General features: G+C 42.8%; 2 protein-coding genes and 1 long non-coding RNA gene across 8 annotated transcripts; 1 reads left to right on the plus strand and 2 right to left on the minus strand.

The window, feature by feature from the left end:
- The first annotated feature begins 19956 nt into the window (after window positions 1–19956).
- Window positions 19957–76576, plus strand: ctif (CBP80/20-dependent translation initiation factor). Of its 4 annotated transcripts, none has more exons than XM_037116787.1 (15): window positions 19957–20165; window positions 30517–30753; window positions 31154–31225; window positions 33591–33713; window positions 34443–34516; window positions 36671–36775; window positions 36889–36967; window positions 52834–52910; window positions 56285–56365; window positions 56989–57030; window positions 60665–61286; window positions 62415–62714; window positions 65800–65955; window positions 72246–72299; window positions 73648–76576. In XM_037116787.1, the coding sequence occupies exons 2-15, from the start codon at window positions 30577–30579 to the stop codon at window positions 73867–73869; spliced, it is 2184 nt and encodes a 727-aa protein (XP_036972682.1). In that variant the 5' UTR covers window positions 19957–20165; window positions 30517–30576; the 3' UTR covers window positions 73870–76576. The 4 variants fall into 4 exon arrangements, with proteins under 4 accessions (XP_036972682.1, XP_036972684.1, XP_036972685.1 ...); XM_037116788.1 differs by lacking the exon at window positions 19957–20165 and adding an exon at window positions 20249–20363; XM_037116789.1 differs by lacking the exon at window positions 56989–57030 and having other exon boundaries at window positions 19958–20165.
- Window positions 42997–116287, minus strand: LOC119029728. 3 transcript variants are annotated; one of them, XR_005078063.1, is made up of 5 exons: window positions 115949–116287; window positions 93957–93995; window positions 81148–81281; window positions 52971–53092; window positions 42997–44063 (listed from the first exon to the last, which is right to left on the minus strand). It is a non-coding gene; the product is annotated as an uncharacterized LOC119029728 (long non-coding RNA). The 3 variants fall into 3 exon arrangements; XR_005078061.1 differs by lacking the exon at window positions 93957–93995 and having other exon boundaries at window positions 43001–44063; XR_005078062.1 differs by lacking the exons at window positions 52971–53092; window positions 93957–93995 and having other exon boundaries at window positions 43009–44063.
- A 2374-nt stretch (window positions 116288–118661) lies between these two features.
- On the minus strand, window positions 118662–138719 carry smad7 (SMAD family member 7). The gene is made up of 4 exons (XM_037117534.1): window positions 136749–138719; window positions 135580–135633; window positions 131042–131113; window positions 118662–119609 (listed from the first exon to the last, which is right to left on the minus strand). The coding sequence occupies exons 1-4, from the start codon at window positions 137212–137214 to the stop codon at window positions 119071–119073; spliced, it is 1131 nt and encodes a 376-aa protein (XP_036973429.1). The 5' UTR covers window positions 137215–138719; the 3' UTR covers window positions 118662–119070.
- Between the last annotated feature and the right edge of the window lie 5460 nt (window positions 138720–144179).

A 144179-nucleotide genomic window follows, 5' to 3' on the forward strand; every position in this document is an offset into this window, starting at 1 on the left:
AATAATAACATAATTACTGTTAGTAAAGGACGATGATGAATTAGCACTTGAACTGCAATTTGTTGAGTAAATTGAAGCTAATTTTATCTGCAGTATTCCTCTTGGTTTGGACAGGAAATGATTGTGTTTTATGACACAAATTTGTATTTTACATCATGTGTTTCTTTTTTTAAAGACTTTTCTGAATTTTTTTATATTGAAGGGTTTTATCTTTTTGATATTTAAACAATTATTTAAATGGAGCCATCTGAGCAGGTCAGAGGGAAAACTGCTAACAACTTAGCGACATCTGAAACATGATAATATTACTGTACTGCAGCTGTGAGATGAATGAAGTGGAGCACAAGTAAAAAACTAGCATAAAAGTGAACTGTCGATTAGAGCACAAGTATCTCTGAATGTTATTAGTATCTCTGAATTATAATTATGTTTTATGCACAACTCAATATATATTTTCGATTGAGAAAGGTCGGCTCTAAGGTGTCAACACTATTCAGTATCACAGTCTGTCGTGCTATGTTCTAAATATGCAGGAAGTGACAAGGTTTATGAAAACATCTCTTGAGTGATATACAACAGACACTACAAAGATGAATATAGACAAACCGGTCTTTTAAAGCAGATTGAAAATGGATATTGTTCTTACCTCTTGCTGTTTTATAGTTTGTGTGCTCTCAGCAGCGAAACAGCAGTTTATTTTAAGGCAAACTAAATAAGAACCTGGTTGTTAAAAAGAGCAGACAGAGCAGAAGGACGCTTTAAAAAGAGAATGATTGTATCAAACGTTTACTCTCACTCATGTAAGCGGTAACCTTTTTTTTTTTTTTTTTTTTTTTTTTTAAGGTTGAAGGTTGAAGATGTTGGGTTTAAATTTTGTCGTTCTGCGCTTCATTCACCATCATTACTTTTAATTGCTTGGCAGGATTTGCTAAAACAGTTTTTTGGCCCCCGACAAAGAAAAACTCACTGTCACCTCTTTTAATAACTGAATAAATAATTGACTGAATACCCGCCTCAACAGACACAGTCGAGGCGGTTATAGTGAAATATGGCACAACACCTACTGACACATTTGAAACTGAACCATTAGTAACTAATGACAAATACAGGAGGGATTTTTTTATTGCAGGTCCCCCTTAAATCATTCATTGTGAGCCCCCCCCCCACCCAAAAAAAGGTGAATTTAACCAAAACTGTTTATGCATTCACTCCATACGCTCTGTGCCACTCTACATTCTGCATTGCAAATAAGGGTGCAGGTAATGAAGCTTATGCGGTGTGAAAAGGCCAATTACTCTAGTGTGTGGTGGCTGGGACTAGAGTGTGCTTGGGCTCCCTCCAGGCTAGAGACAGAACCTAGTAAACACCTCATCAGCTGATGAGACACACACACACACACACACACACACAGGGCTGAAGCTCCTCATGGTATGACTATTGTGAGAGACACAAAAACACACGCCCAACTTAACAGCGCATGTTTGTAGGAATGCCTAAATGCGTGCATGTTAAATATGATGCACATTTGAGATGGGAGTTAAGGATGAGTACACGCAACTGTATGTGAATATAAAAAAAATAAAAAGTAAAGATGATGATATGACTATCTGCATATTCACAGCAGCAACCTCGCCAGCGGACGAGTTGGGAGGAGAGGAGAGAGAGGAGGCGGAGAAAGACATGAGCCGAAGATCCCTCTCTTTGTGTCTCCTAATACTCCGAATGTTTGCTCACCGTTTGTCATGTGGCTGAAGCGGGGACTTGTCGTGTCTTGTCTTTTGATGAGAGAAAATCTATAGCCGTGTAAAAAAAAGTAGAGAATGGCTAGAAGATGAGACGGACAGGGGAGGAGAGGAGGAAAAACAGGAGAGACGAGCAGTGGGAGGCCGTCCGTGTCACCAGTCGCGAAGGGTCATGGTGGGGGAGGTGAAAATTAAAGCACACAGGCGGCGTCTTGCACCTCAACCCAGACTGAACCCCCTCCCTTGCCCCTCAGTGGTGTTGGTGACCTGTGTGTGTGTGTGTGTGTGTGTGTGTAGGATGGGTCGGGGGGGAGTGACGGGTGAGGGATATCTCAGGGGTGTGCACAGGTGAGTCACAGGTGTAGCCGCTGTCACACACGCTGCATATTTGAGGAGTATCATCACGGGGCGGAGGGGCACTTGAGCGCTAGGCACGCCATGTGCCTCCCTGCTCGTCAGACAAATTATTCTGATGTCTCATTGTGTGGAGCAGGGAGTGTGACCCGGAATTAAGCAGAGAAGTGAGACCTGTTGGTTGTGTTGAGAGACACGTGTGGGAAGGAAAGAAAAGAAAAGAAAAGAAAGGAAGGAAGAAAGAAAGAAAGTAAGGACGAGAAAATTGCAACTGTGCTTTAAAAGACGAGGGACGGACAGTTCTTCAGCAGCCATGTTTACACCCACGTGAAAACAATGCCAATTTGGTGTGTGTGTGTGTGTGTGTGTGTGTGTGTGTTTTTTTAGTTAAGTTTGACACGGACCTGGCAGTGACATCGGTGCTGCAACATAAAAAAAACATGCACAAGTGCCAGATGCACTGATAAGATGATAATTTACAACACCTGTCCAAGTTGACAGAAGAAAAGAAAAGAAAAGGAAAGAAAAACAAAGAAGGAGACGAAAATTACAAAAGCAGACAGAGGGACAAGTATTGCAGATGTTGCGTTACATTTTCAATTCAGTGGACAGACGGTTCCAAAGATCGGCTCCTCTAACCCAAAAGACTGATCTTCATATTGCAGCGTGCACAACCCCCGTTCAAACAGTCACCATTTATTGAGGCCCATGTGTCGACTCCACTGGAGTCCTGGTGTCTTCACGGAGGCATTTAAAAATAAGCTTTAGGTTGCAGCAGCAGTTTGCAATATGAAGCTTTTGAAGCCGCACATGTGATGTTTCTCCAAGACATGATGATGGCGCCGTTTAATTGGATTTTTGTTCATGGTTTTATTTTGTCTGGTTATGTAATAACATCACGGGGGTTTTGTGGTTGATTGTGGGGGCTTGTGATCAGGAAGTGATGCTTGTGTGTTTTTTTTGGAGGAAGTTGAAGATGGTAAGCAACACGTAGAAGGACAGATGAGTTTAAGGGGAAACACATTTTAAATCACATGTAGTGTGTTTGAGGGTGTTCAGGACACTGTATGTCATGTATGTAATGCATGTGGGTCTGCGGGTGGTTATGCATACTCGAAGCTCAGAAGGCCGACCGTTAGGAAACACTCTGGGATCAAAACCAATATATTCCTATGTTAGGGTGTGCCTAAGCTGTGTGCCTCTCTCCTAACGTATGTCGGGTTTTCGTTGTGGTTTTCAGACGCACATTTAGGAATGCAAATGTCGCCGTCGGCCCAGGCAACTTGACACAACATTTTGAAGCGAACACACCTGTCTTTACAGGTCTGCAGCCACGCTCGCAGGTCTGCTCGGCTGTACTCAGTACGATTGTTGTGTCGCTAACATGCTCACAGCGACAGTTCTAAAATGTTGATATTCAGCAGGTAGTTTTACTATGTTCACCATGTGAGTTTGGCAAGATAGCATGCTACTATTTGCTAATTAGCACTAAATAAAAAGCTGAAGATGATAAAAATGTCATCAGTTTGGACAAATAACACATCACATCATGCATTGCTTTATTTAGTGCATTTTAACTCAATCAAACAATTTAATTGTATTAGTTTTTTTCTCAGCCAGTATCACGTATCATTGCCTCAGTGGGCCTTAGACCCTCCGTTCAAGTGAGAAAACAAAAGACCTTTCAGCAGGGACAAAAATGGAGGAAACTTCAGGAAGAAGCCACGGAGGAGAGATCTCTCTCACTGGATGGCCAGACATGCAGTAGACGTACAGAACACAAAAACACAGAGGATACAGATTTGTAGACAGTTTTGAGCAAAAAACTGGGTTTTAAGTCAGTATATTGATAACTATTATTTCAGTGCAGCAATGCCAGTTGCATTATGGGTTTATAAAGGTTAACTCCGGTATAAAGAACTGACATTTGTGGTAAAGAAAGCAAAAGCAAATGTATTCAATGTGTTTTATGTCCCTCATGAACAAACAGCCGCACGCTATATAAAATGTGTTGTGTGATGGATGAAAACAGTTTTTAATTGTTGTTGAAAATGTGTTTTTATTTATGAGTTTTGAAACTTTATGATACAGAATTGAAAAGTAAAATTACAAATTAGAATTCAGCTCGAGACCTCAGTTTTCTCTGCTAACTTTTTTTATTGTTTTTTCAGAATAATCAACATTTACACAATAATTGCACAGCATGTAAACATCAACAACAAGCAAAGGAGGCAATACACGGAAATGTATATATCTCAACATGGACACATCATGTTAAGAAAACACAGAAGAAAGCAAACAAGCAAATACTGACTAAACCAAAACATTGACATCAACATTATTGTCACCAAATATGCCTAAAAGTTATTTTGAGCAATACAGTTTCAGATTCCCAAATCCACAATGTCACCAAATATTTAACACATTGTTAATCAGACCATGCCCTGTCACTGTTCGCAGCTAACAGGTTGAATGGAGCTGAATAATAAGTAACATACTGTACGTTCATGTGATAAACTGATCAGTGGGAATGTTTCGCTCTGCCCTCTAGCCCTGTGTGTGAGTTTGTCTGTGTGTGTGTGTGTGTGTGTGTGTGTTTGCTTCATTCACATCCTATCTTGACCTATGTGACTCAGCATGGGTTTCTGTGGTCGTATAATCGGGATGCCCTAGCACAGAAACCATAATCATATCCCTTTCCATCTCTCGACATTAAAGGCCGCTCATTTTTTTTCTACCATGTAATAAAAGGGAAGTTCCAATTCATGTCTTACAAACGGCTTGTAACTTTGTACAAATCACATAGCCATCAAAACCCTGGCGCTTCCCCCCTGGCTGGTGTTTATTTACTCGCCCTGGCGGCCAACGAAAAAACTCTCCGTACATTTTTTTTTTTTTTTTCGGTTCGCAAAAGGTGGCGGATTCGAAAGGTGAGAGAAACCGAAAAAATGGGGAGAGTGGAAGGAGAGGGACAGATGAAGACGGAGACGATGAAGGTCAGCGCCGCAGACAAGGAGGAGTGACAGGACGCGAATCTCAGAGAAACACTCCAAATAAAGCAGCGACAGGGGAGGGAGGAGGGAGTAATCTCTGCCTCACCAGAGGAGAGGAGGGTGGGGAGAGCTTGGACCTGACTGCACACACACACACACACACACACACAGTCACATGCACACACACACACACACACACACACAGACGCGTTTCCATGCAAACAACTTGGCCATGCCGGGCGGTTAGGTGGGAGGATGTAAGGGAGAGGGCTACACCCTTGTGCGAAGCTTTGTTGTGTGACACATAGACAGCCCACCCTAGCATTCCCACCCCTATATTTGGCCTTGAATACAATTGCAGGTTTGAGAGTGACAAATCGGACTGGGGCAGGCAGGCAAGGCAGTCAGGCAGTCAGGCAGGCAGCCTCAGCCGAGGACAAGGGCAAAATTACACGAGTAGAAGGGGAAACCGCTACAGTGGGGAGGGATGTTTTGTAGCACTAGCACAGATAAGAAGGATGCTGTGAGGCACACAACGTGGAAAAACTCATTTATTTTAAAACATTCCAAGCAGGAGGGTTGCAGATTTGAATGTAGCTCATGGTCATTCCTGTGTGGTGGAGGTTATCGATAGGTGTGAGAGGGGGAGGTTTTTTTCCCCTGTGCATCAGTTTTAAACTGCCGTCCATCCAAAGTTACAAACGCCCGTGGCACTCAGCAGTGTAAATGAGTCTGGAGAAAAATTTAAATGTAAATTAGTCAATGTTAAAGTTTTGTCTCTGTTCCAATGAGGGTTGCAGCAATATATTGGTTTCAAGGTGCTATGTGACATGATGATTATCATACTGTGCCACAATCCACAATATTATTGCTATGGAAAAATGATTTAAAGTTATCTGGTCATCAGGATATTATGTTTATGAAATTATAATTCTGTTGTTTTCATACAATTGAAATTTATTACGAGTGATAATGATAATAAGAACTGTGTAGTACCGTATACCGCGACACCGCAGTTATTGTTAGATAGTTATCGTACCGTGAAAATGACATACCGCTGCACCCCTGCTTTCAACACGTGGGGTGTCAACTTTTCAATCTTGGCAGTGCCGCTGTAAATTAACATTTTTTTTAAACTATTTGTTCATTTCTGTGAATATCGACAAGCATTATAATTGACAGACTGAAAACTCAACTCAAAATGCTACAAATCAAATGTGAGAAGCTTGATTATTTGATTTTCAGATCTGAAAACAATTGAGAAATACAGTGTATTTGGCATCGGAGGGATTTGTTTTTATCAAAATTTTAGAAAAATGTGAAATGTTAAAAAAAAAAAAATGTATACAAAAATATAAAAAGAATAGGAAACCCATGAGAAAACCCATGTGAAATTCAAAAGAGGCAAATGACCTAAAAAAACAACCCACAATTTCAAAATAAAGTGTTTTTATTTATTTCTAATGATTTTTTAAATAATTATTGATATACTTTAAGTATAGTATAGTTTATTTATACAGCACCTTATTATAAACAGAGGTTATTATTCAAAGTGCTTTACACACAAAAATAAGAATCAATGTAATACAATAAATAAAAGCACCATTACTCTGATTAAACTATCTAAAGCTTAGTTTTAAAAATGGCTACAGGTGGAAAAAATTAAAATGACGTCTGGATTCTGAACATGAAACTTAAAAATATATAAAAATTGTTTGTTTACATTTTTACATCTAGCGGTGTTTTTAATTAGGGGCAATACAAATGAGTGGTGATGACAACAACCGTGATACTTTAAGAATGAAATATTGATATGGTGTCAATAATACAAATATGATGATACTGTTCAAATAATCCAGCACCTCATGAATCATTTCTGTCTTCATTGAGTTCTGGGCGTGTGGTAGGTGGCAGTGATGCACCTTAATGAGTGACTGCCACCTGCCAGAAGAAGAAGAAGAAGAAGAAGAAGAAGAAGAAGAAGAAGAAGAAGAAGAAGAAGAAGAAGAAGAAACTGTTAACAAGCTCACTAGGACCACTACCATTTTGTTTCAGCTCACAAAACACAGTAAAGTTTAAAGGTTAAAGACGATTCATATCGCAATAATATCATCGTTAAGTCTTTTGGCCACGATGATCGATAATCGGAGAAAATCTGATGCGGTGGCAGCCATAAATTTAAATATTTAAAAAGCTACATGACATAAAATAAAAAGCTAGAGGATATAAAATCATAAACAGTTGAGCTCTTATTTGTGTGCACACGTACACATACATCAACAACAAATTAAAAACCCCATGTTTAAAATTAGAACGGAAGACACAACCTCAAGGATTTGTGTCATTTGTGTTGCAGCCATGTTTGTTCATGTGTTGTTTTTTTTGTGTGTTTATCCTCCTTCTCTTGTGTTACACGTTTAATCCCTGTGTGTACATACGAGTGAACAGTAAGTGCGTGCCTGCGCTGTGTGACTCTGTGTGTAATTATGTGTGTGTATTTCTGTGCCTGTGTGCGTGCGCGTGTGTGTGAGTGTGTGTGTGTGTGTGTGTGTGTGTGTAATTATACAGTAGTGGACTGGTGGTGGGACAGTAAATCAGCTGTAGAATGACTTGGATTGGTCCGCTCTGCCGGCAGCACTCCTTACCCTAACTGGTCATCAGGGAGGGATCCACTCTTAGAATAAATACTGTGCGTGTGCCTTCGTATGTGTGTGTGTGTGTGTGTGTACATCTGTGCATACGTTGAATCCACTGTATATTTCCGTGCACATCCCCACACGTGTTTTGTCAGCGTGCAGCAGTGTGCCAGTGTTGCGTGTGTGCGCCCCGCTGTGTGTGTTTGTGTATCCGCGCACACGCAGCATGGGCGTGTCCGATGAGTGTATTTGTATGCACATAAATGTTGGTTGTGTGTCAGCAGAGCTCCTCACCCAAACAGGTCATGAAAAAAAAAGAAGGGGACTCTTGACTGCTGCCTTCACCACCGCAGTGGCCACTCGGCCTGCAGCCGCACGGTTAACTGCGAATTAAAAACACTCTCCGCAACCCCAGAGTGAAAGAAATATTTCAGTGCGTCACTCACAATCTAAAAGCATTTCTCAAATTTTATGAGACGGCCCTGCCTACAGAAGTCCAGCCGGCCACTGTATATCTTACTTCCTTGTGGTAAACTTAAAGAGTCAGTTCACCAAAAATGTACCTTGTGTCAAATCTATTCATGCAGATTGTTCAGATGTAACTGTTCAGGTTTTGAGATATTTGTGTTCAGGTTGTGGAAGAATTATTAAGATCTTATAGAGGGATGGAGTGTCACTAAGTAGATTTACTGAATTACTGTGCTTCAGTGCAATTTTGAGGTACTTTTGGATCCACTCTACTACATTTTGCAGATTGCATGCTGCATCAAAACAAAAGCGGCACAGTTTTAAATGTGTTTATCTTATAGCAATCTGATAAAAAAAGATTCAGATCATCAGAAAATTGAATATCAGATCCGACAGTCCGTCATGCCATGGGTCACATTATATAAATACATGCAGTAGTAAGAAGTAGCTGAATACATTTACTCAAGCTGCAACTTTTTTTTTAGATTTCTGTTCAGATTTCCATTCAGCGAGATGTTGGAGGAAAATATTGTACTTACTTGTAAAGTTATATTTTAATGTGACTTTTGTTTACTTTTCACAACACATGTCCTAAACCAGTGTAAAAGAAGGAATACCAGAGTGTAAAAATATTCCATTACAAGTAAAAGTCCTTTATTCATACTCAAACTTTAAATGAAAGTAGTTTGTTAGAAAAATAGCCACTGTTTTATATAGTGTTTGGTAGTTTATTTTATAAAGACGAACCATAATTCACGTTTGAATTGACATCAACATTAATGTCATTAATGTAAATTGAAGTTTAACTATGTATAAAGTCAATATACAAAGTGACTAAATTAACCTTTAAGATATATGTAGCATGGTAAAAGGTACCATATTTTGTCTTTGGTATGTAATGAAGTACATTACTGAAGTAGAATGTGTTTATAACTGGTAAAAGTCTATGGTTCTGCAAAAGTATGATAAACTTTATGTTTCCTTTAGGTGTAATTTTCAGTGTTATGTCGTGACAACGCTGTGGACCGATTGGGTTTAGTAAAAAAAAAACAAACACTTGGTTAGGACGAGGAAAAGACCGTGATCCAGATCACCTCGTGCTGTCACCACAAACATGGCTGCAAATTGTCAAACTGTCTCATTAAAATACCAGATTGTCGGCTTCAAATTGTCCAGACGTCTTTTTAAAACTATCCAGTGGTTTCACGCTCACAACTGTGGAAATGCCATCTCGGAACACGAGTTCGCTTGACGTGTAGCCGTCTCACCTAGCTGCTGTTGTCGAAATGTTGATCTGATAAGTGTGAAGCAAACAAATTTGATGATATCCATGTTTTGCAGAAAGTTTGTGATGCTCACACCGCTGAAAACTGAAATTTAAGAGATTCGACAGCAGAGAAAAAGTCCTGGTTACTATTGAAAGTCAACATTTCTCTGAAATGTCTTCAGAGTGAATGTTCAATGTAATTTGTTGAATGCTGAGTACGTTACAGTGTATGTGGCCTCATTTAAATCTGATGACTGTTTGTATGTTTGCGTGTGTGTGTGTGTGTGTATTCGTGATGATGATAAAGCTGCTGCTTCTGCCAACAAACAGAACGTGACTGACTAGAAAACTCTGAAATCTGAAACACAAGCATGTTCCAACATGAGTCACAATCACACACACACACACACACACACACACACACACACACACACACACAAACACACACACACACACACACACACACACACACACACACACACACACACAGACTGTCCAAATTATTGGAACAAGCAATTATTGGCAATCAACACCAATCAGCTTGCTTGCACGTCGTGTCAGCGTGTTTTTACCTCTTCCTGTGCAGAGAAATGTGAAACTTGGACACATATTGCGGTCTCCCTCCACTTTTGTGTGTCTGTTTTGTGCCATTTGTTCAAGATGAAAAGAAACCCACACCGTGGGGTATATGGGGGTGGTTCAGTGAAGCCACACACACACAAACACACACCAACACACGAATCTCGAACACATCTTTAGCCACGACCGTTGAGCCCCCAGCCTCCCCCTCACCATGACCGCCGCAGCCGACCACAGACACACACACACACACTTCTTGCACACTTGTGTCTCAGCAGGGCTGTTATTAGGGGTCTGGATGTGGGGTGACGCCCCGCAGGTGCTTCAGTGCTGATCTCAGCCTTTGTCCACACTTAATAATAGCAGCCATGTTTGCTTAATATTGATTACTTTCGGTTAGAGTTAGGTTTAGGTTTAGGTTTAATTAAGAAATAATAAAAACAGAATTACACAAAAGTAGAAATGAGCTGCTGAAATATGCAATTGTAGCATTCTTTTTTTAAATTTAGGTGAATAAATATTACAACTCAACCCATTAGTATACATTTATATTATAATGTTCTTTTTCAATATTATTTCAAGGCAGCATTTTCAGCCAAAACACCTTTATGAAGCTATGTGTTACTTTTTGTCAATAACATGATTTTGTGTCACGGAGTCACCTTTCAGCCAGTTGTCTGTCCCCCATCCCTCTTAAGTAGGTCTAAGCAAGCTAGAGAGCCGACTTAACAAAACCCGTTGGTTCTTATTTAATCCAGCTTGAGTGACAACGATGTAATCATGTCATATTGTGTCCTTGCACCCACTCAGCTCATCAAGGCTGCATGGAGGGGCGCCAGGCTTTGAAAACAACGTCACGTGATGCGCTGGAGCCCAAAAACGCATTTTCCCATAAGCTTACATTGTAAAAGAAGCAGCTTCAAAACTTCCTTTTTTCTTTTCTTTTCTTTTCTTTTCTTTTTTTTTTAGCGACACAGCCCCCGCGAGATTACTCGTTTCACTGTCAGAGCAGGCGCACAAAGAAAAACTGAAACTTTCACTCCAGCTTAATTTAAAACTAATCGAAACACATTTTAATTGCCACTAAGACACATACGTGTTCTTACATCTCACACTGACGCAGACGCTTTCAAAAATAACTTCAGTAACCAAAGACCAAAGCAAGTGAATGCCATAGCAACTCTCAGCTTAGAGAGCTCACCTGAGCAAGAGAGCCATCTGTTTGATGTATAACTTTTATTTGCTTTAATTTGATAAGTTCATCCCAGAATAAAACGTGTCGTGTTGATACCTGCGCTCACTAGTAGAGGGAGGAGTTGGACCCAGTGAAACAAAACTTCACTCACCGGGTCCAAAACCAAGATACAAAATAAATGAAAGAACGTATTTAATCTTGTTCAGTATCACCTTATTGCTCAGTTCTCTTAATTGTAAGGATTAACAAATATGACCACAAAGATTCTGAGCTTTTATCCATTTTTGTTTTTATTAGAGAATGAGAAGATTTGACGTCATTAACATTAACAGCTACAAATGACACTCACGCCTGTATTAGAGACGTCTGGAAAATAAATACACTTTAGAACCCGTGCGAACTGAATGAATTAAAATGATTATAGCCATGACACATACCCATGCTCAACACCCGCACACACACACACACACACACACACACACACACACACACACACACACACACACACACACACACACACACTCACAAAGAAGAAAGTGGGGAGTTTTTTAATTAAAAAAAGGTCCACAGTCTCTCAGCCTTGTGTGGGATGTAGTTTGGCTGGGCATGAACGCGGCATAACCAGACACACTCCTTTCAACCCCCCCCCTCCCAGACAAGACACAAACAAGCACACACACACTCACAGATGTTATGGTGGGTAATTTTAACACCCTATTCTGACCTGAAGGCACCCCATGCGATCAGTGCGCACACGGTACAGTTCAGACAAGGTCAGTCAGTGGGCTGAGATTTCATTTTTTAACACCCCTAGTCGGAGTCCTCCTGCTCACACACACTCACGCACACACACACACACACACACACACCAAAAGTCCTCGCGTGCACACACACCCCTACACATGAGAAAAAGGAGCCAATGTGGAACAATGTGGCCACATTCATGCGCGGGAAAGCCAGTAAGATGAAAAAAAAAAAGGCTGTTATTAGAGAGATACCTTCAGATGAGAACTAATGATGTCACACCAGAGCTCATTCACATCAGTACGCAAGAGCAAACTAACAAAGCAATCAAAGATCCTTACAATCAATGTGAGTATGTTCCAGGAATCTGAAATTACAAGCAAAGAAAGCAAAAAAAAAAAAAGCACTCAAGAGGTCTGTAAATGCTTCTTCGTCATCCTGTTTTTTTATTTATATTTTTTTAGTTTCTTTTTGTCTCCAAATGACTGAAATGTCTCCAGCACTTACTCATGTCCAGACAGCATAATGCCCCTACACAAACCCATAAATGAGAGAGGCGAGACGCACTGCCAACACATTGACACGGGGGATAATGAAAAAAATCCCCGAAGGGTGGCGTAAACGAACAGGAAACTTGCCACGGACATCTGTCACAAATGTTCAGACGGCAGAGTCGGTGTGATAAATTTAAACAAACACATGACATCGTGTTGGGTCGGGTCTGTTTTCGAGTTACATGGGAAGAGAGAACAAGGCTGGGTTTTTATTGGCCAAGTCCATACTTGACGCTGAGCGCGCCCCCCTCTACGCAAAAGTGTGTTTTGCTCATTTGCTTTGGATGTTCAAGCTTCGCTGTGAAGAATTTATTTTTGCTTTAATTCCACTCATCAGTAACACAATGACAGGATGTTTCATAGGTTTCTTCCTCGATTCTGTAACAGAAGTTCTCAGAGCACAGTTCTGATCAGGTTGGAGTCGGTGGTCTGATTTGTGCCAGTGAAAGTCTAGAACTAGAACTAAAACTCAACTGAAAGTGTCCACCAGTGCACATATGGATTATTAACAGTGTTTATTTATTTATTTATTTTTATTATTATTTCAATAGTTTAACTACTGTGTCCAAGATGTTCCCTACTTTCACCAGACTTATCACAGCTCTGATTTTTGTTTTCTTTTTCACATGTCCAGAGGGCATCTTCAAAGTTTGCTAAATTGCAATTTATCTTCTCTGTTAATGGAGAGTATTTTTCCAACAAGTATGCCAAACAGAACAGGACACTTACCAATGTTGCCTTTTATACTTTCGCCTGACATTTTATAGATCCAACTATTGTCTGTTAATTTAATTCAATTTACTCTAATAAAAGTTTATTTTCATTATTAGTGGCACGACTGTTTGATAATTGTTTAATAATCAGTGATAATTACAAATACGCCGAACATTTGATGGTTAGCTTGTTCACAAATGTACTTGTTTTCCTGATGAGCATTACTGAAGATTGAGTATCATTTGGGATTTGAACTATTTGTTGGACAAAACTAAAGACTGACGCTCCAGAAAGCTTTGGTGGACTACAGAACTTCACCCGACTCTCCATCAGCATGAATGTGAGGAGATCATGACTGAAATTTCATTTTTCGGGTGAACTTTTATCCACACTGGAGGAGTTTCGGACACTTAAATCAGATGGATTGCTATCTTTGTATAATTATATTTTAACCCTAGCTGAAGGTCTGCGGAGAGAGAACATTTCAGGTGCTCACATCAAAATGACAAACTATTGTTGAAGGTCACTGAAGTGTGTCCCTCCCTCCCTCCCGTCCGTCCACCATCCACCCATCCAAGTCCCCTCCTGAACCCGACATCATTATCACCCCCCACCTCCTCCACCCTCCACCCCTACCTGTCACCCTCCCTCCTACCCCCGCTGCTCCTCGCGTCTCTCTCACCTCTCCCTCTGGTACCTGACACATCTCTCACCTCTCCTTCTCCTCCCCTCTCCATCCTTTACTCCACCTTTCCTCCCCTCATCCCTCTCACTGTCTCTGCATATCTGTCCCCTCGTTCTCTCGATATTTTATTTATTTATTTTATTTATGGTTTTTTTTTTTTTTTTTTTGCCTCCCTCTACCTCTCTCCGAACCCCTCCCTCTGCGTCCCTCTCCACTTTCTGACACACTAATGTGTCGCTGGTGAACTTCCTTCTGTGTTCCATCTGCCCCTTTCCCACCTCTCCCACTCCCTTCCAGCAGACCCACCTACTCAACGGGTGCTCACCATACATGCGGGCGGGCGCACACACGGCCCGGAGCTGTCAACGCACTCCTCAGACGGTCCGCGCTCTACCCCGGGCTCAACAGCAGGGGGAGTGTCACGCTGCCGAGGACAGGGCAGGGTGGGGGTAAGAGCAGGGCGGCCCCTCTGCTCCGGCAGAGAGGGAGGCTCAAGGACAAAGTAAAGAGCAGACAAGTTCAGTTTGATTTAGCTTTTTTGAACTGAGCCCCTGTTTTTATGTTACAGCGGCGGGGGAACCCCACTCTCACACTGGACTCAAGTTACCTGCAGCCTGTAATCCAGCATGACTTGATTTGATCTCGCTGATAGAAGCCTCTCTGCTTACTCTTGACTTCTGTTAGGCTCCCACTCTTTTGCGCCGGAAAAATTACACAACCAATGTAAATCTGTTTCTTGCTCCTGAGTCCACACAGCTGCTACAATTAGTCGACCAGTCGACTGGAAGAGCTGGCAACGGTTTTGATAATTGATTAGGCATTTATTCAAGCAAATATGCCAAACATTTGATGGTTGTTTGTTGGGAGAAATGTAAGAAACTGCTTCTTTTCTTGATAAACACAAAATTTAATCTCATTGGGTTTCTGGAATGTTAGACATAATAAGACCTTTACGAATGTCAGCTGCTGGACAATATTTTTGCCTTTTCTGCAACATTTTGCTGACCAACTATTATCCATTAATTTACCATTCAGACATGAATCTCTCACGAAAATAAATAAATAAATAACTCTTCCACAGTCCAGCTTAAACAAACTGACCACAGGTTTGTTCATGTAACAAGAGAGAGACGGGGAAGGTCTCATTTTTGTGACACATTACGATCAGCTCACATATGGCCAATAATAATAACATATGCGCTACAAATTCTTTACATAAAGCCCCTTTAAAACATTGACTGGTGAAACAGGGGCTGACTTTCATTGTAAAGCAGTCGCAGGAAATGCGATGTATTTGTCACAAGTTTAGGGCTGACAGCGATAGTTCAACAAACATTAACAAAGACAACATTAAATTGCTGAAATGTTTAATTTAGGGACATTTCAGGCGACTTTCCCTTAAATATTTATGTAAATTTGTAAGTGAAAATTAAAAACTCTTCGTCTCCTTTCAATCCGGACAGTAATTCAGAACAAATACTTTTATCATAAATACTTCATCAATCATACAGGGGGAAATTGGGGACATGACATTTTCTCCATGACATAGAAATATCACACAATAGAGAGATTATAAGAAAATATCAATAAAGATAATAACAAATAATTGTTGGTAAGAAATAAAAGGAATTATACACAGTTGAGAGGCTGACTGTTTATAGCTTCCAAAACAAGGTCTCGTTTCATGAAAATTGAAGAGATTATTTTGGACCTTTGGGGTTTTAATCAAGAAAAAAGTGTTGTATTCATAAACACTGAAATTAATCGTCCATTGACTTGCTACATGCTTAAACGACAGTCAGAATAAGTGATGCTTTACGTAAAAATGTAGTTTTTTTTCTCCACTTTTCTTCCTTTCACTGTTCTGTTTGGTATAACCTGCTGCCACAAAATAAGCAGCTGCTGTCACTGTTGTGTGGGATCTTAAAGTGGTTCACACAGACAGAAAGATAAAGAGGCATTGTGCTTTCAAATTATGCATAAATTGTCAAAGTTGAGTGAGGATTCGTCCCAAGTAAATTAAAAAGGCTGCTGCTTGTTGTTAAACTCCATAAGGAAATTATGAATTTTAATGAATATCTATGTTACTGCTCATTATGTTACCAAATGATTCAATAATACATGTCTGACAGGCTTTTTTATGTAGATTAAATTAAATGTAGTAATATATGGTTTTATTTCTGCCCTCTTTTATGTACTGTAGCTCTCAGTAGATCTCTGACTTACAGCACATTATAAACGCACCGCTCTGTGTCCTACAGTCCTATGATCTGTCTACTGCCCCCACCTGCTGGTTAGAAAGCTATCATGTTTTTGTTACTCAACAAATTGAACCCCGGCCAATTTCAGTGTGTTTATTTGTCTGAGCGTTACCGTGTGTGTGTGTGTGTGTGTGTGTGTGTGTGTGTGTGTGTGTGTGTTATACACAAAGAGATGTTCAGTCACTTCCACCCACTTAGTTTCTCTCTATCTAGTTCACAGTGATCTTTCTCCCACACCTATCTCCTGCACCCGTTCGACCCAACAATAAAAGAGCAGAGCTGCAGTGGACAGCTGCACCGGGCCCGCTGGCCCTAATGAACTTCACATACTGACGAGAACAAATAATCAGCCGCCCTGTTACGAAACCCGCACGTACAGTAATAACGGTTTTCTGGCCAGCGTTGTTTACATCACACCGTTGCTCTCAGAAGCCGCAGGAGAGGAGAGTCTGTGACCTTAAGAGCTGTGGGGCCTGTGCTGTCTAATTCCATGTTTATGGTTTTGCCTTTTATAACGCACAGACGGAGCTGCCCAGGCCACAAGCACACGGAAATATCATCATGCGCCCTCTCCACTGCTAATTGGTGCCTTGGTACCATCCCTCTGGTGGGGATTCAGCTTTGTGCAGGGCGACCTGAGGAGCAGGGCCAATTTCAGCCTTCGCTTCTCTTTCTCTTGCTCCGCAGAATATACTGTGAAAACCAGCACTGAATGGGTATGAAGTTAACTTTAACGAGAAGAGAGCAGACGGAATAAACTTGTGACATGATGCTATGTTTGAGTGTAAATTCAGAAACTGCTGCGATCGTTATACTTTCAGACTTGCTTGACCTCAACATTTATGACTGCAGCGCATTAAAACGATACAGATTTCAAAAATGTTTAAATCACATCTCCTCTGCGGGAGTCTTTGATATTATCCTGACTTTTTAACAAGGAAATAACATGAAGTTAAAAAAAAAGCTGTTAAAGGGGCACTGCGTTGTTTTGAAGAATAAATTCAAACCCAGAATTTGATATTTGCACAATTAATGAGGTAATAAGACAAACTCAGAAATATTTATTTGTTCTATAACTGAATAAACAAGCTGCTCTCAGAAGAAAATAAGGTCCCCAGAACACTGTTTGAAGCTAGAAAGGTGGCAGGGTCCGCCACATATAAACTGTACTGTCCTTTAAGGTCAGTTTGGTATGTCGTGAAAACAAAGAGATAAAAGTTTAGGCATGAAGTAAATCAGTCAGTGAAGATCTCCCTCTTCTGATTCCAATTTCTTCCCCAAAAAGTACATACTGTACCTTTAATATTATTACAAACACTAAGAACAGCGGAAACATGAAACACTCAAAGTGCTGCGTGCACTGCAATTAGTGCAGTCATTTATAGAAATTGAAAATGATATAGCAGCTCAACAGTATGGTTTCCTTGGCAACAGTGCAAATTACATTGAGTCTCATAAACTTTTACACCTGAGCAGCTCCGGAGACTCATCGGTTCACAAGATGTAAGATTTATAAGACAGAGAGCGACCCTTTCTTTCTCTTTTACTGCATAAGTCCTAGTTTTCTGACACTTTTGCTTTGATTGTGCATGAAAGGTTTGGCTTTTTTCCAAGCACGCATCAAAAAGGAGAAAAGTTAAAGGTGAGCTCGTGTGAGAGGAGATGATGGGGAAACGGAGAGAAAACGCACAGCAGCATGGGAAGGGAGGCGCTGCGGGTGATGTGAAGAAGACAACAAAGTAATTATGGGACGACTAAGGATAGACACAGAACTGGGCGAGGGTGTGGGGAGGAAAAACAGAGACTGACTGGAAGAAACACAAGAAGCAGAAGAGGGGGGTGGGTGTGGGTGTGGGTGTGGGGGTGTAGTAACCTGCTGGAGTCTCTCCATCACACCATGATAGTTAATTAGCCTCTGACTCTGCTGGTGAACATAGTCTGCAGCCATCTGGACAGAAGGGGGATGATTTTCCACTCGGCTGTTTGTCTACCGGTCCACTCTCAGACGTATCTGTCTGTCTTTTAATGCAGAGTTTAGTTCATCTGTCTGTACCGTGTGTCATTTTGTCTGTTTTCCGTGTCTGGAGGCTCTGTGTCGTGTTTACACGCAGGTCTATCTGTCAGTCAATCTGTCTGAGCTCTGCCTTCCAGCTGTCTGCCATGTTGACTAAAGACCCTGATGAATCCCAGTGGTATATTTATAATATGTACACATCCACACAACCACAGTCACACACTAACACTTTAGAAAAAAAAAAAAGAAAAGAAAAAAAGACAGCTGCACTTTTCTTATTGTCCACAAGGGTTCGTGATTCACTGAGGAGATTCCTCAGCAGGGTTTTACTGTCTTCTGCAGGTTTTGGAGGCCTAATCGACTAAAATATCTTTTTTCTGCAAGTTCTTAGTTAGATATAAAGTGTATGGTTAATGGGTAAAACCTCTAATTTAGAATTTTTATTTTTTATCTTAAATGTTCCTGTCATGTATAATCTTTGCCTTGTATTTTTATTTTTTTTTTGCTTTGTACTGAAGTACATGAAGTACACGTGTCATATGAAATGTGCTACATAAATAAAGTTAACTTGTAATTCTGTGACAGGCATTGGGGCAGGATTTTAGGTTGAGAGTTATGAATGTACAGTTCATTATGCATTGTGTCAAAATGTCCCTCTGTTTTCACACCTCAACAAATAACTCTCTGCCAAGGTTTACCTATTATTTTAGAGAATGAAGAGGGGATCTTATTTGCCTACAAATAGTGGGCATATAAAAGTAAAGTGCCAGTACCTCAAAATTAGTAGTAGTTAAGTATAGTAATAAAAGAAAAAACACAATTATTTTGTTTTTTCTTCAACTTCAAAAAAGGTCAGTTTTGGAAGTTAGACCTCAGAGAAAAATATTTTATTTTCATATTTGGATTTTTTTCCCCTATTTATTCAATTCATTGTATTTTTTCATTGTATCCCATCTGTTATATTGTTTGGTTTTGTGTACGTTTGTGTAGGTGATTAGGTGATTACACATTTCAGGCAGTTTGTTTATTAAGTTTGTTTAGGTAGAAATAAGTTCTCTTCTGATTATTTTTTCAGCTTTTCAGTTTTAAAATGTTATTGTTTGGCACAAAAATGTGCTTAAATGTCTGTTTTGCAAGTTGGACATAATAGACATGTTTATATTTATATTGTTATATGTAGTATATATATTTTCTATTATTTGATTTATATCATATACATATATGTGTATATAATATATGTATAATAAATAAATAAATAAATATTTAAAAATGTATGTTTAGCAGATGAAAACCTGAAAACTCTTGCATTTATTTTATTTTATTTACATTTCTTTTTCATTGTCTCTACAGTGGTTAGATTTTGGATCAACTTCACATTTAAACGTGTGTTTCACTGGACTCCAGTCAATCTGTGATTTATATTTTTATTTTTAAAAAACATCACAATCTAGATATAAACAAATTTTTTTCCTCCTAGGTATGATACATGATTTGGGCATAATGAATGTACTTGGCAAATGATTGGTAAGGCGAGCTGGTGAAGTCTGTTTTTTAATTATTCAAAAAAAAAAAAAGAGTGGGGGCGGGAGTTTTAATGTTATCTTGTTTTATTTTATTTCAGTCAAACTGTCCTCACCGCGGGCCGTAGGGAGGCGATAGCAGTGACACGTCAAACCAGTTATTAATCAACCAGGTAGCTGTCGTCTCCTTTAACACTTAATAACCACATTTCCCACAATGCCTCAGTCCTGAGTGCACGTGTCACCGCTGCCAGCGGACCGGACTGAACGTCACATTCCTGCATTCCCTTTTTCCTCAGTGTGGGACGGCGGAGTTAGCTTCCAGTTAGAGAGCTAATCCTCTTCCCCGCTTCTCTTTTGGAGAAACGCACCCATGACACGGCGGATTTGATCCCAGGAGGTGATCCCGGGTTCCCCAGGAGTCAGAATCTCACTTCGGGTGAGGATTTATCTCATTTTAAGCCGTTGGATGTGTCTGTCGGGTGGAGAGCTATAACCGTGGTAACCAGATAACAGTTTTATAAGATGCGCTGGGTTTGCTGCTAGCTGCCTTCGCTGGTAGATGACCTGGTTATACTTTGAGCACAATTAGCAGACCTGTTGATACAGCTCAGTGGACGGAGGGCGGCTTGAATTGGTAACGTGTGGCCTGTTGTTTACTAATGTAACTTTACTTGAGAGCTAGCTAACGTTAGCCGGTTGGCTAGCCGCAAATCTTGCGTCACCATTGTTACCGGTGATCGGCGGGCAGCGGGGTGCGGAGGAGCCTCCAGATGTGGCTTCGTCGCTCTGACAGGGACATGATGAAGCAGTCTTTTTTGGATAACGTGGCCGTGAAGTTCCTGTCAAGATTCAGCACTTGGCTAACGGACACACACAGTGCTAGCATCCCAGACAAGCATGGGCGTGGTTATAGAGGTGTAAAAGAGGCAAAACAAAACCTTGAATGGACGTGATTGAATCGTCATGATCACCTCTGCTTTTACCTTGGTTTCAGTAACGTAGTGATACACCAGCACAGCAGGAATGGCAGGATTAGCCGTGCAAAATGTGGGATATCAGGAGCTGAGCCTGCTGCAGTTCAGCAGCCTGCCTCAGCTGTTGACCCCAACAACAAAGAGTGGAGCACAGCTGCTGGTAGCCTCTAGCACAACAGAGGGACATGATATACCTTGAGCTCATATGTAGCAAAAGGATCAATCTGATTAATTATTACTTAGTTGGTCTGTGTAATGTTTGGAAGATTGTAGCTGCTGGGACAAACTTGTTGAATCATCAGAATCACGTTGAATGTGTGCAGGAATAAACTTGTCATTGTCCCTTAAAAGTTAGTACAATTATACATAATTACCTTGTATGTTGAAAGCTGTATGTTTACAAACTCTCAAAACTTCACCGTTGGAGTTCTGACGGGTATTTTTTAGGTTATAGAGAGGCAAAGTGGTGGGACCTCATTGTCAAAGTCAATGGCAGAGCTTGACTGATATCGATATTAGAAAGTAAAAAAATCTCATTTCAATATGTCGGCTAATATACGCACAGGTTTTACAATCAAATTGTTATTATGATTATTCAGCTGTTTAACAATAAAAGGTTTGTGAGAACTGCATTGTCTAACTCATTATACGTCACCAATACCAGCATGGCAGCCACCTCAGCTAAGCACGAGTAGAGGAGAGAGGTGGAAATCACATTAAATCTGAACATGTTGACAGGTCCAGTAATGTGTAAGGAGGGTTAGTCCGTTCTGTGAGCTGTCTTATGTATATACAGGTCTGACGAGACAAGGATTCAGTCGTCTGTTTGTGTCAGAGTTAAACAAGACAATGTCACTAACACTGGGTGTGTAGTCTTTGTAACTACCTATTTTCACACCATGTTTGATTGATTTAATGACAACCTGCGACTTTCTCTAGTTGAAAAGCTGTCTTTTTAAATTGCCAAACATCATATCTGCAAGTCATGGCACAATTCAAAAAGGGGTCAAAAAAGTTATTTGTCTCTCGCTCATATTTTTCTGCGGTAAGTTAACACGGTGGTCCACTGGCAGGGGCATGACTTCACCTCTCTATGCTTCAATCCAGTTTGCTCGTAACATTCCTCAAATTCCTGCCACTCAGAGACTTGATTGGATCAGAGGGACCTTAGAGGAATGTTTGCATGCCACCACATGTCACACTGCTGCGACCATCTGACATGAACGAGACCAGATGTGGTGCACTTTAATGCCGAATCTCAAGACCAAATTTGTATGATTTATTGAAGACAGGCAGCCTTTTCAGTGGAGTATGGATGAATGAATTGTCAATCAGATTTAATCCAGTCCCGCTGATTGGAAACAGTGCTCTGTTGATTAAAGAATGTTGTCACAGTATAAGATCCTTTTCCCTTGTGCTTTGCCTGCCTCACCTCGAGGCACATACTAATTTCATCAGATGGTGAAGTTGCAAGTCAGGTTCAGCCGGCGTCTCAGCCAGCGTCTCATTCTGAGTCCTGTTTTCATTGTTTATCATTCAGCTTGGCTTAATGCCTGGCATCTAAAGTCTGCCCAGACTGATGAAGTCACTTGTTTATTTTTATACCTTCTACACAGTACAGTCAAACATGTGTAGATTCAATTATGATACATTATTTATGAATTAATAATTAATTGATTAACGTGGATAATACGAATGTAAGCAAGCAAGTGTTTGAATGTGGGCCTGCCTAGGGCTCTATGTAATGATCATTATGGAATAATCTGCTAATCGTTTTCTTGATGAATCATTCGTTGTTTGGTCCACAAAATGACAAGTAGTCGTGAAAAATCAGTGCTTTCTAAAGTCCAAGATGACGTCGTCGAATGTCTTAGTATGCTCACAACCCCAGGATATCACTTTACTGTCATAGAGGATTAAATAAACCAGAGATTGTGACATCAACAAACAGTCATTATCAGAGTAAAGCAAAGATCTGGCATGCTATGTTTCTTAGTAACTGACCCTGTTCGTACTCGTTGCGATATACATGTTGTGACAATGACATGATGAGGCATTAATAGATGTTCTGGGTCTCACTCAGATTCAAATTGCTTCGATACTCAGTCAAAATATTGCTTTTAATCCTGACCATGTCATGACGTGTGTAGGTTTTTCTCTGAGATGCACATTATGTTGGACTTCACATAGAAATGAATCAAAGCCATTAACCAAACCCTGTAATTACATGTCGGTGTGTGCGTGATGACTGAACTGCGTAATCACCTCATAATGCAGGTGACACGTGAAATTAAAGTAGTGTTTTTGTGTTTGGTCTGCTCCCATTAAACCGATCTGATCTGTGATCAGAGGCTGTGAAATGGCCGCTGGTTGATTAATAGGTGCTCCCATCATTTAGCTTGGCTTTTTTAAGGATCTTGCCTGATTACATCGCAGCAGCACAGGAGTCCAATTTACTCCTGAAAGTTAGCTACTGAGCAGTAAAATATAAAAGCTATCATAGTCACCTTGGCACTGTAATAGAAGGTTAATATTGCTGGTGTTGAACTTCATTTAGACCATCTGAGCAGAGTCAGTGCAGTGTCATCACCTCAGTGATCCGCAGGCCCAGCGCAAATGGGGGGCTGCATTGATGTGATGCATTGATGAATGAATGAATGAATAAATGGGGCTTTGAACTCTGCCTTCAGAGGTCAATCTGCGATGGGAAATAAAAGATTGGAGGAGCAACATGTTACTCTCACCTCTGTGCCTCAGAAACACCTCGGTTATACGCATGCAGGCAGCGTTTGGAAGAGTGTGGAGGAGGAGGAGCGAACACAGCTGCATGTTGTGGAGCGAGTGGGAGTAGCCTGCAGAAAACTGGAACACCCTGAGTCAGCCGGCTGAGCAGAAATCTAGCCCGGTTTCAGTGGGATCTGCTGCTCATTACGGTGCCTCGAGTGTATGGATGAGTGAGTGAGAAAAGAGAAAAAGTGGCGAGATCAGGCGGGTCGTGAGTGTGGAAAACATACCTTTGTAAGAGGTCATGTCAGGGGATGGTTGAGGATGTAAGGCCTTTAGCTTTGCGCAGGGACGCAGAGCAGTTCTCCAGCAAATTACATAGCCTGTTTTTTTTTTTGTTTTATTTTTTGGGAAACAAGCAGGATTATTGTCGCAGTTGTGGCTTTTCTATAACCGACCTTTTGTTTTCAGAGTTACTTGTTTTGTTATCATCTTATGAGTTCAGCCCCAGCCCATAATGGCCACCACTGTGTTGCAGAATAACCTTTGTTGCCTCTCTTTTCACCTTTGTTGCCGTTCAGCTTTGAGGCCTCAGAACTTCTACCTGTTCTCCATACATGCTGTGAAGCCTGTGAGCTGAAGCACACACCCTCACTTGTTTTTCAGGATTCTGTATTTGTGTTTGTGTGTGTGTGGATTTGGACAGAATAGCATTGTTGGACTATTGTCCCATCAGTGCCGCACATGCCCAGTCCTGACCCATTAGGTCACTACAGGGGCATAGGGGGACAACAGGGCTATTGTTTTAATTATACACACACATACACACACATGCCCTCGGACCCCCCTCTGTGCAGGCATGCGAAGCCGATCTTCTGCTTGTTCGTTCATCTAGATTCAGGCCATTCAACTCGCACTGTATGAGTAAACACATTTACTCACTCAAGAAGCTTGTTTCAGTGAATGGGAGGCAGGAACAACAGACTGCTTTAAAGCTGGCTTGTAATTTTAGCTCTAAAAACACATTTCACCTGTTTTTTTTTCTAGTTCTCCTACCAGAGGAGGCTTTTGTGTGTTTAAAAAAGTAAAGATGTTAGCTGATATCGTTTCTGACTTTGTTGTGCTACGGATCCCTTATTTGCACAGGGTGTTTTATTTTGAAGATTTACCAAATGCTCTATGCCACTCAGCTGTTGCACTTCCTGTTTTGCCCGATCTGCTCCATGCATTTTGATGTGGCTGTTATTTGCTTTTGTCAAATTGACTCTTAGCCTCTGGTTTGCATAAACTGCAGGTTATGAGCTGCTTTTTAAAATATGAAATGTCAGAATCAGAATCAGAATCAGAATCAGAATCAGAAAAGCTTTATTGCCAAGTACGATTTTACACATACGAGGAATTTGTTGTGGTGATGTTGGTGCATGCATCAAATAACTATTAAGTGAAAATATAACAAATTAACAATATAAACTATTTAAAGAATAGAAAATATAACAAATTAACAATATAAACTATTTTAAAAAGTAGAAAATATAACTATACAATATAAATATATATACACAATCTGTTTTTGGGTAAAAAATGATCAGCAATTTTATTGATATCACCCATGAGAAGCAGGTAATTATTGGTTATCATTGTCGGGCTGAAGAAAATCCATATTGTGCAACCCTATATAGAGTATATAATATTGTAAAAACAAACTCTCAGCTTTCTGACTGTTTTCTTTTTCCAAGTGACTATGAGGGTCATCTTGCAAAAATCTGTTTGACGCTCCATGTAAGCTATTTGCTAAGACACACATCATCTGCTGGCAAATATGTCAACTGAATGATTAGCCTGGAAGACACCATGCTGCTATCCTGCTCTCAAAAACAGATTACTCCAAATTATATTTAAACCCAAGTGTGAGTTGGTTAAGCCAGCCAGTCAGTAGTAGACCAGATTAGATGTATTAGCAGCTCTCGCTGCATGGGGTGAGAACATCGACTTGGACTCCAACTGGGGAGACAGGGTCTCATGTTCCGCTCTGTTTGGGTTGTGTGGATTATGGTTATTACTGTTTGTTATGTAACTCATATCAAAGCTTCAAATCATGGTTCCAGCCAGTGTTATTTGTTAGTAGACTTTAAGTGTCTACTGTAGTCTCATTGCATCTTTGAACCCCAGGTGATGGTAGTTGACATAATTTTTTATGTTATTATTTATTTGGCATTAAACATGAGAATAGTGCATGTCATTACTCAAACATACATCCATACTAATTTCTGATCTTGCTTAAATCCATATTATTGATTGACACATGACGTTGACCCTATTTAAGTCGAGCTTGTTTGAGTGAATCAAAACTAAAATGAAAGATTATGACACTATTTGAAAGCCATGTTTGTCCCCTTTGCAGGCATTCATCAGACTGTGTGTCAAACAAGTTGATAGTTGAGGAGGGCGATGCAGCACATCATGATTTTGCGAGTAATCTATCTACTCCCCACTGTCTGGTGTATCTTATCATGAAGTATGGATGGTGTAGCGTTTGCCCCAGCCTCTCAAACAAAGAAACTGTGTGCTGTCCAGTACCATGCTGTGTCTGTCTGGCCAGTTTTAGCAACCGCCTGGATGCTGCTGGGCTTCAGCCACAGTCTGCAGCCTGGTTGTACTGTATTACATGCTGGTTTGCATTTTGCAATCTTGGTCCATCTCTGCTGGCCTGTAGTGTCAGTGGCTGTCACATGTACTGTATCTCAGCACTTAGTTGTAGTGCACCATTCAGTCAACTCAGTAACCTACTCTGTGTATTCTTAGACAGGTTTCCAGACCCCTGAATCACTGCTCATATCTCCAGAACTGTTCAGCGGCTCAAATAGGCTCAGTCGCCAGTTTATAAGGTAGAAATATAAAACTATTGCAGTCCAATGCAAGAGCCCTTCAGTGAATTCAACCTTCAACATAACAAGATGTTTTAGGAAGGATAGAATTTAAAGAGACGGCTGTTTGATGTCTACAGGTTTTGGATACAGATAAGAGCATTAGACAACATTGATCTACTGGCCTAGTTATTGTGCCCTATTCCTCCTCGGACATGTGCAGCCCCCAAATCAGACCATTCCTGTTGGAATACAAACATCTGGCACAGCTCAGCTCCCCCCAACAAATATCACCCAGTCATTCCAGTTATGCCACACACACGCCAGATTATCTAGCCAGATTGATGTGCAAGTTAATTTCATTTCACTTGATTTATTTGAGTCCCCTAACAAATCAGAGATGTGAGCAGAGGCCAGAGATCGAGAACCAGGCTAATGTTCCTCAGTCATTCCAGTTTAACCTCCTGAGCCCCCTGACTGAACAAATATCCACAAACTCCAACATGGTGAAACTTTAGCTACAGCTGACCATGCACTGTAATGCACAGTAGTACTAGGTTTAACATTATTTAATCACAGTGTATATATTAGGGGTGTCATGTTTTTTTAAAAAAATGATATTGTTCGAAATGAGGGTTTCCACAATTCTTTTTAAAGGCAGTACTGACAATACTATGGACAGATTTGAGACACCAAACTTTGTAACAAATTGAATTTCTATCTTTTGTTTTTTATTGTTGATTTACTGAAGGGTGGCATTACTTTGTTGAACTCTTGAAGCTTTATTTTTGGTGAATATTATTTGGACTTGTCTTACCCGAACCTGCAAAAAGCCAACAGGATAAAGTGAAGCTGCTGTTGTAAAATTTAACTGAATCGTGGTTCTGGATAATCAGGTATCAGTCACCAGTTCATGAAGTACAGTAGCCCTGTACCATGTTATACTAATATAATTTTTTTGTGTCTGTGTCAGACGTGCTCATTGTAGGAGTATTAAATACAACTATGTGTCCTTGAATTCTCATCTCACTTCATGATATAAACAGTTCTGTATTGGTGTGAATGAAAAGGAGGTTCATTAAATAAGACACAATTTAGTAAATGAATGTGGAATCACTCAATAATAACAGTCTGGATGTTTGTAACACATTGCTGCATACTGGTTGGGGCTGCGGCTCAGTCAGATGTCCTCCTCTTGTCCTTGACATGTAGTATAGAATTACTGCCTGAGGGGAAACTGCTGCCAATAGCTATTGACCCATCCATTAATGCATCTCTCATCTCCGTCTTTTTGTCTTAGTATTATTTTAGCCTCTGTATGAAACTTGACAAACAAGTCTGAGTCCAGTGTGTTCATTGCAGACTCTCCAAACAACCCAATCATTAGTAAGTAAACTGTGATTCTGTGTCTCTATCATAGACCTCGCCTGACTCAAAGTCCTTTCTGTCCAGCTGATTTTGTAAGACATTGCTCCAAACCTGCAGTGCTCTCTCCAGTGGGTTGCATGGTGGTTTATTTCACGGTGGCTTCATCTTTCAGCTCGGTAACAATGATATCAGTGTTCTTCTGGTGAAGAAGAAACAAATTTGCCTTCCTTAAATTATATGAGTCTGACGTTCCAGGCATGTGACAGTCAACAACCCAAACCACCGTTATCCCTGCGGGGAGTGGGTATTGGAGGTTGGGACTGGGACTAAACCAAGGATGATATCGGACCCAGACAAAGAAAAGCTACTGTATTAGGTGAACATAGGAAAAACAAACAGAGAAATGAGGAGAGCAGGCTGTTGGCCCCTCTGACTGAACAGAGAAACAGTCTGACGGTCCAAGGTCAGGAGCACAAATAGCATCGCAAGGCATCTCACATGTACAGAACACAACTGTTGTCGTGCCACACTTTAGCATTTATAAAATTGTTTGCATTTTAGCGCTGATCTGTGAGTCTTCACTTCCAAACTCAAGCAGGAAAACAAACTGAGTTAAGGCTTTAAGTAGCGATTATTTTCATTGCAAATTAATCTCATCGCTATTTTTGCAAGTCAATGGGCTCTGTGGAACTTGTGAGTTGTGTTGGCAGCTGACTTCATGTCTAAACTACTGTTGCTTCTGTTCTCTGTGAGCGGAGCGGAGAGCGGCACTGAGACGTGGCATACGGTCATGTCATTTGGACTGCCGGTTAATTTTCTGACAACCAACTATTCAGTTATTGCAGGTGTAGAGTGAGTGAGGGCCATAGCTTAAAACAAACTGCAGAGTGCAGACCGGGAAAGGAAGTCGGCCGACTGACACCAGCCATGTCCGATGAACCTCAATATGTGGAAGTGGTCATCACACTGCGTGGGTTGTTGCACTGGCCTTTGTCTGTCCGTCCCGCTCTCTTTCCCCTCCTCAAACGCCATCTTTCAGTCCCCCTTCCCACATACCCCGACTCCTCCCCTGCTCCTTCCTGTCTCCACCCATTCTCCCCTTCAATTCAACCAGCTGTTTCAACAAAGAGCTGCCTGCCACACTGTTAGCTGCATTGTTGTGCTGTTGCTGAAGACCAAGCGCATCACAGTGTCTCCTCTGTAATAGTTTTGTTGCAGAATATACAAGTGCGACAAGGTTTGGGATGTATTTTAGCAGCATACTGAACTGTAAAGCTAATTTGCACACCTCAGTATTTATTATTATCCTTATTATCATAGCATTATTGAACAATGTTGTCACTGCAGATTTTCTTTTATGTCATGCAGCACTAGTTAAAATGTCTTCTGTAGCCTGCTAGCTGCAAATCACCAGGCTAATCAAGCCTGGTGATTTGTCTGGTATAATCCATCCCTACAACTGTGTATGCATGGATTATACTATTGACATGTATGGATTATACTACTGACACTACAGTAGGTCAGATTAGGACAGGTTGACCATGCAGTCAACTTGTCCTAATAGTATGCAGAGGTTAAAGCACGAGTCAGAAATGTGCCTAAAGAAAAACAGCAGGGTTGTGATGAGCAGGGAGATTCTGAGGTGCTGAAATGTCCTTGAGCCAGAGACAGGTTCAGGTTCTGGTCAGCTGCTTAGCTGGGGTGCTGGCCTGTATCTGACCCTGAGGTCAGATCTTATAGTAAGGCATTGTCCTCTTGTTCTCAGTCATTGTAAACATGGTTGTTGTTGTTACTGGTGGTCAAAAAGGAGTATCATGGATAAAGATCTTCTTTAGATTTGAAACATTTGTTGTTTGAAAAGGTACTACAAGGTGCAGCGGTTAGAGGGTTTGGATGTAAAAAATGAAGAGAGCTGTTCGGATATCCCACTCTTCATTACCACAACATTAGCTAACCCCGTGGCCCAAACCAAAACAAAGGGTTTAAAGTTTGTGTGGCTGACTTGTTGGCTGCAAATGCACCGGGCTCCCCAGCGAGTCCCCAGGGCTCAGCAGATACCATTCTGCGTGCTCCAGGGCCATAAATCCTCTTTGCATGGCTGGTGATCAAGCCATGATGTAAAGGAGCTTAGTAGCAACAGACAGACAGGCAGGAAGCTGCTTCCCTGTTGGCCAGGGGTCAGGTGATCACACACTCTCAGGAGAGAGAGACAGCAGGGGAGAGGTGGAAAAACAAAGAGGGAAATGGACGTGGAGAGGTTTATGAATGGTGACACCAGAGGGAGTTTGGAAAGAGAAACCAGCAGAGATGTGTCAGTTTTTTGTAAACATGGATTTGGTGTAATCTGAGTGAAACCACAACCTGGGCCTCCTGTCTTACCGTTGGACACTTGGGACACAAGCAGTGTATATATATGGACGTTTGTAGACAACAGTGAGCTGTTATGTGCCTTCTTTGAGTGTTGGCAAGGTGAGAGAAATTCCTGTTGTTATTGCTGGCGACTAGGGTTGCAGCTTACTGTCATTTTCAATATAGATGAACCTAGGACACTTTCCCAAAGCATCAGGAGATGTTTGTTTATTCAGCCATAAAATCATCATATTATAGTAGCTGAAACAAGTGAATGTTTGTTCTGTGATCTTCAGACTGACTTTTTACACTGGTTACACTGGTGTGCTCAACGTTTTAATGTACAGGCATCAGCACACTATTTTGGTGTGCCCAATAATACATTTTAATTTCTTAACTCACATGTTAATGATAGCTAACTGTAATAAAAAACAGTCTTCCATTAACATGGCAGCTCCTTGTCAGGTTGAATTTTTAGCTGACTCTTCTCTCCGTATCTTTCTCTCAGGTCACTTTCCCTCCCTCCCTTCCCCTCCTCCCCCTTCCACCCATCACAGCGCCGGTTGCCATGGAGAACTCTTCAGTGGCGTCCGCATCGTCCGAAGCTGGGAGCACCCGCTCGCAGGAGATCGAAGAGCTGGAGCGCTTCATCGACAGCTATGTGCTGGAGTACCAGGTGCAGGGGCTCCTGGGAGACAAGGCAGATGGAGACCTGGAACTGGACAATGGTGGCAAGGTTCCACAGGTCAGAGCCTTATTCTTATAACGGACGACGTGATTTCATTAGTCCCATATCTGTCAGCAGCAGTGGTTATTTTTAGTACAGGTTCTGGTAGTGTCTCTGGGTTGTATCATCCAGAATATTCTGGCAGGGTTCAGCCTGCATCAAAACACCTCCCCATATTGGTGCAATGCATACGTAAATTTAGACCAATACGGAGGAACATCCACCATCACAGCAACTGGTTATAAAACTGTCTTGTTTGCTGCAGGAGAAATGAACTGAGGAAGTTGGTCCTCTGTCTATTTTTAAAACAGTTACAACAGAAACACGCCAAGGAAACTAGCTGTGTTTGTAACTTTTACTTTGGTGTTCGATAACGGTTGAAATGAAAGCACCTTCTCCCCCCACTTCTCTCCTCCAGTGGACAGACGACTGTAACAACAAGAAAGACGGCAGCTGGACGTCTTCACGGGGGAGAGGCTCATTTAAGCCAGTAAGTGTGTGTGTGTGTGTATGTGAGTTGGTGTCTGTGTTCTGCTTATTTAACAGCTGTAGGGTTGGCCTTAATTAATGAACTGAATAATCATTCACAGGCTGGTTATGCATGGCACAGATATGATTCTACTCAAGGCTGAAAGACGTTGGGTAAAGTGTACCCTGCCATCCATCACAGGGCCGTCATGAGTAGATTGAGGGATCAGTGGTTCTCAAAACATCATCTCGAATCAAATACAATCTTTACAGCCTTTATTATAGATCAGAGTTTTGGCAGTGACAGAATAGGGAAGTGGGGAATATATTTGTTTAAATTAAAGCTGTATGATCACATTCATGAGTGAACATGTTTGACATTTTCCCCCCTGGCACTTTATGTGTTTCTCAACTGATGCTAACTGAAACTGTTCCGTTTTGCTTCAGGGCTACAGACTAACTTAATTCACCACCATCCTGAAAAGCTGATACGATCACCCTGAAGTAAATTTTAACCATTCCAAAAAATCAAAATGTTGCTTCTGCACTCATCTTTCAGTTGTTAGTTAAAATAATTAGCATTCAAAGCCTCCACACTTTTTTTTTTGTCCTAAAGTTCATTTATTTATGTGTGTTATTACATTAACTTCACTTTCGTTTCCACCTCAAACCCTGTTTTGTTTACATACATTACTGATCTAAGCAACACATTCATGGTATGTAGCTTTCATGTAGTGTCACTGTCTGTATCAAAAGATTTCCCTGCAGGTTCCAAATTATGGCTCAAAAACCTTAAAAGTCACCTAAATTAATTAATGAGTGTTCTCCATCACTCCTGAGCAGGTTTGAAAATCTGCCACCTGCCCACCTGCGTGCATCCGAAGACGGCGCTGCCAGCCTGCAACTGCACTTCCAGACATATGTCTGTGTGTATAAACATGGCTTTGGGGATATTAAATTTTCTTTATTACACATCTTTTATTTGTTTTAGAAAAGGGTTTAAATGAACTGAAATTCAGTTAATTGTTAAAACCCTGAAGGGTGTTTTTATTTTTACCTCTTTGAGTTTGCCTATAGCTAACCTGCAAACACCCCCCTGGATAAAGTCAAGCTGATAATGTCTTATGTGTGGGGTCTGATTCATTCATCTGACCCATGAAAGCAGCTCCAGTGTGCCTGCTAGCTTCTGTGTGGAAGGTTTAATGAGCGAATAAATTGGTGGTGTTCTGCAGAAACTTTATGGGTAGGCCTAGCTTTAACCCATAAACACGTGCTAAGTATGCATGCATGCTATTTTGAAGAATTCAGGAGGTGAGTAAACAGATTCTACGGCTGCATGGTCTTCTTCTGGACTCATCTCTGGTCACTGGAGCGTCCCTTTGATTAAAGCATAGGTTTGCTCCGCTCTCAGTTCTGTACGTTCAGGTTAAGACTTCCCGTCTCTGTCAGCTGCTCAAGTGAATGATTAGAAAAGACTGCAACACCAGCCTTAAGCCATCACAGCTCCTCAGCTCGCTTGTGGTGGCTGCGGACAAAGTATGTGGTGTTCCTAATGACTCACATGGGATACTGTGATGAGATATTCAGCAACAGAATAATCCTAACTGAATGATCAGTCTGCTAAACATTGGTGTATGTGTGTCCTCACTGCTCAGTTTTGACTACGCAGTCGGCAGAGATTTTGAGTGTTACTGCTCTTCTGAGATTTATTGGTGTGATTCAACAGGAAGTGAGTGATGAGGTGGAAACAACATGGGTGAGAAGTTCTGTGAGAACAGAGTGATCCAAAATATGAAGGAGGTAGAAAGGGAGACTAGAATTGAAATATCAGTGTTTGTATCAAAACATCAGATTAATTTTCAGTGCAGCAAAATTAGGGAGCTTGTTTGTAACAATCAGCTTCTGAAAGAATAAAGAATCAAAGACTTGGCAGTGAAACAAAACAACCCTCATGGTTTGTCTTCCCTGAAGGTGTAAGTGAAACTGAGTGAACTAATAACAGTCAGAAAGAATTCAACAAAAACAAAAACAAACATTGGTGCTGTTATTTCAGCTCATCATCCACATTGTTCAGCAAAGTCTTGAGCAACAAGGGTGGTTGTTATGTCTTTACTATGCACACAAAACAAGCACAACAGCAGGAAAAGTAGTCTCCAGTGACAAAAAGGGAATCCAACCAGCTCAATTAATTTAGTTTATTGATTTTTGGGGGAAGTTAAACAACGTTTACAGCAGTGTTAGCCAGTGATGGTTAAAAATAACAATATAGAAGAGGTGAAACTCGCCAACAGAGAGCCAAGTGTTAACAGTGACCTGTACAGAAAATATAACAGAATTTTGATTAAAATAAGACACTCAGTGTTTTTCTTTCACCTTTCTCTCTGCAGGACGAGTGGGAGCACAGCAGTAATGGCAGTACAGGCTCAAGGCCTAGTTCAGGTTCCAGACCAGGATCCGGCTCACGCTCAGGCAGCAGAGGCAGAAACAACCAGTTCAAAGGCCCTGCCAAGGTACAGATATATCCGAGTGTGTGTGTGTGTGTGTGTGTGTGTGTGTGTGTGTGTGTGAGTGTGTTTGTGTCTGACATGTTTCCCACAGCTTTCCTTCAATGAGCACCTCTGAAAGAAATGAACGGGACCATCTTGGGAGGACTGATACTCTTCTGTTTACTTACTCTAGCCATCTTTTAGCAGAAGTACATAAACTTGTCACCACTAATCAAACCTTCACCACCATTAAATGTTAAAGGGGCAGTCCACCCATTGAGTAGCAGAACGTAGCCTGTGAAAATGGTAAACAGTATAATGTTTTCTGAAGCTTTCAGGTGGCTTGTAAATCTGAAAAAAACAAAACATTTATACTGTTATTGTGAATGAATATCAGGTTACCTCGGGATTTGCCCTTTTTTAAACTTTGCAGTTCTGACAAAAAGTTCACCTGGAGAGGCACTGACAGATGCTATTGAACTGCATTATGTTACATGTAGGATCTACCGTTTTTGGTCAGGGTATCTCTGCTGCTTCTCTTTGGACAATAAATTTGTCTCTCTCAACTTTGTGGAAGTGCAGTGCCAAGTTGGTGAAACACTAATTTCTTTCCAGCTTACTGATTTATTTAGGATTGAAAAGAAACACTTGACCCTGAGTATTCCCAGTGTCGCACCTCATTTGTAAATGTCAAATACAGGCTGATCAAGCTATGTTACTTACTAATATCCGTTTTCCTCACATGCTGTGTAGAACGGGAACAGAGATGGCTCCTTTGACATCCTGGGCACTGACATATGGGCTGCAAACACGATGGACTCACGCGGGTACGTGTCTGGCTGTTACATAAACCTTGTATGTTGTACAGTTGACTGGGTCTGAATTCCAGCCATAGTTTCTGGAGGGTCATATGACTGATTTAGTCACAGCGAGTCTCTTAACCTTCACCTCTCGCTTGTAGTTTGTAACATACTCTTTTGTACCCTTCAGGTGCTGTTCTCTCTGTCTTTGACTTCCTCTGTCATTTCCCAGCTTTGACTTCAAACCCTGGCATTTACTGCAGGTTTCTTCAGGACTGGATGTAAACATGAAATCAATTAGGGAGATTGCAGCACAGCCAGCTCAGTCTCCTCAGCCCACACTAACTTTAAGTCAGGATTAAAAGCTGCACTGCTGAGTGGCATTTGCATTGACGACAAGCCACATATTTTCTGCCAACATCCACATCTTGCGTTACATCCAGCCACTGGAAGCTCACACTGCTTCCTGTGAAAACATTAAGCCTCAATGCTTGAAATCGTCTTAGCCTCAACAAGTGAGGTTTGTGTATAAATCCTGAGAAAAATCTTTTTCAACTTCTGTGTGACAAAATGATTTTTCAAACAAGAGCTGAACCTTTAAAACTTGTCGTGGAAAAAAAAAGGGAACCAAAGGAAATGAGTGAGACATAAATCAATTACGCTGGAGGGAGGACAGGTTGCCATGGTAACAGCTGCACGGCAGCCTCAGTTCCGGCCACGTTGGCACATCTGAGCGCACCGTGAAGGAGCTGGCACAGTAGGGTGAGGAAAGCAAGTCTCCCTGCATGCACACAGACGGAGGTGAAGTGTAGTATGGATTGAATATTGAATGATTATAACAGACAGTGATTGATTTACTTTGATCAGGAGTCTGGTTAAAGCTGTGTGGCCCTTAGAGTGAGAGGCTTATCTGTGGCTTAGAGGCTCAAAACAGAAAAATGTTGGTAGTAGGCTCAGTATTACTGAGTTGGTAGTTCAGGCAGTCTTTGTAGGGTTGGTGGTTTGAAGCTCAGCTCTTTCAGTCCATGTGAGGAAGTGTCTTTGAGCAAAACATCTTCTCATGGGTATGTACAGGTAAAATTGTAAATGGACAAAGGTGTTTTACACAATAAATTCATACCATAAGAATAAAAATATATCGCTAAAATAATAAAATAAGACTTGTACGTTTGTCAAACTCCTGAGTCTCTTTTATTATCTTGTTCTTATTGACATATTTCCAATTTGTTAACTGGAGTGAAAGAAGTGAAGTCTCGTCAGGATGCCTCTTCTAGTGGTGACGGAGGTTTATTATAGCATCATGTGGTCAGTGAGTGATGGAGCCTTTTACTGAACGTAGCTGCCACCTCAACGCAGCTCACAACAGACCTGCCCTGGAATGTATTTCACTTAATTTAAAAGCCGGTGAGCAACAAGAACAATTTAATGATAGATAGTTATCTTGCTCTGCTCAGACACTCCATTGCCTGCAATCTAATGTAAGACAAGAAGACCGAGATTGTAACAACTAACATTAGCTAGAAATAATTGATAAGACAAGGACTGTGCGTGATTTTTTTCTTACTCCAGTTTTTCAGTAGTCACATAAAGCCATGTCAGTAGGGAATTTAAAGGCCCTGAAAGCCTTTCTGGGGCGGTAGAAGCTCAGTGTGTGGGCGGCCGAAGGATGGCCAGTGGCCTCTTTTGTCAATCAGCATCTTACTGTGAATGATGGGGTTCGCCAGGAACAAGGCTCACAAATGGATGTTAGGCATCTTCTGGTTAGTGTGCATCATGGAGAGATTTCTTTGTTCAGAAGAGAACCCTGCCCAGTAACAACCAGTTAAAGCAACAGGCACTTCCATGAACCGATCAAGATTTTGTAATATTTGAAACAAAACGTGATGACATTAGCCGTTTGCTTATGTTACAAAGCTACTGTCAATCACATCTGATTGCACCACACTCATTTTTTAAGTGTGAAACCCTTGTTTGGTGTTTTTTTTTTTCTCTTTAAATTTGATTAGTGCTCAGTTAGAAAAAATATTTGGATATGAAACCAAGAGTTTTATCCTGAGGTTTTTTTTTTTCTTGTGTATAAAATGTGGATGCTGTCATGTACAACTTCTCACTCTTTCCATGTGGGTAAGCATGGATGTTGTCTGTAATGTCTAATCTGTGTTTTTGTCTGTTCGGTTTCAGAGGTGCTGGTTGGGACGTGCAGCCAGAGAAACTAGACTTCAGCCATTTCCACAGGAAACACATACGAGGAACGCCAAAGCACCTGCCACACATCGACAGAGAGGGGTAGGATCTACAGAACGTGGTTTTACTGATGCTGCCCAGCTCTGTCTTAATATTGTTTTCAGTTTCCCACGTTGACCTTTATCACATATTGAACCCTGCTTCTCTTGCTTCAGGATGAACAAAAACAAGTTTGAGGAAGATGACGGCATAGACATGAATGACATAGAGAGATTCCTACCCCATCTGCGCTCTGTAAGTCACAGATTTTCCCCTTTTTTAGAGTTTACTTCAATATTGATTGTTTTATTACTCTGACATGTAACACGTCTTATTGTACAAATATTTACTGCAGCATTGAGCCTTTTGGTCAATCAGTTATTATTACAAAAACACTGATCAGACAGACTGACAGAATGGACTATGACCTGCTGACAGAAATCTTCTTGCCAAAACAGCAACCTTCTGCTGTATTAGTTGGTAGAGAGTGACCTCTGTTGGTGTGATAGACGAATAACAGGTGTAATGATCGGCGCTTGGGTGCTGCACTCACAGCCCTAGTAAAGCCCTAGAATATGAAACAATACTGCAAAAACTCTGATTAGCTTTCCTGTTTAAGAAGAAGAATATCTCTCTTCTTTGTTAAGAAACAATTATTACATGTTCCATCAGTCTACGTAGATTACATCTTTGACATTCAAGTGAGAGTGGCTGGTCATAAATGGACCTTTGGTGTCATCTAGTGGTCAGATACTGATGTTGTAACTCCAACTCTCGGAAGTGCATAAAGATGTTATACTGAACCCTAGTGGTGAAATGTATGTAAAACAATCACAGGAAGGCACTGAACCCTCCAGTGAAGTGATGAAGTTCATCTGACATACAACAACTTGAGGGAAAGGCACACACTTTTTACACGTCCATCTCAAAAGGATACTTTCATATATATGTGCCTACATAAATATGTAGACTGAGAGAGTTATTAGTTGCTGTAATATTTTGTCATAAAATGAGTCCAATGTAAGTGACTTAGAAAAATAGTAGTTTTTTGTTGGAAAAAAGTAAAGAAAGCAAAACAGTCTTCTGAGGTTCTGCTCAAGCTAAAGGGAGTCTGTGTTTTGCTCATTCAAAAGTATTTTCCAAAGTTACAGTCTCGTCTGTAGAGCCCCCACCCCCCTCACTGTTTCCTTAGCTTAGAAGTACTAAAAAGTACAGGACTTTTTGATCAGATCACTGATTTATAATGATGTGTCCTCACCTTATTCTCATCTATAGCACAAAACATAGTGAAAAGTACACTGTGAAAAAAACAAAAAATAAATGGGACACAGAATTTAGATCGAATTTGGGAAAGACTCTGTGTCTCAGTCTCAGTTGTCCACCACTCCACCCCCTCATCTCTGAGAGGAGTTTGGTAAAGCGCCTGTTAAAGCTCAAAGTACCTTTACCTTCAAACTGTACTCAGCTGAAGTATTCAGCACATATGTTTACTGTAAAGTTGTTGTGTTATCGCGTTAAACTGCAGTTCACTGTTAAAAACACCATGTTTCTCTCAACAGAACATCTCAGCTGCTGTAATAAGCCGTTAGCTCCCTTGAAAACACACCACAGCGTTCCACTAACAGATGAGTTGCTGTCCATCTGTTATGGATTTGCAGCACCCAGCATGGAGACAAGTGATCACACTATTTAGAGCAAATGTAAGATGATACTCATCAGTCGGACCATCCACACTAAATCGACTGTAACGTGAAAAAAGCATCCACTTTATTTGATTTACTCAGACTTGAACAGACGCGCTGAAGGACTGATTGCAGAGTGATTCTCTAGTGTCAACATTTTTCCCTCTGTTCATATATTTAACAGTCTGAAGTTAAAGGTATTTCTGAATGTGACGTCTCTGGCGTCAGCAAAGGGAAATAAATCTGTAGAATTAATTTCGCAGCTGTGTATACCTTTGCACTCCACAAGGTATTAAGCATTGTGTTTTCCAAGGTGATTTGTGATTCACTTGGGGTGGCAGAGTTCACTCTAGGTCACCAATGTCACCCTCGTCTCTTCCTTCCCTGCCTTCTGAGCCAAAACATCTTCCATCTTTCTTAGTGTTTGAGCCACAGTGTCTTCCTCTTTCCTTCCCCTCTTGGCTTCTGAGCCAAGCTGCGTTTCGCCTCCAGTAGCGTTTTCAGCCAAGATGGGCCTCGTTGCGCCACCAAGATGGCTTCCTCATTGTATAGTTCCTGAGCCAAGATTTGCTGTTTCCGTTCATTCAGTCATGGCCAACAGTGAGAGATGGGGTCAACTGCGTTTGTCTGGTGAGCTTGGGATCGGATATGTGTTGGCACTGGGACACAGTAAGGTCAGAGACACAGAGCTGGGGAGTGATTGGTCTTTTTTCTGTCTTTGTCACATTCCTTAGCTGTTTCTGTCTTTGATTGTCCTCTCTTCCACTTTGTGTCTGTGCTTGGTATGAAAAACTTGGCATCTGTCAGTCTTAATCAAAGTCTAATTAAGGAGTCATGACGTGGTGATGCCAAGCCTCTGATGCCCAGTTGTTGATGAGGCCATCCACTAACGATATCCTACTTGGTCCGATATAAGCCCCCAAAACGACGAGGGGCAATAAAGTTTCCATTTTCCACTCCCAGGGCCAGTAGTTTTAGAGAGACCACACTGTAACATAAAACACTCAAACCACACTCACTGTAAACTTCAGCTGAACTGAAGCGGAGTGGTTTGCAATCAAGAGAAGTTATGTTTCGTGTCATGTCAAATGTCCCGGTTTCAAAGCCAATTGTTAACCAGTATCAACATGAATGCCGTTTAAATCATCAACAAAAACTGAGTCCACTTTAATGTCCATCATATGTGCTCTGTGCAGCGGAGAGATGTAGGAACATATTAGTATTGGATTGGGACTCTGTGTGGGGAGATACTCTGTGTGGGTAAATGACTCAGACGAGGGCAAGAATCACATGCAAATCACAGCAATACAGAGCATATCATGGAATCTGTGATATCTGTGAGCGTGTGAGATGCAGGGGAATAGAGAGCAAGTTTGTTTTGTGTTAGAAAGTGTATGGATTGTGGTTTGTTGCTTTGAATCAATGCTGTGTGTATGTGTGTGTGTGTGTGTGTGTGGCTTTTTGCTGACACTTTCAGTTTTGTTACACACACAGACCCTCCTGACTGTAAGGAACCAGAACAATCTTAGGAGACAGGGGATTTTTATTTGTTCCTACTTAAACAAATAACCGGCCTTTGTGTCTTGCTTGTCAGCTCATGGCAGTGTTCTAATGTCATAACGTACATTTACTTGTACAGCAATGATAGCGCTACATTCCAGAGGGACATATATATACCGGCCATTTCGTCTATAGACCTCATACAAGACTGCCGTGTGTCGACCGGACACCCTGTGTTGTTTTTCAGGTATCAAGTTGTTAACAGTTCTACCAAAGAGACACTTTCCCACTCAAGTTCTCAGAGATAAACTAAAATAAAGCCCGATGATTAGGGCCTAGAGAGGTTAAAAAATCCAGTATTCCATCAAATAAAAATGAAAAGATTTGACACAAGGTTTTACATGTGTTTTCTGCCCATCTAAATCATCAAAATACCCCCCAGTTTTATCTCGTGACCAATTGTCAGGGCCCCACCCCGAGCTTGGTTACCACTACTCAGCTGTATATGAAGTAGTTAAAGCTAGCTCCACGAAAGCAACAATTAAATGGTTGTAATTAATAAACTGATGCATCAAGATCATGCAAAATTATCAGTCACAGGGGACATCAAACAGCTGAACCATATCTTTTAATTTGGATACTTTCAAGTAGATTTTGCTGTGAATACTTTAACTCAAATGTGAGTCTGATTCCAGGAACTTAACCTGTAACGGAGTATTTTAACATCTTTGTGTTTGCACCCTTGGTCTAAAAAAAGAATTGGGAGTAGAACTGGGATTTCCATCATTGACTCAAGTTCAAAGCATTAATTGTGCATTGCGGATGTTAGATGTAACAAAGCAAAAACAATAACGCATCTCTTTTCCCCAGTCATCACCTTCAGCTACTGTACGGCAGAGCTACATCATCCAAAGTCCCCGTCTACGTTCCACACATCCAGCCAACATTCACTTCCCCTTTCCAGGAGCCAGAATAGACTTACAAATAGCCCTGGGATGTGGAAAACATCTCGTTTGTGTGTGTGTGTGTGTGTGTGTGTGTATGTGATGTGTGTGGGTGTGCGAGTGGTGAGAAAGGGCTTCCTCCTCCTGCCCTCAGATTCTGCTGCACCTCTGCCGGCCTCTCTGGAATGTCAACCTGCTCATACAATAACCCTGCATTCATGTCCAGTGTCAGGTTGTAACGACAGAAGCATTCAGAGGTCAGAGAGCAGCACCGGTTTGACTAACATCAAACAAAGGAACGTGATTTACTGTTTTATTGACCAATAATAATAATTATAACAATACACAATAAAGTTCATGTGTATAAGCCTTTGTAAAGCCAATGTTATTAAGTATATTAAAGTTGAAGTGTTTAATAATTTAAGTTGAAGATGCGAAAAAAAAGCCTAAAATTATAAACAGAATGTAAAGAAATACCAGTTTTAGTTAGCATGCTAACCAGCTAGTGTTGACACCAATTCTTAAAGTTCCCCATATTAGTCATTCCAGAGCAAAGGCAATAGCAATCTGAACAGTTTTTAAATGTCAGAAACTCAACTTAATGTCATATTATTAAGTTGCTTGAGTGTCTCAAAAATAACTCACAATTTACAGGTTAAACTGTGTCCACCTTTAGTAATGGCCAGGTAAAGTCTCACAAACCCACACACCATCAATGATTAAAATGTTACAGATATTGATTAGAAAAAAAATGCTTTTGCGTGTTAAATTCCCCAAAACATGTACCAGTTCTGTTAAGCAGCCCCATTCAAAAAACACAAATCTTAAGTTTCTCGAAAACCCAGAAATTTTAGTGACTTTGATTTTCTCCCGAGACGTGTGTGTGTACCTGTGGGTGTTTCCTGCGCCTACTGAATTAAAAAAAAAAAAATACCAGAAAATGTTAACTCATCCCCAAACCACAGTTTTGTGTGTGTGTGTGTGTGTGTGTGTGTGTGTGTGTGTGTGTGTGTGTGTGTTTAAAGTCATGACATTTATTATTTTGATGAAAATTTACCGAAATCATCTTTATGACCAGTATCTTCCCATTAATGATTCACACACATCTTTCCAGAGCCATTAGACAAAAACAGTATATTGGATCAGAATAGCCTCATCTGTGGGAAACGGAGTGGGTACTTCTGTTTCTGTACTACTGATGTGACCTGATGTTCTTTCCCATGAGATCATGTATTTCCTACCAAGGCCAGTATCTGTAGTCTTCAGATTCTACCCTAACAATAATAATGTCACATTATAAAAGTTCTCCATTACAAGTAAAATGGTCTCCTTGATGATGTAACTGAAAGGCTCTGTGTGTAGGATTTGGGCTAAAACATGATATATAATAATCATAATATTGTTTTGGTGTGTTTACTGATCACCAAGCATTCACGATGCCAACACACCACTGCTCATCACCTACCCACCATGGTGCAGTCTGTTGACTCAGCACATCAAGTGCTCGATCAAGGAAGTTGTAATGGAGACAGGGCTCTGTAAAGATGCAGGGACAACAGTTGTTTTCCCTGTTGCCTGGCCAGCCCTGAGTCCTATTTCATCCATTTTACTTCCCTGTGACTGGACATTAGCCACAAGCAGCCTTAAATCCAAGCTGGATTAGCGTGACTCCCTGGGGCGGTCTGGCTGGTCAGGTTCGACCATTGTGAGATGCTGTGGGCTGGTTTCATCTCCAATCACCCATTCATTCAATCAATTTAACAATTATTGACATAGATTCTTCTTCTTGTTCTTTGTCTTCATCTTCTTCTTATTCTTCTTTGTCTTGTTCTTCAGCATTATCTCATTTTACACTCTCTTATTATTCTATTGTTGTCTTTACATATATATATATGTATATATGTATATATGTATATATATATATATATATATAATATATATATATATATATATATATATATATATATATATATATATATATATATATATATATATATATATATTTATATATATATATTTATATATATATATATTTATATATATATATATATATATGTATATGTATAACTGCATAGCATTCTCTGGCATTAGAATTTCCTTTGGGATTAATGTAGTTCTACCCCATTTTAAAGCCCCCTGCTCTTAATCTAAAACCTGCACTTCCTTTTCCAGTGCTGATTAAGGTTTCTCTGACGTAGGTTTTACTCGTTTGCGAATAAAAATGAAAAAAAAAGAAAAAAAAGAACAGACCAACAACAAAAATGTAGGCCGACATTGCCACGTTATATAAGTGGCGCCTGGCTGTAGCTTCATATTTACAACGCAGACACAAGAACAAACCCCTCTTCTAAGTGATGCAGTTTTATTTGCGGCTGCATACAAGCACATATATCCGGCACATTTATGATTCTGTGTCCATATTAAGAGCTTTTCATTTCACAAGTGATATACAGCAAAGACCTGTTTTGCTTCCACGGCGTCGATGACAAAATATCTCCCAAGACTGGAGGGCACCAGAGAAGGAACTGAAGGGGGGTAGGGTTAGACCAAGTAGAGAGGGAGAGAGCGGCCAGTCAGTTAGGAGACATCCGGTCTGTGGTCTGTGAACAAAGCCGTCCAGCAGGGGAACAAAGCAGGAGTCTGGAGCTCAGATATTACAGACTGGTTGGCCCCTCTGTCTGGAAGTGTACGTGCCGCAGAGCAGGACTCCGGTTGAGAAGGGACACTGGAGGCGGGTCGGGCTTTTCAGGCTGTCTGTCAGCTGTCAATGTGTCTGCATTCCACTCACAGTATTTACTCACACACGTTCACTCTTCCCGCATGTTTCTGCTCACATCAAACACACTCGCCTGTCTGCTGCACGTCTTTTCTCTCATCTTTTACCTCGTCTCCCTTCGGTTCTTCCTATTTGCTGTTTCTGTTTTCCTCTTCTCCTCTGACCACCTTCTACACGCTCCGTCCGTCTTTCCTCCCGTCCTCACGTCGTCCTTCACTCCACCCCTCCATCCTTCAAATGTTGGTGGGCAGCAGAACAATATCCAGGGGGTCATGGTGACCGGCAGCCCCCTCCCTGTGGTCTCTTCCTGCTATTGTCCTACCGCTGCTTGGCTCCTGCACTCTATTAACCGCACACATACTGGCTTAATCACCACTGCTCACTGTTGTGCTCGGGCTTCAATCATGGGAGAAACACTGGAGACTCGAGTACATGTTAAAGCAGGATACCTGGGGAAATTTGTGAGCGAATTCCACAGAGATATTCAATAATAGTCCGTGAGTGAGTTATCACATGTGAATTAAAGCCAGAATGTGAGCAGGCAAACAAGATTAATCAAATGTGCTCTACTAGTAGTGCATAATAATGAAATGCACATTGGAAAACAGTTGATAACTTGATTTTATGCAATTTCTTTCTTTATTCTCCTCTTTAAATTTTATTTATAAACAATACTTGGCATATTACACGTGTGCCAAACCTAGAGAAACAAGGTAACGTCCAGCCTCATTCTTTATCCTTAGTATATTCATGTTAGGTTGACTGCTGCCCATAGTGTTTAAGGGATGAAAATGATCGGCCCATATAAATGGCAATTTATATTATTGGCTGTTGACCGATAATCAAATCATGGTCGATAAAGAGAGCTTATAATATGAAGCCAAACTGCTTTCTGGGACTTAAAGGAAAAGGTCACAATAAAAAGAAAATTCAGTTATTATGTACTCGCCCTCGTGCCAATGGAGAGTCAAGTGAAGGTTCTTAGTCCACAAAATGTTTTCTGGACTTTCACAGTAAAACAGCGCCGCAGCATTCTCCTGAACAGATAAGAAGAAAAAATAGATAAAAATGCCTCCATACAGCATTACATACATAGATAAGTTATTACTCACATCAATTTTTAAGTCCCTAATCATTACATTGGCTGCTAAGCTGAAAGTTCGCACCTCGTCTGACTGCTTTGCTGTAAGGCTCCAGAAATGTTCTGTGGACTAAGAAACTTCTCCTGACTCTCCGAGAGCACAGGAACAGAGTAGAGGAGAGTGAAACATGTCGTCACCAATGTGGACATTTTTGCATAGTTCAGGGGAAGACAAGATTACAATTGGCTAAACCTGTTGTACAAGTTCCATTAGGAGGGAAATAAGTTTAAACACAACAAATCTTATTAGAGATGTTGACTATTAAATAATCCATCTTTCATCACTCCGTTTTAGCATTTCCCACCCTCTGGTGTACATAAACTCCAAGTAAGAATCTATAGAAATGCTAAATTATCAGTGATCTTAATGGTTTCGACCATGAGAAGAAGGATATCAGTAATGACCAAATTTTTAAAAAATGTTTATGTGGTGCATCCCTTCTCAATTAATGACAGTAAAACAGTTGTAAATCAGCTTGTTTGACTGTAGGGAGCAGGCTAAATGTCCCTAGAGGACTAGTGTCTGTTAAATAGTCATCGACCTTCGCAAATATAATGCAAACCAGACCACACATGCAAACACAAAGCAGCAGGCTCGATCCTGCAGAGGAGATAAGGTGACTGTCAATGTAAGGCAACACAGCGAGCACATATGATTGAAGTCTTTTTTCATCATTCGGTGAGATAGCGGGAACAGAGCTGTAGGCATGTGGAACCTGCTGCCGCAGCAGTGGTTGTCGCATGATTACATTTCTATAGGGTACTACAGGTTTTTTCCCTCTTTTTCTCTGACACTTTGATCCCACAATGGCTCCATCTCCTCCTGCAGCTAGACCCCCCCGAGCTCTTTGATGTACCTGTCTATCTGTCGGTGCTCTGCTGTGGCCCCGGCCTCAGATCACTTATTAAATGAGACATGGATGTCAGGACCTCACATCTTTGCCTCTTATCACTGATCACCCACCATACCTGACTGTGGCAGCTCTAAATCTCTTCTTTTGGCTGCACAGCAAGTCACATGAAAGACCTAATGTAGGGGATCATGTAATACAGAGCAAGTCCTCCACTGCAGGGATTTGACAGAAAAACAATTTAGAGAAATCTTAAATGTTTAACTTGTTACCTGACGTGATAGAGCTCGACACATCCAGGATCACAACAGCAGTATGTCAGAGTCATTACTGAAGGGTGTAGCGCTTCCTGTCACTTAATCCTTTAGGGAAAACAGGTCTTATTACAGCCTCCCTATGGTGATCATGTATCATAATATGTCACTTTGAATGACTTTAAATTCAGCACAGTGAGCTCAGAAGGATTTTTCTAATTACTTACTTCCCTGACATTTAAAGTTAGTTCACTAGTCTGAAAGAGACAAAAGAGAAGACTCAGAAGTCAGTCAGAATTGAGCATAATTTTTGTCTGACATTTTTTGTCACAGCCAATTCAAACCTCACATTCTTTGATAACCATTTTTTAAATGTCACTGAAATGTGTGCCTCTTAATCACAAACCACTAAACATGATCAAAACTCGCTACACAAAAGTTTACAAGTGTCAACGTTTTTTCTAAATAATAGTCAGCTTCACAGAAACTGTGCCTCATAACATGGGCAATGCGGTTGCGTAGCATATACGTAAATACATCTTAGCAGCGGCAGTCAGTTAGTTGTAGATGCTCCTTATTCTTTCATAAAGCAACATTTGACAAGGAAGCCATGAAAAAAATAAAAACCCGTTTTGACCCCAAAAACATTTTGTAGTACAGCGAGTTGTCAATTTATTAGATATGCCTTTCACAAATGTAGACAATGACGAGACAATTAATGCAGCATCAAGTAGAATCAGTCAACTTCTGCCCGACTGGTGTTCCTATGTGGTGTTATTGTTGGTGCTGCTGACGCAAACAGAACTACATAATTTCCCTTTTCCTCAGAGTAGCAACTTCCACCAACATGGTACACAACATGAGTTTATTTATTCAGATTGTTTAATAGAGATGTGAAACAGGCAGGAATGGTGCCAGGCCGCCGGCCTGACTGAGTTGCCCGCCAGGCCTAAATTTCATGGGAGGTTTCGTGCCCGGTGGTAGGCGGAAATTGCATTGTGAAAGTGAAATTTTGTGGCAAACGATTCAGACGCAATTATTCTTCAGCCGTTATGTTGCACAATTTACTTCATCATGGTGCATTTAAGCAAATAGCTTGTCTATTGCCATTCTACTTCGAGTTTAACATTTTAATTTAGTGCGGCCTATGTTACAATTTCATGAAATTAAACATATTTTATCCGATTGCAAAACTACAACTCCGTAGTAACGAACAGAACAGCCAAAGCTAATCTTTATAAGGACACAGAAAACAGTAGAAAAAAAAGGTACAAATCTGCCTTATAAATGCCACATCATTCATTCAGGCTTGGTAAATGAGCAAACTATCCAAATTATTTCAGCCCGCACATTCCTTCTTTCCTCTCTCTGTATTTTATGTGCCTGCTATCTTGTATTTACAGTCCCTCTTGCTGTCATACTTGCTCTCTCTCTCCTCTGCTCTCAACAACCTGTCCTGTAATGCCACCCCTGGGGCAGTTTTAAATTTATTGCTTTTGGCCGAAGGCCCTGGAAACATAAATAAGCCGAGAGAAACAATGGGCTGACTGAATGAGCATCATACCAGGATTGTTATATACTAGAAGGGACAGGAAGACGTGCACTTGACTTGCTGTGCTATTGCAGAGAAAGTTCTGTAATTGTTAAACTTGGTTTCTATTCATCACATTTCCATCCCCATTCGCTTTAACTCATTTCCTTATTTCCCTTTCTTGTTACTCATACCCCTTTAACACTGGAGCAACATCATTGTTATTATTGGATCAACAATGGTTTCTAACCCAAGGTGATGACCCCTCTGTCAAAAACTATTGGAAAAATAACACCTTTCTTTAGATGATACAGAGGATATATCGTAAAAACTCTCAGTATGGGTCAAACGTTTGAAAATTAAATCATGTATCGTGATCAGAGACGAAATGTTGTTGCTGCCTGGGAGCTACGTGGCGACGTGGAGTGGTTGTAAAAAGGCTACATCCTCTGAGTTAACATCACAGGTAGCCTCTCCCAGTGACCTGTGATTTTCTCTGGAATGCTATGGGGTATGTCAACTTCCTCTGAAGGCCGAACTGCAACACCCATGCACATAATACAATGCGCGCGCGCACACACACACACACCTTAATCGGCATTGTGCAATTTCAACCTGACAACAAATCACTTTTGTTTCTTTTGAGCTGTGACTGCTACTTAGGGACAAGTTGTTGATGTCAAAATGATCCCTCAAACTAAAGTTGCAAACTTTGGTTAAAAAGGATGCTTTAGTAAATTAGCAAGAGTCTACAAACTAATCTGAAGTAACATCATTCCCAGCCGTCTCAAGGATAAAAAAAACGTGAATGAAGACATTCATTGGTCTCATGCAGAGCTTCTCCCTCTGTGTTGACAGTTTCAGTCATTTTCATCCTCCGTTTTGATTCTGTTCTTCAAACCTCACGTGAATCTCATTGTTAAACAGTGTTTTTTTTTAATTAAGAAAACATCCACATTTGTCCTTTTTCTGCTCTCATAACTTTAATCTTCTCATTAATCTCCTCTGTGGTCTATGTTCCCGATCTCCTCCAGATACCTGCTTTGGCGATGGCCAGTCAAATATGTGTGAACACATGTTGATGGTAGATTACTTTGTACTGTTAATGGGGTAATTCTCTTGTTTAACTTGTGATTATAAAGATGGTGGATAAAGTGATTGAAGCTGTGGATATTTTCCATTATTATAAAAATCCTGTCCATGTAACTATTTGTCTGATCTATAACGCAAACTGGATAACATTATAGATCTTTATGTGTAGCTGGAGCAACACATTTACACATTTTCAGTTTCACTTAAGACTAAAGGGTAAAGAGGCATTTTCTGTTAACAACTCAAACGTACCCCATGTTATAGTACACATTGTAGTTTTGGGGAAGTAATTTTAATCTGAGGAGAAAGATGCCGCAGGGTTGAAAAGGGAGACTGAAGTAAAAAATATAAGTAACCACCATAATCACGTCACTGGCCTCCATGCTGCTTCCTACTGTTACCTGTTTTCCATCACTATCATGATATAGAACATGACCCACTTGAGGGGGAAAAAAAAACACACACACACAAGCTCTTCTGCTAGCAATGAGAAAGGAGGAAGGGAAGAATTGCTATTTACTCTCATAAACAAGCTCATTTTGGTGTGAAAATGGTCATATTATTTGCACTCGTCTTGCAAACACACAAATATGAACAAGACTAAAATGAAAAGAGTCTGTTTCTGTCTAATCCCAGCCAACCCCCCCGTCGCCAGTCTCATCCCTGTCATGTCCACAGGGCTCGCGCTGCCTGCAGCGAGGTGAGAGGTCCTCTGGCTGGGGACCAGGACAGCACACGCCTCTCTTTGATCTGCCCGGCGCTGGCTGCTACCTGCAGATAGCATTATTCACACACACACAGCGCTCTCCCTTTCAGCCACAAAGACATCTCTTGCTTCCTCCCTCTCCGCTCGTGTCGGATGCATTATAAACTGCTCACAGTTGTCGGTCTTGGGCTTTTTCTCAGATGTACCAATGCCATCTGAAGCATGTCTTTGGAAAAATCCGAGATACTTCATAAAATCTGAAATAGTGATGGAAAAATACTAAAACTTAAGGGGTTTTGTTGTGTGCATCATTTGACCCTGTGTGTGTGTGTGTGTGTGTGTGTGTGTGTGTGTGTGTGTGTGTGTGTGTGTGTGTGTGTGTTTGCTCACTGTCATCTGGTTACCATTTGAAGGCAGAATTACAGCTAATGATATCCTAGAGGAAAACTACAGTAGCTAAACATGCAACAGTTCCTCCGTCTCTCTCTCCACCTCCTTTTTTTCTCCCTGTCGGACAGTTCTAGTGGCAAGAAATCCAGAAAAAAAAGCTGAATTTCATCAATATTAATACTTTTGTGTTTATATGTGGAGTCTTTTTAAACCCTTGAAGCTTAAAGACACAGTTTAAGTGTGTTGTCTGCCTTTCTTCTTTTTTTTTTTTTTTAGTCGATATTACTGTGCCACACACTTTCTGCCTCTCACATCTGGATTCAATCAGAGCCCGACGATCCCCCAGCAGCCTCTCTTGGAGAGAAGTAGGTTAGAGCAGCAGTGTCAAATATCAAGCTCTCTCTCTCAAACTCATTTGAATATCTACAGTATGTGTTTCTGGAAGTCTGAAGAGAGAAATCTATACACAGTTGTGAACAGAGAATTTTTACTCCAGTGTGTTTGTGTTCATGCACTGTCGTGGCGCTGCTGTGCAGGTACGCTATGTGATCCATATGTACACACAAGTGCTTTGTAGAAGCCATTACAACACTACACAACAGTTTACAACCGTTCTCTCCAGCTAGCGTTTTCTTCTTTTGCTGTCTTTTCTATATTTAACTGTGAGCCTCAGTGAAAAAGAAAACGCGACTTTTTCTTGTGACTGTACACATTCAACCACAAGCTCTTGTTACTTCTCTGTAAGTGGAAACCAAAAATGCAAGCAAAAAAATAAGAGTACCATCTAATTAAAGAACAAATAAGGAAAGATGACGGTCACAAATAAGCATCGTGACTGTGTCTAGATTCCCTTTAACAGAGATTTTAGATTAATATGTCATCGGGACATAAATGATTTAGTCGCCATGAGACGAGATGCACAGAGATCAAACTCTTTAGTTCCCTGTTTTTTGTTATGGTTTTACGAAGAAAACCGAAAAGGAAGAAGTGAATGATGCACTGAGCCCCGCCTCCCTCTCTTGTGGTCACCTTCTTGCACAATGCCTTTGGTTGAGAATTTGGAGAAATCTGGGGCTTTTTGTTTTGAATCAGCCTGCAACTATTTGTTCGCTGGGTGACATGGACACTAACTGACTTTGGATGTTGACGGGGCAGCTGGACACCCATGCCATGCACAGTATCGGCTTGCAGCCTGTAGAATGTCCTGGACACCCTATGTTAAACACATACATAGTCATAAACATTTATCATTGCATACTGTATACGTACACAACAGCACCCGTCCCTGCCAATCTATAACTATGGTAACAATGCCACATAGTGATGCTGCGTGAAGGCGGAGTGTGCTGTGTTTGATTGACAGGGCTGATGTTTAATGGATGGCAGGTGTGCTTATTTCCTTTTGACAGGAAGTGAAGGGATAATACCTGACACATTGTCTTCCATGATGGCAGCGTATACCCTTACCACATGCCAGCAAACTGCCAGATTCTATCAAATTTAAATTATCTGTTGTCTGTTTGCCTGAATAACTCATTCTGATCTCACTTTTCTAGTTTTAATATCATTATAATGGCCCCTGTTGCTAGGCAACATCTAGTTAAACAGGAAGACTATGTTTCACACAGCTCTGCCTGGAGTTTACATTAATGTTTAAATCAGGAGAGACAGGAATTTCACTGATTGCTGAGCCTACCATGTAAGAAGGAAAAACTACCAACAGCTGCTGGTTCAAGCTTTTCAAATGTAAAAGACGTGAAGATGTTACCTCGTGGAAATGGCTTCTGCCTTTGTTATACTAATTTCTGGCATTCCAAATGACACATTACAGATTAAACAATGATGAAAATAATCATTTGTTGCAACCCTGCAGTCTGTCTCTATCACCTTCTAACAGGCAGATTCGTTAAGTCTTTCTGTGCACTTCTGGTAGGCAGTCATAACCCAAGCTCAAGACTCTTTAGCTAAGCCCACTTGTTCCAGTCTTGAAAGAATGTTTAATACCAGTCCATTAATTTAAGCTAAGTTCTCACGACAGGGTTTTGTTTGCGACGATTACCATGTGTGAACCGTTAGCAGACACAATCCAGGAGCTCACCAGCAGCTCACAAACGTGTTGCCAATGCCCGCTGGATATGGAGCAGGCTAAATATCTGGCTACTTGACCCCCTGTTGCTGATCAGTGTGCAAACCACAAAGACAGCAAATCGACACTTGAATACAAAGAACAAAGTTGTGTGAATAGTGAATAGCAAGTCTGAGCAAGGCAGTCGAACAGAAAGCTAAGGCAGATGTGGGTAAATCATTCACAAAGTAACATTAAATGACGGTTGAAGCAGCAGGATTTCTCTCTTACAGTAGCTATATAAAAACCTTGTCCTTCACTTCTTTAAATCTCTGAAGCCAGCTGAAGGCAGTAGGGGTTGGAAGAAAATCAATTCTTAGATCTATTGTGATTCTCTCTTGAAATAACATGTCTAGATGCAGAAAAAAAACAGTCAAAAATTTGAATAAAACCAAACCCTTATATTATCATCGCCTGTTAACAAAGACTGGGCCACACAGACAGATAACGTACATCTCCATCATCTGCCTTTATCTGTGTATTTGTGGTGCTCTGTGTTATTATTTTGTCTTGCTCCACTGGGATTGCCGGAGCTGTTTCAGAGCTGTGAGACCAGAGACGTGACTGCCTGCGAGTCCATTTATTAATCACCACACCCTCGGATTTATATTGCACTTCGGCACCCAGCACTTTTGCCACTGAGGCCAATCAGAATCGAGAATTCTCAGTGGCCATGGTAATGGTGTTGTCAAGACACAGGACATCTGTTAGAGATCAAGATGTGTTCATGCAGTCTGTCATGCAGGGGCTTTAAGGACATTTCTAGCTGTAGACTGTAATGCAAACACACGTTCAAAAGAGGAGGTTCTCACCACCGTAGTCTGCCAGTTCAGGAGCAGCACAGCGAGGCATGAAAGGATTCATAAACTATTCATGAAAACCTGATTTCACGTCTTGATATGTTGCTTGTTTGTCTGCACACAATTTTGTCTGGCTTCGATAATTCTCACCATAAACAGCTTCCTAACGAAAAAGGCTATCAATTCTCTGTTTTTATTGGAAAAGTCTACTCTACTCTGCAGTCTTCTCTCAACGTGTTTAACAATTTTAGAGATTCTTTCCACAGAGTGATTTATATCTCTGGTCTTGACAGCGGCCGTCTCTTAACTCTATGATTTGTCTCCAACAGGTCTTCCCGCCCCTTCCTAATGAGGCCGAGATCGCACACACCAAAAAGCTCTTCCGACGCAGGAGGAATGACCGACGGTAATTACGAATGCGAGCTTGCACGCGCACACTACACACACACACTGCACACATACCGACCTCAGTGAGAGGGAATGTTTTTTCTGTCGATGTCAGATGTCAGTGCACAGCCAGTCCTATAGCCTTAACATCTCTCAGCAGCCAAAGCAATGTCAAGACAGGAATGCAGGCTCCACACTTGACTGCAGACAGGAAAAAGAAAAAACACAGCGGAGACATTCAAGACATTCATTTTCTCATGTATAATAGGTCACTCTACATAATTTATGTCCGTTATTCAGTCAGCAGTGTTTGCCGACAGTACTCCCGACATTTAACCCATCGTCCTGTCCCAAAACTCCCAACTCTGCCACCCTGGCACTGGATGTTACACTGGCACATCTGCTCCAATTGTGCACACTCTGAAATCTAATTTCGCCCAAGTCTGACTTCATTGGAACCAGGTCCTTAAGAGAAAGAAAAAAAAAATCGTCTCTCCTTGGTTCTCTCGCTCCCTGCCCTGATGTCACTGGAAAACTGCTCTTCAGTTGCTAAGAGACAGGCGCAGAGAAAATATTTGGGTTGTATTTGTAGTTGAAAAGAGGAAAATTTAGCTGTACGGAACGGACAAAAGCACTTTCAGCCTTGTTTTTAAGCACAGAGAATAAATGGTTCTGTCCAGAGCTATTGTGTTTATGTGAGATTGGGTGCAGCACAGGCCTGGCAAAAAGGAAAAGAACAAAAATATCAACTCGGACCAACAGCAGCTCGCTTAGGTTTTGTGAACTGGAAATATTAACAAAGAGACCATCTTGTAGCTTGCAGGAACACTCTGGAGTGTGTGTGTGTGTGTGTACACACGTTTGTATGTGTGTAGAACCAAGATAAAAGTGTGGCCACGAAGTCTGAGGCCAATACCAAGAATTATTGTTTGTATCTCTTCGTATGAAGTGAGATTCTGACTCAACACCAACAGCCGAGTGGGGCGGGGGAAATATTCACATTGATGCTTCACTATGTCAGAGTTTGTGGCTTGTACAGGATCAGCTACACATCGACCAAAGACAGAGCCATGGCTTGCATCAAGGCATACAAAACTACTTTAGATAAAAGTAGATGTTAAGTTGTGTCTGTTTTCAAAGCTACAGATGTCAACAACTGGCTGAATTATCTCTGTAGGGATTTTTTTTTTAACAGACGTGAAGAGAGTAGAATAGAAAAACTTTATTGTCGATAAGGGGCTGTTGTGTCCGATGTTTGTGCAAAGACTACTGTATCTGCATATGGTTATGTCCACAGTGAAATGGACAGCGACATGGTTTTTTTGGGGGGGTGGGTTTACTATATGTTGTTGTGTATCAGGTAGCATGTCCCTCAAATTTGCCTCAAGGCAGAAGATGCTCATTACTACTCTGACAGCCACGTCCAATAGTCCGAACCAAGCCAAGAAAAACTCTCGTCGCCCGCCACCAGTAAAGGGAGTGAGTTCAACTCTCACATCTCTGCCAGGCGAGCGTCCGACATAAATGTCTCTTCGTCTCCACGCTAATGTCCACAACTCAGCTGCGTTCAGTCTCTTAAGCTTGAAGCAGTGTCAGCTGGCTATACTGTGGAAGCTAACGGCACAATTGAAATTGAAAGAAATAAATGAAAAGAAATCTGTCCAGGATAAAATAAACATTGCTGCCACCTTGAAAAAAAATAGATTAGTACAAACAGGACATGGTACATTTTTTATGCACGTTCATTAGGAACAAGGGGAAATGTAAATGAGGGTCATCGCAACTATCCATTGTATAAAAGTTGAGGGCTGCCAGTTGGCACAGAAAATGGCCTCCACAGCTGTCCTTCATGTAGCTTGGCATGTTTGCACATCAAATACATTAACTGCATATGTTTGTCTATCAAACGTTCTAATCCCCGCACGTCTTGAATTCTCTGACAGAATACAACCAATAGCGTGTGTCAATAAATATTCATTATCATGAGACGCCACGCAGATATTTGTGTCATATTTTGTGTTGTACTGTATGTGATGTGTCAACACAGTTGCACGAAGAGCGGATATCTATTCAGGTTGGAAGCCAATCTTTCAATATGTAGATAAATGCTGATCTATATGTGTTGAATCGAATAAAGCACAAGAAAGAGAAACAGAGTGAGAGACTGAGTAAAGGAAAAGTGTAGGCTGGCTGTGTCAGGAAGGAAAAGAAAGGGGGAGGCAGTGCATGTGTTTCTACTTTAGTATGCACGTCAAGCAGGGCTGAAATTAGTTGTGATTTACTGGAATGTGCTGCTTACCGCTCCGCGCTCCAAAACAGAAAAGGGCCAAAGAAGGTGCTAATATGCTCCTCGGTCGTCCCTTTTTGCTCCTTTTCAGATGACCTGTTCATTACTGAGGGGCTTTTACACGTTTAGACTTGATTCTGTCTGTCTTTGCAAATCGAATAAACATTATTCCAAAGCCAAACACACGAAGCCTGCCTGCCTGGTTGAGCATCCAGTTTCCACACACTGTTGTGATAAGCTGATAAGTTGAACAAACAAGTGCTTAAATATCATTTGAGCTGCAGAGAAGTTCTTAAAAGAGTTTGCGTGGGACTAAATGTCACCACATGGTGCAGCGACTCTGATCTGCTTTATGATCAAGATGACGTCTGCTGCCGCTGTGTGTGTTTGTGTGTGTGTGTTTGTGTGTACAGATGCACTCAAGGAAAGGTACACTGCACACAGTCAGTCTGCTTGTTTACCTCCTCCTGCTCGTGTCCTCTGGCCACATGAGTCAAAGTTATTGACGTTATCACCAGTTTATGTATGAGTTTTCTGGCTTTTGGAATCTTAAAACATGTTTTAAAAAAAGAAAACAGTGTGAAGAGTGATGCAGTTGTGCAGTCAGGCATTTAAAACCTGTCTCCCCACAGTCCATTAAACCAGTGTGTTGTGGCCCGTGTGAAGCTCTGGCCGTGTTATTGACTGTCTGGCCTGCAGGCTTCTCTTCCCCCCCGGGCCGATTGATTTGGTAGTCTGGGTCAACCAACGGTCCAATGGTTCCACGAGTACATCCACAGCGAACAGCCGTGATCAATCACCGCCCTCCTACCTCCTCCCATGATCAAAGCTGCCAATTCATTTCACCTTTTTAGTCATCACTTCCTGTAGTTCTCTGCATGTTGTTCGAATGACATAGTTATCAACCTGTAGTGTTTTTGTTTGTTTCCCTCTTTGCTTCGCTGCTTTTTTTCCCCCTCCTTTATCCTCAACAATCTCCTCCTTCAACAATTACCCACCATTTTCTACAAATTGTCCTGCCGCTTTTCATCCATCCTTCATCTCTCTTCATCCTTTTCGATCACCTTGCTGCATTTGTGTGGCATACCCTCCTCTCCTGCTTGTAGAGCGAATGATCAGTTCTCCCGAGACCAGTTAACCGTACTTCTGCCTGCAGGCCCTGGGGGAAAGCGACAAGTCTCAGCCAGGTCAGTGGAAAACATAAGCCAGATCATCCTGGGCGCAAAATGGTGCCTGAATACATTATCAACATGTGACACAGTGGTTTGGTTATTGTTTTCACTAACGTAATGGTCAGCTGATATTTGATGAAAATGTATAAATAAATAAGGTGCCCTGCTTTTTATTTTTTCATTAAAGAAATGTTTCACCCAGATATTTTAATACTGTCAAAATCTATTCACTCTCACGCCAATGTAAGGTCAGTGAAGTGGACCACAGCACAAAACATCAGCGTCGCAGCAGTCCTCCAAACAACTGAAGAACACAGACTTAAAAAAAAACATAACCCCCCCAATAACAATAAAATGGCTTCGTACAGTTTAATCCAGTACTCCAGAAACCCACGCAGATCCCACATAGTTCTTGAAGAGATGTTGTTTACACCCTTTTTAATGCAGAAAACATCGCAGTAGTTGCCAGGCTAAAAGCATATGTGCTGAAGCGGGTATGCACGCCCAATGTCAAGGGTGCAAATGACAACTTTTCAGTTTGGGATCTCAGGTATTTTTGGGAGACCCTGGATTGTGCCAGAGAAGCTGCATGGAGACATTTTATGTTTTTTTTCTTTTTTCATTTACCGTTGTTTCAGAGAATGCCGCAAGACTATTTTGTCGTGCAGCCCGGCACAGAGGTGAGTAGATAATGACTGAGTTTTCATTTTTTGGGTGAAATTATCTTTTAAATACTCAAATGGCTGACAACAAGAAGTAGATTAGATGAAAATGGAGGGACGTTAAAAAAAAAAAAAAAACGAGGGAGAGAGAAGGAGAGTGGGGACCCTGCCAGGCAACATCAAACACTAATTTAAATCTGATTAATCCCAAAAATAAATAGCAGTGTGATCACTTGATTACATGATTGATCGTGCCACAGACCATGAAATTTCATCAGCGGCCCCATCATTTATCCTTAATGCAAACATCTCCCTGGATAGTCAATCCGAGCAACACTCGAGCCACTGCAGAGCTCGCAGTCATTAAATATGATTAACATTTTATTACTGTCTCACTTTCACCTCTCCGCATCATCGGCAGATCAGGAGACGGGCTTATTAGAGCCGAGCCTAAACTAACAGCGAGTGTAGAGATCAAATTAATCATCGGAGGAGCGTGTGTGTGTGTGTGTGTGTGTGTGTGTGTGTCTGAGAGAGAGAGAGAGAGAGAGAGAGAGAGAGCGAGACACTCTGAGCAGTCCGGGGCTTTGCAGAAGATTATCAAATCTCACCCTCTGCAGTGCGATTAAATGAGATCTCACCATTTCTGTCAGTCAACGTTTAGACTTTTATTACGATTGTGGTTAAACATTGGTGAAAATATTGAAACCTCGGCTGCATGAAAGAAATGAACAGACTTTGAAGGATGCTGATGGGAGTTGCCTGACGAGTGGGTGTTCCCCGAATCATCGTGAACTTTGGAAGACCCGAGTCAAGTCATGCGATAAAAGGCTTGTGTCGGGACGTATCAACAACTAACTTAGTAAGATGCTGAGGATATTTTCACTGCGTTGAAGGCAGGCTGTTGGGTAGAGCAGAGTGTCAGGAGATGAACTGTCTCTCAACCTCCCAAAGAGAGCGAATCAGAGAGGCCAGGTGACACATAAACCAAACACACACACACACAAAGACTATAAATACACTTGGACACATTCACTTTCTGTATGATTCTTCTAGTTAATGCAAACATGAAAACATTCATGAATATCAAGGGAGATAATATTGAAAGGAAAAGCAACTAGGGATTCAACTACTGATTACTTTTATTACCCATTAATCTAATTATTTTTTTCTCAATTAATGATTAAGTCTATAAAATGTGGAAAAAATGATCAGACCCCAATGAAACATCTTCAAACAGCTTCTTTTGATGTTCAAAACCCAAAGATGGTCAGAGGAAAAATATCAAGTTCTCACATTAATGTGAGAATTTGATGTTTGGCATTTTCGCTTGGGAAATGACTTGATTGATTAAGATTATCAAAGTAGTTGCAGATAAATTTGGTCGCTAGATCTTGACCAAGTTTCCAAATCCAACTCCGATGACCATTCAGTTGCACTTTTACGTGTTGGATGTAATGTTTTTCAGAGTTTCAATAAAATGGACTGACACATATTGACTACTACGCTCTGGTCAGTCAACTGTTTCTCCAGTAGAAAGAGCTGTGATTGGACACAGCACCTTATGTTACATGAGATCTGAGCAGCAGTTCAGAATTCTTGGAGCAGGTCACTGGTCCAAACGTCTCCCATTGGTGGTCTCTTTGGTTGAGATCTAGCATGTATCAGTACCTCAGTCCAAATTCTAAAACCCACATTTCTGGTCAATTGTGTTCGACTGGCAAGTAAAATTTTCTTGAAACTTGAAGAACATTTCGAAGGTCGTTCTCATATTAATTTAATTGGGTTGAAATTAATGTTTTTACAAAGGAGGTTGGCAGCTAAACTTTTGACACACAGTTCTCTTTCCCAAGGTAGAACAGCTTGCATGCTTTTGCAACGCAACCTCAGGTTGAAAGAAATTCAACCTGTTGAAGGTTTGTGGATCAGAATGTGCAAGGAAAGGCTTTTGTGAGGAAAGATGAAACGGACATTTCAGTCTTGACATTGATGAACTCAGTCGGTACAGTTACTAACTTGCTTTGCTCGTCAATCCATCCTTAACAAAACCACGGTGCAATTGATGTCACAGATATATTTTTCTTTGAGCCATGTCTACTAAACTGGTGCTGGACAAGTATTTGCTTTAACTTATCAATAATCACTGAAGTAAATGTTGATTGCACAATGAAATGACTTCTGAATAATGACATTGTCAGCGTTTGGACTGGTTCTCTGTAGACCTCACTTTCACTTTGCTATTTTGCAGCCTGGCACCATTTCTATATGCGTTCACATCTCCTTTATAGACTAAATGAATGAAGAAACTCAAGTTTGTCCGGTGTTGTTGGCAGCTGCTTTTCAGGAGAATTGAAATGGTCACATTGGCTTTGACACCAATAATACTATTTTAAAATGTCAGGAGGGCAGAAGTCGTTTGTTTCTACTTTAAATTACCATTGTGCAGGGAGCATTTTGTTCGTTTTTTTAATGTACAAAGACCCCCACTGCAATGTTGCTGAGTACATCAGAACAAAGATTTTTTTTTATTTTTCTGGCTCAACAGCCTTGTGCCTTCAGCTGTTAAGCATTTACAGACCACAGTACTGTTTAGTTGGTTACACCAATCTGCAAGGTAACAAGTATCTAAAGTTCTCAAAAGGAGGCAATTGGAGGTGTGACGTAGAAGAAAATGGAAATACCCAAGCAAAGTACCACATAATTCATCAGTACCTAAATAAATTGTACTAAGTTACATTCCATCACTGGTTATTCTATGTTTTTTTAAATGATGCACAGTGTGTGGGACTGGAAAATGTTTTTTGCATGCTAATGTCTTCATGGAATTACTTCCTGTTTCAAGTCAAGTTAACTGTGTCTAAAGGAAAAGTACTGACCGGATTCTCCCTTTGACCACACTATAACTGATATGACACTTTTGTTATTACAGAGAGAGTACAGTCCCGAGGGAACATACTGCTGGGATTGGTGTCGGTTCAAATGTGAATGATTTTATTGAATACATTTGCCAGGGACCATGTTAAAAAACAGCAAGTCACACAAATAGAAGAAATGCTTTTTTTTTTTTTTTTTTTTTAGCAGATCTTTCAACTAGCTACTTTCCATCTGCACTTCCTGTCAGGTAAAAGGCAGCGGATAGAATTCGTGAACTTCATTATCAATCTGTAATTGACCAAAGGTGTGCTAGCTGTGGCTAGTTGAGTTTTTAGCGAGTTCACAGGCTCAGGCAGATAATAGGTTGCCTCCTAGGTGCCAGGTTGGCTAATCCCCTGGACCATATGTCAGCGGCTTGTGAAGCCCAGAGCCAGTGCAGCAACAGGACAGAGCTATGCAGGACAGGGAAACACAGACACACTGTGCATCCACATGTAAGCAGCCATTGGGCTTTTGTTGTAGATGATAGGTTAACGTTTGTGTCAGGTTGTGAATCGTCATAGTTATATTTACAGAAGAGCACTGGTTAGTGACTGTAGATAAGGAGGTGAAGATAAATCAGGAATTGTGTATTTTTACTGCACTAACAATGAGTTAAATTCAGTTTTGAAGGAGGAGGCTGTGGACCATCATGGTGCCAGTGTGATACAGAGCTGAAGGTACAAGCCAGCTGCTGCCTCATCACAACGACACTAAGTGAAACCTGCTCTCATTCCAGGAGACAGCAGCGGCCTCAGGGAGGAGGAGGAGGAGGAGGAGGTGGCGGTGGTGGAGGTGGAGGTGGAGGAGGAGGGAAGAACCAACCTCAGCTGATACAGCAACAGTCACCGCAGCACCAGAGGGATCAAACCCAACAACAGTCTCCAAACCAACAGCAGCTGAACTCAACAGAACTGGGAGATAACAGAAACAGTAGTGCTGGTCGGCCGCCTCGCCAGTATCAAGGGGGACATGGGCAGCGCCAAGGAGGACCGCCACACCTTGGATATAGCCAGAACCGGCGTTGGCACCACAATCAGAAAGGTCAGGGGCACGGACAGACAAACGCTCCTGGTGATAAAGGAGTAGCCCCCAGAACAACCAAAGACAAAGAGACTGAGAATGTAAGACCGGGTGACGAGCAGATCAGACCACCTCAAGACTTCGGCAGGAAGAGTCCCCATGAATTTCCCCCGTATGAGACGACACCCACTACAAATGCCTCCCCAGATCTGACAGTTAATAAGGAAGCTCTCACCTCACCAGGAAGTGGGAAAGCAAGCGAGGGCCAGTCGGACCAGCCCAAAATCAGCTTGCTGCAGTCTTCTAAGGAGAGGCTGAGGAGAAGACTAAAGGACAAGGTACTGAAAAGCTGCTTAGTGCCTGTCAGTCCGTATTAAGGCAATCAGGACCAATGTGTACACACGCTACCATTTAGTCTTACAGCACACACACATACACTGTCATTAATGTAAAGGCATATAGACACACACTTTTCTTCCAATGCCTTGCTTTAGTTCTTTAGCATTCAGATTGACACACTGGGACCAGCAGGGAGGGGGGGGGGCACTTGTTCTCACTGAGGAGGCGGAGAAACTAAAGCGGCATTAGCTTAACAGTTTTTGATGTTTTCCACTGTGTGCTCTAAACTGGCGAGTCAGCCAACTGTGTTGCTGCTCTCAGCTTCCTCTTTCTGCAGCTAACTCATTACCACCAGGGATGGTTTGATTTGACAGCACGGGACTCCCCAGCAGGCCGCGAGGCAGGAATTAATAAACATATCCTCAGTGAATCAATGGATCCAGTCTGAGAGCCAGCTTTCGCTTCATTGGGGTGTACTGAACTTGAATGAGCTAATGATATGTTAAATATTTATTTTTCGACTGAAAAGTTTATTAGATCTTAGCATCTTGGGTACAAGTAAAAAACACTGAAACGTTGTCACGTGCAAAGTGCCCTTTGTCATGTTGGTGTAGACATTAGCACAGTGTTTCCAAACCAAGGGTACTTGAACGGCGGGGGATTTTCCTTTTACTTCACTTGTCAGTAGCACAACTGCAAACTTGACCAACTTAAAACACTTACACTTCAAACAAACAGAAACAAATAAAACAATACATGTGTTCAGATAATTAACTGTTCTCAAGCTGGGATTGATAGGATTGCAGAAACCAGCAGGAGCAAGCTAAATTTTGAAAATTATCTAACTGAAAGAATCCTGTCCCCTCCCTTCAGGCCTCTTCTGGCCAGTCCAGACATTCATGCTTTTGTAACTAGAAAACTACCACCATAAAAATTGAAAGTCACCCTACTAACTATGAAATATACAGTTTGATTGACTTTTCTCACCTTTATGTGTGTGAAAAATTACCCCACACATTTATTTATCCTTTCTCACTTAAAAAATCCTTCCTATGTGGTAGACCTCAGACCTTTGTTGACAGTGACTACTGTATTGTCACAATTCATGGTATCCCATCCCCCCCCAGGAGGAGGCCCGTGTGGAGGCATCAGGCTCCGGCTCACAGAGCATGGACCGGCTGGTGGACCTCCTCAACAGCATGAGGAGCAACAGCAGCGGCGTTGAACAGCAGCTGGCGTCTTTCATGGAGGAGGCCCAGCTATCAGCGCGGTCGGAGGAGACCCTGTCCCAGGTGGTCAGCGCCATCTACTCCAAGGCCGTGTCAGACAGGAGCTTCGCCGCCACGGCTGCCAAGCTCTGTGACAAGATGGCGCTGTTCATGGTGGAGGGGACCAAGTTCAGATCGCTGCTCCTCAACATGCTGCAGGTGAAAGGAGGGGAGGGGTATCTTCACTGTTTTCTTCTTTCAGTGGTCAAATAACTCAGACTTCATTAATATCAACACTCTGTTCCTTACTGAATAGATTTGATGGACGGATGCTGTAGGTACCAAGCTAATGTAGTTATCTCCTACAGAGACACAGTTTGACATCCAACCTTGACATACTGGCCAGTTCTTAGCTATTTACAGACTGGTTGACAAATACCCTGGTACTGACCTGAGTCCAGAATTGGTATGTGGGATTTACCAGAGGTCACCAAAAGGAGAAAGTTGTGCATTTTCTCGCAATGAAACTAACTGGAAAGTATATTGTGATATTTCTGCTTGTTCTGAAGTAACTGCTTTGTTGCTGTAGAAGACTGGCTGCTGATTGTGCAACAGGCTGCTGTTGTGGTAATGAGCTGGCAGAGCAGCTTCACCATGGTTAAAATGACCACAGTGATACGAGTGTCTCTGCTTCTGTCTGTGCATGGCCACGGTTCTGAATCTTAGTGGATCTTGTGAGCTTCAGTTTTGAAGAAAAGGAATAAGTGTCTTCTGTAAATAGCTTTATGCGCGTAGATATTTTAATACATTCCGATGCTTTCTTGTGTGTCTTGGCTCATTTACAGATTGATCTCACAGCATTCGGACCAGTCTGCAAGTAATCCATCAGCAGCAATTGATTTACAATTAAGTCACAATTAAGGGCTGAATATACCGACACACCAACAAAACCGTTGTTCCAGTACAGCGCGCCTAGCGTGCACTCTCCTCTAGCACCTGTGACACGTTTTCCTAGCGGCTTTTAGAAGTTGGAATATTTTAAGCGCTGGGCATGGAGTCTCGCTGCTTTTTTTCCATTAATGAAGTAGTATGATCACCAGTTGTGCATGCATCCCTGCTCCACAGCTGCACAACGCTTCCCAAAACACACTTTTTTGAGGCGTTGGTCTTGAAATGTTCAGTCAATCAAAAATCAACTCTTCATGCAAAGAGCTCAAGTGCACTGTTGTTCCAGCTGCGTTTCTCTGTCTTTTATATATTGAAAATCATTGGATGTAGACTGTTGGTAAGCAAGCCTTTGCCAAACCATCATAGATGACCAAGAAAAACAAGAAATCTGGCAACAACGTCTGCTGAAACTCTCTATCTTTTAAATGAAACTTTCTTTTACATTTTCTTTCTTTTTCTTTCACTAAATTCTACTGCTTTTCTTTAAATTCCTCCCTGTTTAACCTCAACCTGAATGTCCCTGAAAGTACATCAATTACTGTGAACATGATGTCCTCAAACAACCTTTTAAAGCTTGTTTTTCTGTTAGTTTTAACACAACCTTAGTTTTTTTAGTTTTTTTTTTTTTTACGAGAAAGCACTTTCAGGTGGAAGCCAACTCTGGGTGTGTGATGTAGTGATTTCGTACAGTAAATGTCAGCGAGCAGAGCCACTAATCCACACACCCAGGGGAGAGAGAGAGACCCGTCCCCCCACCCCTTCCCTTCACCCTCCATCCCTTCACTTAACTGCACAGTTCCAGTCTTGCACACATGATGAAAACATCCTCTCAGCCGTTGTATATTTCACTACCCCTCTCTCCCTCTCCCTCCTTGTCCCTCATGAGCTCTCTATTACCGCGCTCCCCCCAGTCTTATTGCCTCCCCTCACCCTGAACGACACGGGCCAGTGCGTCGCTACCTCTCCCTGCACACTTTCCCCCCTCGCTCTCTCTTTTTCTAGCCATGCTCCTCCCGTTCACCCCTCGCGCCATCCTGAGAGCCTAGGAGAAGGCTTGAAATGTTAAACCACCTGCTGCCTGCCGGTCATGTTCATCTCTGTTTAATTTTCCCCAACTTTGAATTAACTTTACGCTTTTTTCTCCTCCCTTTTGTTTTTGTGTTTTTCCATTCAAACGCCTTTTCCTTGACATGTTTGTAACTTTATCCTGGACTCAGCAACAGTGAATCCCGCTTTAATCCTTTTAACCCCCTTTCTCCATTTTTTATTAATCCCCCTCCCCCCTTTCACCACTGTGTGGTCCCTCCTCTTCTTTTTATTTTCTCATTTCCCAGCCTGCCAACTCGAGACCCCCTCCCTGTGTCTGACATTTTGGCTTTTTGCTTTAAAACATTTTAAAATGTCATAAGTGGGCTCCTGAAGGCTGTCATTACCGATTGTTGCTTCCAGACCCCTGGAACTCAATGTGGGGGCAATTAGTTTGTGACCACGCTGCTTATTAAAAGAGAAGCGTCAGGGTTTGTTGTTGCTTTGATTAGCCAGACTGTTGCATGTGGCCTCGCTAATGCTGTCGGCACCTTCCTCATCATCCTCTTTTATTAAATGAGCTTGTCTTTTCTCCTGCCGTGTTTTGTTAAATGTGTTTATGTTGCCATTTTGCCACACTGACTTGCTGTTTGAGTGTCAAACACCGTGGATATGTCCTTGGAGGTGGGGGAGCCGCGTTTAGTTGTTTGTGAGCGTGCGTGGTGTGTTTGTTTCTTGACAGTTATATATTCTGTGTACATCCACATACATGAAGGCCTTCATTGTGGGAGCTAGTGAATATAAGCTGCTCGTGTTTCCATCGCACTTCAGTCCACAGCAACTAGCAGAAAAATGGTGAAGGACCCTGACTGTTGATAAAGTTTCAGTTTAACCCGCTGTATAACATCTTCACAAGTGCACATAAAGCATTAACCCATATTAACCCCCACACTTTCACAGCACTGACGCAGTTCACTACCCCTTCACTTTCAAACCAAATTAACATATTCTCCTCCACTCCTGGCAGATAAAAGAAATTCATGAATTTGTTTAATGTGTTTTTCGACTGCTTTTTGGCTTTAAGTACCCTAAACTGCAGGGTTAATACATGTGCCACCTACAAAAAAAAAAAGCTCCCATCAGAGAGATAGCAGAGATGTTAATGGCGATTACCACCACTGCACATGAATTCATGAAACACTTAAATATCCTCTCGCCTGCCGCCTACGCAGAACTTGTATTACACATTTACAAAAGCTGGAGGGACTCTAGTGTTTTAGTGTGTTTTCCTCGATTGTAAGCGACTATTTTTCTTTTTTCCTCCCCGCAGAGGGACTTCGCCCGTCGAGATGAGCTCCAGCAGGCAGACGTGGAGGGGTGGTTAGGTTTCATCACCTTCTTGTGTGAGGTGTTTGGCACCATGAGGAGCAGCTCCGGGGAGCCTTTCAGGGTGCTGGTGTGTCCCATCTACACCTGCCTACGAGAGGTTTGTATCCACATCTACACCTGTTTCTTTTTTCTTTCTTTAATCAATAAGAAAATGAGTAACTAGAGATGCAACAATCGGTCACATTCACACATAAGGGTTGCCAAGGGTTATGAATTTGCGCATTTATTTTGATGATAACAATGTGTAGTCTGAACCGATACAGCTCTGTAACAGTTTGTCAGATGTGATGTAGGTGCTGAAGTCAAACAAAACTCATTACATCATAACAATGCAACGTGTTGAAAACTTGCATCTTCAAGTAAACATGTACGTACCGCCTCTCACTGAAGTGACAGACAAGTGATAGAGGAGCAGAGTGGCTGAGACAGCGACACCTTTCACCCTATTACAAGACACTGTACCATCAAAATGATTTTAGAATCTGTCATTTTACATTATGTTAAGAAATAAACATCGCCCATGAACATTGCATAGGTGCACATCCATCAATAACCAATCAGTCCAATCCCATCCATGAGTTCCAGGGAGAGAAAAAAAGCGTCCAGTTGCACCAGGCCAGAATTTCCTGTTTTTGGCCAGACCCAGTCTAGACTCCAGACACCACAGCGGGCCTTGGTTAGTGGTGCAACCAGTCAGGACACCATTAGTTCCAGGAAAATATGTGACCCCAGGTTCAGTTCTCATCAGCTGGTCATGCTCTGTTATGCACACTCCAGTGGAGCCACAGCAGACGAGCCACGAAACAGAAGTGGTTAACGACAGATGGGATACTGAAAGGGGAAGCGAGCGAGGGGAGGGGAGAGAGAAGAGGTGAGAGGAAGCTGAGGAGACTGCGGTCAGGTTGACAGTTAGTGCAGAGGAAGTGTACTCACGGCAGAACAGGTAGAGGAGGGAGGGGTAGATGACAGAATCTGGGAATGAAAATTGTTTTTAATGCGTAGTTTGAGAGGTAGAAAAGAAATAATGGCAGGGTTGAGGCAAGGTAGTTTGCCAACCACGTCCACACCTCTGCCGGTCTGGTACTCAGAAACACAACAATCAACTCAACTTAATGCCATCCACGCCCTGTCTGAGTGTATGCCCGGGGCACTATCTCAGCAGAAGGCCCAGCAGCAGGACCCAGGGTGTGGACGTCCAGTGTAACCAGGCAGAAATAAACAAACACACATCCATTTTCCAGCATCAGCAGTGTCACGTGAAGCCTCATGGTGCTTGATGAACACAACGCAAGTAGGAACAATGTCAAAGCATTTGTAAAATCATGTGTTTGACAGTGTTTCCCACAGGGTGTTTGGGTCCCCCAACAGAAAGGTTTGTACATTTTAAAGTTATATTAATCAATTTGGTGCACAACTAAGAGCCTAGATCTATGAAGATCTTGTAAACAATGTAATCATAAACATATTGATTGTATTTAGGGCAGCAACTAATGTTTATTTTCATGGTTGATTAATCTGTTGGATATTCTCTTGATGAATCGATCATTTGTTTGGTCTGTAAAATGCATGAAATCAGCGAAGCAAAGGTTTTTCTTTCGTTCTGCTTCCTTTTGTTCGTTAGTCTTGCTGCTGTTTCAGCATGTTACTGTGGTTACATACGGTCGGTTGTTAAGAAACTTTGTGGCAAATGTGATTGAGCCAAGGAACATGTGCATTACGCAGTTTAAATCTGGTGAATCAGAGATGAATATTTACTCTATACTCTATATTTAGAGTATAAACCGTATGCAAATCACATCCTAGACTAAGCTGCATGTGCAAGATGAAGACAATAGATTATTTTTGTAACACTTTCATTAAAAAAGAGGGAACGAAGAAAAACAATTATTTTGTAAGAAGAAAAACTTTTGTGCAGCCTAACGATTATTGGAAATGAGTAGGCAGATACCAGGGCACTCAAATTGTCAAATTAAATCAGATCTGGTGGACAAGTTTGATTTTACACAGCTCAAACTGTTGTACGCACAAAGACAGAAATATGCAAACACATTCTTTTCACCAGATTTCTAAAGCTGCGTGTATGCCTGATTCTGTTTTATAAACATCAACCACTGCAGAAACAGCACAAGTACAAGCTTGATTTCCACTCCCACAATTATCCATCAGTGAATGTAGAAATGCCCTTAAACATCTGTTGGCATATCGGTACCTGTGCCCATTCCACTCATTAGATTGGTCAATGGGAAGAACGGAAAAGAAGAAAAAGTACAACTGATTGTTTCATCAGCAAACAGACTCTTACGCACAGCTGAGGATATTTACAGCACCCACACATTTACCTGTTTACCATCGTTGCTGTGATATCTCAGTCATTATTATTAAGCGTGAGAAGGATGATTAGTGACTAATCTAAAGAGCTCATACTGAAACCAAACTTTACAAAGGGCAGGGTCAAATGAAAACAGCACAGGGAAGTAATGAATATCTGTAGGGGAAGGAATTGTATAAAATGCTGTTGTATATTTTGGGAGGTAAAAATGCTCTTGAAATCTGTTGGAACAACATTCTATTAAACTGAGCTCATCTTTCTGTCTGAAAGTGTAGTAACTGACCTGACTCAAGCCTGTGTTGCATTTTCATTTAAATCAAGTAAATAACAAACCCTATTGACAGGACACAGACAGCAGGTTTATCACTTATTATCACTATGATTTTAACTGAAAGCACCGTGTCAGTTGACATGGCTGAGCCAGCCTTATATCAAGACATCATTTCTAAATACGTGTGTGTCCATTCTTTGGGCCCTCTAAGTGAAAAAGTGAATAAAACCTGATCTTATTAAAGCGAATGACCCGCACGCCCAGAAAGGCCTTCGTCAGCTGCACACCATTTAAATAACAGTGCCTTGGTATCTAAAATCAGCAATCGCCCTCACAGTCGGAGACAATCAGCCCACAGTATATTCAGACAATGGTTACATAAGTATCCTTTAAAAATATGTCCTTAAATATTCTGAGCATCAAGCCTTTCAGTAAGTGTGTTATATTTTACATTAAGTTGTATTTATAGCCCATTATGTTAAGCGTTCGATACAGTACAGCACTGAGGCGACAGAAATAGAGTAATATTATGTATGAAACTATGGGAAGTGCTTGTCCTGACGCCAGGTCCGCTGTTGCTATGCAACTATTAGAAACCAAGTTCAAGTTGAAGTAGAAATAATTTTAACTTTGAGCACTCAGTGTCATTAGTATCCTTTTGAAACGTGTTTTTCTCTCTGCACGTATACACCCTGTCTTCTCTTTTTCAGCCAGCAGTGTGATGACAAGTCTCAACATATACAAATATACACAAGTTCAAGTCAAAGTGACAGATGGATAGATGTTGTTTGTTTTTAGAGGATGTTTTTCTGGTCGACTTCATTGAGTCACTCGAGGTGTTGTCCCTTCATTCAGTGCCGCACGAGGATCACAGCTGTCCCAGTATGTATTGCGTTTTATGTTCCCGATCAAATGTCTTTTGAATGAAAACACTGTAAATGCAAATCAAGGTTTCCCAGTGCAGCCAGCTCTGTCTGTTGATGATGTAACTAACCAGAGATCTGGCTGTTTTCAGCTCCAGCAGAGAGACTGTGTGCGCGTTCGGCAGTCTCACACAAACCGTTTCTCCCGAAGGTTTTGGAGCAGCAGAGGAGGGTCGTCTCATTGGAGAACAGAGAGGGAAAAAGAACAGTGATCGCAGTGCATAGGAGAAGTGATTATAGATGACTATAGATTAGATCGTTTAAAATGCACTGAGCAAAAAACTCGTCCCTCGGCTCCCCAGAGAACTCATTATGAGCTAATCCTGCTTGTCACATCGCTCTCCGACGCTGGAAATGACGGGACTTGAGTTCCCACATCAAACGGCCACACTGCCACCACACCCGTCTGAGCATACTGAGGAGCTGACGTCTGCGCAACTGCCGGGCCTGAGTGATAGGTGGAATACCATTAAGCTTACTGTGTGGAAATAACAGGCCAGCTGGTACTGAATGTAGACCGCAGCATCAGATGGTGGTTTTTCTCTTTCAGTTATCAAGATTCAGTTTTTTTTTGTTTGTTTTTTTTCCTTTCGTAAAGCAAGTGTTTAAACATGATTTAGTTTGTATATGGGGTTCTGTTACAAGTGTTGAAATGGAACTGAGTTATTTGGCTCGTACGCACGCAGCAGGTTAGTTTGATCCTTTTTGATTTTAATTGGGCAATAACTTTGTTTTGCTAATTGGATGCGGTGGAAGCAAGACGTGAACACAAAATTGATATCCTTTAAAGTCGATCTGGCAAGCTTGTTAGCAAAAAGGTGCTTATTTACTCGTCCATCGGTTATGTAAGCGGTATTAATTATTCAATTGGAGTTGTGTTTCTAGCAAACCGATAAGTCCAATAGACCTAATCACTGACACTTAGGTGGAAAACTGCAGAGATATATGAAATCGACAAACTTGTTTGTTTCTGCAGACATGCTCAGCTGTAAGTATTGGGTTTAATGATTTATAGCTAAACACGGTGGTCCACTCTGTCTGACGTTTCTGGGAAAGGAAGCGTAAAACTCTTTGTAGATTCACAGCTAAATGTATGCGAACGCACACAGCCAGAAGATGCATTCGTATTATTTTTGTCAGAATCGCAAAGCTGTGCGTGCGCCCGATTTTGTTGTTGATTCAGAATCATTGTGAGACAGTTTAATTTCCACTTCGACAATTATCAATCAGTGGGTGTTCAGACGCCCTTATACATGCATCTGAATATTGATACTTGTGTCCACGCCACCACTCATTAGAACAGGGTGAACAGAAAATAAGCAGCATGATGCAGTTTGACCGACTGTGTTCCATCAGGAGGATCTTCAACAGCACAAGAACAACGCTGTTTACATGTTGTCTGTGGCTATTTATAGAGCCAGGCATATGTGCCTGGAAACCATCATCGCACAATATCTCAGTCATCGTTAATAAATCAAGCTATAGAGCTAGACTTTACACAGTTCTTCACAGTCTTGGGTAACATGAAAAGAGCTTTGACCAATAATTAATGGTTTCAATGTAATTTTTTTTTTTTTTTTTTTTTTTTTAAGCAACATAGTTTCTAAATGTGATCTCTCAGTTACATTTTACTGAATGCTGTGCAGACTACAAAATAAATAAAAACAAACAATCAGGAACAAACAAACAACTTCTAAGTTATTTGATAAATGAAGTCTACTAAACAGTGACATCTCAGACTAATTGCAAGTTTAAACTCAAACTGTCATTTTCTTTAGTCTGTGTCCCAACAGGTTAATTAGATCTTCAGCTTGACATTAGTTAAAGGTGATAATTAAGAGAGCATCAAACGTGTATTTTGGATGATTGAGCTGTACAAACTTTAAACTAACATTGTGAAAAGAGACACTTAAATTGAATCTGAGTCCAGCGACCATCTTTTAGCTCTGTTTTTGGTCTCTACCACCTCTTGGCTGAAGTATCTGGCTTGATAATGATTGATGACTAAACAATGAGCTGTAAAACACTCCAAATCTGTGGCACTCCGGCAAGATGCAAACCTAGATGATACTTCTGTGTAGGTGTGTCACTCTGAGCAACCCTCTTTCACATGTGTGCCTGTACCCAGTATTTATACCTCATTTTGCTGATCGTGCAGCAGATTTAATTAGACATAACTCCACCAACAACACTCCCTGTTACTTCCTTCACCTGCATCAGGTCATTTAAAGCTTGGAAACAGCCTACGAGCTGAAAAAAGGGAGTATTCAACCAAAATTCCTCTCTGCTGAAATCTGACACCACACGTTCACAGTCCAAAATGGTGTCAGCCTGACTCCCTTTGTCGCCATCCCTGCTTTGTTTGAAAGTACCAGTTGTGTGCCCATCTGTGCATGGGGCCAGCGTCGGGGAGAAAAGCCAGCTAGCGTGTTTACCAGCGCCGCGGTTTGTTTTTGGCCACGCTGTGTGTGTACAGTGTGTGCGTCTGTGTGTATATGGGGATATACAGCGAGCCTTGGTGTGTGATGGTTAGCTAGCTTGCCAAGATGAAAGCCTGCCGTGTTGACTTCCAAGATTTAAAATGTTAATGTAGAAAATATTTACAATCAGGATTAGGTCTTTTTCCTTTTTTTTTTCCTCCTCCTTTCTCTTGTGAACTGATTAACACAACAAACACTTGCATTTGCTAAATTTCTTCCCAACCCATGTGGCATTTATCCAAATATACACATCTATATACATCTATAAGCCTCGCAATGCTGGACTTCTTTGTATCTACATTTGAATTTTCTCAGGATTTATTTTGCTTTGTGCAGCTTTTTGCTTTGCAGTATATTCACAGTGTCTGCTCTTGTGTCTTTTAGCTGCTGGAGTCCACAGATGTGAAGGAAGACGCCGTCCTCTGCTGCTCCATGGAGGTATGAACCCCCCCCCCCCACACACACACACACACACACACACACATACACTTAAAGAGCAAATTGTAAAATATGCCAGCAGTCAGTCTAATAAATGAACAAAATGTCAAGACATGAAATACCCTTACTTCTGTCCACCCGTCTAAACAGAAAAATACAGGAATTCAAATTTCTCTGACCAAACTAAGTACAAGCTTTTCTCTCCAACATCACCTCTGATTTGGCTGAAAAAATTCCTTAATTCATAGAGTGAGCCCTCTAGACTGGGCATGTTTTAATTGCGTTACAGCCGTAATACGATCGCCAAAGCTGACTGCAACAAAACAATACTCATGGCTCTATCGCCTGCACCATGGCACGTTTCCTTGTAGCGTTGCTGTTCTCTGCTCTGTATTTCAAAATAAAACAACAGGATTTACAGCACAGCTAATCGGAAATATTATAGACAAGTTTAAAAGACTTTACAACATAGCCGTCCCTGTCTGCCATGCTTTGTTGTCCCTGATCATAGTCTTGGTCAGAGCTGCTGTAAAACATCTCTGTACTGTATCTCCGTGGTGTCAAACGGACCTCTGTCAGTCTTGGAGGCTGTTTTCAGACCCAGTTCAGTGTCACAAACTCACTAGCTATTAGACTCAGTTAGCCGTGGAGCCAAAGGTTGCTAGCTACAAAGCAAAGAGCAACAATTGTTGCTGCGGCCAATCTTTTTAGAGCTATATCTGTGAGGCTTGAGTTTTTTAAATCTCTGTAAGAGCAGGTCGACTAAATTAAATCCAGGAAAACATCTGAACGAATGTACATAAGAGACAAATTCCAACAACAGAAACCCACAGAGCCCATGTTGTATTCAAATACACAGTGCTCTCCAGCATGTTCTGTTTATAACAAAATGAAAAACACATCTTTGATATTCCAAAGCAGCCTCCTGAGGGTTATGAATAATGAACCAGTGCAGGTGAATTTAAGTAGAATTATGGATTAAATCAGACCGAGTTGGTCAGCTCATTTTGCAGGAGCAGAACACTCACTCCCACCAGAGATAATACGTTTTGAAAAAAAGAAAAGAAAGAAAAGAGAGATGGAGCAGAGACAGGTGAGCTCTGCTTGGCAAACAGTTCCCAGATGCTCACAAACACAACCACATCCTTTGCTTATCCTGATTACTTACCAGCAGAGACACACACACACACACACACACACACACACACACACACACACACAGCTCTATGGCCAGAGGGTGTGTGAACCTCTGCTGTCTGACAGTATCCACAGTAACAAGGTGCCAGACGATGTGTTTTGCTCACACACCTCTTCTCTGACCTCCTCCCTCTCCTCTCCTCTCCTCTAGTTGCAGAGCATGGGGCGTCTCCTGGAAGAGCAGCTCCCAGAGATGATGACGGAGCTCCTGGCGGCCGTCAGGGACAAGATGCTCTGTCCGGCCGAGTCCCAGCTGACTCGCTCTCTCCTCATGGAGGTCATCGAACTGCACGCTCACCGCTGGAGCCCCCTGGAGGCTCTTACCACACAATATTACAACCGTACCATCCAGAAGCTCACCACCACTGCCTAGGTGCCAGCTGCCCTGCAGGAGGAGAGGAGACAAGCCCCCCCCCCGACACCCAGAGGAACATTTTCCTCTAGTTTTACCAAAACCTTTAATAATCATGCCTCTCTCTACATAAAAACATGCTTTACGTGATGATTATTTAACTGTACATTTTGATATTTTCTCCACTGCCGCAAACAAACCAGAAACAGTTGGCTCTGACACTACATGTGGCATTCAAACAATGAGAATCTGACACACATTGGAGAAACACTAACGTATATATGGCCAGTAGGGGCGTGCTTGGCCACACATGTGGGGGGCTCGCCTGGTGGAGGGATAAAGGAGGGAACAGAAAAGAGTGGGGTCACACAGGGGAGAGGAGGAGAGGGCAGCAGCCTGCCCGTGGGGAATAGAGAGATCCGTACCCAAAGATGAATGGAGGGAGGGAGGGAGGGAGGGGGGTCAGGGTAGTCCGTGTCAGTCTCTTCATTGTGTTCATTTGCCCACCATCCTCCCCCTCTTCTGTCTCTCCGTCAGCCCCTGGGGTCTGTGTGGCTGATAAAAGAGAGAGGAGGAGGAGGAGGAGGCGGCATGGAGCAGACACGATGCTGTCTGTCTGGGCCGTCTGCCCCGCCGGGCCAGGGACCAGGTCAAAGGGCCCTTAGCAGTGGAGCTCCCCAGCTCCCACAGCTCCTCCCTGCCTTTGTTTCCCCCAGCTCCCCCACCACCACACCCCCCAGCAGGAAGCCTTTTTGTGGGGATGAGACAGCGGGCCTGCTGGGCCGGGCTGGACTGAGGATAAGGATCAGGCTGGCTAGAGCAGGGTGGCAGATGGCTGCTTGAGCCCATGTGAGACGACGACACACTCCTAACACACCCCCTCTGGCACCCCGAGCTCGGCCCGATGTCGCCAACAGAAGCAGTAGGAAAACCGTGGTGGGTGGTGGGTGATGGTGGGTGATGGTGGGTGATGGTGGGTGGGGGGGGCCGTATTAGAAAAGCATTAAAACTGCTGCCTGATAATTCTTTTGTTTTCGTCCTCCAGGGGAATGTCTCTTCTCCTCTGTTAAGCAGTGCATGTCCATGCTTTGTTAACCACATCAATGATATTATATTATTATTTTTTTAATCATTTAGTGTTTTTATGGTTGTCGTTTTATTTTGAAGTCTCGTTTTTATGATAAACTGTATGTCTGAGGTAATAGTAGTAGGCCTTATTGCACAGGTTTGATTTGTTTTGCACTGTTTGAAGGAGATTTGCTTTAGAATTCAAAAGGAGAAAAAAAAGCAAAAGTTTGAAATTGAAAGAGTGCTTGAGGATTAATATTAAAGATCTCAATAGTGAGAGATGTGAGTTGAGCATAGCGAGAGATATTTAGGATGTTTCAATGGACTGGTGGCCTTGTCAATTATCCATTTTATATAGGAGCTCTCTTGTTTGGGAGGCCTGTGGCAGCAGAGGACTGAACAGTTGGACTTATTCACATCATTCTGTTGCTGAAGGAAAAAAACAAACAAAAAAAAAGTGATGTGACAACAAAAAAAAAATACAAGCATGGCACACAGAGAAACTAAACTTCTCCTTCTCAAGCCATTCTTTGCCGTGGACATTTTGCAAGTGTTTAATATTGACTGTATTTGATCTTGCTTTGTTTTTGAGGAGGAAAAAAAAAAAGACGAATATTAACCTGTGTATTTGAAGATGACAATGATGAAAAGATTATTGTATGACCTCATTAGCTAGTCATATGTGACCCTTATTCCAGCTAACGTGTGAACTATGATATTGACGTACCAAGCCAATCATGTACCATTTGTAAATGGGCTCTATATATAGTCTGCATACAGTATATTTACAAGTATTTAAACACATTCGAATAGGAACTGGGGGGGATAGTGCAACACAGGACAAACTGTGGCTGTGCGGCTCGAGGTCGGCCCATTTTTATCAGGAACTAGCTGGTTGTTTGGGAGTTATCGCACACTTGAATACACATACTTAGTTTCCCATTGGATTTGTGGGCAGTTTTAAGTGTTTTTTTATATTATTTTCTCTGTCTTGCATCAAGAATAAAGATCCTGTGTGGTAGAAACACAAACCCAGAAGATTAGTTAGATGAGAAGGGTGATTTTTAAAGCTCACAAATGTTTGTGGAGGCGCAGCCTAATCGTCTGTAACTGTGTGTCTGCTGAAGAAGTGATTTATTGTTTTTTTTTTTTGTCTTTATTTTATGTCTAGGTTTCTATTTAAATTATACTTCGCTCATTTATATATATTTTCCCGTCTGGTGGGTTTTCAAGACATCTGAAACTGTTGTGATACCTAGCTTGCTGGCAAGTGTGTAAGTGTGGTATTACCGTGTTTTAGTTCAAGAGAGAGAAAAAAAAAAGTCCATCGGTGAGTTTCCATTATGCAAAGAGCGACTCGCTCTCACAGCAGATGGGGGCAGGTGGAGATCCCCCCCCCCTTGTCTGTGGCACTGGAGCCCCCACCCCCCCCACCCTGCGTGCCCTTAGACCCCTCTGCTCGGGTCACATGACTCACTCGACGATTGAATGAGACGCACCTTCATTTGCATACTCTAATGAATTTTGGAAAAAAAAAAAAAGAAGAAGCTCCGGGTCGGCGCACAGGCAAGCTGTAGATTGGCAATATCTGTGAGCTCTTGTTTGTTTTTCTAAGCAACTGAAAAATAAAGTAACAGGATAAAAAAAAAAAAAAAAAGATGTGACAGAACAAACTGGTGTGTGTTTTTTTTTTTTTTTCTTCTTCTGTGTGGGATCATGAAGACGTCACAAAAGGAAACGCAGTTTCCTCCGCCGTAACTAATCTCAGCACCGCAGTAGGTCATTATACTAACAATTCATACATGTGCACACTGGAACTCCTCATCTACATGTCTTCGCCTTTACATCGTCACACATTAAAAAGCCCACGCTTTGGGATTGGAACAACAGAGCGTGTGCGTTTGTCTGCTGCAGCACGTCCTTGGTCAGTGATTTGCCTTTGGTGAGCCCTGACACATGCCTGGGGCTCCCCGACTGCGGGCGTCCCAACGGGGGCTCTCGTGTCGGGGGTTCGCCTCGTCTCCAGAACCTACAGGACGTCCTTCAGCGCTCGTCCACATCAATCAACATAATCCCATGTGTCAGAGTATTTAAATGCGTTTGACATTGTGAGACACACTTTGAAACTTGCCATCAACACCGTGACAAGCTCTTGTGTTTTTGACGGAGATGGATTTATGATGATGGTTTAATTTAGAATCAAAATATGCGCAAGCTCCTCTTCTGAACACAATACAAACCGGGGACAATACGAGAGAGATTATACAGTAATAGAACAACTCATGCTGCTTTAGTATAAGAAGAAAGGGAGAAGAAATGGTGGCAGACACAGTGAATGTGCAGGAGGAGATGAAGTGGGAAAACATATAGATGTGTAAATATATAGTAATGTATGAATCTTGGGACAGTATATAGGAGCCTATTGAGGGCTAAATGCAAATGGTGGAAGAAAGACAGCGCCGGCCTTGGCTGACAATTAGCATCACGGTTAATTTGTGTCTGTGCAGTGAAAACAGACAGTTGAACAGGCTTGTTAGCCCTGTGGGATAATGTCTCGCTGGCTCACTGTGCTGCAGGAGCCGAAAAACGTAAAGATACAGTAGCTCTTTCTCCGATTTAGAATCAGATCACATTACAACAAGATGGTGTAACTCGCCTGAGAGCAAAGTGACACAATGAGGGAAACGTTAAGAGACTGAGAGAACAGAGTGTTGGACGAAAGCCAGGAAGCTGTTTTTGGTGTTGAATTTTCAAATCACAAATTATTTGGACAATTTGTTCCTCTTCCTTTATTATGTACAACAGTAAATAAAGTAGACCCATATTAATACTTCTTTAAACAATATAGTTAAAGGGGTGAGTTCATCCGATAATGTAAATTCAGTCAGCATCTACTCACTCTCACGATGATGTAAAAGTCGTACAGTGTTTCGCAGACAGCATTTTAAACAACTGAAGTGGGGGGGGCTTGTTCTAAAATGTATGCTCATCTGGCATAATCTAAGTCTCTGGAAGCTCCAAGATCCCAAATTGATTTGAAAAGATGATGTTTACACTCGCCACAATCTTGACTGCTAGCTGCTAAACTAACAGCGCAAGGATGCACCCTGCCTGAAGTGGGGGCTCGAGCACTGACGTCTTTTTCAAATCAGTTTGAGATCTTGGGACTTCTGGAAACATTTGATGTTTTCCTCAGTTGCTTTTTTCAAGTCTCCATCCACTGGACCACACAATGAATCGTTTCAACGAGAAAGTAACTGCTGCATTAATTGATGATGAAACTAATAGTTAGTTGTATTCCTACTACGGGCGGCAGGAGAAAATTGAATCACGCGTGCTTCGTGGCGACATATCATGACTTGAGCTTGGCCGGCTCTCCCTGCTGGCATTAATGGATGAATGGATTTGTGTGTGAGTGGAGGGTGACTCACACCAGTATCATCCATTGTTTGAGCCAGACAAAAGCAGGCTGCATCTCAGCTGGCCTTGATGACGAACCAAAGCCGAGGAGGGAGGACACTCACGTTAGGATAACTGCTTACACACTCAAACACACTCTCCCACATACTTAGACAACTCAAGCGCCAGCAGATCCTGTGTTCGAGTATCTCCTCGTGGATGTGTCTCGTACCGTCAGCTGTCTGATGGCTCACACAATGTGTGAGCCATCAGACCTTCAAGTTTTGTGTGTGCGCGCCCTCCCGTCTGCGCTGCGTTTGATCAGCACACAAACAAACCGGAGAGGAGAGTGCTGCAGAATCTCTTCAGTTTGGTCCGAGGAGTGCAGAGGCCAGATATTGTGTAAAACAAAGTGGAGTTAAAACACACAGAAGCATCCCCAGATGTTTCTACAGTACACTCTGCTGTGGGAGAAATCAATATCTGTGGGCTACGAAGTGGTTTTAGCTCGCTCTCTTGACCTTTCCATCTCAGCAGCAGCTACCGCGCTGGAGTTTATTCCACTACCCAAAAAAACAGATTCCATCACAACTATATTTGGATTCAGTTATTTTAGTTGGCCATCATGTACTGATTCTGGAGACTAATGTGGATCTCTAGGCTACATTTATATAGTCAGTTAACTGCCACCTTTTCTTTAAAAGGTTACTTCCAATTTAAATCTTTGCGATTTCCACTATATCTTTACATGCTGTTATTGGACTTCTGCTTATTTTTACTGGTGTAAAAGCTGAGCCTGACAATATCTGTGGTCCTGACTAAAAGTGAGAGAAAATAAAAACTCTGAAAGTTTGTCCGGACCAAGAATAATAACTCTGAATCTTTTTAAAAATCAGTGTACGACAACAACAACGACAGTGGTGGATGATGCTGTTGGGATCACTTTCAGAGGGACTGGATGAATGACGGAGCAGCCAGTCAGCATCCATATGAATTCACACACCTGCCAATTAGTCTTTGCCACTGATGAGGTCTCACAGTTTGTTTTGTCCTCTCTGATGATCACCATGAGAACTGATGCTGACTCACACAAAATAATGAATAAAAATGTGATTTTCTTTGTGGTTCTCTGTGCGACATGCAGCAGTAAAATGTCAATATCCATTTTTCTAAGCCGCCAACACAGCAAACACAGCAGTTATAACAGCTTTGGTCCCATTAATCAAGGAAAAAACCTGCACCCCCGAGCATACGTGTTCCCATGAAATGATTTTACATAAATACACAGCTTGGCTACAGATCGATTAGAACATTGCTACTTGAACAGTTTACGACCATCAGATTGACTTTATCGAGAGGTCTCGGATCCTGTTCTTGGCCTGCAACAGGGTTCGATTGACAGCTTTCACACCGGCCCAAACAAACTGCGGTAAATGGGAAAACGCAACAGAGGTTGGTTTAAACCAAACCAAACAGGTCAGGTGTGACGCACCCTAAAACATGTCTAAAATGTGCCACAGACTATGAATGGCAGGTTGGCTCTGTCTGGTATGTCCATGTTCTGCTGTCGTTGCTGTTAACTGAGCGTTGTTTATTACCGCCATCCTCGAAGGACTCGGCTTCAAGCTAAAATAAGCATTCGAAAGGAAGCAGAGCATAACGTGATGTAGTTATTGATATGAAAAACAGCCAGCTGTAGCGCAATAAAGCATCAGAATATAAAGAAATGGTATAAACGTAATGCTGTAGATCAAAAAGCATTAGTGCACACACACACGCACACACACACACACACATACTTTTTATATCAAGATGGAGTTTTTCAAGGAAAAGTAAATTGTGATCTCATCCAGAGGGGAAACTGGAAAGCTGTATTCCTGCTTCCTGGACTGGCAGTGGAGGAAATGATGTCATGACCTGCTGACTTCCTGAATGAACTGTTTTAGTGAAGAACCTATTGAGTCAGTAAATTAACCAAACTCTCAGTTTCTGGGACTGAAAAAGGAAAACACCATCTATTAATGGCCTTTCACTGGTGAACTCCAACACAAAGAGAGACAACGTGACTCCAGGATGTGTTCTTGTCAAAGTTTCTGTGACATAATGAACATAACAACCAACAGTGTGTTTCAACATTACTTCTGAACTGCACGCCCTCATGTATGCCAGTGACAGGTCTTAAAACAGCTCGCTCTCTGAGTGAGGAAACATGATGTCTTTGTTGTTCAGGAGCATGTGTGCCCTTGCAGTGGCCTGGCTGAGAAGTGTGCTGCAGAAGTCTACTCTCACTTTGTTCCTGCCAGCAGCAACACGCACGCTGCCAACGTCAACAGACAGATCATTATACAGGGAGAGGAGAGGAGAGTGAAGGTGATGGAGGGGAGAAGAAGAAAATGAAGCGGTTCACAGAGAGGAACCGGTAGTTTAAAGAAAACAAACTGAGGGGAATTGCATTCTCTCTTACAAGGTTCATCTCAGCTAAGTGCTTTAATTTATGTGGAATGGCTCTGAGTGTGTGCGTGTGTGTGTGTGTGTCTGCCCGTGTCATATCCGAGCCTGACCAGACCAGCCACCCAGAAGTGTGTCTTCCTTTGTGGCTGACAAGCCGGCGTGAGCAAAGCTTCCGCTGTGAGCTGCACTCTGTGACTGATCAGTCAAGCAGAAATCAACATACAAACACACACACAGGCACACACACACCACAATTAGAGATGGGAGAGGGGCATGGGTAACATCGCAGAGACCCTGCTGCTCACCGGAGCAGAAGCGAACACACACACACACACTGCACTGTCGACGAAGTGTCCGCAGACGAGCAGTGGGAAGTATCACCTGATGTCTTTGTTGCCGGGCTCCCGCCTAGCGACTGTCATTGTGGCAACCCGCTGCGACAAGCTCGACCCTGTTGCTAGGCAACCTGAACTTCTGTGACAGACAGCCGGAAAGTTGTTTCGGTGAGAGCGAAACTGAAAGAGAAGACGACAGAACTGGATTCAGCCATTTATGAACAGCATGACAAAAAGGAATGAAAGCAGTAAGAAGAACATGAGGTCTGTGGACGGAGAATCAAAGAAGCTGTGGAGCACCAACACACACGACGAGGTCTGACATTTCAACCTGAGCGTGTGTCTGCCGCATCCATCTGTCTTCTCCTGCTTTTACAGCCCCACTAACCCTGCGTGCCAGCAGTCCTTTGATTTGTGAGGTGGCATGCTGTGTGAGGCGTGTTCCCAGTGCACGGTGTGTGTAAACACACACATAAAAGAGCTAAGCGCACGGCCTGTAGATCACACGGAATCTTGTACAAGATGCTGCTTTGTCTGTGGACACACTAAACACATTCTCAATACACACCTCAACTACCCAACCACTTTCTTCACATATATGTTGCGACATCTGTCCGTCCTGTGAGAGGGATCCCTCCTCTGTGGCTCTTCCTGAGGCTTCAGGAAATTTAAATGTGCTGAACTGATCATCTTAGATATAATCCGACACATCCAGAGCCATGTTCAGTAGTTCCGAGGATGAAAATAGCCGCTGACATTTCAGGAGCTAAAACAGTTGTTAAAAAAGTCGGTAAAACCTGAAATGTCTAATAATGTCTGAGGATGATTCAGAAGGTTACGGGATGACGGCGCAACGCCGCTAAATATAACTGTTAGTGTATGGACAGTATTAGTATTGGCACTGTGTGAATACTTGTGATGTGTGAGTCAGGGTGATTTTGACTGGTGAGTGTCACACGCCCACAAGTTCCGGGCATCACTGTAGTCTCTCTGTCGAAAAGATGCTGCTATACTACACAAGCCTTTATCAGCGAGGACGTTTTTGTGTCTGTGAGCGCTCACTTTAAATTTATACCACCGCCAGCCTCAATCTCACATGATTATTCTAAAAAGAGATTATATTCCAGTTCTAGTGAGGTGTTAGATTTCTTGTTTCACTGTTTATATAATACTGGTGAAATATTTAATTGCGACATGTTAAAAATGCTTAAAATGTTTCTGTCAGCTCTAAGAAAGGTTGCGGTAGTTGCCTTCTTACCAGATCAATGGCCGCCCGCTTTGTCCCCCTCTCCCACCTCTTCTCCTTCTCGTCCTTCGTCGTCTTTCTTCTAGGATACAGGGTTTATTTCTCATCAGGTGGTCACACAGTGTTCTTGTTCTTGCTTTTACTGCTTCTATACACTTCGGCTGTGAGCAAGTTACATCAGCACCGTTGCTTGTTCAAATTTGCACGTCTTCTTCTGCTTTATATCCACAAAGCGTTTGTGAGATGGGGCCACTTCTTCACCGTTCAGGGACAACCGTCAGGGAACTGCCGTCGAACTTTTTGCTTTGAGTTTTGACATGACAAAAGCCTCTTTTTCCTTGCTGAAGGCGATGTTCTGCTCGGTCAGGAAGTCATGGTTCCAGTCCTCTGTCTCCGAACTCAAGCGTCGCAGCAGACTCTCCAACTGCTTTCAGATTTCAGGGTCATGGTAAACGATCGGCAGCGGGTTGGAAAGAGGAGAGAGGTAGGCTGGTCCAATCCAGTCGTCCGTCGAGTCGGCTACTTTTCTCTTATCTGCTTGTATTTGTTTCCAGAGCTCCAAATTTCACTCAATTCGGGCGTTTGGACTGTTTGAAGAAACACTGCCTGACCTCTCCACCCCGTGTTTCTCTCTTTCGAGACTTGATGGTTTCATTTAACATCATCTGTGCAGACTTCATCATCAGAGGCTTTGTAAAACACGATAGTAATCTCCAACAACATCGAGCCTGTTAATGAATGTGCTCCGTCTCAAGGCCAGTAGTAGAAGAATAGGCCTGCGTAATTACACCGAGCAGAGAGAGCGCCGCTAATTCATCGAATTAATTAAGTCGACTGTTGCAGGCGAATCGGTTCACAACATTTTTGGTTTACTTGTTTCTGGCTGAGCTTTGAAGTCTGCTAACAAAAGAACAGTGAAAAGTGAATTAATAAACACAAAGACAATTGGCCAGTGTGTGAATTATTCAGACTGTCTTCATTATTTCTGTCTGTTTCCACTCCAGCAGGTTAACTGCTCCAAAGTCTTTCATCTTACAGTAGATCCAAGACTGAGAGAGCTTTTCTTGTTTTTCTCCCTTCATCTTCTCCCCACCCCCTCTCTCTCTCTCCTCTTTCTTCCCATTCCTGCTTCTCTTTTACTCGTACATAACAATAACATGCCCACTTGGCACCTACGAGCCCGAGCACACACAAAACACACCAACACGCAAGGCGCACACAAATATCAAATATTAGGTACAGTAGGCGTCTTTGCACGTGTAGTCTTCTGGTCTCCTAGTAACCAATGTCGGTGGTGCAGTAAAGCAGCTGTCTGCCGTTTTATCCGCCGTCGACTGTCTGACTGACTGCAACCGTGACCACATTAGTGTAAATACATCTGGAAATGCAAATCTCTCAAAACAAGGCTGATTTATGACGTTCGTGTGACAAACCTTTCACAAACACGGCTGACTTACAGAAACAAATAAGAGGGGAACCATAAAAGATGCAGACGCAAATATATATGCATCACAGGATGGTTTGAAGAGTATGAAAATGATGTGAATGAAATGTTATGACCTATAGATCTAAAATCAGTTACACAATGGACGCATTTTTTGCAAAGACATGTACGACAGCGCCAGAGGTATTCAGTAGCGTTAACGGTCCACAATCTGAAGAGTGATTTTGAAATGCCTTGTGGACTTCAGCCGGAATACAAATTTCTGCATTTAAAACACAAAATTATATCAACAAATTGTTTTTGACGTGATCTTCTCATCTGACAGGAGGCTAGCTAAAAAACCCCAATCTCTAGAAACCAATTCAAACAGCACTCTCACATACCATCATCAAGAATTCTCATTCCATGTGTGTATGTTCAAGAATTGTTAGGAGGGGTGGCATTGAATTGCAACATTGCCCATTTAAGCATGAGCACAGAAAAACAATACATGATTGCTATCTGGCACTTTTTTGTCTCATTGATAACTACAACTAAACCTACCTAAATAAAATACTTACGTTACTTCTGTAAGGTTGCATTTGTACACTGGTTATATCAGAGTGTGTATTTTCAGAATAACGGGCTGTCAGACAAATGCGCTTTTTGTACAACGGGACATTTTTCAGACTTTGAGGGTTTTGGTATTATAGAACGTCAGAACAATGACAAGGGCACAACTTAGCTTGTATTGTGTAAATTAATCAATAAAATGCATTTTGTTTGGGAACATACCTCAAGAAAACCCCTGTTGAATTTAAAGGTTGCTCTTTTGAATACATTTTTCTTGGCTATATGAGAATGCCCTCAGTTTGTATTTTGATCCAGCAAGTCTCTAAGAAGTGTTTTGGATGTCTCTGCTCTACACTCTGTCTTTTATTATGAGGCAGCCGCAGGAAACACAATGTGTCTGTCTTCATGGTTAAGCCCAATCAACATTGATCATTTAATACGCTCTGACAAAACAAGACAACAATCATTTTCTGCATTTTTCCGTCACCAGATCATTTTGAAGTAATGGAACAGAGCAGGCAGTTCTCAAGTAAACCCACAAGTTATCCAACTCCACACTGCCGTGCTGTTGTGTTGAAAACAGCTCACGCTGTGTGTTGCATGAAATCAGAATGCCGCTGCAGTTATTTGTTATCTTTATTTGCTTGCACTGTAAACAGATCTGCCAGTTGCTCCTCTGTTTATTGCTGATCACGGCGTGTTCACTGTCCCATTAAAAAACAACTTTCTGGTACTATGGGTGTCACCAAATCAACTAAAATCTCACGGATTACAACTTTAATATTTCTGTTTTTAGCAACCTAAAGATGTCATAAGCTTGACAGAATGATGCAAATCCATGGACAAGTCCTGGCTGGGGTTATTTTAGATACGTGTGTAATAACAGCAGGACAGCGCAGCTTAACAGTGTCAACGTTTTTAGACTGCAAAGATTACAGCTTAAATGACAGCAGAAGACGGTGCTGGAGGACATCTTGGATATCCAAGAAATCCAGTTAATATTACCAAAATACACACGCAGCCTCCTGGTAAATATTTAATGGGAGCTGTATTTTTTTTGTAGCGTTCGAAATCAGTCTTTTTTAACCTGACCAAAGATTTCAACTTCTAAGAGCAAGTGCTGTCAGAGATGCTCGGTTATCCTCCCTGTAGTCACACATTTCAGTTTCTGAAAAAGACAGACAGCAGCTGGACAGGGAGACCTTAAACATCTTAAATATCAGCTGCGAAGACAGGAGAACCAATGTCAGTGTGCTGAATGAAGCACAGAATAACAAGCATTTGAAGCCATCATCAAGAACCAACTAAAGGCCCCGACACATTGAGCAAAAGTCAGCTGTCGGCCAATGTCGGCGCCGTTCATGAGCATCTGGGGCCCTTGTTGTCGTGGTGTGTCCAAAAACATTGGCACTAGTCAGCACTTGTCAGCGAATATTTCGCTGATTGAGCAGGTAGAAGTGGCTGTATTATTGAGAGTGCTGTCAAAAAGATCCTGCGTGTCACTTTTTGAATTATGAGTACATACTACCATCACTGGAGGTATAGAGGGGTTTTGCCTCTCACTGCCCTTTCTGCAGTCTTTGCAGGGTGTTCATGTGCAGCTGTTTGGCCAAAATACCGGTATGTGAGGTTACAAGTGTCGACCTTTGTTGCCACCAATTCCTGTCTTTTTGGTGTGTCTGGGCTGTAAGACAGAGTGGTCATGTCATCCGGATAAAGGACGAATATCTGCCAAAACCAATCCCCTACTCTAGTCTGAAAGGAGGCAATCATAAAAGAGGCAGATAAGGGAAGGGATTAAGAGACATTAAAGATCAACATGAAAAAAAGCAACACTGACATCTACAACTGGGAAACCGATGCCAAGGACGGGGACTCCTGGCGAACTGTCGTCCATTAAAATACAGCAACTTTTTAAGCAAAGAGATGTGGAGAATAATAAAAAAGAGAAGCAAATGAAAAGTGAGGCAGGAAAACCCCAAGCCAGATCTGCCATCTGGGATTACTTGTTCTGAAGAACTCTCAAAGCAGAGATTGGACTCCATCCTTGACTTTAAAAGCCTCCTGAGAGTCCATAAATAGATTGACAGAGTGAAGACCATCGTCCTCAACCTTGAGGGATAGCCACATAACTGCTTTGACATTCACTGCGGACATGAAAAACTACATCAATACATGAAACCGTACAGGTGGTTATTTTCCTCACACTTGTCTGCTGTCATCTGTGTTTCCCAGAGGCTTCCTGCTGACATTACTGATCCTCTCTCACTGTAGGCCTGTATGGCAAAAACTGCCCCAAGGCCTTTTGGGAAACCCAGACAGCACAGCTTGTCCAAAATCTGACTCTGTCTGACTGACTCTGTTTCACGTCCTCCCACACTGTCCCTGGAGCCCGACGGACAGAGGCTCACCTGTCACACGGTCTCGACTGCGACGGGTCACAGCAGCAACTCAGACACACACTTCAGCTGGCATTGTCTGATGTCAGCGGGTGGTCAGTGGGTCCTCACGTTAGTCAAGTGCTGCCCAAACCGCAGACAGTCGAGGGGGCAGCAGGCTTGGCAACAGCTATCTTGCAACATTGCTTTCTTACAGTCAATGTGCCATTGTTCCCAAAAAAACAATTCAGAAAGCAGTCTCCTTTCTGTTCATGAATTCCTTCCCTCGGACTGGCACAGAGAAACAAAATGTGGCTTTTTTCTGTCTCTCACTGTATTGAGGTGAAGCCTCAAGACAGTCCGTCCAACTGTGTCTCTTTTTATCAGGATATTTTCAGATCAAGGGCGCTTGAAAAAACAAAAAAAACATTTTTATGGTGTTAAGAGGGACAAAATAACAGCACATCTTCAACAAGCAAGAATTGAATTTCATTCTCTGCGTGGTAAAGGGCCATCCACTACACCAATGTTAAAAATGAGATTTGTAGTGAGGCGTTGAATTTCCATTACAGCATCTTTATTACTTGCTGAGGTAACGACGTATATTACCACTCCTTTATGACAATCATAACATGCTTAATGAGATCAGATATGATACACACTCTATATGACATCCTACTCTTAGCTTTTCATTAAATATGTACCTTTTTTTTGACATTGAGCCATGAGTGAAATGCCAATACAATATATATGATAATTACAATGTGTGGGCTGGGCCATCTCTTGCCTCCTTTAAGTCATTCATTATCCATCTCTGCGGGTATCTGTGCATCTACACGTGTGTGTGTGTGTGTTCAGAGATGTGTGTGTATTGCTAGTAAACGCTCCACTTAATGTAATCTGTATGAAACACAGCCATAATGTTTCAGTCTGGCCTCTACCCTACCAAAAGCATCTCATGGATGAGTGGACGTTACAACAGTGTGTGTGTCTTTGTGAGCGAGTGTGTGTGAGAGCCTCCATGGCTGCTCTTCAGACATGAGGCCCGCAGACAAAGGACCATTCATCGTCCCATTCAGGCAATTGCGAAGCCTCTCTTGGAGACACTGGGGCTGACGCCGAGAGTGGCGGCAGCGGGGTGCAACAATAGTGACATTATTTGGTGTCAGCACAACTACGCCACGCTTCTCGGAAGAACGACTCGTGCCTCCAGCTCCGAATGCTGAAAACGCACACACAGACACACGCATGGGTGTAGGACGTGTGTGTGTGTGTGATGCAAACTCGTGGAAACAAAGTAAGACATTGGCATTCGGATAGTGTTCAGCAGTCGTGATGGTGAAGCTTGTTTCTCTTCCCAGGAGCAGTAGGTGTTTTGAGGCATGTTGTCTTGGTAACGACATATTTTCTTTCTCACTCAAGGTGATCGGCTCGGCTCTCACCTCTCCGCACAGTCTCACAAACGCTCATTTTTATTTATTTATGGCGTGCAGGTGAGGAGTACATGGTTTGACCTTTCAGTCACAGCCTTGGTTGACATGCTCCTCTTAATGATGACACCACGCATAAGCTTTTTACATAGCTGAAAAAAAATGACACTTGACATTAAGGTGCAGAAGACTTGCAGACAGCACAAACCAATACGTTTATAACTGCTTTGTAAAATGCAGCTTAATATCACAAATATGAGGAATATCTCACCTAAAATCAGCTTTACTGATAAATTCTTTAGACCATCAGATAGACATGGTTGATTTTTTTAAGCACATTTGTTCCTTATTGATACAGTCTTGCTGCGCTAGTTAAGGTGAGATGTTATTGGACATGATTGCCCATCATCAATTTGTGCCTCTCCCAGCGGGATTGATTAGATTATTGATAGGTCACTTTAGAGCACGACCATTGTGGCTGCTCTGGCATGTGTTTTGTCTTTTTCTAATGGCTGATGCTATTGATCTAAATTATTAATAATGCACACGCCTTACATATGTGCAATCTAAAGCAAAGATCTATGGATGTGGTGAGACGGGGGGAATGTTAAGGGAGGCAGAGAGACAAGGAATGAGGGGATATTTATGGATGCAGGGTGAAGAAATGGAAAACAGAATAGCAGGCAGACGGATCATACATGAATTATTTCACTCTTGAGCTCAGTGAATTCTTTTACATGCAAAGACAATTTGACTTCACCGTGTCGGTCCCGGAACATTAAACATAATGTTGCTCCAGGGCCATCATTGCAAATGACCAATCACATGTTTTACAATGCCATAGCTTTGCGACTTTGTGGCAGAAAAATACACAAGCGGAAGACATTATAGCCTTTCAACCACATGTGTAACATTGTGAAAGGGTGTATTTGAACCCAAGCCACATTTTCCTAACCCTGTTCCAGTATTTCGGTTACCTAAATTTAACCAAATGTTTAATCCCCTAACCCTAGCCAAGAATTTCCGTTCCCTCAACCTAACTATGTATTTTTGTTACCTAGACGTAGCACTTTCCAATGAAGACATTTACTCTTATATTTTGTGTAGTGATGCAGTGATACATGGGCTGAAACGTGGTGTCTGTTATTTGTTTTATTGACTGCCATCAGCCTATCAACAAATAAGACAGCATTCACCAATGCCAGTGGCCAATGTTTATCTGTTGTTCAATTTTGCTTTGAGCTACTGGCTTGTGATTCTGCCATCAGTTTGTAAGGCTTACTCACATGAAAGAAGGTTATATTAAATGTTTTTTTTCAAAAATGTGTATTAAATAATTTGTGCTCTTTCAAAAGTTTAATGAAGTACTTCTTTTAAACATTATTTTCATCAAAACAAAGAAAAGAAAGGTTGAAGCATTTGTAATTTTGTGCATGAAATACATCAGTACAGTGGGTGAGAGAGAGAGACATGCCAAAAAGTTACATCTGTTTATTTTCATCCATGTGATACTTGAATCTACCGTTCCCTCCTGCGTTTATTTACAGTGCAGTCTAACGTGTGTGGGGAGTGACTGCCTGGCCAGTAATTAAACTCTAGTTTGTCTTAACACTCACCTCAGAGCCAAAGGAAACACCAAAGTGTCAGAATTAACATACAGGTGTAAAAACCTGTTCGGCCCTCTGAACCACAGGCTTGGCTGATACATCCATGTCAACACACATATCTTAAACCGCCGGCTAGCGAACAGAGGCTGAGGTGTGTTGAATGAGCATTAAGAAACCTTTTAAAATATACTGACTGAGAGGTGACCTTAAATCAAAGGCCAACACTGGAGTGCCAGAGGCATAAGCAGGTAAATCAAGTGCTACTATTTTCTTTTCTTTGTAAAAATACTGGTGGTTTCAGCTCATTAACTATAAAATGTGTTTACTTTACATCTCTGCAGACCATTTTAAAAAAGCACCTATTTGGGGTTTTGGACAATCTTCTTACATTAGAAGCAAATGATTTTTACATTTACACACCAAAATAAAATCAGAGGGAAAGGAATCTTTCCTGTCATTGTGTTCAAGGACTCTATAAACAGCAGCTTAATTAATCAAAATTCAAGCGGGTCATTATGGCCTGTATTTATGTTTGTAGCCAGCTGTGGTAGTTACTAAAGCAGTAGAGAAGGAAGTAAGGAGAAGGGCTATGAGGAGCGACTGATCTGTATAGTAGAGGGGCCATGGATGGTGGATGGAGCAACTAACATAGTGATGTATTGTCACATACGTCACATAACAGAAGTAACTTGGTGATTGGAATGCAAACCATGATGTTTATTTCCAAACCAAACCAAGAATATTTTTGGCCTAAATTTAACCAAACTGTGAGCGTAGCAGGAAGATCTGCCACATGTTACGCTGTCACGCTGTGGCCATGTTGTTTTGGGAATAGTGATTTGTGTTTTGGGAGTCGATGACAATCAAACTTTCAGTGGTTCATGGTATGAATCGGAGGATTTGCTGTTTTCTCTTGTTTTATACCACTGTAAACTTAAACACTTGGGGGATTTGGACCAAACATTTGAAGACATCGCCTTACACTTGCATTTTAATATGTGATTGTTTTTTAACTGTTTTCTGAGAAATCAACATTAATAAATGTCTTCAGAAACCAAGCAGCCCTAAAGCAGGATGATTAAAATGACTGCAAGTTTATTTTCACCAAGTACTGAGCACAATTCAGACAAAATCTAAAAAAAAAAGTAGTTAATGGAATAAACCGTATTCAGTAGGTCAGTACCACAGGTCCCCTTCAAAGCTTCGACTTTGCTTTCAGAATAATTCAGACTTTTAAACTTTGGGGAGCTTGTATCAAATCCACTCAAATGTAATCATGGACTGCAAAAGATGGAGCTCGACATTACCAATCAGATAAGAATTCGACAGATAGAGAGTCAGACTAATGGGAGGGGATCTTTTTAAAATGTTGGCGATGAGCTTAGAGATGCTGCTTTTTCGGAGGTTAGGTTTCAGGTAGTTATGAGGTTAAGAGGAGACCAGATGACGGGGGAGGGGGGGTGAGAGTGGGGAAGATCGAATTAAGTGTGCAACGTTAGATTTAGATGAGGAACTTTTTCTCATAATGACAGAGACAGACATGATGGAGAAAGAAGAGACAATAAGAGACATCCTCAGTCAGTTAAGTCAGCCGCTTTGGGCACCTGAGACGCCTCTTCACGCTTAAACACTCCGTCTATCACCCTCACACAAAACCAAAACACCGCCCCAACAAGAAGTCATGGACGCCTTCCTTGCAATACGAGCCTTCAAGCATCTGTAAAACGTGTGTGTGTGTGTGTGTGTGTGTGAGTGTGTGTGTGTGTGTGTGTGTGTGCGTGTGTGTGTTTCTTGTCTGTCTCTTTGCATTATCACCCCTCGTCTGGCCTGCGGACTTCCTGTTGACGAGCAAAGCAAGGGGAAAAAAAAAAAAGAAAAGATAACTGTGAAGCACAATGTGAGAGACATGCTGGATGAGCTGTTAACTTCTTCAACCCACCCCCATCCATTTCACACACACAATCACACAAACGCACACTCCTGCTCTTTGTCCCAGCTCTCTCTCCCCCATCTCTCTGTTACAACCCTTTATCCGCCTCCCCCCCTCCGCTCTCTCCATTCAGCCTCTTTCCTCTCAGTCACTGCCTTTGACCTCAGCACCAGTATAAAAGCTAACCTTACACGTCAGAGGAAGGTCACTTGCACACAGGGAGGTCAAGGAGAGGTTGTGTTCGTGCCCCGGGGCGCTGCGTCGGTCCCCGGAGGACTGGAGGCAATGTGACAAGGACGAGGTGGAGGGGTGGAGGGGGGTCCAACTTGACCTGAGGGGGTTGGGGATGTTCAGCTAGCATATACAGCTGTATGCGTTCAATGGCTGAGCGCATATAAGTTTGATACTGACAGAATGCTGAATGTGGATTTACAAGATCATTCAGGTGTTTGAAAGCATTTTTTGTTCAGTTTAAGGCAAAAATAAAACTTTGGATTCGCATCAGGATGGGACAGTAACAGACTTTATTTGAGACTGCAGTAGAAAACACTCACATTAAGTTTATTAGAGTGAATTATCGTTATCAGGAATCAAGATAATTGTAACCTCAAATGAATGACTTGAAAAAGCTCTCTAGTCTGCAGACGTACAGACGGACGTATTATTGGTTTCCCGATTTATTTTGGATTATCTAAGCAAGTGCCACAATGGCTAAAGTCATGGCCTTCACATTGTACAAGAGGGAGATGATGTTAAAACCATTTGTTTATCCATTATATGTGCAGGAAAATCTAATGATTTAGTTTGTACTTATCTGTGATAAAAATATTCTTCTTAAAAAAATGTCCTGTATGGTTAAAGTGATTAATGTATGTTTTAGTGCTACTTTAAGAGTTTTAAGAATATTTTGTTTATTATACAGATAATATTGTGAATCACATACTTTGAGAGTATAATGACATGAAATCATGCTCATACACTTCATTTTTATCCAACCTGCATTTTGTGTTTCTCTTTTTCTGTCCCCCTGCAATGATTGTCTGCCTCCTACAAACTGATCTGTCTTCCTCAGAGCAGGGTGACAGGTCCCTCTGTGTCTCACAATAGACAGACAGCCCCCTCACACACACACACACACACACACCAGTGTCACACTTACCATACAGCCAGATGGGCTTGTGTCCCCCATCGCCAGACAAATTAAGTTTGGGCCCCCAGATTAATATTCAGGCAAAGCACTGGCTCTATATAATTGAATCATGGTGCCATGAGTGTACAACAGGGGCTACTTTAGATGCAGCCACCATGTGCACACACACACACACACACACACACACACACACACACACACACACACACACACACACACACACACACACACACACACACACACACACACACACACACACACACACACACACCAACATCAACACTTGGCAGCCAGCTGCGCTCAGTATCCTGTCTGCTGGTTGCAGGCAGGTCATGAATACAGAATCGCAGCTCTCTGAGTGCCACACGTTGTGTTATGGTGAATTTTACCTTTAATTCCACTTATATTTCACACCTCTACATTCTTAAGTAAAGATGACAAACTCAGGCTGCACAACTACTAGAACTAATATCGAAACTGCAATGTGGCCAAGTCCATTATCCAAATTGCGTGTGACAGAACAGCATCATAATCAAGTGCAACATAAACATGTTTGTTTGGCACAGGCCACAGCAAATATAATACCATAATTTTGGGTGTTTTTTTCCCCAGTAAGAAATGATCATTCCCAATAAATGTGATTCATCACAATTGTAATATTTTTCTTTTTAACATATCGTGCAGCCCTAACATGAACACGAACATAATTTCTTGACCATTTCTTGTGTCTTGCTAATTAGCACTAGACTGATTAAATCAACCAGATATATTAGCTTAATGCAGATGCATCTTTATGTACATCCGCTGATGAATCACATATCAGCCTGCATGATATGTAAAATAAAATCATATTGCTGTCATTGCCAATTGGATTAGGATTGATTGATTTGAAGGGCAGCATGGCGGCACAGTGGTTAGCGCTGGGGCGTTTGCATGTTTCTTCCCGTGTCTGCTTGGGTTCATACTCCGGCTTCCTCCCACAATGCAATGACATGCAAAAAGTTAGGTTAATCGGCTACTCTAAATTGTCTGTAGGTGTGAATGTGAGCGTGAATGGTTGTTTGTCCCAATATGTCAGCCCTGTGATGAAACGGGTGTGGGTGTACCCCGCCACTCACCCACTGTCAGCTGGGATTGGCTCCAGCCGCCCTGTGACCCTGAAAAGGATACAGACAATGGATGGATGGATGAATTAAACGGGACTACTGGGCCTTGACGGAGGTATGCACTCTGCTGATTGCCTCTCTAGTTTTAACAGATTGTGATTGTGATATAATTCGAGATTAGTGGGAATCAAAAACGTAATATTTGTTCGGGGTTGTACCAAACAAATGTTTTTTTTAAACCTAGAGAAGAAGATTTGTAGGTCAGGACATCTATGCAACACAACAGTATTTCATTTATAAGACATTTTACTTTTATCAAAAACTACACATGGTTGTACTGCGATTTCACTCACATTTTGATTATTTATGCAGTGTAAGAAATAGGTAAGAAACTTTCACAAAAATTTTTTAAAAAGATACATTTCAGGGACAGAAACAGTGTCACTAAATCCACCATGAGGCTATGACATGTCTATTTTCAACTGTAAAATGTTCTGCTTTGCAAATATTTCAGTCTTTAAATAAACAAACAAATTAAAACAAGGCAATTAGCTATTCAGGAATGTTACTTATATGTTATCACAACAGTGGATTGTGTTCAATCATTTCGGTGACGTTTGCGCCGTCTGACTCGCATCAAACATTGTAAATACTGTTAGCGTAGTAGCAAATGAACCTAGATGAATAAATCATTCTTAAGTGGTTAATCAATCCATCCATTTTGTGCCACTAATCCATTTCCTGGTTTAATTAATGTAATCAATCATATAATGGAAAAATATTGTCTTATATTGCTGGGTAAAAGAAATGAAAACAATGTTATATAATAAATCATTCTTGGCCAGATCCTCTCCTGTTTTTCCTTCATACTTTAGTTTGATCTTAAAACAGATATAAGAATGCATTTTATGTGAGCTAAACAGAGTCTTAAAAAAAAACTCAGAACCTCAGAACCCTGCAGGAACCCTGGTTTGTGTTATGTTATGTTTCTGTTAAAAAAAGATCACCAGCTGATATGAGATCAGCAGCAGACACCAGCATTAGCTTATATTCAATAATCTTGGCAGTGTTTTATGTGAACAGGCTCTACTGCGTCCTCCCAGAAGGCCTGGAGGGAGCTCTGAGAGCACAGTCGTGCATTAGAAAACACATAGGAGATGCCTTCTTCTGTGGTGTGGGTGATTAAAACTTATTTTTTTGTTTGGTTCAGCTTTAAAAACGTCCAGCTAACTAAGCCCAGATTGCTGCTGTTCATCTTTATTAAACAAGGGACCAGCTGGCGAGGGGGATCTCCAATTATATGACTCACAGCTTCAGTTAATGCTCCTGCATCAATAATGCACTCGTGGCACCTAAAAACCCAAACTAAAAAATTCCCTTGAAACTGTGATGCATTCACGTATGCTGTGCACATAGGCTATGCTATAGGTAAAAGAAATCAAATATTTAAGCTGCTTTTGATAAGGATTTCTTTTTGATTGAATATGCTTTTTGAATAAAAGTTTCATATTGTTTCTTTTTTTTGTACTGTAACAAAAATGATTCGGTCAGACTAATACCCTTTCTGTTGCAAACACACTTTGAAGTTGAATTAAATTTGTTATTTACGCCAGGATTTTACCTGAAAGACTACAGTTGTTTTTTTATTTGTAGGAACAACCATGTGGAGACTCAACAATGGTTGAGTGGATCTCTTCCTTTAAAGGCACGTGTTTGGTTTTAATATTTAACCTGGCAGTATAGCTTTGGTTTCTCTGTGCAAAGCAATTTGGTCCCATAGGGAACACCCAGGTGCTTCAGGGAATCACCAGTGGATTTTAAATATTTTTAAACACAGTGTGTATGGGTCACCCGATCAATCTGGTCAATCATATCTAGTATTGTGTGGCATTACCTCTGAAGTAACTTGTAACAAAAAAGTAGTACTAAGTAAAATAGTACTAAGAATACTTTTGGGTTACAAAAAAGCAATAACCCCTTTAAACTGCAATTTAAAAAAAGAGAATTATCTGAAGTACATTCAATTAAACAGAACCCGAGTATATCTGACAGGTAGCAGCTGTGCAGCCTTTTGGCTGCTAACGTTCAGACAGCGAACTTAGCCGAGACTAACAGTTTTAGCAGCTGCCTCTATGAAAACAAGAACAGGGGGTTGTATAGCCTACAGTACATCATTAACCAGAGGCAGGCCATCTCCAGCCAGTGGAGTTACACCTGCGCACAGACTTGACATAACCACAGTTGCACATCTGAAGGTGGCTGCATACTGCCTGCCATGGAGTAGGAGCAACACAAAAAATACATTTTATTCTTCTTCTTCTTCTTCACATTCTGTCAATTCTTTCTCTTTTACTGTTAAAACATAACTTAAAACAGATTAATGGGATTGCTTATGTGTGTGTACCCTACAAAAAAGTAATCAGAGTACCCCGACACTGGCATGTCAGCCAAGGTTTACAGCAAAAAAAACATATTTATGTTAACATTGTACTCTTGATATTGCAAAAAATCCTCTAAAAATGCCACTCTAGCTACATAATTAGTTTGTTTTCTAATTCAAATACATTAATGTGTTTTTTTTCCTGAATCTGGAGACACAAAGTATTGATCCTAATAATAGGACAGGATGCTGGTCTGCTCAGCTAGCTGCAAGACTGCTCACTCATCTTTTACCCTCACACACTCACACCTCCCCGGTCTCCTCTGCTTCCTGTTCTCTCACAGGCTGTCGCCCTCACAAATCGTGGTGCAGAGAGAGAGGAGGTGACACAGACACACCCGTGCACACATGCACACACACCACTTCATTTCTCACCAGGCTTTTTCTGTTGCTCCCACACCTCCTCCTCCTCCTCCTCCTCTTCCTCCTCCTGCTCTCTTGTCTCTCACACTTTGTCACACTCAGGGTTCAGTTGTGGGTTAGCTGGCACCGTCGGCACATATTGGGTTTCATGTTGACTATCCGACTTATTTCTACGTTTGTTTTCATCTGTGTTAGAATATTCAGCAAAGGTTTCACATGATGTCAGAGGCAAAAACCGTGATCATTTCTTAATACATTTGAACAGGTAAGACTGCAATAGATGCCACTGTTTGTCTCTTTCACAAACGAAAACTGACTGAGTGAAGAGACCTTGCTTCATTCAAGCAGTAATGATTCTCCATCTGCACCTTTTTTGGTAGTTTCGTGACTCCTCTTGGCATTTCTTTTGCCAACATGAGAACGGAGGACACTAAAGAAGAGTAAAGGTACCAATCAGTGTCTTTTTGGCATAAACACAGCCTTTGCTCCTTCGACTATTCAAAAGCAGTCTCGTCACAGACAGCGAGACATGCTAACCCAAGCTGTGAAAACAGCTTTACTTAGCAAAGCTGCTCCCACATGCAGCTCTCCAAAATCAGTGGTTCCCTTTGTCGGTTTGATATACATTTTTCAACAGTTAGACATGACTACACACACATCAGACTGTGATTAAGGCCATAAAGGCAGCAGGGCTGAGTCGGTTCTGAGGTAGAGGGGTATCAACCATCCACAGCTGTTTGTATGTGGTGTGAGACCCATCACTTCCAGTTGATTAAATCCCCAGCAGTCATCTTATCTGAAGGCAGCAGGACAGGTAAGTGTGCTCCACTGACAACAGTTAATTTGAAGGATGTGCTGCACATTTTCAAAGAGCTGCTCCAATTATATACACCGCTTCCTGTGTGGGTGCCTTGGTTACATCAGAACCAGGCCTAACTTCTCTGCTTTTGTCTATACAAAATTGGACACAGTTTTTAGAAATTATCAGAGCTACACAAGCACAAAATATGATGTTCTATGGACACACAAATTCGCATTGAGGCCAAGAATGAGCCTGTCCCAGTAACTACCAGCAATCTTAAGCACTTCATTTTTTGGGCCACTTAGGGACAAAATCCACAACATTAGCTGCTTTTAATATGGCTTTAATATTCCACGGATGATCAAAATAATAGCCCAGTCACATTAGAAATGTCTTACTGATCTGATCCCTCCTGCTCAGAATGAATTTGAGTGTTTCTCTCCTTTTGAAATGAATAAATTATTTTCTGTGCATAGTGTTGCTTTCAGGAGGGACAGACATGGAGCCAACATTTGTGTTTGGGATCTTATAAGATTTAAGTTGAAAAGCTTGAAACAAAAATGAATGAAACTGGAGCCCACTGATTCAGGAATGCAACCATCTTTCCTTGGGCACAATTTTTAAAATTATTTTGAGGCTGAATTATTAAATTAATTGATACAATTTTCTTAACAAAGCCGGGGGGCAAAAAACCCTATTCTTCTCCTCTTACATCTGCAACTGATTAGATGCTTCACAGCTGGTGGAACCACTTTGTAAAGTTATGATCTGATTAAATGCTTTCAGCCACGTCAACACAAATCTCCTCTGATCATATCATTTAGCGTCCATGAAAACAGCTATGCTGGAATCTCTAATCAGAATGATTTCAATGGGACTAAAAAAATATTGCCCATGTTGTTACAGTGAAGCTGTTAGTAAACAGATGCTTAATTAAACATCTAGTGGTTACAAAGAAACACTGACATTAACAATTTGGAGGCATGTTTCCAGCCCCTTGATGAACACAAGTCCAATAATCATTCTCCTTCTACCAGTTCTGGTCTCTACCGACTACTGAGGGAAATATCTGGCTCGTTAACTACTTAATTTCCCACTGTGTTCATTAGCTAGTTGCTAACTATTTCACCCTGCTGTTTGGTGCTGAGCAGGTAGTGTGCATTGTTTGTTTTTTGTTTTTTTACAGCGTTTTCAGTCAAAATAGCCTCCTTCTGTGGCTGAAAATGCTTTGAGATCAGTGACAGTGAACCAGAAGAGTAAATGGGCAGCTGGGCAGCTAAACAATGATCTTAAACTAACTATAAAGCTCTGTGAAGTGGAAGAGGAGCTGCAGATTCGGGTGATGATTCTCTCTACGTTCATCGCTATGAAGCTGTCTCCAAGGTGTATCCAACCCAAATGCAAACAAACACACAAACGAACATTGAGGAAGAGCAATCCCAAATTATTGACACTCGAAAAAACAGGCTAGAGCCACAATACACACCCCTACACACACGCCTATGATCACCACAACAGATCCACTCATGACATGCTTCTTAATACCACACCTTTATTAACTTGAACCACCATATAACTAACCACAGACAAGAAACAGACGCATTTGAAAAAACAGGACTCTTGTCACCCCAGACTCAACCTCTCCCCACGGCACAAAGCTTTGCCACTGTAATCTACTGTACTGTCCCCTGGCCAGATGAGAGTATTAGCAGCATGAATAATTAGGCCAGATGTCCTGTTCTGGGCCAGCAATACGCGGCTACTTCCCCAGAGTTCAATGCAGACACACACAGAGGGAGCCCTCATGAGAGGCAGGCACAGGACGGTCAAAGGCAGAGCGACGAGAGGTGCAGATGTGATGTCGTCATGGCCACATAAAACCACAAATGGCTGAACATCATCAAAGAACGAGACGAGAAGAGAAGACCTAGATATCACTGCGAGCCCCTGCAGTCATGTTTTTCAATGTCTGAACCACTTAGCAAATGAGAGAGAGAGAGAGAGAGAGAGAGGGAAACAGAAAGAGGGAGCGAGAGTGACACACACCACATCTTCCCAACGCTAATGCAGCAGGGACAGCGGCAGCTCTGTTGAAAAGCACATGAAGCCCCAAGGCAGCTTTCTGGTCCTTGGTAATCTTCTTCAAATCTCATCCCTAATGCTCGCTCACACCCAAACACCCATCTGAAATGTTCCAAAAAAGGCAGACCAGCTGCCTGGATGACTGGATGGCGGGCTGGATGACTGACTGGCCAGCTAATTGACTGGGTGAGTGAAATCAATGTTGTGAACTGGATGTGCTTTTCAGCTCCACTGGCAGTACACTGGTTCAGTAAGAGTTCAGCATGCCACAGAAAATGGTGGGGGATTTGTGTGTGGCTCAGCTGGTAGGACACAGGATCACCGCCATTATCGTGAAGGGCTCACTTTACTGACATGTGTTACTAAAAGGTGAAAGCGTATGTTATACAGGACTGGATGGAGGGGAAAGGAGGTGTGATAGTGTGAAGAACAAGTCATACGAAGTAGCCAATAGGTTTTTTTTCAGTTACTTTGTAGACAAATATTGGTCTGCGCGGGCTATGTAGTAATCTTTGGTAAAAGTTATTTTGCCTTATTTTAGGCCAACAGGCGGCCATTGGACAAATTCAGGGCCATTGATGAGCATCTATGGCCCTGGTTTTGGTGGTGTGTCACTGTTGGCACTAGTCAGCCCCTTGTTGGCAGCTTTTTTTTTGTCTTTTCGAAGTGATAGTTCAGGTACTTATCCCTAGTAAGTGTATTACCTGAAGTAGATGACAATGCACTCGCCCGCTATGTGGAGTAGCAGTACGTAGCACCAAGAGGGAAGAAAAGCATTGTACTTTTGAACATTTTTGGCACTTTGCATTGGTGTCAGACAGCCCTTTCCTTTAGGACTACATTCCCTCAATCGGACAATGTCTGTATCCCCACAGACAAGACCAGCTGTGCCTGCTGCGCACTGTACTGTGCCTAAGATCAGCTGTTTTGGTCTGACTTTCAGTGGCTGTCTGATGAAGAGCTCCAAAAATGTTCAAAACATGGCGTACACTTAAACGGATATGTATGGATTTATTTATTATAAGTGTGCCTTCTTTTAGGAGGCTAAAATAAGTCTTGCGGTCAGTCCTGTTTAGAAGTACGATGCTCTGCTTCCCTGTTGGTGCGAGGGGGAAACAGCATCTGTGACTGTGAATTAGTTGAGTTTCTTTCCGATAGCTGCTGAGGAAGTTTAGTTAGCTTAGCCAAGAGGGTGCTTTCAGAGTTCCAATTAAGAACTGAATCAGTCGGTGACGCTGATGATTCACAACACTCAGTTCAGCTTGAGTCATGAAAGTAAACACCCCTGAGGAGGAGGCAAAACAAATTCTAACCCTGTTCGTCCATTAGTAACCAGATGAACAGACAGTTACAAAGCTGAACCAGCAGGAGAGTCAGATCAGCACATTCACTGTCTGTCTATAGAAGGCTCTAATGAAGTCTTCTGTTTTTCTTTCACCTCCACACCAGTTGGAGAGTTTTTCTAGTGGCAACAAGGACGCTAGTCTTTGTACAGCTTGTACAGTAGTACACACACCAAATCACACAGACTCACACACATGGCCTTGCTACATTTGGCCTCCTCTCACTCTCACTCCCCTCGTATACAACACACACACACATACACACACATACACACACACACACACACACACACACACATACACACACATACACACACACACACACACACACACACACACACACACACACACACACACACACACACTTACTTCTAGGCATGCACATTGGTGTTCAGGCGGGCTTCCACTCTTACGTACAGGGCACCTCCAAGATAGGCGCTACGCTGAAATCAGTCCCCAGGAAAATTGGATCCCTTCCACTGTTTAAATTCCACGGACTTTGAGGCATGCAGTTGCTTAGCAACAGCAGAGCTGTATCCCCCTCTTCGATATCCATTCTGGTTTAGTTTCGGCATATTCCAGCTTTGACTTACACCCAAGTTAAGCATCTGACATAATTCTAGTTTATGTAAATGCACTTTTGAAGCATTAGGCAAGATTTAGCAAATAAACAACTCAAAATTAAACAATTTTCTAGTTATGATTTGTCAAGTTTTGTTTATGCTACACTTGGGGAACGTTTACATGAAATAGTTTTAAATTGTAGACAGAAAGGAAAGCTATAAACAAACACTGAGTTATTAAAATGTACTCCAAACATTTGACCTCTCTGCATGCTAACATAGCAAGCAGGCCGGCAAACAATGAGGAAAATCTGTGATGTGTGACAAAATTGCTCAATGTTGCAATGACACCATGACTTAGATAAACAAAAAGTAAAATATGGGTACTTTAGTTTTTGTTTATTCAAGTCATGTTGTCATTGCAGCAGTGTTAAGCAGACTGGGATTATAATTAAGGCCGGGAATCTAATGTAACTTCAGGTCAATCTCCACATTCACTCCATTAACAAGAGACTATGTTTACTGTCAGCGATTTGTTGAATTCTTTTTTTATGTTTACCGTTTATGCCAATATCAAATCTTTTTCTTGTGGTTTAGTTCAATTGCCATTCCATAATTAAGGCAACAGGAATACATCGTAATGAATAAATCGTTTTTGTGTTCTTTTGGAGTGGTGGTTTTGCAGCATCCAGGTCTTTATTTTCCAGGTTATTTCTGTGCATAAGAATCTTTTTCTTTTGTACATAGCATGATTACGTTTTTTTTAAATATAGATTAATCTCTGGAATGGTAGGCTATTGTTATATGACGTGCTGAGGCCGACCTTGCTATAATGTCTTTTTTTAAACACTAACCGTGTACCCTGCTCATGATATCTGTAATATTAAAGCATTTAGCTGCACTTTCCCCCTGGAGGCCTTTCTCCCTTTAATCTGCCCCCTCTCAGCTCTACCTTTTCTCTTTCTCTCTGTCTTCGGTGTGGTGTACATTATTTTGCCACACTGGCCGCTCGCACTCCAATCACTGAACGTTGTGCTGATTTTAGCACACCCAATTTTTATTCAACATTTTAATGCTGGCCTCACACTCCAGACCATTGGGCTTGCCAGGCCAGTGGGAATTCTTTCTAATAGCCATTCCAGGTGTGCCCACATTAGCTCTTCCCTTCTTCCTGAGCCTTTATGCTAACTAACTCCCAGTTGCCGCCAAAGTGACACAAATTGATCTGATGATTCACAGGGCTTCAGGGTGTATATAAATGTTTTTTTTTAAATTTATCATTCATTGCATCATGTGCATTTTCCTATTGTAACAATGATGAAAATACAATTAATCGTTCAGCATTAATGTCAAGTGTGATGGCAACTCATTATACAGACTGATAGTAGATCAGTATTTTGGTGTGGTTCACTGTGTTTTGCTTAATATTTCTTTCCATATTATAATTTACACAAGAGCACAGTTAGCTGGCATAAGTGTGTTTCTGCTCTGATGAAAGTCGCTGCATGTTTTGATTTCATGTCTGATGGGACTGTAAGGCTTGAAGAGACTGTGTGTCTGTGCTTATTGTGTCCACTGCTCTAATCAACTTCTGCTGAACACCACAGTCCCAAAGGGTGTTGTGTTTGTGTATGAGAGACTATTGTACGTAGGTGGCAACTGAGAACAGTCAGTCATTTTTTTCTCTGTATGAAGGTCCCTGCACGTCCCCCTATCCATACAACTGCTTTTTCTTTCCCTCAGCTCTCCACATGGTCACAATCAAAGAAGCTCTGCCTGGTAGGTTGCCAAATATTTGATAAGGCTTCACATTGCCCAGATAGACCCTGGACCCGTGGACAAATTCCTCTGCTAACAAAAGGGGATTTCATTACATGAACAGGATTTTCTGTGAGTGTGTGTGTGTGTGTGTGTGTGTGTGTGTGTGTGTGTGTGTGTGTGTGTGTGTGTGTGTGTGTGAGCTGCTGAGAGTGAGAGACAGAATCAAGCCAAGAGTGGATTCTCATCAACACTGCTCACTAATCTCACCATGTCTGCCTCTGCTGTTTAAGTTTTCATGCTGTGTGCTTCAGACGTCATCGGCTTCAAAGGTTCGTTTACAACCAGCGTCATACTACAAATTGTGCTCTTACTATCTCAAATGATTCTGACTCCATTACAAAGAGATTTCATCCATACAGACTTTTATCCTCTCTATCTAAATCTTGTCCAGCTCACTCTTTTCTATATACCGAAAGCATCTCATGCTTATTTAGACTGTTTGTTTATGATGAGAGGACTTTATCCCATTACCTGTCGACATACACTGTATATAATATCAAAGCAAAAACAGTCATCATTATGAAAGAGTACCGCTTATTCTCCTGCATGCTCTATCAAGACACCAACACCCTAAACCAAACAGAGCATTTTATAGTGGGTGAGAATGTGTCTCCAGATAGTGTCAGGACCTTGACATTGCCCAGAGTTCATAATTGAAAATGGCTTAAGAGTGTCTGTCATGTCATTGGACCTTTGAGAGAGGGAGAGAGACACCACAGGATGTTATTTATTGTGAACTGAGCGTAAAGCAAAAACACGCTGATGACGGCCGCTGTAGGGAAGCTGGGAATGGCTCATCATTATGCAACCTCGAGACAACCAATCATCAGGTTTTGACTCCCCTGAGAAATGGAAGAAAATTGTTTTTGTACAGGCTGAATCTAATCTAGAAACATGTAAAAGAACATCAAACAACACAGAAGAAAATCTTCACATGGTAATATGGTTTGCTGATTCTCAACTTTTTTACAGTACCAATGTTATGAAATCAGTTTTCCCAAATATTACATTACACATACACGTGGTGAGCCCTGTTTCTTGGCGTCGCCTGGTGTTTTTCCTGCTTGCCTCGAGACAGCCAATCACCAGCACTATTAGATCTTGGCACAACAAGCATGCTGCATGCTTATTGGCTCACTACTGCCGGTGAGATTAACTCCTTAGGCATTAAACTTTGGCACTGAATGACAAGACATTTTTTGATACTCAATAGTATTGAGGCAATTCTGTCGCTGCCAGAAAAGTATCAGAGTTCGATATGCAGCCCTAGATTCTCCATGATTTAATTTGAGAGCCACACTTGGCAGCTCTTTGTGGCTGTATTTGTGCACAGCGGTGCCTTGAGCCAAATGTTGATATCACAATGCTAACACACCCACAATGTTTACATGCTTATGCTTCGATTACCATGTTAGCATGTTTATTAACGTAGAAAAGCAGAGGCTGATATGTATGTCATTAGTCTGGCAAGTGTTTCATCATGAATCAAACTGTTAGAAGTCACCCGAAGTTATTACGATTCATCCTGAGGGAAATATGAACATCTGCGACAAATTTCATGGCAACTAGAGGAACAGTCAGGGGTAAAGAAAATCACTCTAAACCTGATTATATCTCACTGGAAACAAATCTAAAATGTGAATAAAACAAATAATACTCCTGAGATCAAAATTAACTGAGTGAAATTCGGAAAGAATGACAGCCAGTTAGTAGAACACATCATCTGGAAACCACAAATGTCTGTGCAAAATGTGCCAATACTTGATGTTACAATGATAATTCTCAAAATAAGTGAAAACTGTGACCTGCTGGTGGTACTAGATACAAGTCAGGAGATACGTAAAGACAGTAGGATCTGGGGAACATGAATATCTACACAAACCTTTCAAGAAATCCATCAAACAGTTACTGAGTGCCAGGATGGTAGAAACAGGAGAAAATTACTCCCCAACCGGAGCCACTAAATCCTGTTTATGTGACCCTGGGTAAGGCTGGGTTAAGAAGCTGGAAAATCATTTATGAGTATTTTGTTTCTTTCACTAAAGAACTGAGCAATTGCTCCAACTCTTCAAACATCTATTTCTTTCTAAATCCTACTTAGTTAACAGAATAATAACAGAACTAACAAACCAGAGCTTCTATAAAAACTGTTCTTCAATGATTACAAGTCAAAAAACAAACACTGGGTGATAGTTGGAGCTGTGTCTTGTGTGCTTTGCCACAGTTTATGTTACTACTTGGTCGCCATCATCCATCAACTCCTCCAGTATTTTGCTCTCAGACTAAACATGGAGCAGCACACAACAAGGTCAACAACTAGCGTTGCATCTCTCTTACAACAAAGAATTACCAGGTCAACAAGGAAGCACAAAATGTTAAGAAATGACCTAGATTTCTTAAAAGAGATTATGTGGACGCAAGCGACATCACATCTGCAGTTGATGTCACCATTTTCACCTATTTGTCAAGTGAGAAATTAAGCTATCGATTTGCTTGAAATACTCTGACAGGCCACTGCTTGTTTGTTGTCTTACTGGGAGTTAGAGGATAAGGATCAATATCAATTTCATCTTGGCGCGCACACATGTTTAGTCTATAGCTCAAACAGGGGAGGCAGTCGAAGATGCCTTCCAACACTTGTTCAAAACGCAAGTAATTTAAATCAAACGCAGAGTTATTTGATTGAATATTGATATGAAAGTGATTTCTAACTAGAGTGTTATAACTAGAAGTTTATAACATCTGCAAAGTATTGATTCCTCTCCACGGCCCTCCACTAGGATAGACATATTTCAGTTCTCCTGCTGCCAACACCATTTGATGCGTTAATGTTTTGCTTTTCTCAGCCGACCTATGTATTTATCTTATTTGGCTTTCGAATAAAAACGTCTACTTTCCTGTAATGCGAGAGCTTGCGGTGAGTAACAGTGGCACAAAGCTGGAATGAAAAACATTTTCTCAGGCTCTTTGCAGAGGGAGACCTACACATCATCACGCATATAAAGCTTGTCAGCACACTTCTCTCTCCGCCTGTGATTGTTCTCAATAACCCCTGTTGCCCAGATGAATGATGGCAGGTACTGGATGAAAGCCAGCGTCTGCGTCACTTCAACTAAAGTCTCTCTCCCTCCGTCTCTCTCTCTCTCTCTCTAACATTTTCATTCAGTACCATTCAATACCAGGCATCGCTGCACAAGCCACAGAGTGATGTGTAATAGAGAGAAAAAAATGGCTCAAGATGAAAGAGCACCCAGTTGCTCACGTATGATTCGCTCCATTAAGTGTGACCAAGGCAATCTAGAGTGAGGTGTTTGTCAATATGCTGTTCAAAAGGAGACCAAAAATAACTAAACACTTAAGTGTGAGACAACATTTCACGTGAACTTTTGAAAGTACTGTCAGATTCTGCCACACTTCAAGATAGATTAGACGCTATGTTAAAAAAAGTGACAACATTTTTTGGATCCTTCCCTTCATCCAAATCGGCACCAAAAGCTAATGGGGTCTATTCCGAGCCACAACGCATCCGCCATCCAAGTTTAATGGCGCTACCCAACCAACCAACTAATGAACGGACCCAGGTGGAAACATAACACCCATGGATGATGTAAAAAGGACGATGACTTTCAAATTTCAGCTAAATCTACTAGCAAAAGATTAATCCTGCTCCTTTATCAAGGGAAAAATTTTAATAAAGCACTGGTTGATGTGGAAATTGAGGTTCAGCATGTAGAACTGAGTGGCAATCACCCTCCCCTTTGTTTGTCTGCTCTGGGCTCATGTACAAACATGTTGGTGCAACATGGCGGACACGGTAAAAGTGGACCTACTTCCTCTATAGATAAAAAAGGGTCATATTAAGGTAATGAAAGCATGACAGTTTTTGGTTTCAGGTGATTATTCACATCACATAATTATGCATATTATTTTACATTTCTGCCCCTCAATAGTACACACTAGATCTTTAAAGCAGCAGTACATTTATACAGAAGTGTAAGACTCAAAAATTTTCCAACCATTTCATATAAGAACCTCAAAGGGAAAAAATGATGATAGCGTAATATCTTTCCAAATATCTATCTGCTGTCTGGGCAGCACAGTGCATACAGCACAACTGAATCAAACTGTCAGGACTTTTTCTTTCTCCAGTATCTCGTTTTAACTAACAGTCTCTCCCTGGTGATAACGTTTTTTTCTCTCTCTCTATCTTGATCTTATTGCTGCCAGTGTGTCTCTCTCAGCCTCAGCATGTTTGTTTGGAGAGTACAGCTCACCCGCTATAACATGGAAGTACGTCAGTGTTGTTGGCTCGTGCTTAGCAAAAGGCAACAGGAAGAGACCACTCAGGGAGGAGAGGAGACAGAAGGGGAGGCGAAGGAGAGAAGGGTGAAGTTGTGTTGGAGAGATAATATATAAAAGAGGTTGGAGAGAGAGAGAGAGAGAGAGAGAGAGAGAGAGAGAGAGAGAGAGACTGAGAGAGAGAGAGAGAGAGAGAGAGAGAGAGAGAGAGAGAGAGAGACTGAGAGGTGATGCACATTGCAGGGCATTGATCACTCATTAGATCTTAAAGATTTTTGTTTTGAGTACTCCTTCGGGGCTCTCTTCAACAGATTCATTGCTCTGAACTCTCTTTATCAACAACCCAAACCGTTGATGTAGGTTACTAAAAGGGTTTGTTCATACTAACTACAGAACCTCCCTTTTCAAAACACCTTCTTTTTCCTGCGGTGTCTTCATTCACTAAGAATTAAATTCCTCTGTTGATGCAAAAAAAAAAAAACTGTATACGGCACAGTATACATGGGGTTGAATAAACTCACGAGCCTCGCAACTAAAACAACTACCAACAACCCATAGTGCAACAGGCCAGTAGGAGCCAGTGATAGGCCTAGTTCAACCCAAATCATATAGAATCTGAGTGTGGGTTGTGCATTTAGGCTAAGAGAGTGCAGACCACAAACCGATAGAAAAACACAGAATCAACTTTTGGAGAAACACAACCTGGTGCCAAGATGCAATGGCCACATATGCTGGCTAACAGAACAGTATTGTTCGATCCATTTGAATTCAATGTATTAAATGACACTATGAATATAGCCTACCATTATAAAAACCTTAATATTATGTTAAATATTACTAATTTGGCTGGTTTTTCATGTTTCTCGTGAATGCTGATTGACATGACACGCTTGTGTCAGGGTCAGAGTTTCCACAAGTTGCCTGGGCCAAGTGTGGCTTGATTTCACCTTAGAAGTCGTTTTAGAAACGTTTCAATGATGTAAGCGGCACCAAAGAAAATCTATTCAACTCAACTGTAGTGGGTTGAAAGTGAAAAGCTGAATATGTCTTCCAGCATGGAAACCACAAAGGTAAGTTGGTATTGTTGTTGTAGTCTGAGCAGATGATAACTGAGTCAGTAACACAAGAGAAACTGGATCTTAACTGAGCTCTCAGTCAAGACTTAAGCTTATGTTCCTCTGGCACTGAGCAAGAAGATAATAGGAGTAAAAGCAGAAGTTATAGTTATCTCTCTTTATGTCATTCACCTTATTCTATAGCCTGGATCAGCACTATTGCTTTGATCTTGGTTTTCAAATAACAAGGCCCCAGGGTCTATTGTACAACATCGTACAGAGAGTCCAAACTACAGTGTGTATGTGTCCGTGCACACGTCCAGGCACATATATGTGGATGAATATACATTCTGTACGTATGTGCTTGAATGTCTTCTTGCTTGTGTCAGACATTTTCCTTTGGGATTAATTCTCCATGAGTATTTTTTTTACTCTAAAACACCTTACTCTACTTTATTAGTAGAGGATATTGGAGTCTATTAGTGATTTTTTTTTCTTTTCCTGCAGTTGCTTAATTGGCATGAAAGTGCCAGTTAAGCATTTCTAGATCGCCACAGCAGGAGGTGATAAATTGAATGTCATGACATTTCCTTATGTTAACTGTAGAAAAGTAACCATGAAATTGGCGCAGAATTAATTAGAGAAAGTGGTCTTTCTGTATTTCTGCTAATATACATTCTTTTGTTGCCAAAATAAGCACTTTTTCAGAACTGTGCATAAACTGTTCTCTGGAATTGGGAGACTTTTGAGTAATTTTGATTACATTAACAATGTTTTTTATGAATAATAATTAGATGCATGGCAAAGTGGAAAGTTGCAAGGCAAGGCAAGGACAGGATGTTTTTCAGCAATTAGAGCCAGTACTATTTCTGGTGGTTTGTCAGATTTTGTGTTTCTCTTTGCTATTGTAAATAACATCATCTGCTCTATCTTGTTTGTATCTCTCTCCCTCTCCCTCTCTGGTCAGACAGGATGTTTTGAGGAGGAAGACAGCAGGGTCACGGTCTGATCCACAAAGTATGATAAAGATCAACCATTTCCTTTGCATCACATGCGTGTGTGTTCCTGTGTGTTTCTGTGTTTGTATTTACCGACTAGCCTTTTAAGCTTGGTGAAATGTAGATTATGACAAATACTAAAGTGAAAAGTAGTGGAGATGGATTTTTGAAAATGAAAGATTTTTCCTTGGATACATGTGATTTACTGGCAATTACTTGATTACTGTAACTATTCTGGACCAACTATTTCAATGACCATGTGCTGCCAAGTATTATTAGGGTTTCTGGGATGTTCATTCCAAATTTCAAATCAAGTGAAAAATAAGCAGTTGGTTTACCAAATGCTATAAGATTTTTCAGGTCTCTTGGATTTAATAAAAGTTTAAAGATTTCAAGAACATCCCTGACATGAACCGGGAAAGTTCTGGATTTTGGGTGAGTTGACCCAAAACCGAATCAGTTGATCACTTCTTAAAATGAATGTCATAATATGAAGTAGTACTGTTTACCATCCAGTTTGTGCTTTAATCACATGATGCAATTTGCAATGAGCACTTTTAAAAGCTATTTGTCAGCTTTTAAAAGTGTAGTGTAGGGCAGCAATTATTATTTCATTGATTGTTTTGAGATCCAGGGAAAGATCCAGAAAATTGTGAAAGAAATATGTATCAGAACTTCCTAATGGTCCGAGGATATGTCTTTAAAAAGGTCTTGTTTAGTCTGGAATCCTTAGACATTCAGTATAGTAAAGGCAGCAAATCCTCAGAACGTACTGGCTGGAATTAGCACTTTAAGCATGACAAGTAATAATTTTTCAAAAATAACCGCAGTCTGTTTCAATTACAAACAGCAACATCAATAAATCGGCTATCAATGCAACCACGTGCATTTTAGAGGTAGTTAAGACACAAATAATGACATGCTGACAAAAAATACGATGTTTGGAGTCACGGTGGGAGGCTGGACACTAAGGGCCAGGTTAGGGTTAAAGGAGTGGGGGGAAGTTTTTCCGTCCCAGCCAAAGTGTCTCCTGCAGGAGGTGGTGTGTCGGCGTGGAGGGATTCCCGCTCCTCTGAAGTCTGGCAGTCGGTATCTGGTTACTCCTGTAGGTCTGCCATGATTACCCTCCACTCACATTCCACAGCCCTCATTTACTCCGGTCCCACACAGGAATCTTACAAAGTCTGCATTACACGCAGACACACACATAAACACAGAGACCAACAAACCCGACAGATCTCCACTCCAAACATTCATCTCAAGTTATCACGTATTCAAATTTGCCCTTCCTTTTCTCACAGACATTTTGCCGATCAAAAATGAAATGCAACTCAACAGTTTGGCCTTCGACTGAGGTCTGTGTTACCGCTGTAGTGCTAACCTGGTTGTAAAATGCCAGAAATGCTGTAATCCACATTGAGGCGTTTGTCACCTCACACCAAACTGTGACTGGAGCAGCGGTAATGTGGTGGGTTAGCCCTCGACCTTGTCCGTTACCCTCCTGCTGGAAAGAAGGCATGCCAGCTCCCAATCAGCTGCTCATACAGCCCCATGTTGCAAAGTTCTCCCCGTGATACTGCAACAGGACGTTTTGTACTTTCACAGAGACAGTCCAGTTTATGACATCAGTGTTTGTACACACATATCTGTGCGCTCGTGTGCGTGAACAGGCCATCTCTGGTGCATCCTGCCTCGTACGCATCGCCGTGCCGTCAGCCTCGTACTTGAAGAGTCGTCTTGTCTCCGCACGCTGCTTCCGTCCTTTGAAAATGAATTTCCCATTGCTTTATTAAAGTCAGCTCTCTGTCAGTGAAGTCTGACATCAACATTGTTCCTCTGTGGGGGTTTTTGGCCTCTGGGAGCATGGCCCAATAGGACAGAGGACGGCACAATTCATAATCAAGAGGAAGGCAAGGAAATGGCTCTTCTTGTGTAACGTAATTGAAAAAGAAAAGGGAAAGGATACTGTAGACGTCTCAAGCTTGTCTCATGCTGATATTGCACCTATCAATCATATTTCATAGGGCATGTTCTGTGTGTTCACTGACATTTCTCTTGATTTATCATCGCAATAATACGCACATACTGCTTGTATAAATATACAGAAAGAAAAGGGGCATCGGAGGGGGAGCTGTATGTGATGATTTAATGTGATGTGATGTGTGTGTAGGGGCTGTTGAGGGCGTAAAATATAAAACAGGGGTGTCTGAGGAAGAATATGGACATTCAAACAATGATCATTTAATCAAAAGACAAAGCTCCAGTCAGATTTGAGCCTTTAAAACCTACAGAAGTAAAGTACTTGAGAATCAAAAGACAGATTTTTGGAGCAGTATCTATTAAAAAAATATCAAATTGAGATTAATTCTCTTTTATCCATAAATGAAAGAGCACACTGCTGAAAATACTAAGAATGCTTAAATAAACCACAATAAATCAATTATTGAGCTGGATAGGGTTGTTTACCTATTTGAGCTTTGGCAAACACGTATAACTTTAGCAGCTCTACAGACATCAAAATCAATATTGCGGGAGGCTGAAGGCTGCCAGAAAGATGCTACAGCTGCTTAAATTAACAATGATTTTTTGATATTGTATGAGGTCGGTTTCATCCTAGGGGTGACACATTTGATGAAAATTTAACCTTTGAGAAGACAGGAGGAGAACGTCTGTTTTCTCCCAGCAGAAACATCCTAACTGGCAGTGATTATCTACATAGTCTGACTGTAGTCAGACGCAAACTCCCATTTACTGCACTGGAAGCAACAATAACCTCTAAGTAGCAACATTCACACTGAAAATGACAAGTGAACCTAACCTTTTCTTTTGCAAAGTTTTATCCATTTTTAATCTCCACATGCCAAAAAAGTTTCTCCCAACAGTATTGTGCAGACGCACCAGCCCTGCATCTTGGATTTAATACTGCCCAGGATGATGATCAGGCATTGTGTCAAAAACACCAATCATCCCATTCATCTGAGTGAGGGTGGTGTGTTTTAATCTTCAGCAGTGCGGACCACAGGGGGTGCCAAAAAAGAAACCAAAGTCTGCTGCAATTAAAAAGTTGAAACAGAATCAACTTGTAACCAGACATCATATTGCTGTGGCTAATCATGGAACTTGCAGATCAGACAAGCAACACAATTAACTTCCAGTTTAGTGCCCGGCTGACTGAAATGTTGACGAAATGATTTAGTCCAGCATCTCTTTTAGACTTTCCAAATGTCACTGGACCAAATGACTCAAATCATGACACTGAAATTAGTCTTTTTGCAGGGGCTGTAACACGTTAAAATATTGTATCCATTGTTTTACAGCAGCTTCTTTCACAATGTAAAAGCCTTTCTGGGCCTCAGTGCATCACATGACGTGTAATTACACAGTTTGGCCACTATGAAATTGGCTTCAAAGCCTGGCGCTGTTCCTGGGGGCTTGTTTAAAACCCACCATAATGATAAGCCTCGCATCCTGCCATTTTGAGTACTCTGCCAGGTTTTCATATTTTTGTCTGTGGACAGCTTTTGTCAGCACAACAGCATCACAACCGTTCAAGATGCAACCATAAACCTTTGCAGGTGTGTAACTGAGAACAAAATGAGGGCAGAGATCAATGACATTTTTGGTATCATGCAATACTGTAGTAAACCCAAGTGAGTGGTCACGGATTCTGCAATAATTCAAAGGAAAAATCCCATGGGTTTCTTGTCAAGGGAGCCAGGTCGCTGCAAACTTTGGGGTAAGCCTTCACTAATGTCATCCTGGCCACACTCTATCGTAATGAGGTGATTTCCGACGATTCCATTGTTTGACTGCAGCCACCAAATAAAAGAGGCTTGCTCTCTGTTGACCAAATTTTGTTACTCTGGCTCCAATTACTGGCAGAGATGGTGGAGTGAAACAAAACAAACCTTATGCTTAAAAACATTTCCTCAGGAACTTATCAAAGATGCTGCATCCATGTTTTTCTACACTCGGTGTGCAAACATGTGGTGGCACAACAGCAGATGATATGGAGATGAATGAGTGCCGGTGTCTGAACTCACAACTTCAAACGGCACGCTGACAAACAGTCTTGTGCATGATCGATGCAGGCTCAAAATTTAACACAATGAAAATGCAGTGACTTTAAACATGTTTTAATGACAAACAGCAAGCCGTATTTTTGCCTCATTCTGCTCACTTTGATTACAGGGGCTAATACAGCATCTAAATAAGGAAAAAGAGAGCCTGTTATTTGTAATTGGGATCAAAGACAGTCTGACATAAATACTTTGAGTGTGCACACGCAGTTTTAACCACTGCATGTACTGTGAGTGTGATTTCTTTCTGTGATTCATTGAGGTTAGTATAAACATGACTGCAGGCCATACTGGGGCTAAATAAGCATAAGAATGCCAGAAGTGACTGTCCCCTGCTTTTAAACCCCCAACCGGCACATCCAGCCTGTAAACACGGCTAGACTGTCCCCACCCCGCCACCTCTATAACCTCCCATCCCGGGGCCCCAGCCCCCCTCCTGCTGGGAGCATGCAGATAGACAGACTGTCTTATCTCCCCCCCAGGGAAGAGGAAGAGGGGGATGGGGGGTCTGGCTTTGTGTCTACCGGCACAGACGAGGACTTTGTGTGTGCGTCCCCACTTGCATGCATGAAGGCACGTGTGCAGGAATACATGGACATACGAGCACACACACAAACACACACACACACAGGCGGCGAATAATATACGACACACAGCACACAAATGCAAGGACAAAGCATACAGAACCCTTTGATCTATATATACTGCATATATAGGATGTCTCAAACAATAATGCAGTTAAAGATGACTCGCATTCCAGGCAAATCTACAGCACATTATTTAAACAACTAACAGGATGTTTACATCAGACTCAATGTCAGATGACATTCTAATTAGAAAAAATAATTCCTGGAGTGAAAAGGTCACGACACATTCACACACAAAGAGCAGACCAAAGCAACCCCCCACTCCACCTAGACAGGCCCCACCTACAGAGCACAACCCTGTTCTTCCTCCCAACCCCCCAGGTCTACAGACACACATATATAAATATACATTAAAACACACCACTATAGACAGCATGGGTCGGGTGTGTAAACCACAGACAAAGCACATGCTGGTTTGATTCCTACAAAGGGCTGTCCAGCATCATTATACTGTGGAATAAGATGAAGGAACAAATGCCATATTTTTTGTCAGCATTAAATGGAGAAAGCATCATGCTCATAAACATTCGTGTCTATTTCATGACAACAGCCACATGTCTGTATGTACAATGATAGAGTTATTGGTCACTGTAAGGGCCGTGACATGCCAGGCGGAGGGTTGGACAATGTTAGGGTCGTTGAGGAGCCTCTGTGGGCCTATAGTTGTCTGCTGTAGTCAGCCCTTGTTGAGGGCTTCTAGGCTCAATGGGGTCAGTCTCATTGATGGTGGACCAGAGCAACTTCCAGTTCAAGCAAGGAGCGAGAAAATGTCAAATAAGGGAACTGGGATGTACCAAGAGACTACCCCAATCTTTCTGAATGGTGTGGTATTGTACAAGGTAATTAGCTGTAGTCTTCGCAGTGTGTTCAAGTGCAGCTTTTTGGCCAGGACACAGGGCCAGACCGAACAACCATATCAAGATTAACAGTTTGAAACTGTAAGTTGAATATTTTAAACAAACACATGATTGTTGAATGCCGTGCTAGTCACGTGAGGGTTGTACCAAGACAGACTTGAATTAAGTTAAACATATCAACATACTAAATGAACTCTGATTACACAAGTCTACTCTGTGGTAATATGTAAGCTAGTCCTGTGTGTGTTCTAGTTACTTATTCAAGCTACTTATGCAATATGCAACACCACTTAGAGACAAAACAAGGTTGAAGCAAATCCAAAGTATGGACTAGACCGCACAGGCTACAACACACCCCTGCTGGAAAAACCAACATAGTCCAGCACCAAAACCAGCACCAAAACACATATTCTGGTTGACCAGTCGCTAGCAAGACCAGCATAATGTTGTGTTTTGATGCTGGTCTATGCTGTTTTTTCCCCCACAGGGACGTACCACAAACCACATACTGGTGATATTACAATAAACCAAACAACCCCTGTAACACAGGCAGCCGAATGAAAGATAATCACACAGGCTACACACATTTAACTTTTCAGCACCAGTGAGAACAGCAGAAGGCAAAGACAGACACAGAGGGTGTTATTTGACTCACCTTCCTTGATGTCGGCACCCACTGAGCTGCGTTTCATGGGGGTTAACTGATGAGCATCCAGGTGATAGTCATGTCCCACTGTACCACTGTTTGATAGTTGACTAGCGGTTGGTTAGCCGCTAGCAAGTTAGCTCGCCGGCTAACTGTTACAGTTAAAAGTTGCTGAAGCCTGAAGTCAGTTTTAAGAGAGGCCTTCTTCAAAGTTAATGTCGCAGTTTGATATTTGATGAACATATTGACGTGTGCGTGACCGCAAATCTATGTGTATTTAGATAGTTAACATCTTTAACTTCTTTAATAAATTATGACAACTAAACCTAGCTGCTTTTCACCTTTTATCTCGATTGTAGAAGTGTAATACCCTTTTCCATCACACAGATTGAGTAACACGTACTAGCCGCTAGAACCCAGAGGGGCGCTGTTTCCCCAAGTTAAAGAACTTTATTAAAACAGACAGTCGCCATAAGGAAATACTGTAAATGTCAGTAAGGTGACAGAATCTGTTATATCTCTTTTTTATATGACAGCAATAGCTGGTCTAAAAGCAGCAATAATAATATTTCCTTAAAGAAAATACAGCTGCATTTAAGAGGCAGCAGGTATTTAGTCAGTTATGTTTTGAATTACTTTCCTAGGATTACTTTTAGAACAGTCTCAACAAGGTCTTCTTCACACAGACAAAAATGTGAGAGATTTTGTGCATTTATTATCTTAAAAGAAGTCTTTGAAAAAAAAAAAATCCAATGATACTAGTACCAGCTTTCAGTCCAGCGAAAGATAAGGGAAGTACTCGCTGTTGTACTACCAAATTACGGAGCGGCTTCATTCCTCAGGCTGTGACACCCCTGAACTCATTCTCAACATTCAACACCATAAATAGATTTTTCTTTTTGTATGTACAGTATGTAGCTCAGGGAATTACAAACATAAATTTGATTATGCAATCTTGTATTGCATAACGACCTTTTGAAGGATGTCAGTGTTCTTCTTCGAGGAAATTCACAAAAACAGTGCTTGTGTCCGATGTACATGCACACGCTGACTAGATGCAGCTGAAACCCGTAATAGTTTTAATGGAATTAACGCTGGGAAGAATCAGGGTCAGTCTGTCTGAGGGAAGTCATGGATATGGGGTCATTCCTCTCCCTCTTTCTCTCTCTCTCTCTCACACACACACACAAAGCTTCTAGCCGCTTTAGTTGTATTAGCAGGGTTAGGGATTATTGTTACGAGGGCATGCAGACAGTTTAAAGTGCATGATGTCAAGGAACAGAGTCCCACCATGTGGCCCTATCCTCCCGGTGGGCTGTTTTTTTCCAATAGTCTTTGGTGTAATTTATGTTCTTTGTTGCGAAAGTTTTCTTTCTGGATTTTATGGAAAATACAAAGCTGCACACATAACTGAATATTCCAGCCTCATTCATTAATAAAACAGAAAGGGAAGAATTACTACATGTCCTTGGTCAAGCGCAGACTTTTAACGGCACAAATTTTGGCTGCCATATTTATCAGCGTGGATTTATGTTTATTATTCTTAGTCTGAATTATGTGTCAGCTAATATGATACACATACACCAGTGTCTCTTTCTGATATATGCATGTAATAAACAGAATTGTGCTGGGCAGTATCTATTCCTAGGAAAACAAAACGCGGACTATTCCAACGGTTTGCTTCAATTGCTTTGCAACTCCTTCAAAAAATGGTTTCCAGCTCCACATACATGCTCCATTTCAGTCCAGCCTCCGCCACTGAGTCACTGTAACTAAATATGTTGTTTTGTCTCTTGTATCCTAAATAAAAATTCAACGTTTTTTGTTTTTTTTCCAAATCCCCGTCAAACAGAGCGGCGGGTGGGGGTTGGATGGTGTGGAAAGTGGGTCTTGTGAATGTAGGTCTTTGAGACAGTGTGTGTGGGTAAAGCAGGCTTACAGTAGTAATCCTCTTCACAGACACCCATCTGACTAGCAACAGGACGAGGCCCAGACAGACACATGCGCGCACGCACACAGACAGACAGAACGGTTTTGTAAGAAGGAAATCCATTTTGTTTTGTCTTTTGTTTTTTTGGAAATACAATAGGTCATAAATAGGTCAGCGTCTCTAATCGCATATGCAAGCGGGCCCCGTGATATGTGACGTGCCGCAATGAAGCTGTAATCTTCCAGTGTGTGTTCATTTCCTCAGGTGTGGCGCCGAATTCTCTGTGCCTGACTGTTTGATGCGTTGCATTCCTTTGTTTAATCAGATATTACAATAAAGAGGCTCCTCCAGGAAGCCGGACCCTCTGTTGACTTTATTGGTTCCTGAAATTTGTCATTACTGCTTCCTGGCCGTGATGTCATCAGCCGGTTAATGACAGAGAGGAAGAGGGACATTCATCCCGAAATAACTCTGAAAAAACAGACAATTTTAAGAGGCGTAATGAGCCAGTAGGAACAGCGACAGTGAGTTATGACTCTGTCACAGTCTGACTCACTTTGTCTCAGAGGGAAATGCTTTTACAATCCACAGCATGACATCAAAGTCCTTCAGTGGCACAAAGATAACCCATGTTGACTTTGGTAATAATGAAGCCACTATGTCCATCGCCAAAAATAAATGGGTAGGGTTTTAGAGAACTGACACGTGGATCGACTCAAGTAATTCAATCAGGAAAAAAACTGAATGAAACCAACACAAACCCAAGGATCAAACATCGACTAGTAGACAAGATAGCTTATTTGTATTTTTTTTTTTATTTTGGCATTTCTTTGTTTTGCATTTATATTAAGCAAAGTGCATCTTATTTTCTTTTTCTCATCAACACATTGCACAATACATAAATAATGATGCATATAAAACGTCTTCATATTTACAATTAATAATATATTTATATATAACATAAAATACATTTTTCGCTTCTTATTTTAATTAAATCTTAGTCATTTTATTAAACAAAGTCCATCAGAATCTTATACTTTCTTCTTCTTCTTCTTCTTCTTCTTTTAAACCTTTTTCTTCTCTGTTTGAACCTTCTGGAACAAAAACAAAAAAAAAAAAAAGAAAAAGGAAAGTGGGCGTAAGTCTGTTTGTGTGGGGGAGGGGCAAAAAAAGAGAGGCGAGGAGGCCGCTGCTGCTGCTGCTATCGCGTGTTGAAAATGACTTCCAACCAGCACGGGCAGCTGCTGATGAACTGTCTGGTGTAGCACTGTCCCCAGCCTTTCACAAAGCTTATCTGCACCGTGAAGCCCGTGCGAGGCTGCTGCGTGAACTCGTGGTCGTTGGGCCTCTGAAGGCTGCCGGCCTTATCATAGTCAAAAGCTTTGATGGAGAAACCGGGGAACACCTTGTGCACCAGCAGCGTGCGCGAGTCCGGGTTGTCCAGTGTGGCCGACTTAATGAAGATGGGGTAGCAGCTGCGGTTATAGACCCACACCCCGTCTGGCTCACGCGTCAGCTGGATGCCATAGCCGATCTTGGCCCGCACCATCTGCACCAGCTGGGACTTGTTGTCAGAGCAGAGCTGGCCCAGACAGAAGCCGTTCCCCTGAGGTAGATCATAGAAGATGTCCAGAGAGGGCTCCTGGACTGAGTAGAGGCGCCCGACGCGTGTCTTCTCCTCCCAGTATGCCACCACGCACCAATGGGCCCGATCGCCAGACTCCTGCAACGCCAGGGAATCTGAGGAAACACAGAGGGAAGGAGATGGTTAGACCCAACGTGAAGATACGATGGCACTGGAGCATTAGGTGGTAAAAACACATCAGAGATAAAAAAGTAGAGAAAAGGAGAGAAGGGGGGGAAATGATGAGGCTAAAACATGAATCTTCTTCACTTCAGTTGAGGAATATAGAGAATTTGCTTTAGTCGAGAGCAAAAACAAAACCGTCATCCTCAATTTCTGCCACACAGGAAAACTGTGTTGGAATTCCTGGACCTCAGACAAGAGAAGCAACTCGGAGACACTGACAGGCAAGTGTCCACACGCAGTACAATATTTGTCTAGGCATTAAATGCTTATCTTCTGTCTGGCTCGCTGTATTTTTGTAGCGGCGTGGCCAACAATGTGGTGACGTCAACCGACTGCAGCTCTCTGCCGGAGGAAATCAGAAACCATCCTCGGGTCGACGCTCAAAAGATACGAGGGGACTTTTTTTTTTTTTCTTCTTCACGTGAACACATGAGGCGCTCCCGTCCGCGGAGCAGCACATGACGAGCGAGGCAGGCCCGTTAACTCTCCTGCCCTGGTGTCTGAATCATTGACAAGCTAGGCCTCTCCTGTCTAAAGTTTCCCCTGAGCGTAAAAAGAAGTATAGCATTGGCCATGCTCCAGTTTCCAAACTGCCCCCCCCCACCCCCACCCACCCACCCACCTCCCTCTCCCGTCTCCCTTTAGTGTGCCTCCTGCACCGTCCCTCTCCCCCTTCATATCTCTATTCCACAGAAATCTGGCTCCCAGCTACTCCCAGCTAGAAAAGTAGGAGCCAGTCAGGCGCAAGGGAAATAGAGGGAGACAGAGAGAGCGCGAGAGGAAAGAAAGAGGGGGCGGGGTGGGGAAGAGAAGGAATGCTTTTCACATATTTTGACTGTAACTTTTTGCAACTTTGCTTCCTCTCTCGTGCTTTCAGGGGTCGTCACCTAATTGCTTCTATCAACCGCTCGACAATCGCTTAAACTTCCTCTCCCCTCGCGCAAACCCAGCCCCTTGGTGAAAGACACATTCAAGGGCTGAGGAAAAGCTCGAAATGTATGAGGGAAAAAAAATTAAACAGAGCCCCTCTCAGAGCCATTTCAGTTCCCATCAGACCCCAGCCTCCCCCCCACCCCCACCGCCTCCCTTCCTCGTTTCATCTGGCGGTAGCTGTGAATGTAACCGGTAATTTGGAAGGTCCCGTCTGAGACAAACTGCAACGTTAATGCGGCAGGATCTCTGCCGGCCCGAGCGGACTCACCGCGGCCTGTCATTAGCCTTCATTAGACGCGGGGAGGGAGGGGAAGAAAAAGACAACACTGGGAGAAGAGAGACAGAAACACAGAGGAGGGGAGCGAGGCGGGAGGGAGTGGTGGTGGTGGTGGTGGTGGTGGTGGTGGTGGTGGTGGGGGAGAGAGAAAAACTGAAAGCATGCCTTCCATAAAACAAGAGGGGCTGTGTTCTTTGAAGTTGGTCAGAGCCGAGCCTCGGGGAGTTTAATCGTAAATCCGTCCTCATGGGGTGCTGGGGGAAACTAAGTACCCGGCTATCTACCTTGGACTAAATGGGGGGAAAAGAAGCATTTATCTTGGAGATAAGAGGCAGAAAGCGTCTTTTGTGTCTCAGGCCAATGTCAGACGGAGCCTCCGACCCTGGCCAAGCTTTTGCTCTCGGGGTCTGCTTTGCATGTACGTACAGGAACAGAGCCAGAGTTGATAAGGAGGAAAGATGCGTTGGACTTTTTTCTTAACAGCTGACAGAGGGCCTGCTGGTGGAGCTCACCTGTGGGGCCCTGTGTATGTGTGTGTGTGTGTGTGTGTGTGTGTGTGTGTGTGTGTGTGTGTGTGTGTGTGTGTGTGTGTTTGTTATTGCTGAGAGAGACAGGGCCTGGCGTCAGAGGTCATTAGAGCGGCTGCCTGTCTGAGCCTGTCATTGCAGCCTGAAAACACCCTGCTATTCAGGACTACACTAACTGCCCCGCTTCCCCTCCCTCGTCGCCTCTCCTCTCCCTCTCTCTCTCTCTCTCTCTTCCTCTTCTCCTCTCAGAGACTCAGACTGGCAGCGAGCGAGGAGCCGCAGAGAAGAACAGAAGAAGGGAGCGAAGGATAAAAGGAAAGGGTTGGAAAGAGAGAGGAACAGAAGGATCAGCGAGCGAAGCGGTTGGCGCAGGAAGGACTCAGGCGATTTTTGCTCACGTAAAAGTCGCAGTACCCGATGTAAAAATACTACATGTCAAGTCCCGTCTCGGCACAGAGAGAGAACGAAAAAGGAAAAATCCATAATCAGGCGACATATATTCTGTTTCCTAACGTGCGTCCTACACTTCCCACAATGCAACTCGATAAACCAAACTCCAATGCCCAGGGGTCTGTAACACGCTTTTTTTGTTAGAATTTTGAGTATCTACCACACTTCATGACATCACTATGACATCACCAGGAAGTTTTTTTCCCCCCTCAGACAAGTAAAAAAAAAATTTGTATGAAGTCCCGAGAAAATAGATTAATTACGGGTACTTAGTTAGTTTCCAGTGCTGCCATCAAGTGATTTTAGGGTGGGTTTTTTTGTTTTTTGTTTTTTTTTGGTCCGGCAGCTATCCCGAATTCCTCCCATTCCTCAGCGACAGTCAGATAAGAGGCCGACTGAAAGATAATTTGAGAGGCTAAAAATAGTTACAGCATTCTGTCCGGCCTGCAGGTAAACAAAAAAAAAAAAGGAACTCTGTTTTCTGTTCAGTGTGTCAACAGAGAGAGAGAGAGACAGGCAGACTCCTCCGTCTGCAGGGCTCAGCCTTGTGAGGTCTGTGTTCACAGCTTGTCCTGACAGCAGATGAGCTTACACCTCATGAGTAATGCTGCTGAAACACATAACCACACACACACACACACACACACACACACACACACACACACACACGTGTGCGCGCACACAAACATATAAAACCACGCACGCTAATGTGAGTGAACCCTGTATCAACACACCTTGTTCCAAGTGCACGGCTCATTTAACTGCATTTTTAATTCTTTAACACATCGCGTGTTTGCGAGCGAGGCGTCCGCCGGACACGCTCCTCGTGTTACGCTCCGACACTATTTCAGGTGCCTGTCACATAGGTGTGCGTCAGACGGTGTCGTCAGAGTGTCTGCGCCGGGTTCCTTCTGTCTTTAGAGCCGAGAAGAGAAGAGCAGAGCCGAGCAGAGCAGAGCGGTGCGTTTTCCATCAGAACATTCACAGAGCTGTCCCGTCTGTACATCTGTCTGCTTTCCTGGATGTCTGCCTATCGACGCATTAGTCCGTCTATCTGTCTGCCGCCCCCACCTGCCCCGTCTGCTCTGCAGCCTTTCAGCCTTTCAGCCTGTGTGTCTCGGTGCTCCTCCTCGCCGGAGATAAGCGGGCTTGCTGGCAGCCTCAGGCCATCTGTCACTCCGGCCTCTTCTGCTGCGCTCCAGCCAGTTTGTCTGCTGCTGGTCTGGTCCCATGGGGGGGCCAACACGTGACCCCCCCCCAGAAAAAAACAACAACAACAAAAAAAAAGACTTTCCCTGCTCTTCCAATATGAAGCAAAACACACTCTTGAGAGCCAGATCATTGCCGGAGCAGACGTCATGCGGCCGTGGATGGCAATAATGATAACAGGTACCCTATTTTAAAAAAGCGCTTGCGAGAAAAGTGCAAGAGGCAGCTGCTGAGAGCTCATGTGGATGTTAGACATTAGCAGCGCCGCGCAAACAAAAACAGCATAGTGCTCGCATGTTTTCGAGGCATTTAATGGATGATCAGCTTATGGTCTGCGAGGTGGGGGGTGGGGGTGGGGGGGGGGGCAGTAAATATCTGTGATTAAAATAAAACCCTCTGTGCCATGCAAAATATTTAAAACCGCGGCAAGGGGAGGGCAGATTTGGCGAGTAGACACACACACACACACTGCGGGCTCCCCTGTGGATTTTAATGGTCCGAGGTCTTAAAGAGTGGACGCCACGCTAGCTGAGACAATTGGACTCGGTCGAAAAAGGGAGGAGGGAGAGGCTGAGAGGAGGGAGGGCGGCAGACTGGGTGCTTCTCTCAGGGCCAGTCTGGAAAGGTTAATCATTACCTCTGTCTGACTCCACACACACACACACACACACACACACACACACACACCAGGTCGCTACTTTACCTCGGAGTCAACTCAGTCACAGAGTAACACGTCTACACCCTCATGCGCGCACACACACACACACACACACACAGTTTTCAACCTTCACTCCTGGACACAACACTATCAACATCGGTAAATAGTGAGGAGGCTCCGGAGAACTGTCTCATATCGATCCCTGAGAAGCCTGCGTGTGTGCGCGCGCGTGTGTGTCTCAGACGTACAATGACCCTGTCGTCATCAGACACACACGGCAGCTCGAGGAGAGGAATGGGGAAGGCATGAAGGAAACAGCTCGAGGGGGAAAGGAAGGACTCTTCACGGTGCCTTATTTTCTAAGTCAACACCCTCTCTCAAGCCGGGGGAAAGTCTATTCCAGAGGTCAAGGGTCACCCCGGAGGCATTCCTTTTGTTCTCTCCCTGCAGTGCTGTGCATGCTCAGCCCGTCATGTAATGAAAGCCTGCGCATTTCTCTCGCTGCGTTCACTAGAAATATCTGGGCCCACTGATTATTTTTCAGTTAATGTCAGGAGGAGTCCTCAACGGCGGACTTGTCGCCGGCTGTGCTCACTTCAACGTCTACCGCGGCGAGACATTGGACGACCGCCGACCCCCTCGGAAAGAGAAGGGTCGGCCGTTCTGTGCAGCGGAGGCAGAGGAGAGACCTTGTTTCGCATTGTTACGACACAGCCTTGTATGTGTCGGCCATCAACTGAGCACAGTCTGGAGTTTACGCTCCTGCTTAAATGACGTAGTCCGCTCGTAGAACAAATGGCATCGGTTGATCGTGGAGAGCAAGAGAATGCAAAATATGCAACTAAAATCTCATTAAATGAGACTTAATCATGTGATTCATAAGCTGGACTGCATTGTCTGAAGATATTTCTTCCTCATTTAAAACTAGCGCTTGCATTACCCATGATGCAACTCGGCTGCTGATAATTGGGTCGGAGATTTGGCCATGTTATGCAAGAAGCCGCTAATGTAGCCCCGAGGCGCTAGCCTCACGCAGGGCCGAGAAGCAGGCTCCAGAAGTCTGGTAAGATTTGTAACTCACCAAGATTTTCTCCCTACATTACCCATAATGCAACTCGGTGGCAGACAGTTCAGTCAGTGGCGGATAATGTAGCCTGGAGCTGCTAGCCTCAGACATCTGAGGAGCAGGCTACAGAGGTCGGGTAAACTTCACTCCACACCCACAGATTTTTTTTTTTTTTTTAAATTTTCAAACTTGTAGTCTCTTTATGACATTCAACTTGAGAATATTTAACAGACTTTGCTCCCTCTGGAGCCACGAAAGGCTTGATACAACTCACGTGAACAGATCTTTGACGAGGAAAATCAGTTCCCCCTTTAAGGTTAGTCACAACAATGGCATCGTTTATCAAGCATCAAAATTATATTAAAAAAAAAGGCACAAAAACTGTCAGGCAGAAGGGACAGACTGTTCAGCCCCAGTAGGCAGAGAAATGGCCCGACAGACAGATGGCGGCGGGTTCAGCCGCTAACAGAGGAAGTGCCTCTTTAGGGTGGCAGGTTATGTAAGAAGAAGATGTAAAGTCCTTCCCCCTACTTCAGGAAACCTAAATAAGCCCTGATGGCAGGAAAACCGCACAGGGGAGTGGCACACAGTTTCGCTATCTGCAAGATCTGACTCCTCACAGCAACACAGATAGAGAGAATGAGTTGCAGACACGCTATCTCTAACATGAACCATCCGGCCCCGAAAACAGTGGGGGGGGGGGCGATAAGGAGATGAAATGGCACATGTTTTTCCTAATGCCTCTGTCTACAGTGTAATTTTCTCTGAGTGGAAGTTTTTTTTTTCTGCTATAATTACACGAGCCACATGTCTTGATGTAGCTCGGGCAGGCGCGGAGAGATTTTTTTTCTTTAGCATGAGATAAAATAGAGGAATGTTTCATAATTAATTGGGCAGCATCTTCCATTTGGCTCCACATTATCACAAAACGACAGCACGATTCGTCACTTCTTCTTCTTCTTCTTTTTCCTTTTTTTTCCTTGACTTTTTCTCAGTTTTATTCCTCCGTAACTCCTCCTTCCTGCTCCTGCTGAGTTATTATTCCAACACTTCATCATGCTGACCCGCACACAGACGCGTTCACAGACACACACACACACACACACACACACACACACACACACACACACACACACACACACACACACACACACAATGATCCCCTGCAGCCCAGATTTCCCAGGGTGACAGGACAAATAAACACAGACTAGTTGGACACACGGTGCCAGACAGGCTGTACTGATGTCATCATCAGCTCACTTTTGCAAACACACAAGAGTCAGGAGATCACTCGCGGGCTCGGTATCTCGCACACACGGCGGCGCTACGGACAGATGGACAGACAAGCCGCAAAACAATTGCCCACATTGTTGAGGCGCTCCAATGCCGTGGGAACTAAATAATACAAAAGAGGCAGACAACCAGCAGAGCCAGTTGTGGTGCCGGCCCGGGCCTCTGTCGCGCTGTTGCTCAGTTATTAATAATCATCTACCTGTGCGCGTCTGTAGTTAGAACAGCAGTGCGGTCGGTGATGACAGAGATGTGGCTACTGACGCCCCCGCTGAGATAAAAACACACGCTCAGCCCTCGGGTATGAGTACACAACAGACAAACTGACTACATGAATGAGTGAGGCGGGAGGGTGGAGACAGCAGGACCGTGTGTCACACCAGAAATCTGACACACACACACACACACACACACACACACACACACACACACACACACACACACACACACACACACACACACACACACACAGGTTTGCAGGAATGTGTCTCCACTTATTTCCATTTCCGTCTTTATCCTGCTTAAAACAGGAGGGAGGGGTGCTGGTGGTTCTCCCTCCCTCTCCTCTTTGGTATCTTCCTACGTTGAGGTAATGTCAAAATCCACTTCCACAGAGTGACTGCGAACCAAAACAATGTTCATCTTGTTCTGGGCTTCCCTCCAGCCCTGGCTCGGAGCCAAATCTGCATAACCCTCCATTCAATCAACTGGCTACGCTAAGGTAGGCTAATGTTTTCAGCCGTAAAAACGCAGCAGATCTCCGGGCTGAGGCACACTTTCCCTCTATCCTCTCTCTTTCCTCCATCCTCCGCCGTCTCTGTGTGCTGTTTTTTCGATTTGTGCAGCATAATGACACAGGGTGGGGAACAGAGGACGGCCAAAACCAAAATTAAGTCCCTTGCCAAGAGGCGGCTTGGCTGCCGCGCAAGGAGAGGAAGTGGGGAGTAATGAGAGATCCTGGCCCGGCACGGAGCGGCCCGGCGCTGCTCTGCTCAACTCGCTGGCTGAACACACAGCCTCCAAATTACAGAGAACAGAGCAGAGCTGCCGGCCATCTCTCCCTCCACCCAAAGCCGCCATCTTCTCTCCCTGTTCATTCCTTCCTCTTTACTGTTCAAGCAAAAACGTTCAGCCAGAGCAGGCTTACGGGCGAAGGATCTATCTTTCCTCTCTCTTTGTAGAATTAAGACGCATTGTAAGATGACATTCTTTCATTCTTTGTTTCACTCTTTCCCTTCTCTCTGGCCGGCGCACTGCAGTGTTTGCTTTCTGTCACGAAGAGGCCTCGACTGCCTCCCTGTCCGCTCGCCTTTTCCTCAAAGACATGAGGTCATATCCTGCGCAGCCCTTTCCTTTCCCCGCTAACCCAAACAAGGCAGGAATGCAGGGAGAGGGAAGACGAGGGAGACTGAGGGTGCTCTGTTTCTGACTCGAGCTTGGAAGTCGGCTTCCAAAAAAAAATTAAAAAATTAGAAGATTGTGTTTAAATGTCGGCGATAGGTGATTTAAACCTCGCTTCCTGCACACACACGCGCACAAAAAAAAAAAAAAAAACAACAGACGGGCCTCTTCTCTCACCGGGATTCCACCAAAAATGGGCCGTTTCTTCGGGGCCCTCCGTATGACAGCAGAACTAGTTTGATTTAATGAGCCGAGGTGCCAAGACTAAATTTAATCTCTGTCAGAGCCCCCTGATGAAGGTTATACCTCCAGCCGATTCACTGGATGACTAATTGACTGACTGAAGGGCTGGCCGACTGTCTGTCGAGCGAGGTGACTGGCTGCTGGTATAAGAATACAGCTCAGCCTAAATTTAACCTGCAGTGGGAGGAAGCGCCTGTGTGACAGTCGGCCGTGCGCCAGGGCTCGCACCAGGTCATTCTATCTGCCTGCCCGTTGTGTATGTGTCGGTGTGTGTGTGTGAAAAATGCGTGCGTGCGTGCGTGTGTGCGTACGTGTCACCACAGCCCGACTGGATCCTCTTACACACAAGCACTCCGGGTCAGTCCCCGATGGCACCAGCATGCACGCCACCGACATACGCACAACTGATGCTACACATCCAATAAGAGCCAGGCACCAATGGGCGTCTATAACTCGCCGGCATGGAAGAGATCTTTAACATGGATTGGTCACCAATAATCACAACAGAAGAGACTGGGCATTTAATGTATGGTCAGAGTCATAATCCGTCGATGAGACTGCACCAGGCTCCATTCAAAATTTAGGTAATTTTAGACCCAACTAGCATACAAAACATTTACATTCTTTTATTAAGAGAAAATGGAAAACCCTGTCATTTCGATGTAAATACCAATAAGACCCAAGGCATGAACAGACATCCATACTCTATGATCAGACTGTACCAGACTCCATTCAGAATTCAAGCAATTCTAGACACATCTGACAGGTGAGAGCGTTTGGATTCTTTTGTTAAGAGTGAAAAAGGGAAAACCTGTCTAAATCCCTCAAAGTATTGTTTCGGCATCAGCGCGGAAAAACAAAAAAACAAACAAAAAAAACTAAGGTATTGTAGCAGTGCCGGCACAGAAAGATTTTAAAATGATACCCAGCACTCCCACACACACACACACACACACACACACACACACACACACACACACACACACACACAGCAGAAACTGCTGCCTTTTCAAGCTCAAGACAGCTCTCCAAAAGACTTGACCTCTTTGAACCTGACAAGATGGACGTCGGCCTACGTGGCTGAGCTCCTCGTAAACGATCTAGTCTCTAACAAGTTTAAATATTACTTAACACTCCACAAATTCATAACCAGCAATCCAGCGCCCTCTTAACCCTGACCCGATCTCCTGTGTGCAGATCTCTCTCTTGATCTCTCTCTCTCTCTCTCTGTCGGGTGAAGCAAAACCCCTGAGCTAAATCCCTCACCCCGGCTCGAACCAAGATCAGCACCTCAACACCCAGCTCCAGGCCTTCAGCCATCGACCTCCCCCCTTCTCCTCTGCTCTGCTCTCCCTGCTCTGTTCCAAGCTGATGACGTGAGCCAGCGAGAGGAGCTTTGGAGCTGGTAGCCTGGCAGGCAGCCTAGTTTGCATTTGCGCTTGTCGCTGTCGCAGCTCACTTAACTCCTTCCAGCCTGGAAGGTCTCGGATTTTTCCAGAGAGAATAAAAAAGAAGGAAAGATGGGAGGAGGAGGAGGAGGAGGAAGTCGTCTCTAACCTCGTCTCACCGACTGCGTTTTCTGGACGAATGAGGATTCTTATCTGCTTTACCAATTACGCACTGCTCCAGCATTTATTTTTTTTCTAAAAAGTCGACAAACCCTTAATTATTTTACCGCAAAAAAAAAGGAGTCACAGTACAACTCTTGCTGACTTCAAATCTTTGCCACCCTCCTTTCCCTCAGAGCCACCCTCCTCTCTCTTCCTTCCTCCTCTCTGTAAATATGTCTGGAGAAGAACATAAAAAGGGCAGAGTGAGTGAATTAGAAGGTCAGCGGCGGGCCTCTGGGAGAGCCATGTTTCTTTTGTCAGGGCCCCAGAGGGAGGGAGCAAAGGAGGGAAGCAAGGAGTGAGGCGGGGAGGAGGGGAAGGAGGGGAAGGAGCAGCCTTATTTTTTCTATTTTTTTTTTTTTTTTTTTTTAGGCCTTGCCAGGGAAATCATGAAGGCAGCGTTGCTCCGGCCATCCCTCCTCTCCCGCCCCGGGGCCTTTCTACCTCTGCTGCCTTTTTTTTTTTTTACTGAGGAGGCCCATTCACTGGAGCGCTGGCCGCCGCCACCGCCACTGCCATGTCATCCTCCCCAGGAAGGAAAACAGGGGAGGAGGAGGAGGAGGGTAATGTGTACGCCTTGCAGGAGTACGGGAAGGAGCGTGGGGGCGCCTGTAAAGACTCCAGTTCTTGGGTTTCACAGTTTGAACCGGGTCTAAAATGTGTCTTTAGTTAATGCACACAGGGAGGACTTCAGTGTCCATCTGATGGTGTGGAGGAGCAGGAGGGCGGGAGGAGGAGGGGGGAGATGGATTTTTAGTTCCTCCGTTCTTGTAAGCACTGCTGCAATCTCTTTCCCCCATCTAAGGACACACACACACATGCATGCAAGCAAGCAAGCAGGCTAACCCCCACACTCCCCTACCACCAAACAAAGGAGGAGGGGGGGAAAAAAAATGGGCAGCCAACACCAACTGACATAAAACAGGCTTTAAAGGCCCGGTAATGAGAACCATCTGAGGCCGAGCAGAGCAGAGCAGAGCGCAGCGCGGAGCAATCTGAGAGCAAAACTCCTTCTCTCGTGAACACCATCTCACTCTGTAGCCTGCGGACAGGGCGCCGGGTAAGGAAGGCAACGCTGCCAAAGGGGATTACGGGAGAAAAGCCGAGGAAGCCTGAAACACGTCCTGCATGAGAGATGGAAGGAAGAAAGGCGCCTGTGTCTCTCCCTTATCCACACACGGCGAGCCCAGAGGAGAGTCCACAAAGACGTCCCCTGTACGCACAAACACACCCAAACAAACACTCGCATGTCAGTTGGGAAGCCTTCTCTCTCTCTCTCTCTCTCTCTCTCTCTGCCTTTTTTCTTTTTCTTCTTCCCTCCCCCACAACGCCGCACGCACAGAGCATATTCTTTCTCCAAACAACGGTTTCCGACGTGTTTGTCTTCCATTACAACACGACGCGGAAAAAGGGATGAGCGGGAGCGGGGAGAGGAAGAGGAGAAGAGAGGAGCGTTGTTCAAAGAGCCAGGAGGGAGGAATTCATGTGGATGTGGGAGAAATACACCACCCTCCTTCACTTTTTTTTTTTTTTTTTTTTTTTATTACAGAGGGGAAGCAGGGGCCCCCACAATCACTGCCTCATCATCACAAGTATGGTTGTTGGGAGGAATGCGCAGGAGAAGCTTAAGAAAACAGGACGAGGGGAATAAAGAGACAAGAAAACGGGAATGGGAATGGTATTTGTTGGAATATTTACCTGAAAGCCCCACAGGGGCCGAGTATGTCGTTCCCCCAGTCTCACTGGATGAAGGTCCAGAGTCTGGAGAATCTAACAGAGACAGAGAGAGACACTTTGAATTAGCACCGTGTGTGTTCCTGCATGTGTTTGTCTGTGTGTGTGTGTGTGTGTGTGTGTGTGTGTGTGGAGACGGCAAAGCAGCAGCTGTGAGACCGTCAATCATTCCAGTGAAATCAATGCCTAATGAAGACGCTGACGACGAAGCTCACACCCTCACGCGCACACACACACACACACACACACATACACAGAGGACTTACAGAGGAGAGTTTCTTACACCCCCGATAATCCCCCCATAATCCACTGCTTCAGGAGGAACGTTAGCCTCGCCATCTCCGCTCAGAAAAGCTGCCGATCGGGAAAGAGATGTCTTCGTTCTGGCTAATGACCGAGGCTCGGGCTGGAGACGTCTGATCGCGGCTCAATAACAGACCCAACATTAGACCGCTGTGAGAGATCCAAACTCGGCTGATAAACTGCCCCTTTGATTCCCGTCCCTGCCTTTCTCTCGCACAATTATGCGCAAATTCGACACGTTCGAGCCGTCTCGGAAATCTGAGCATTCACACGACAACACGATAAGTTATGTGTGCGTGTTTGTGCGCTCCGAGGGGCCTTGGAAGCTGTAAATTTTCTTAACAGGCAGACAAGAGACAGAGAAACCACTCATTCTCTCCCTCTCTCTTTTGCATTTGAATGCTGAACTCCGGCTAAGGCTCGTAATGTGGACTAGTTTCAACATGACACCTGAATGGGGCTTTAACAAAACCGCCGTGTGTGTCGAGCGGAGCAGCACACCGCTGGGAGCAGGCTAGCTCTGCTGCAGAGCTGCTGCTGCTGCTGCTGCTGGTAGCTCGGTATTCACTAATGACACATTCCTCTCGCTGCACGTCAACGCCGCGCTACACCTACTATCCACTGAAGCACAGTGTGCGGCGGTGGTCACCTCCACTCTGACTTGAAGTGTAGTTTTTTTTCTGACGGTTGTACATTACTGCGGCTAAAAAAAGCAGTTGTTCTGACGTGAAGTTCAGGATTTGTACAGCTTTATTTTTCCCCAGTTCTTTTTTCAAGCAATTTCAAGGTGAATAAACCAAAACTTTCCAGACGTTTAACGCCTTTATCGTAACATCTGAATTGTTGTAAAAGGCACTAGCGAAAACATTATTTCACAGAATATCCTTTCTACCCACAGCAATCAGTGTCAAGTGTCACTTTGTTGGTTTGTTACCAGGATTACACAAAAACTACGGAGTGGATTTCCACAAAACTTGGATGCAGGATGCGACTCTGGCCAGAACAGACCCTGTTGGCTTTTGGCGCAGATCTGAATAACAAGACAAAATTTTCCTTAATATAGGAAAGAATAGAATCAAGGAATTACTAACAGATTATGATGGGAAAAATGGGGCATTTTTAGTTGGCTGGTGAAAATGAATGAAGGAATCTAGCGGATTTATACATCTTTCATTTGATACTGAGCTAGGCTTGACTGAATCAAAGGAGAATGTCGAGCCTTGGCGGAGGTATGCGCTCTACTGAGTGCCCGTCTAGTTTCAGCTTTGGTTGGATGTTCTGATCAAGGCTAGGAGACAACAAACAGTTATGACGAGAGGGTCGTTTCATTTCAGATATTAAAAAGGTTTTGGTTAATGTGAGTGTTTGCGTCTTTTGAGACTCTCAAGACTTTGCGTGACCCCCGAGTTTCATTGCCACACATAAAGCGGATGTAAACTGAAGGAAAGCAGTGACTAGCGGGGTCAGTATGCTTTTAATCCACACATGGCGAGGCTGAGGGGAAGGTGGATGGATATTTTTACTGAATACTTCCACTCTCCGGCTCATTGGCCTCCTGGTTGAGCTGCAGTAGCTATGAAGTAATAAAGAAACGGCGACCAGGGCCCTCCTCCCAGCCCGCCACCCGTCCGGACGCGGACCGTGCCGCTGTGGTCGCGGTAACGAGATGCACGGGCATAGCCCAGCCTGCCTCGCTTTCATTGGCTGCCAGCAGCCTTGCCCTGGTCTCCCGGGCAACAGTTCACAGCTGACCACAGGGCTGAGGGGGCATCAGAGAGAGAGGGAGCCAAACAGTGTGTGATTTATATTCCCAAGAGCTGAAACAAGGTAGCGTTTTACGTCTCGGCTGCTTTCATATTGACCGCTGCTGCTGGAGCGGACAGGCAGCCTGACACATATAACCCCACTTCCTGCTCGCTGGAATCATAAAGCCATCACCATAAAATCTATCGCTCCTCCGTTTCATGCAGATTTTTTACAGCGTCTGATTGCCTTCTAAAAGTTAACTATGCAGATTTTCTGAACGTCGGGATGATTTAAACGGCCTAATATGAAGCAAATACAGAGAGTAATATGGAAGAGTAATATGGAAAAGTGTAATAGCCTCCAGTAATGGGAAGGCTGATGATTGACAGCTCCCCGAGGCCCCTGAGGAAAAACCCCTGTCTTTCTGCATGATAAGCTCATCTGTCCTGTGTGTGTGTGTGTGTGTGTGTGTGTGTGTGTGTGTGTGTGTGTGCCCTCCAGCCTGCTCCATTGTCCTGTTAATATATGTTGTCTCTCAGCCTCCCTCACCAATACAGACTCACAGACAGACAGAGTCGCCTTTGATTAACCACAACTCGCAGCTGCACTGACTGAATTCTACAAAATGAGGAAATGCCGTGACAGGTGAGGGGGAGTCTGCAGAAATCCAACTTTAAATAAAGGCGTATTACAACTTCCCCCGCCACGGCTCGGTCTGTTCTCTTTGGCAACATGTAATTCCCACAGTCGAACCAATTTGGTCCGAGTTGGGGGGGAAGCGGGGTGGTTACACGAGTTGTATAACCATTTCTTTTGTCTGCATCCAGCTTTTGCATTTCCTATTTACCTTCTTGTTTCCCCTCAACGCTGGAATGTCACCAACTGAACTGGTACAGAGACGCTAAACCTTTGAGGCGCCAAGGAGAAGAGTGATGAGAAGAGGGTGTCACTGCTGGTGTTTAAAAATGTTGATGATAAGTTTATCCACGGACGAAGATTGAGTAATTATCCGTTCACACCCTTTGCGATTGACGGCCGGGCGTCGTTTTGTAGTGTGCAAAACATTTCTGCTGCTAATAGACGGGGACTTGTTTTAAAACGTTGAAAAAACCCAACTGAAATGGCTCCGTAGAGCTCGTCCGGCGTATTCCGAGTCTCCAGGAGCTCTGAGATCTGAAACTGACTTGTGCACCCACTTCAGACATGGTGCGCTCAAAGACTTTTAGCTTAGCATTTACAGCGAAGATTCTGGCTTCGAAAAGGGGTGTACATAAGAGAGAGAGAGAGAGAGAGAGAGAGAGAGAGAGAGAGAGAGAGAGAGAGAGAGAGAGAGAGAGAGAGAGAGAGAGAGAGAGAGAGAGAGACGGGAGGGCCTTGAAGAACCACAGCTGCAGCTGCAATGACTTCCTATTGTTTCCACTCACTGAAAGCCACTTTCTCCTTCTCCTGGCTCACCGGCCGGCTGCTCGGCCGACCGCTCATTGTTCAACACGGAGCTCTTTTTCTGCGCTGAAATGAGCAAAGGAGCTTGGGGGGGGGTGGGGGGGTGGGGGGGGGGGGTCTGTGGGATCTTAAAAGTCCTGCACCCAGACTACGCATTCATATCTCTGCCACCATCTCTGTGACTCAAGCTGAGCTCCCCCGGTCTCGCACCATTCCGGTTACAGTCTGAAATCTAACACACTTCAGAAACCGACTTAATAGGCGATGACATAACCTGGTGCCACTTTTCTGGCACCGGCAGGGGGGGAGAGGAGACGGGATGACAAGCACGGACAAAAACAATTAAGTGAGAAGGGCAAAGAAGAAATGAAACAGGGGGCACGCATTAATAAATACTCTCTCCTGGTGTCTAAAACAAACACACCCAGACAGAGATGTGGGATGGTGACACACTCCAATGAGCATGCACACACACACAGACACACATAAACACACAAGTCCTCAACCTTAATCTGCTGATTAATTCGGCTGATAAAGACGCCGGCCGGCTCCAGAGACGCCGCTGTCTGTGCCCCGATTCACAATAGATAGATGGACACACAAACAAACCCCCCCCCCCTTCCAACACACACACACACACACACACACAGACACTGCCCCTGGTGACATGCCAGTCAGTCTATAGCTGGTATCTCAACTTTGTGCTGCTTTGCCCTGGCTGCCGGCCATGCTGGAGCTGCCCAGCCAGCCAGGCGTGCCACTCCACTGCTATCATAAATCACAACATAACATGGAGCTGTTTCCTACACACACACACACACACACACACACACACACACACACACACACTGCAGGGGTAACGTGTGCACTGTACTGTCAGGCGTATGAACATTCACGACTGCTGGGATGGCCTTTTTTTTTTTTCCTCTCTCTTTTCCAGATGTGCATGTTTTGCAAAACAAACAGGACAATAAAAATAAGGTGTGTGTTCGTGTAAACATGGAGCTCACCTGGTGGTTTAAGATAGTCCATGGGATAGCGTGAATATGGAGGAGGAGGGGACTCTGCATGGAGAGGAGGGAGAAAAAAAAGCAGAGCATGAGAGGAAGAAAATAAAAAAAAACAAACAACAAGAGCGAGAGCAAGAGAGAGAGAGAGATCTAAACTTTATGATAAGAGCTGTCATTCTTCTGAGGGAAGGTTTTGTCTGTCAGCCTGGAGAGAGAGAGACACAGAGGGAGAGAGAGAGACACAGAGGGAGAGAGAGAGAGAGAGAGAGAGAGAGAGAGAGGCAGGCAGTGAGTCCGGCCGGGCGGCTATTGCCTTTCATTGGCAGGCAGATAAACAGGGGGCCGCCTGGCGCCAGGAGGGCCACTATCAGCGTCTAGGACAAACTGAGATACGGGCCTCTTTTGGCCCGGGACGCCAAGCAAGCAAGCACACACACACACACACACACACAGAGAAAGAGAGAGAGAGAGAGAGAAAGAGAGAGAGAGAGAGAGAGAGAGAGAGAGAGAGAGGTCCTGGAAACTACACCGTGGAAAGACTGTAAAGCCCGGGATGAGTCGCTTTGCACTTTGGAAATGCCAATTGTGAAACGCTGAAACACCAGATGGGGCAGTTCTGTCCCGAATCCGGATCTACAATCGGCCCCAAATGACAAATAAACCCCTCGCAAAAACTGGCACGTTTAGGCGTTTTTTTTAAAATTATTTTTTAAAAGACCCAAAACCACAGTGCCAACACGCGTAAGACGATATCTGAGGTGTGCCATGTTCAGACGCGATGTTTTCCTCTTCACCTCCTTCTTCCTCTCTTGGCACGCGTCCAACATCGGTCAAGTTTGACCTTATGGAAACACAAGACGGGCCGTGCCAAGAGAGGTGATGTCATCTGAATTAGGCTAATTAACCCCTTTAAGAGTCTGGTAATGCTTTGACACAATGACACGGTGTCTGAATCTGTTCTTGAATTAAAGAAAGAAAGAAAGAAGAATGAGGCCCCACCACCAGAGAATTCAACGCAATTTCAGAACTTTTTGAATGAGAGAGAGAGAGAGAGAGAGAGAGAGTGTGTGTGTGTGTGTGTGTGTGTGTGTCTGGAGGATGAGGTTATTAGACAGAAAGAAAGGGGGAGAGAAAGAAAAAGAAAAGAAAAAGAAAAGAATCCAGCTCACCGAGTTCACAAAGTCTGCTCATGTGGTGCGGGTTGCAGCAAACGAGCTCCGGGTTGATTTTCCCGTAGGATTCACAGCACGACAGCCTCTTGAGCTCCGAGGAATGCCTGAGGTCCGGCCACCTGAACACTTTGTAGAGCAGCATGGGGAGAGAGTAAGACTGTTGACCCACTTTGGCGTCCACTTTGCTGGGCAGGAGCAGGCAGGGGCTTCGGGCTCCCCCCTTGGACTCCACCGCCTGCAAAAGCACCTCTAATTGTTTCTCTTTGATCTTTTTCAGGATCGAGTGGGTCAGCGCCTTCAGTTCGGCCTCCGACCCGGCGTTGGACTTGGCCACCTTTGTCGTTTTGCCCATGCAGCAGCCCCCGGAGCCATGCGTCCCTCTATCCGCCTCCCCGTCGCCCTCCACGGGCGCACGGCTCCTCCAGAGTCGCCGGACGAGCCCCGATCGTTTGGTCCTAAACATGCGGGACGAAAAGAGGGTTCCCCGGCTAAAAAACGAGCATGGTGTCCGCAAATCATGAAGATTCCGGGATCCGAGTCCAGGCAATGACAAGCAGCCTGAGAAGAGACGGTGGAGAAACCGGGTGCTGGACGAGCAGAGGAAATCTGTAGCATGCGCCAGTCTCTGCTGCCGTCTCCTGCACGCCGGATCTACGGAAAGCAGTCGCGGTTCGCGGGACAGTCAGCTTGTCCTCCGGGGGTAGACGACCATCACCTCCAGTGGAAGTGGGGAAGGAGGGGTGGTGGTGGTGGTGGGGGGGTGTCTAAGACCAGCCCGTGATAAAAAAGAATCGCACGGCTTATTCTCTGCGCGTCTAACAGCGGCCACAGCGCAGCAGCATGTAGCCTCAATGTGGCACAATTATTCACTTGGTGATGTGCAGCCGAGCGCCGTGAGCTGACCCCCTTTCTTCTTCTTCTTCTTCTTTTTTTTTTTCTTTTCTCGAGCGCGCTCCGAGGACGGGGTTTTTTTTTTCTCTCTCTCTCAGCGCACACAAACACAGTCAAAACATGTTTCTGTCTGTGCGCATAAGCTGCGGAGGCAACAAAAAAAAAAAAAAAAAAGGGAAAAAGGCAGACCTGCCGGGGCCTAATTACGCCTCAACGCTGTCACAGTTATCCCGTGAAAAAAAAAAGAAAAGAAAAGAAAAAAAAAACCCGAAGCTCTGGCCGCCGCGTCTTCAAGAGCATTAATCCAACAAAATCCTCGATCCGACTGCGCAGAGGAGCTCTGTCTCTCCACCAGGCGTGCGGAGGCTTTCTTTCTTTTTTCAAAAAATGTATCTCTTTGTATTTATTTTTTTTCTTTTATTCCGTTACCGTCTAAAATGCGCAGAGGATGTGGTTCTTGCTGGCTGTGTCCGAAAGAAGCCAGGGAGCAAAAAAAAAAATCCAGGAGCGAAATCTCTCGTTCGTTGAGTTGAGAGGAGGGAGAGAGAGAGAGAGAGACAGAGAGACCCTCGGGTTGTACGTCCACGCAGACCGAGCCCTCCTCGTAACCTATTTCAGCAGGCGAATCCCCCTCTCGGATAAAATAATCCAACCTCGTATCTCTCGCACGAAGTTTCCGTGTCTGAGTGTGGCGAGAAGGAAAGCGAGCCGACGAGTGATCTCGAGGTGGGAGGGTGGTGGTGGAGGAGGAGGAGGAGGAGGAGGGGTGGTGGTGGTGGTGGTGGGGGGGTTGGAGGTTTGGTTTGGTTGGTGGGTGGGTGGCTGGGTGAGCTGAGCGAGCGGCTCTCTGTCTGTAAATGAGGCGGATGGTTTGGGTGCCCTTGCTCTCCGTCTCCAGTCTCCAGTGCGCATTGACGCGCCCGGTCACGTGTGTGTCTAGACACCCTGTCGCTTAAAAGAAATGTGATTGTGTTGCGCAAACAACAGATGAAGCGGAGCCCACAGCGCACACTCGCTCGCTCGCGCTCTCTCGCGCACGCGCGCGCGCGCACACACACGAAAAGTAGTTTTAAGAGAGAGAGAGAAATAAATAAATAAATAAATAAATAAATAGCGGGAAAGTAACGTTGACGTTTTTCACGAGAAAGTTGAGGCGGGGAGGAAGAGGAGGGCGAGCTTGGGGCCAAAAAGATACAAAACTCCAAAGTATTTTCTGTTTAACTTTTATGAACGTGAGATTAAAATATCAGGTTGAATTAAAAGATGTATGTTTTTTGTGCTTATTTTGTTCAACGAGATCAAATGGAATGGAACCTAGGAGGGGGGGGAAAAAAGCTCCTAATTCTATTTCAAATTCGCATTTTTGTCCATTTTAGAGTTATAAAATATCTGATCCCTGCGTTTCATCTGTGTTTTATCAGCAGTCTGTTCGTGGGAAAGAAGAAAGCTGTGCTAAAAGTCTATGATGAGGGAGCTGGAAATCACTCAAATTCGTGTACGGTGCGAACACGCTCTAATAAAACATTTCCTTTTTGTAACATTGATCTATTAGGGTAGTTTCCCCCTGGTTGCACTTTGAGCGATTTCACCCCGAGTTCAGCCTGTCAGGCAACACACGCCACTATGAACCACCATCAACCAGCCTGGTCAGGTTTTATTTAAACCTTTTTTAGGCAATTTTTTAAAAAATAAATAAATAAATAACTGTATTTGTGTTTTTAAGTCTGTGTTGTGTCAGCTTTCTTTTCTTATTATAATGGTTTTGAATCGTTTTCTGGATATATTAACAGTCTTTCCCCAATGGAGCGGCGACAGCTTGTTTGTTCCTGCACATGTAAACGATAATAATAATGATAATAATAGCAATAATAATAAAGAAGAAGAAGAAGGAATAGTATGTTGGGTCTTCTGCCAGAATGCGAGGCAGGAGAGAGAGAGAGAGAGAGAGAGGCTGTGTGCCTGTGAGACTAAACTCAGGGCGGAGAGTAAAGGCGCCATCATGTCCGACACAGAGATGGGAGCGCGCTGCTGCCTCCCTCTGGGCGTTTCGCTTTCAGGTGGGACAAAATACACACACACACACACACACACACACACACAGAAAAAGAGTGTCCCCTTGAGTTTGTCTTTAATATCAGCAGGGCAGCTTCCAGCCTTCTTTTATTTACACGGTCCAACGTCCCATCATGCTGAGGATCAATTTCCTGTCGGGCCCGGAGGATCTGCCCACTTTATTTACTTGCCTTTTAAAGTTTTAATCCATAATTATTGTGATCTGATTTATCTGTCAGGCTGTTACGCGAAGTTTAAGGGACGCAGGCTATCAAACTGTACCAGTTGTTCTTGTTTTCTTTACTTTATTATCATCAGAAATAAAACTATAATAATATTTGGGAAAAAAAAGGTTCTTGTCTTCATATGAATGTAAACGTATTAACTTATTAGCGATATTGAATTATATGTTAAAACAACCACAGAACCAGAGCTGTTCAACCTCTAAACACACACCGCAGCTCTGTGGAGATAATCTAATATTCATCTGTGGGTGGCTGCTGCAGCCTGCTCCGCGGGACCTCAGACACTTCCAGCGTCCCTCAGTCACACATGAGATTTATTCTTTTAAATGTTCAAATGTGTGTGCGTGTGTCTCCTCCGAAACCGTAATTGTGCTCCCTAGACAGACAGTAGTCCAGGAGGAGGAGGAGGAGGAGGAGGAGGTGCAGGCAGCAGTATGTTAATGTGCCAGTGAGCCAGTGTCGCTGCAGGGCAAAGGGGGGGGGGCTGATAATGATGATGGGAGAGATGTCGGGGAGGGGTGTGTGTGTGTGTGTGTGTGTGTGTCTGTGTGTGTGTGTGTGTGTGTGATGGGGGTAGTCAATAGCTCATCCCCACATTGTCCCAGGATCCCCCACTGGCGCCACGCAAGAGCCCCGACGCAGGAGCCCAAACGGTTCAGAGGGCTGCGCCGCTTTTTAAGGTAGTCTGGAAGCAATCAGTCAGGGGAAAAGGTCTGTCAGACGCATATTGTCCCCTCCCCTCTCCTCCCCCATCCTCCCCCCTCCCTTCTCTCTCTCTCTCTCTCTCTCCCTACATCTCCCTGCCCTTCCGTCTCTGTGTGTGACTATTCTCCAGACTCCAGGAAGTAGCCAATTTTATCTAACCGTTTTCCATTTCATGTCTGGCCTCCATGAAGGTGCAGGAGGAGGTTTTTAACTGAACATTTTGCGTCACCACTGTATTTATTTCGACCCCCCCACCCCCACCTCTGCATATTAGGGACTGTATGAAAATTATTGGGGGTGGCTGGGGGTGTTGCCAGATCCTGCAACAGAAAAAAAAGAAAGAAAAGAAAAGCACTTTACCTTAATGTGCGACTAAGAGAGGTGTAATTACCAAACCTCCGGGGGGTCACGATTCTCCCGTATTTATGACGCATTTTTACACTTTATCCACTTCTAGTTATCATAGGCTTGCAGCGTGTAGTCAGCTGAGCTGTTGAAGAAGAATATACGCACACATTTCAGTTACAGTGGAAGGAAAGGATGTAAAAGCTGCCATGTCAGTTTTTTTCTGTCAATGTATCCCCATCGAGTGGTGTGCACAGACTCCGTTAGGGACAGGGGTGCTAAAAATGAACAAGAGGAAAGGGATGAATTTCCCTTTATGCGAATTTCACGGGGTGAATTATTTTTTCATTCAGAAAGCTGAAAGTAACTATTTTGTCATTTTTCATCCTTTAAATGTCACCAGAATGCAGGAAACACACTCCCTGAATCTCAACATTTTTTGGCCATCCCAAGGTTGGCGAGAGGCCTCTCCATGAATTTATACCGAATGTTCAGAGTTTATGTGACTTTATTTTGCATTCCATTCGAAACCATTTCAAAAATACCGGAGCTTGTGATTTTTACATTCTTCTTCGTAACACTACACATATGTGAACAAAACCAACTGCTCGACCAAAAAGGAGGAATGAATGAATGAATGAATGAATGAAAATGTAATATAACCAGAAAAAGTAATATAACCCAATACTGATGGGATTCTTATAATGTCCTTAAACGTACTACATCAATTAAAATAATGCAGTTTCACCTGGGAAAACATGTTGCAGAGGATCATCATGGTGTGCGTCTCTCAGCGCAGTCATCCCCAACATTGTTATCTAACTGGCTGATAAAAGATGCATATGTCACGCAATTTTGATTTGAAATATCACCCGTGTTTGTTTGGCGTATGGTTGGAAAAGAAGAGGGTGGAGGGAACAGGCGACAGGACGAACCTCAAGCCAAAAAACTGCAACACCGACGACAGCAGCCAAAACTGCAGCTTGCTGCGACCAATATTTGTCAGGGACTTTATGGAAAAACCAGCCCAAGATCATTGCTTCTAATAGGCAGACTTGGCAACCCCAGTGGCTGAAAATCATGTATGTGCACCAAGGACAGAAGTGCTGTCCTCTGCACATGTTTGAGTGGCACAAGTTAAAGTTGTCTCAGTAATATCGCAAAACGAAACACCAGACTATTCTTGAAACTGATAACACCCTCCCTCCTTTTCTGACCCCCACCTCAACTGATAATGATTTCCACACAGTCCCTCTGGGGTTGGATGACAGTGCGACACGTCCTGTAAGATGATATGAATTAGTCGATGCTTGTAGATTCTATCGTACCCTTCGTATCAGTGTATCTCCCCCGTTAATATCTCTGGCTGTAATGGGACTATTGCTGGGTGTGCTGCAGTTCAATGAGCAACACGGCTCCGGGGCTTATCAGCTTAATTGCCATCTTATATGATTCTGCGTCGGTGTGATGAAGCACCTTGACTGGTCAGGTATTTAATGTGCAGGATTTTAAAAAAAAAAGGAACTTGTCCTGAACTCGGTCCACGGTCAGTCCAGAAACAATCTTCTTCAACTCAGGCGTGTTGGATTCACACTCCCCCCAGCTGCACTGGATGGATGCAGCACCTGTACTTTTTCTACTGCTGTCTTTTAAACCTCATGTACACACTATAAGTTTTCTCATGTTTCTGATATGATCCATTATTAAATAGATTTGAAATCCGCCAAGTAATTATCCAGTGACTGTTGTGCACATGTTTTAGGTTGGTACAGTAAGTCTTCGGCCCTGTTCAGACCCAGTATCAACATGTGTCCTTACAGATGGACAGCTCGAACTACAGGCGTGAAGAAGACAAATTGAGACGAGCATCTGAGATCCGACCACTCGGACCACATCAAGAAGTGGTCCGGGCCACATGTGACCGCGTACTTTTAGCAATGTGGACGCGCATGTGTCCCGGGCCACATTGAAGGGCCGCCCACTCAACTGACATCCTCCGCAAACACATGTTCTAGGTCGACAGTGTGTCTCCGGCCCCTGTTCAGACCTGGCGTCAACATGTGATCCAATCACAGGTGGACAGCTCCGAGTTCAGGCGTGAAGAAGATGCACTGAGGACGCATCTGAGATCTGATCGCTCAGACCACATTTGGAAGTGGTGACCACATTCTTTTATCAGTGTGTACACACACACACGTGTGTCCTCGGCCACATCGAAGGACCACCTACTCAACTGATGTCCTCCACTAAACAAAAAGAAGAAGAAGAAGCCACAACAAAAGAGCAGAACAGATTACAAGTTGCTTTGCAGTTTTTGGGCTCGTAACCTGCCAATGATCGCAGCAGATGTTTGAATTCAACATTGAATTAAGTACTGCAATATCCCCAGTAGTAATCTAACAAGTTTTGCAAAACTTTGCTATGACAAATTGTAAATTACTCATGCCTCCTTGTAAATGTGGCGCAAACAACAATACGTGAAATGTTTCCTCTTTTTGCAAAAAGTCAGTTTGTCACAGCATCACTGTACCAGCCGGTCTGCTGCTGCTGTGTGTGACATTTTTCTGTTTGTGTCAATCGACTTGACTATTTACAGCAAACTTATGAAGGAAGATAACGTTGTAATGACGTAAACATGTCAACTTATACAAACAGTAAACAGTAAACAATATAGGCTACTTCTTTTGTCCCCCATTGAGAAAGTCCCTGATCGCCCCTGAAAAATCACTCCACTTTGGGAGGTGTTGCATTGGGAGACACTCTTTAAACCTTTTGGAATGCCGTCTATGGCAAATTCTTAACTGTTGGGGCTTTATTATTAATTTGACAAACGCTATAGATACTTTTTTCTTTGTGTTGAAAAAAAAAACAAAAAAAAAAACCCATTGCATCTGCTTATTTCATTGATGTATGTGTTTATTTGCATTTGATGCACATCAAGACGCATGATAATGCCAGGTGTGAAGTGACGGACTTAAAGCTGTCAGCTGGTGATCAGATCACTCATGTTGATACCAGGTGATACCAGGTTCTGGTTTGGCTGCTTTATATCTGAAGGAGCAATTGTGTTGAAACTTGGGTCTGTTTGCACGATTAAAGCAAATCAGTCTTCTTGCTCCAGTTTCTTTGCTCCTCCTAACACACCTTTTTTTTCCCATTTAATTTCAAACATTTTAAACCTGGCCCTCCC

The sequence above is a fragment of the Acanthopagrus latus genome, chromosome 12 (assembly GCF_904848185.1).
Source record: "Acanthopagrus latus isolate v.2019 chromosome 12, fAcaLat1.1, whole genome shotgun sequence".
Lineage (NCBI taxonomy): Eukaryota > Metazoa > Chordata > Actinopteri > Spariformes > Sparidae > Acanthopagrus > Acanthopagrus latus.

What these genes read in the sequence shown, in the direction of transcription:
- ctif (XM_037116787.1), top strand. Translation starts at nt 30,577, where the DNA reads ATGGAGAACTCTTCAGTGGCGTCCGCATCGTCCGAAGCTGGGAGCACC. An exon ending in ATGGTGGCAAGGTTCCACAG is followed by an intron (nt 30,754 to 31,153) that starts GTCAGAGCCTTA and finishes TCTCTCCTCCAG; the next exon opens with TGGACAGACGACTGTAACAA. An exon ending in CGCAGGAGGAATGACCGACG is followed by an intron (nt 52,911 to 56,284) that starts GTAATTACGAAT and finishes TCCTGCTTGTAG; the next exon opens with AGCGAATGATCAGTTCTCCC.
- smad7 (XM_037117534.1), bottom strand. Translation starts at nt 137,214, where the DNA reads ATGTTTAGGACCAAACGATCGGGGCTCGTCCGGCGACTCTGGAGGAGC. An exon ending in GAGCAGACTTTGTGAACTCG is followed by an intron (nt 135,634 to 136,748) that starts GTGAGCTGGATT and finishes CTCTCCATGCAG; the next exon opens with AGTCCCCTCCTCCTCCATAT. An exon ending in GGACTATCTTAAACCACCAG is followed by an intron (nt 131,114 to 135,579) that starts GTGAGCTCCATG and finishes TGTCTCTGTTAG; the next exon opens with ATTCTCCAGACTCTGGACCT.